Consider the following 121896-nt stretch of genomic DNA (forward strand, 5'->3'; position numbering starts at 1 on the left):
TACTCTCTTTATTCTATATACATGCCTTTGTGTTACTTTTTCGTTTCATCAATTATGGATACTAGTTTTGCATATATGTACATGTTACATGTTCTTTTCACATATAATATATATTACTAGTTCTAATTAAGAATGAGTTACCTTGGACTTGCTCAGTACGTACTGTTTAGCAGGTGTTTTTTTTTACATAAAACTTGTTACATCAAATCAGAAACCACAACTAATGTAATTATATAACAGTGCTTTGTATATGGTTATCTTAATCAAATTTCAAATTAAGTGAATTAGAATTGAAATTGAAATTTAACTTAATCTTATAAAAGTGGTTTATAGAGTAAAATTTGCACTTCATTTATGGAATATGAGACTATCTTATCTTTAATCGATAAGATTTCTCACGAATAGTCTTATCTTCAAATAACATCTTATTAACAAAAATATCTGATTTATAGATTGCAGATCTGTTATTTGAGGTAGAGCGATTATTCCTTTTATCAATATTTATCAGGTTGGCTCTTCCATTCGCTTCTGCACTGTTGTTTCAAACTAGGAAAAGGCAGTATGGTGGAATAAGTGTTGAACTCCGCAAGTTATAGCAGTACGTGATTTTTGTCACATTTTTTTATTTTACTATTTTAATATATTTTTTATTTGATAAAGTTTGTACTAATTAACGGTGTTAGTACTAATTAACAGCTCTAATAATTACTGGTTGTGAATTATCTAATAATTAACAGTGATAAATTATTCTTTTTTCTTTGTTAAACAAGAAAAAGAAAAATCCTCAGTTACTGGTTGTGCTACTAATAACTTTGTTAGCAATTATGGCCATTGAAACTTTACTTTTGAAGTGTTGGGTGTATTTAGATATTTAAAGCTGCTTATAGTATTATCTGGTCTCGATAGAGGGAGCTCGTATATACTTTTTCCATTTTTAAAAAATGTGCCAGTTATATATGGAATTTGGATTTTCTGCTGATTTTGTTGTGTTGTTCCTCTACTGTGTTTTCATAATATATTGATTACCACTCATTTTGACATTTTAAAATATATTAAAAAGATATTTAAAATATCAGTATAATGTATTTTTAATGCTCAGCAGAGGACAACACCGAAAAAACCAGTAGAGAATCTGGACTCGCTATATATGTGTGTTCTGTATTTTATATATTTTATATAATTGATAATGTTCTGCATAGGTTGCCACAAAATTGAGTTTTTTTTTTTTGGTTTAAAAAAAATCTAGTTGCTATAATTACGTTGAGGAACATAATTATCACATTTTTTTATTATGTTTAATTATAATAAAAAAAATTCAGAATGTAATTTAGGCATGAGTTAGTTTTTGTGGGCTTTTACTCAGATATTCTTTTGTCAGTATATTCCTTTGAACTTTATTTTTAAAAGGAAAAATGGCTTTCTATTAGATATTTCATTATTCATGTTATGGCGTGTTTATTTAGATCGCCCTCTTAGGGCGTACTTTTTAACGTTCAAGAAGGTGATGAAAGGTTGGATTTTAAATATGGCATAAGATAATTAAGGTTATTATTATTTTGACACTTAAATTTTTTTACACATTTTACATTTATTATTTTATTTTTTAATCTTTTCTTTTTATAAATACAAAAGGTAAACCTTTTTAAAAATCAAAATGCTCCTGAAAAGAAGTTGTCAAGTTGTGCATCTAGTATAAAAAAAAGCATTTTCCCAATTTTCTTATGATATATTCACTCAACTTTCTTTTTTAGCTTTTTCTAATATAGTAGGTCTAATTATTGTTTGTGGTTTAGAACCTCTTTGTAAATAGAAGAAGACAGTAAATAGAGAAAACGCAAGGTGTCCGTTATTGAGGAAATTTGATGCACGAGTGTGATGTGGTGTGTGTTGGGTATTGGGCTCCCTTCCTATGTGGAGAAAAGGCCCAAAATTTGAGAAGCCCATGTCTCACTTAAACCTAGTGGAGAGGAGGCTATAAAATAAAGAGAGAGGCAGAACAATAGAGTCAGAATACACTGAAAGCCCTAACACATAGAGGGAGAGGTAGAGGGAAAATTCTGTTCACGTTTTTCATAGAGCTGTCGCAGTAAATTCGGCGCTGCGGATTCGTTCACCGTTGGATCGGGCTGAAATTTTTACAGCAGGTTCGGAACTCATTGCTCTTCATTCTGACCGGTCGGATCTTTGATACGAGGTCTGAGTTGGGAGATATTAATTTCGCACTGCAGCAGTGATTTGTAGAGGTTTTCCTCTCTTGTTCTTCTCTATTTGAAAGCTTTGTTGCTTTGTTAATTGGTTGGGTGTTGGCACTAATTTGTGCTATTGATTAAGACTCTTTTGTACTCTTGTTGATCATAGTGAAGCTATTTCTTTGGTCTGGACGACTCGTGGTTTTTACCCTTGATTTGAGGGGTTTTCCACGTTAAAAATCTTGGTGCCTTTATTTGTGCTTTTGGTGGTTTATTATTGCTGCTCTTTGATTATTGCTCCTCATAGATTCTTGCAAGTTAGGGGAAATTATATCCGCTGCATTCTCTGGTATATTGTTTGTTATTGTTTTCCCCATCAGAGTGGCATCAGAGCTCTTGGTTGGGCTATATTTACTTGCTTGAATGATGGAGGCAAATGCAAAGATGGTTGCTTTGAATGGTACAAATTATCATTTGTGGAAGGGCAAGATGAAAGATTTATTATTTGTCAAGAAATTGCATCTTCCGGTCTTTGCTACACAGAAGCCAGATTCTATGTCTGAAGAAGAATGGGACTTTGAGCACCAACAGGTATGTGGTTTTATTCGGCAATATGTTGAAGATAATGTTTATAATCATATTGCTAATGAGACACATGCCAGAGCTTTGTGGGAGAAGATTGAGTCTTTGTATGCTTCTAAGTCGGGCAATAATAAATTGTATTTGTTAAATTGCTTGATGAATTTGAGGTACAGGGAGAATTCTTCTATTTCTGATCACTTAAATGAGTTTCAAGGGCTCCTAGATCAATTGTCAGGAATGGGCATAAAGTTTGATGACGAAGTTATGGGATTATGGTTGCTTAATACTCTACCAGAGTCTTGGGAGGTATTTCGGGTTTCAATTACGAACTCTGCCTCGAATGGTGTTGTTTCTTTTCAGATGGCAAAGAGCGGTGCTCTTAATGAAGAGATGAGAAGGAAGGCACATGGTTCTTCATCTCAGTCTGAGATGCTTGTTACAGAAGCTAGGGGGAGAAGTCAGAAAAAGGAACATAAAGGTGGTAGAGAGAAGAGTAGGAGCAAGTCCAAGTCAAGATACAAGAATTTAGAGTGCCATTTTTGTCATAAAACTGGACACATTCAGAAATACTGTTTTAAGTGGAAAAAGGAGAACAAAGACAAGAAGGGCAAACAGAGAGAGAATGATCATGATGATGATGATCGTGTCACTACTGCTACAGATGGTGATCTTGTTCTTCTTCGTGACTTTGAGTCCGTTAATCTTGTATCTGATGAGAGCATGTGGATTATTGATAGTGGTGCTACACTGCATGTTACACCTAGGAAGGAGTTCTTCACATCTTACACTTCTGGTGATTTTGGAGTGTTGAAGATGGGTAATGATGGTGAGTCTAAAGTGATTGGTGTTGGTGATGTTTGCCTGCAAACCAACATGGGAGTGCAGTTGTTGCTTAAAGGAGTCAAACATGCTCCGGATGTCCGTTTTAATTTAATCTCTGTGCAGTTGCTTGATGATTGTGGTTATGACAATCACTTTGGTTCTAGTAAATGGAAGCTCACTAAAGGTAACTTGGTTATGGCCAGAGGGGAGAGACAATCTAAATTGTATTGGACTAAAGCTTTGGTTGCTAAAGACAGTGTGAATGCTATGTATATGGAGGCATCTTTGTGGCACCGGAGGCTTGGTCATATAAGTGAGAAAGGGCTTAACTGCTTAGCTAAAAAGGATGTGCTTATGGGATTGAGAAATGCAGAATTGGAGAAATGTTCTCATTGCATGGCTGGTAAACAAACCAGAGTATCTTTTAAGAAGCATCCACCCTCAAGGAAGTCAGAATTACTTGAATTGGTGCATTCTGACGTTTGTGGCCCATTAAAGGTAAAGTCATTTAGTGGTGCAGTTTACTTTGTTACTTTTATTGATGATTGTTCCAGGAAGCTATGGGTCTATGCTCTTCAGCGGAAAGGTCAAGTACTTGAAAAGTTCAAGGAATTTCATGCTATGGTTGAGAGGCAATCAGGCAAGAAGCTGAAATGCATCCGTAGTGATAATGGTGGTGAGTACCGTGGACCTTTTGATGTTTATTGCAGGCAGCATGGTATTAGACACGAGAAGACTCCTCCTAAAACTCCTCAGTTGAATGGTCTAGCGGAGAGGATGAACAGGACCTTGGTTGAAAGGGTTACATGTATGCTTTCAGAAGCAAAGTTGCCTAAGCACTTTTGGGGAGAGGCATTGCTTGCAGCTGTGCATGTTATTAATCTCAGTCCCGCAGTTGCTTTGAATATTGAGGTGCCAGACAAAATTTGGTTTGGTAAGAATGTTAGATATGATCATTTGCGTGTCTTTGGTTGCAGGGCATTTGTTCATGTTCCTAAGGATGAAAGATCCAAGTTAGATAAAAAGACAAGGCAATGTATCTTTATTGGCTATGGTGAGGATGAATTTGGCTACAGGTTTTATGATCCTGTTGAGAAGAAGCTTGTTAGAAGCCGTGATGTACAATTCATGGAAGATCAGACCATTGAAGACATTGATAAGGTGAAGAAGACCACACCCGAGAAAGACAGTAATCTCACTGATGGTAATCCGATGAGGTTGCCCACTCACAATTTGGAGAATGTTGAAACGGAAGCTCAAGACAATGAGCAACATGGTGATGTTGATGATCAACAGTTTGGAAGTGGAGTAGAGGTTCCAATTGATGATGCTCAAGAGGAACATGATGATGATGACGATCTTGGTGATATACCTGAATCACCTCAAGTCCAACTCAGGAGGTCTAATAGACAAAAACAACCTTCTACAAGGTATTCCTGTGATGAGTACATAACCTTGACTGACGGTGGAGAACCTGAGTGTTTTGAAGAGGCTTTGGATAGTGAAGAGAAGAAACAGTGGCTGGATGCAATGCAAGATGAGATGAAATCTTTGCATGATAATCACACTTACGACTTGGTGAAATTGCCTAAGGGCAAAAGGGCATTGGAAACTAGGTGGATTTTCAGGGTGAAACAAGATTCAAATTCTACACTTCCAAGGTACAAGGCCAGATTAGTGGTGAAAGGTTTCAGACAGAAAAAGGGTGTTGATTTCAATGAGATTTTCTCACCTGTGGTGAAAATGTCATCCATCAGAACTGTGCTAAGTTTAGCTGCTACTCTTGATTTGGAGGTTGAGCAGATGGATGTGAAGACAGCTTTCCTTCATGGTAATTTGGAGGAAGAGATATACATGAAGCAACCTGATGGTTTTCTTGTTAAAGGCAAGGAAGAATATGTGTGTAGACTAAGGAAGAGTCTATACGGTTTGAAGCAGGCTCCAAGGCAGTGGTATAAGAAGTTTGAGTCTTTTATGTGTGAGCAGGGTTACATGAAGACTACTTCTGATCATTGTGTCTTTGTTAAAAGTTTTTCTAATGATGACTTTATTATCCTGTTATTATATGTTGATGACATGCTTATTGTTGGAAAAGATATTTCCAAAATTGACAGGTTAAAGAAGACACTTGGCGAGTCTTTTGCCATGAAAGACTTGGGAGCTGCTAAAAGGATTCTTGGCATACATATCTCACGTGATAGGAGAGAAAAGAAGATTTATCTATCACAAGAGCAATACATTAGGAAGGTGTTGCAGAGATTCCAGATGGAAAATGCTAAAGCTGTGAGTACTCCTCTTGCTACTCATTTTAAACTGAGTGTTAAACAGAGTCCTTCAAATGAAGTTGAGAAGACCAATATGAGTAGAGTTCCTTATGCATCTGCGGTGGGCAGTTTGATGTATGCGATGGTGTGTACAAGACCAGATATTGCACATGCTGTTGGTACAGTTAGTCGTTTTTTGTCAAACCCAGGTAGAGAGCATTGGAATGCTGTGAAATGGATTTTGAGGTATCTTCATGGTACAGTTGATATGAAGCTTTGTTTTGGAGGTGATAAACCTACTTTGATGGGTTACTCAGACTCAGATTTGGCTGGGGATATTGATTCCAGAAAGTCCACTTCGGGCTATTTGATAAAGTTTGCAGGGGGAGCTGTGGCTTGGCAATCAAGACTACAAAGGTGTGTAGCGTTGTCTACTACAGAAGCAGAGTTCATTGCTATTACTGAAGCATGCAAGGAGGTGTTATGGTTGAAGAAATTCTTGCAGGAGCTTGGTTTTAGGCAAGATAACTATTCATTGTTTGTTGATAGCCAAAGTGCTATCCATCTTGGTAAGAATCCAACTTTTCATTCTAGATCCAAACATATTGATGTGAGGTATCATTGGATACGTGATGCTTTGGATGCTAAGTTGTTGGAGTTGAAAAAGGTTCATACAGATGATAATGGTGCTGATATGATGACTAAAGCATTGCCAAGAGGAAAGTTTGAAGTTTGTTGTGAGATCGCCGGTTTGGCGGTTATCTCCACATAGTTGTGAGGGGGAGATTTGTTGGGTATTGGGCTCCCTTCCTATGTGGAGAAAAGGCCCAAAATTTGAGAAGCCCATGTCTCACTTAAACCTAGTGGAGAGGAGGCTATAAAATAAAGAGAGAGGCAGAACAATAGAGTCAGAATACACTGAAAGCCCTAACACATAGAGGGAGAGGTAGAGGGAAAATTCTGTTCACGTTTTTCATAGAGCTGTCGCAGTAAATTCGGCGCTGCGGATTCGTTCACCGTTGGATCGGGCTGAAATTTTTACAGCAGGTTCGGAACTCATTGCTCTTCATTCTGACCGGTCGGATCTTTGATACGAGGTCTGAGTTGGGAGATATTAATTTCGCACTGCAGCAGTGATTTGTAGAGGTTTTCCTCTCTTGTTCTTCTCTATTTGAAAGCTTTGTTGCTTTGTTAATTGGTTGGGTGTTGGCACTAATTTGTGCTATTGATTAAGACTCTTTTGTACTCTTGTTGATCATAGTGAAGCTATTTCTTTGGTCTGGACGACTCGTGGTTTTTACCCTTGATTTGAGGGGTTTTCCACGTTAAAAATCTTGGTGCCTTTATTTGTGCTTTTGGTGGTTTATTATTGCTGCTCTTTGATTATTGCTCCTCATAGATTCTTGCAAGTTAGGGGAAATTATATCCGCTGCATTCTCTGGTATATTGTTTGTTATTGTTTTCCCCATCAGAGGATTGTTAGGAATCCAAGTGTGAGTCTAAGTCCCACATTGACCAGAAATGAGAAAGTAGAGCACTATATAAGAATCAAGACCCATAAACCCATTGCCTTAAGGTTTTGGGTTGAGAGTGGTGTCAATTCCTTATGTGGTTAGGCTCAAATCTCATTGGTGTTGTTCTCCCCAGTGAAACCCCCTCTGTAAAACCTGACAAGTGGTATCAGAGCCGATGGTTAATGCCGGCTCAGACGAGTGCAGTACCAGTATGGTCCTAGTATCGAAAGTCTTCCTGGCAAGGGTCCCAGATAAGGGTTCCAGGTAAGCGTGTCCCGTTAAGAAAAAGAACGGCGGTACAGAAAAGGGCAGAAAAGGAGTACTCGTGGTTGGGATGCTTCCGCTGGAGGGGGAGTGTATCAATGTGGTTGAAGGGACTCACCCTTGAGGGGGAGATTGTTAGGAATCCAAGTGTGAGTCTAAGTCCCACATTGACCAGAAATGAGAAAGTAGAGCACTATATAAGAATCAAGACCCATAAACCCATTGCCTTAAGGTTTTGGGTTGAGAGTGGTGTCAATTCCTTATGTGGTTAGGCTCAAATCTCATTGGTGTTGTTCTCCCCAGTGAAACCCCCTCTGTAAAACCTGACAGTGTGGGAGGGATATTTGAATGATTCCATACACAAAGAGAGCAAAAAGAACCTGGGGCTGAGGTACACGAATGTTTCTATATAAATTTAAATGACACTATAAAAACAAACGCCTATGTTGTCCTCTACATTATTATCAGTGTGATTTCCTCGTGGGATTCATATGTCATAGCCTCATAGCCCCTCGTGACTCTCCATTTAACCAATACTCTAAGAAAAAAACATGAATTCATCTCTCAGTAGAAAAAAAACGTACATCATAGCCAAAATATGTTGTTCGTATTAGTTCCTGAGCAAGTTTGAACTTCAAACCTCGTATACACTACCCTCATATTTAGTTATTAATCCAATCTTAATAGTTTAGTAGTACGTATATCTGTATGTTGTAATAATTTAATTAATATAAAATGTGTGTTTTATGGGAATTGAAGAGGCGTCAGTGAAAGAGACAAAAAAGAGTGCGGATACAGACAGAAGAAGAAAGAAAGAAGCCCAGTGGATTTTATTTTTATTTTAATTTTTGATACTGTTTGTTTTAAAATGATTAAATACATATATTCGTTAGTAACATAGGATGTTGGTAGCTTAATGGTAGAGTTATATATTTTTATAATTAAAAAAAATGGTTGGATTGATAAAGAAAATGGTTTATCCGTATTGGGTGTGTGTTTTGAAGTTGTCTGTTCTTGAAATTGGCGTTGGAGTTTTGCGGAATAATAAGAAAAATGATTTTATTGAGAGGTACACCGGCGGTGGTCATGTGAGTGGAGGTGGGGCTGGTTCACTTTCACAGCGTTTTAGAAATTAGAATAGAATCTTCTTGGCTCTTGAACGTGAAGTGCGTGAAGCGAGCGAGGGATGTGAGTTTCATTTGTTTGTTGGGTGAATTTTGGGAGTGATTTTGGTCCTTGTGGGCTCACTAGGATCTGTCTCAGTTGCTGACAACTTGTGAGGGAAAATCACCCTTTCTTTTTCTAGATTTCCTTTCTCTCTGGCTCCACCATCTTCTTTCTCTCTAATTATTAATAATAATAATAATAACCCTAATCTTCCATTTCAATTTAACAGCTACACTCCAAGAACTCTATCGTATCATACATATTCTTTTACCCAAATACCCTTGGGGGCCCCACATGGGTGGACCAGTGTAGTTACTGTATCTTTCATTTATAAACACATAATTAGGTCAAATTTTATGTTGATGAAAATGTTTAATATCTGGAAAGTAAATGAAAGTAGGGGAAAAGGACAGAAGAAGGGTTAGCTAGGTGGAGGTGAAAGAGGAGAAGAAGAGAAAATAGCCTTAAATAAGCACGTAACATGAAGAAGGGAATAAGGTGGTGGTAATAAATATATGTTAGGAAGGGAAAAAAACAAAAGAAGAATCACGAGAGTAGTAATAGTGAGAGATGCATAAAAAATAAAAAGGAGTAGTAGTACTGTGTGGATGTCAGGCGCTGGTGCAATGGTGCAGTAGAGTACAGCGAAAGAGTCAGGGGGGTGTGAACTGGGAATTGGGAATTAAGAAAAGGTTAGGAAGAAGCAGAAGAGGTGCAGAAGAAGAAGCAAAAAGAAATAGAAACAAGGGCATGATTGTTTAGAAACTTGCCAGATACTTATCACTTTGGTCCTTTCCTCTTCCCACATAACATACACATCTTCTTCTTCTTCTTAATTCATTTTTTTACATTTCTCTCTTTCTCTCTTTCTCTCAATCAATGCTATCATATGCTACACTACAATACAATAATAGAGTAGTAGGGGAAGAACAACCACAACAACGCATCATCCATTATTGGGACTTGAAGCTGCCGGCATTGTTTCTCACTTCTCATGCTTCTTTTTACTCCTCTATCTTTTACCTACGTACACCACACCACCTTAATAAAACCACAAAAATCACTAATCACTGTCTATCACTCGTAAAAAGGACTGCACATTTTTCTGTTTCTTCTGTAATCTTTTTATACTTTCTTACTTCTTCACCAAAGGTTAGGACACGTAAACTCCTTATGCAGATCCATGTTATACCATTGTTTTAACTCCACTTCAATTATAAAAATAATAGATACTGTTTTCTTAAAAAATATCCTTTTATGTTCATGTGTATTCAACATGGTTTAACTTGTGATTGAAAATACACCGGGTTTAAATGGTTAAGGCTTAGTCTTAACTTATTGGATTTACATGTTACATGGATTATATTAGGGAGTATATATATATATATATATCCACCACGACCATCTGCTGTATATCGTCATTAGACAGTGAATAAAACAAAATATTATTTTGAGCCAGTTGAACTTTATCATTTTATTTGTATTATTGTTTCTGAATGTGTGGGAAATATAAACTTGAATAAACAAAACAGTTTATAAAATTTTAGTATGGGTGCATTTTCTGTATTTTATAATAATAAAAAATAATAAATTATATTTAGAAAAATAATATAAATATTTTTTACAATTTTATTATAAATTACATTTTTATTTATTTTATAATTAAAATTCTATTATTGATAATTATTTAATTTAAAAAAATTAATTAAATTTAAAAAAAATTATCACTTTAAGAATAAAATAAATAATAACTATTTTAATTTAGGAATTGATTACCTATGAATGTATGTAAAATGTAAATATGTCTCATTAAAAATCAATTTTAGTGACAAAAACTTGTTAGTCAATATAGTGATCAATTTGAATATCAATTTACAAAATAAAAAATTACTGGTTACTAAAATAGGCACTATTATGGATACAAAATTATAATTGGTCTCTAAAATTTAAATACCAAGATTTTAGTTACCAAAGGAAATTGGTTGTTGAACATTAGTTACTAAGATTTTTGCTATTAAAAGAATTGGTTGTTAGATTAGTCTCTAATTAGTTAGTGACAAATTTAACGATCAATTATAATTTTTTATTCATAATAGTGATTATTTTAGTAACCAATAATTTTTTATCTTGTCAATTAATATCTAAATTGGTGATTAACAATTTTTGATCACTACAATTAGTTAATTAGTTGTTAGTGAGACATTTTCTTGTAATATGTACACTTGAATAAAAACAGTTTATAAAATATGCAATTTTTCTATAGAAATGTCTTTAATACTTAACAACACTAATATTTTTTTATATAAATTAAATAGGAATTTGAAATTTACTTTATCAGAAATTATGAATTTTATTTGAGAATAGACCTAATTTCATTAAATCAAATTATGAAATTTAGACTAACTTTCTATTTATATTTTCTTTTTTAAGTTTAGGCATCATTCAAGATAAAACTGCATTGTGTTCATATATTGAGGAAGGATATTGGTTCCTCGTACATTCTTTTTTGTGTTAATATTGTATTTTGGTTTAAACATGGTTCAAGTCTACAAACAACTTATATTATCTTTCACTTTTTTTATACATTATTTAAATTTAACTCTATTCAAGTTAGACTTAATTTTTAGTTTAATATTTTACTTCACAACCAATATTAGTGTAATATCACGATATATTCTATTTAAATTTTAACTTAAACGTCACAATAAATCACTTAAAGGAACAAGTTTATCTAAAAATTTATTTTTTAAGATTTTTGTTTCTAATTAAGGTATAACCGAAGTTTTTGTGTAAGAAAATTAGTATGTAAGACTGGGAACTGGTTACTAAACTAAATAACTATTTTAAATCCCATAAACCGTATCAATTTTGATCAAGGATAAACCTCGATAATCTAATTTACAACTTCTTTTCATGATCCATATCTTAAAGAAAGCTTCCAAGAAATAGTTAAATAAATCTGATTTACCATTTGTTGTTCTAGTACCATTTGTATGCAATTTTAATTATTGTAATTAAAGAAAAACAAAAATAAAATATACCATTTTGTATACATATTTTCTTATTTTTTACATTTATTTAATTATATATTGTAATTGATCTTATATATAGTTGACGTGAGACTTTCAACATATTTTCTCACGGCAAAATATATACTTCTCAAGTATGGAATAAAAAATTAGTGAGATGATTCGATAGTTGTCCAATTGCGGGTGAAAAAAATAAATCTAATAAATAACAAATTTCTTAAAGATAAACTTTAATTCATAGTTGTGATAGCATATTAAAAAACGGATAATGATATTCAATGGTAAGTTAAAAATGAGTGAAAAAAAGTGGGACAAAATATCATTATCCTTAAGGAGAAGATTTTAAGTCTAATCTAAACCCTACAATCCTACCATGTTTATAATGTGAACCATTAAAATTGACTTATGATCAAATTACTTTCATAATAGAACAAATCACTTATATACAAAAATTATAAAATAATGAGATATTTCTATACACATCAATCAAAAAGTTATCAAATTACTTTCATAATAGAACAAATCACTTATATACAAAAATTATAAAATAATGAGATATTTCTATACACATCAATCAAAAAAAGTTATGCATCAAATTTGTTTTAAATCCATCACACCGATAATATATTTTCAACTAAAATTTTACTTAACTACACTAATAACTTTCATTTCTTTTCTTTAGAACAGTATACAATAAATTCACTTACTGCTAAAAATGGTTATGTGCATAAGATTAACTTTGGTAGTGTAACTTCTATCAAAGAAAAATAAACTATTCATATGGACTTTAGAAATATACACTAGCAATATAATGCATTCCACTAACTTTGAAATGTATCTTTTGATTCTCTTCCAATATAATTATTTACTACTATAAGTATAATATCGTATACAAATACACAGTTCAAGTTTTGAGACAAAAAAAAAATGTTAATGAACACCAGCTTGGTGGACAGTAAATCATATTTTTTCTAACTTGCACGTGGGAGACCAGTTTTCATTATCAACAGTATACAACAAACTAAATGAAAAAGGTAAAAAGACAAAGATGTAAAAATAATGAAAAGAAAAATAACTTTACCTATTTATAATATTGTTTTCTAATTGTTTATTGTTATTATCATAAAAATTTAAAATTTATTATTAGTAATTCACACTTGGATTATGTTGTTTCATGATTGATTATATATGTTTACTTCAGCGGATCTAATTAGGAAAAACAATGTTCTCATCGTTTTTCTTTTTCACATCTCCACCAAATCAAAATGATCTCATCCTCCATTTCTTCATTGTTCATTCTCCCAACTTAATATCTACAGTAATAAATAACATAAATTTTGCTTTGAAGACAGACCTTTTCTATGATGTTATCTTATTCCTTGGCATTCTTAATACTTGTTGTGTTGGGTGTAACGATGATAAAGTTAGAGATTGTGTTGCAAGCTTGAATTGGGTATTGAGGCAGTTTTGAGATATTATTATTTAAGTATGTTCACATTGTTATATGAGGAAAGGAAAGAAAATTGTAAAGTGAGAAATAATTAGTACATGGGTGGGGAACCGGGTCAGTTTAGCTTTGTTTTTCCAATAATGAGAATCATAGACACTATCAAAATAATCAGTTATGGTATCTATCCGAAATAATTAGTCATCATTTTCCCATCGTTTTGCTTTGGCCCTCTATCTGCTTCTGCGTCCCTACTATTCCACTTTCACTTATTATCACAAAATCAATGCGCTTCTCATTTTAATTATTTGGATCCTCACTCTCCACTTATTACTCTTTCTATGGTTTTCAAGCAACTTTCTTTACCTCCTCTTTTCTTTTAAATTATCAAACCTGTAGCTTACTGTGCAAACACAACCCTACCCACCCAGAAAAACTAAACATAATTAGCTAGACAATCAAAGAAATATTAGAAACTGGTTGCATGATTGTTGATGTGAAATCATGAATGGACAGAATGATTTGTTAATTGGCTTGTTCATATGTTTTACTTAGGAAATAAAAAATAGAATGGGGGTGGAAAAGGTGTGAAATTTTGGATAGTTGTTTCATGGGAACTTTTGGGGTCAATAATTCAATTGAATCACCTGGACACATGAGGAAAAGAAGGCGAGCCAAAGTTGGAGGCTCAATGTAATGTAAAAGTAAAGGAAAGCTAAACACGGGTAGCTATAGCTACCTATTGTAAGCTAGCGAGTAAAAGGTACTAGTGGCCACAGTGAGCATACGTCTCTAGCACACGATTTTGAAGTTTGAAATATGTTTTATGGTTTTTTTTTTTTGAATGAATGAATGAGAAGAAGATGAAAGAGAGAAATCATAGAAGCAATGGAAGCTAGAAATGTCATCAGCCACAACAGTCTTTAATTCCCATCACGTACTTCGATGTATCCTTTGCCTTATTATATCTGCTGCTAGAGATGTGCAACGCGAGAACAAAAAATAACTGATGGGGATTCGAAATTAGGGACTGTGTTTGGCTGGTGACATTAGACAACAAAAGGAAAGCTACAAATTGTGAAAAGAGGACACTCGTTTGACGTGAAGTGAAACCCACCTTCAAACATTTCTGATGCATCTTTTGCTTGATTCCAATTCCAATATTTTATTTGGATACGGAAAATGTAATGTCAATACCCAAAACAAAAACCACATTGTTTGTCAACAAATATCAGATTGTACTTCTCTACGAGATTCCCTTGCCTTTGGAATTCGAAATTCAATATCACACCACACCCCTCATGACATAATCATTCCACCACCACATATATGTAACAAACATTCAAATTAATTATTATTTACGACATCAACAACAACAACGATAACAAACAAAAACATTAAATTAAACTTGTTTATAAAATGATTAGGAGAAAGGCTGTAACATAGCAAGTGTTTGACTGATTACCCCTAATGGAATGGAATAAAAGTAAAAAGGAAGAGTAGATCGAGTTGAAGAAGGGTTGAACGGTCAATTTGTAAAAGATGATGTAGATAACATTGTTCTGCACCTTCTTCCTCTTGTGCGTGATTTTAAGTGGGTGTGCGCGGGATCAATGTCAGAACTCAGAAGCCTCTCTGCATCACCCACACACGTAGAAGGAGAGAGAGAGAGAGAAAGTGAGTCACGGGTTTGCCTTGAAAGGCCCTTATTTCACAGTCCTAGACAGACAGACACATATTCTCTCTCACAACACAACCGATGAGGGTAACAAAAATATAATGCCCCCTACCAGACAATATCCTTTCAACCAAAACATTAATACATCTCAAATACATCCTACATTAAAATAATACAAAATATATGTATAAAACATGCTCTCTCTCCTCTTCTCTAAAAACATTTTTATCTATCCTTTCCCTTCCCTCACCCTTCTCATTCTCACTCTCGTTCTTCCTCACACCACCCTCTCTTTCTCTCCTCTTCCAATGGCTCTTCTTCTTGACAACTGTGAAGGCATTTTACTCTCCCTGGACTCACACAAATCAGTGCCGGCTCCTTTCCTCACCAAAACATACCAACTCGTCGACGACCCCGCCACAGATCACATAGTTTCTTGGGGTGAAGACGACACCACTTTCGTCGTTTGGCGTCCTCCTGAGTTCGCCAGAGACCTTCTTCCCAACTACTTCAAGCACAACAACTTCTCCAGTTTCGTTCGCCAGCTCAACACCTATGTACTATATTCGTCTACCTTCTTTAATTCTTTTTTTTCTTTCGTTCTTGTTTTTCAATTAACATGCTTGATTTCAAATGCATGAACTAGGGTTTCAGAAAGATTGTACCAGACCGATGGGAGTTCGCCAACGAATTCTTCAAGAAGGGGGAGAAACACTTGTTGTGCGAGATCCATCGGAGAAAAACCGCTCAGCCTCAACAAGGGACCATGAATCACCATCACCACCATTCACATTCTCCACTCGGAGTCAACGTTAGCGTTCCCACTTTCTTTCCCTTTTCCAGCAGAGTCAGCATCTCTCCCTCCAACGACTCCGACGACCAAACCAATTGGTGTGACTCTCCGCCACGTGGAGCCACCTCATTGATGAACGGTGCAGCCAACTACAGCACTTCCGTCACCGCGCTTTCCGAGGACAACGAGAGACTCAGGCGAAGCAACAACATGCTCATGTCGGAACTCGCGCACATGAAGAAGCTTTACAATGACATTATCTATTTCGTTCAGAACCATGTCAAGCCGGTGGCTCCAAGCAACTCTTACTCTTCTTCTTTGCTACTGTGTAATACACCCTCGGCTACTCCGATAAATGGGGGCAATGTTTCGATGATGCAAAGGCCAATGAACCAGCTTCTGGGGTATTATTCTAATAACCCTAAGCAAGGAACTACTCCAATAGCTCAACATCAGCAACATCAACAAAATCAACCTCAGACCTACGTTGTGAACTCCCCCACCAACACATCGAGGAGTTCTATAACGATTGTTGAAGGGCCTGGCGGTAACGTTAACAGCTGCAAGACGAAGCTTTTTGGCGTGTCGCTGCAGTCAAAGAAAAGGGTGCACCCCGATTATGGATCTAATTCGGAGACCAACAAGGCTCGTTTGGTTTTGGAAAAGGATGACTTGGGGTTGAATCTCATGCCTCCGTCCACTTGTTAGTTCCACTGATTGATTCTAAGAACTATGATATCCCAAGCTAGCTTAATTTTCTTTTTACTTGCTTTGATTTGTTTTAATTTTCTTTTTAATTTTTATATCACTACTCTCAAGTTTTGAGTCTTGGAGGAGCAGATGATATTGATGGAAACGTGTGTGTGCGTGCGTGGGTTCGTTTGTGTGACTGTTTTTGTGATTCTGTGTACATATAACTTAGCGCCGATATTATTATCTTTGTTCCCGACCCATCATCTATTGATGTAGGTGGGTTTTGGTTAGAGTAAAAGGTCAGAAATTAAAGCAAACTTTAAATGTTCTTCAACTCCTCTTTCAGGTCGAGTTTTTCTCATTTTCATTGGTACACTTTATTGCCCTGGATTGTGTGGGATCATTCTTTTTTTCGTCTTGTTTGTTCATAGTCTCTTTCGCTTGTTTTGGTATCTGCATGCCTCCAGTTGCATTAATGCTAATGCCAGCGAGAGAGAGAGAGAGAGTTAATGATAAAGAGTTGCTTACAGTTTTTATTGGGTAAAAAGCTGATAACTGAGAATGTAACAGGCTGGCCTAAAGACAAATTTGCAAGGCTTTCTTGAGGAAGCTAGGCTCATTAATGGTGTCCATGTACGAAGCAAAGAACACAAAATACATTGCATCTCAATTCAAAACCCGATGAAAAGACGAGTGATATTACAAAAGATCCATACTATAAAGGAGCTGACAGTAAATCACTGATTCGTTCAAAAAATATTCCCATTATTAGATGTACGATTTGTGGTTAGTCGTTTTAATTAAATAATACTATTTAGTAATCAAGATTGATTAATCTTTTTGATTAATCTTTTTGTTTGATGTCGAGATTGTGTACAGTACTATATATGATTCTTCTAAAGAAAAAAGGTTATCATAATGCTTCTTAGAGCCAGGGTTACTTGTAGTGCTACTAACATACTATTAGTAAATGAATTATAAGTTGATAAGAATGAGGAATGCGAGATAAAATGAAAAAAAAGACAGAAAAATGTAGGTAGTAAATTGTCAGTGGCAGAAAAGGAAAGTCCCTATCCTTTCCTTTCCCTCCATAAGAACGTAAAGAGAACAGTAGAGAGAGAAAGATCACGGGAATAAAATATTCAAAATGGTGTTGGAAGGTTTACAAGAAAAGAACAAGGAAGTGAATTATTCGATGAAAGCGAAATGTAAGGGAAGCTTGACTGAAAATGTTGTTTGAAATGTTTCTATCAAGGCTTCTTCTATGCTTCTGAGGACCAGAAACCTTTGCCTTTCCCCACTTCGAGTAGTCATCTGAATAGTGTTTTCTCAGCGCTCTTAGGATTCCATTCTCTCCTTCTTCACTCTCTCACAATAGGATCTGAGTCTGTTCTATTTTCCCTCAACTTTTCTCCATATATATTTTCTATCTTACATAGACAATAACACGAGCATTCAAACAATGTATCATGTCTGTGCCTTTGCCCGGAAGTTCATGATTCTTGCTCCTTTGAGTCCAGTCTTCTTTTCTTGTCGCATTGCCCTACTCCTACATCCCTATAAGGGTAAAGTGTCCCATAATGTTTTGTCTAGCTAGTGTTCTATAACTTATTTTATTATATTATATATCATGTATTCATAATTTCATAACCATATATATACACTCTTGCAGACTCCAAGTATTAAAATCTCAAACAGAGAAACTCTGAAAGGCATCAGAGAAAGCACAATAAGCAATGTCTATATTTGTATTTGAGTCTGTACACAAACAAAGGAGGGATAACTTGGCATGGTGAGAGATAAAAAGTGTAAAAAATAATAAAAGAGAAAAAAAAAAGTTGGAAACCCTAGTGCAGTTGTTGTGTTTGTATTAAGCAATGATTAAGAATGTTGATTTTTTGGTTTGTTTAAGGTGAGTGTGGCACGTGTAGAAGGGTGGAATGTCAGATGAGGTTCAGGTCCGAATGTCTGGGGCGAGAAGAGAGAAGAGAGTGGTGAGATGGAGTTGGAGTTCGAAGAAGATAAAGTGAGTGATGGGTTTCAAAAGTGGATACCGATCATGCTGCCAAAAGAAGCTTTCGGTTTAACACTTTTAAGCGCATTTGAGATTGGATAGAGCTGTTCTTAAATCTTACACACCCGCATCGAACTACTCGCTAAAGCATTTCTTTCAATTGCACCCCAAAACAAACCAAAACTCTACACCAACATTCCTGCTTCTAAAACAAAAAACAAATCAACTTCTTCTAAAGTTTCTCTTTCACAATAATTCTTCAATTAATAAATCTATTCCTTCTCTTCTTAAGTTGCTTAATCAGTAATAATATTTAAGAACAAATCTATTTTTCTATTTTTATCTAGAGAGACCATAAAAATGAAACATATGATAAAAAAAATGTCAAAATCAATGCTTCATAAATGTTGGCATAACTATGCAGTATTTTTCTCATTTATTTAACTAAAATAACTGTCCAATAAAAGTGACAAAAAATTTTACTAGCTTAATATATTATATCTTAATTTTAAGAAATATAGAAGTATAATATTCTTTTTATATCTAATACAAATATTTATTAGATTTTCTATTTTTAATATTCTCATTTTTAAATCACAACGGAAAAATCTATACAATTTTGTACTCCTTATAATACTTTATAATATCCCTCGAACCTTTTTCACTGAAACCAAGGATTTTTCTTATTTTTAAAGTGAGTTGTCTATTATATTTCTTTCAGTTTTTTTTTATTTCAATATGTGTTGTTAATTTTTTTTTATCTAAAACTAATTTTCTCTCTCTTTAATATATATATATATATATATATATATATATATATATATATATATATATATATAAATGTAAATGTAAAGGAACAATTTTAGTTAATAAATCAACAGTTAAAAAAGTAAAAGATAGAATACAAGATTAGGTAAAAAGTAAGAGGTATAAAATGGGAAAAAAATGTATTAAAATTTGAAGATAATACAAATATTTCAAAATTAGTATGTTAAAGAGAATCATACATCAAATAATATCATTATTTTAGTTTCTCTTTATGGAATAGTTATTTTAGTCGAGTTGGTATTTATTTTAATAAATTATTTATTCAAGTTTTTAAGATTTTAGAAGTTAGGCATAACAAAATGAATCGATTTATTATACTTTTATTTATTTAGTTCTTATATATATTAAAACCGGTTAAAACTTTAACCCACTAATATTTGTAACATATTTAAAAACTTACCTAATTATATGAATAACTTTTAAGTTAACTAATTAATTAATATTTTTAATTAAATAAATTTATAGAATTTATACTTTTACTGTTAAATTAATTTAAAAATTAATTTTTAAGCATTCATAATTTAAATTACAGTAAGATTATATATTACATCTTTCGCATAATGTAAGATAAAAGTGGGAATCCTTTAAATTATATATATTTTTTACTTTGTACTTTAATAAATCCTTTTAACATTTTATATAATGTAGAAAAATCATTTTAAAATTAAAATGGACAAACAAACTCCATCAGCCTACTACCTACAATACAATACACTCATGTAACTTTATGATAAACAGATTATTTACTTTATTTTATATTCGTTTAAGAAATTTTTATACAAGTTTTTCTATCTATAATTTAATCTATTCATATACGTGCAATCTCCATTATTGATTGTTTTATGCGATTGGCTAATTGTAAATATAAATTAACTAATTTTATCATATAATGTTTAAAATTCAAAACGCTACACTGACCTCATGAAGTATTGTAGTTTTTTATATCATAATAACAAACACTTAAAATTTCATATAAAATATATTTGTATTTCTCACCGCTAATGCATTCTTAAATGATTCAGTTACCTTGATTTTAACTTGATAAAACTTATATTTAATTTTTCATTTTTTACAATATTATATTATATTATAAAAACGCTATAGTGATTGTTACATTGTAAGTTAACTACTAACACACAAAAAATGATAAACTCAATATTAAAGTGACTTATATTATTAAACACTAAAATATAAATTTACTTTATATTTTAACTTTTCTTTTGGTATATATTTTTTGTCGAATGATTTTAATTCCATGAAGTTTGATTAATTTGAAATAAAAGCTTAATTAAAAAAATTGTCAAGCAAGTGTGAAAATACTATAGAGTCTTAGGTTATAATAAAAGAGTGAAAGTGTAATAAACTTTATGAAATATTATTATAGACTCATTGAGTTCCGCATTGCTTTATTGTGTGGTGGTGGCAGTGGGACCTCATGCTTTGTGCCTTTATCACTGTGGAAAGTACCACAAAATCTTGGTTACATAATAAAATACTATTCATACTCAATCAAAAAAAGATAACACTATTTACATGGGCCATCAACAATCATCATCGAGCATGCAAGCTGCAGCCCAATTCATGCATTGCAGAACCTATCCTTGAACATTGGGCCTGCTTTCACCACCTCCATCCACTCAACAATTTCTTTGCAATGGATCAAAATACCCTTCTTAAACTAACTCTCTCTGACACTCAATAGTTCAAAATGATGGCTTTTGGTCTAAAAGCTTCATTGAGTACTCTGATTTTTTTACTTTACATCATGACACTTATCCCTCTAATTCCACCCTTTTGTGGACTGAGATATAACCCAATGAAATTATAATTTATTAAACAATGAACCTAATGTATAATTTCAGTCAATAATTTTATGAATTAATATAGCATTTTTCGAAGATTTTCTCTCTCTCTCTCTCTTTAATTATACAATTTAGTTTTAGTTGTGTATGTGAATTGATGGAAAGTGATATTTCTTCCTATTTCAAAGAGCACTGATTTAATGTTTGCTAGTTCAAATTTTGTTTCTTATATATTGTATGTCTTTTTTTAATGGATAATTAGAACTTGTTTGTTTATTATCATATACTTCTAAATGTTGAAATTTATAACATATCATAAAGGATTGAAAGTTATGTATTTATCATAGTCAAGCTTAAATTTTTAGATTTGGTTAATATTTTTGCTCCAGTTAGCTTGGGAAAATTTAGTTTAATTTTTTTTAAAGTAATTTAATGATATATTGAAGTGGGACAGGGGCAATAGACAAAACATGTCCTGTCTTGTCCTGTTAAGATAGAATTAAATAAATTGAAATAATAAAACATTTTAGTATAAACTTTAGATAGTTGTTATAATATTATTAAATTTTAAATCTAATTCATATCGATAAAAATAGACTTATAAGCTAAAATTGGTATACATTATTATGTTATAAATTTACCTAATATATCAATATAAAATTTTCAACATTTAACTTTTTAGAGTGAATGATAAAATTTGTCCATACTTTATTTTCTATGTATATTATTCCACAATAAACTTTTACCTTTTGAGTTATAAAGATAATCATATTCTTCTTAATCCTAAATTGAAGATAGTTTAAGCAAAATAATTGGTCTTAATTAAGATATTATCTCAATAACAAATTATCACCAAGGTTTATATATATATATATATATATATATATATATATATATTATATAAATCGAGAATCATTTTATTAATAGAAAAATAAAATAAATATAAGAAAACATATGGATAACTCTCTCATACCTTTTAATCCCAAGTATCCACACTATAAAAAATAGTCAAATACAATGTTGAAGTATCTTTAGTCTTTAGTTCAAAACAAGAAACATCATAGACTTAGAACATATTATATAGTTATCAGCACTCACTTCTCGATTGTCTTAGATAATATGAAACTTTGTAATACATATTATTTTCGTTAACTCAACAATATATATATATATATATATATATATATATATATATATATATATATATATTATGATATTCAATAAATATAAACAAGTGTTTGTGTTTTAAAATTTGAACGGGCGATGTTTAGTAATTTAAAATTGGAGAGATGAAAAAAGACAATGAAATTAAAGGGGAAGCAGGATGATCCGAAAGAGGCACGAGGTGGGCCAGTAGTTGCCTCTTTTGTGTTCTTGCAAAATCACAATTAATTAATTCACATAATTGCTAAACTTACAATTGGTTGTTTTTGAAAATTAAAAATTGTGGGCGTAAACGGCAAAGGAATTTATTATGGTAGTTGCAGCTGAAAGAAGAAAGATGGTAAATTAAGGAATGGAGTATTGGTGGCAACAATCAACTCCTGAGATCAGCATCACATTATGACGCAAACCACTAAACATGAAAATGAAGATGAAGCAGAAAATGATTCAAGTTGCGAGCGATGAAAATCATGCACCCACAAACGCGCATGCTCACGCTATGTTGCAGCAGGCACACTGTTTCTCGGAGACAAAGACCTGCCTGGGACCATTAAATATTCTAACCATCTCATTATTTATCGATCTCATTTTTCAAATATTAAATGTAATTCAGACATGATGAGTTATATTTCATATGTTATATAGTTATAGTTATTAAGAGATTAAGGTTCTATATGATTATATGACATTAATCTTACACATATAAAATATTTGACATCACTTTAATCCCAAACTCTTAAGGCAATGGTATTATGATTCTTATATAGTGTTTAACTTTGTCTATTCTATCCAATATAGGACTTTTGACTCACACTTAGACTATTTCCAACAATCTCCCATCAAAGGTGAGTTCCTTGTTTTTTTTTTCATATATATTTCCTTTGTATGAGTGACCCTTTTTGGTTATGGTTATGCGGTCAGTCACTTAGGTGACTCCTTTTTGTTATGGTTTTGATTATGTGGTCAGTCACTCCGAACCATCGGTTCTGATATCACTGTTGAGTTATGTTTCATATGTTATATGGTTGGTTATAGTCATTGAGAGATTGTGGTTTCATATGGTTATATGACATTAGTCTAACACATATAAGACATTTGATATTACTTTGATCCCAAAACCTTAAAACAATGGTGTTATGGGTCTTTATTCTTATATAGTGTTTAATTTTATCTATTTTATCTAATGTAAAACTTTTGACTCAATATATGGTGATATTACACGATGTTTTGTTTGTTTCAATATAATGGTAATAATAAAATTAATAATGAGAATGAATTAGATGAGTGGGAAAGAGAGGATAAGGTGGTGACGGGGTGAGTGATAAGGTAATAAAGAAATAAAAATAGCACACACCAAAATCATAATCTCTCCCTTTTGGATTCGTTTTATCTTGTCCAACTTATTCTTGCAGACAATTGTCTCCCTCCCTTATTAATTATATTAATGTACTCGCCTCTTCTTTTATTTTCATACTTTCTATGTATATAATTTATTTTAACTGTATAAATTTATAATTTCATTACATTTTTAGAACCGTGATCCAATCATGTGGTATAAAGAATATTACAAAGTATATCATGTGTTTTAAAATTTTAAATTTACTGAATGATATTCCATATATTTTAGTACGTAATATATCATCCAAAGTTTAGTAAATTTATACTATTTTTTTCAAAGTCGTGAATTATGTAAACTAGTATATGATGTCACTTTGGAAAAAGTAGCATACATGTTCATGTTTGAGGACTAATTACGAGGCAAGTGAAGGTTGTGATGGAGTATCTCTACTAACGTTCAAGCTTGTGACTAGAAAATTTCTAAGACATTATTAAGGGGTTTGAAATGCCTGTGTGATTTCTTATTTTCATGTACAAAAACTACATATTACAATATTTTTTTTTTTGGCATACTCTCATATATTACAAAGAAATTATTATTATTATTATTATTATTATTATTATTATTATTATTTGTTTATATATATAATTGATGTTGAGATTAAATATTAGTTGATAACCATATGATCAATTAAATGAAATTTATCCTTCACCTTTATTAATTTTCTTATTTATGACGGTTTAAAAATACCAAAATATTCACTTGATACGTTATCTTAAAATCATAATTTGGTTAATTTTTCACAATATAAAATGTGCTTGTGAAATGGAAGGTCTAGTCAAAGTGAATCCATAAAATATCTTCAATCAGATCTAGTATTTTTGGAACATGTGAACTAGTAAGCAAACTAGCCTCTCTCTTCTTCTTTTTTTTTTTTTCATAATCTACGTTTTGCATGTGTTTCTGAATTTTTATTTTATGGTTTTTAAGAATAACTTTATAAAATCATTTTGAAAAAACTATTTTTTAGATCATAAAAACAAGGAAATGAGATGTACAATGGCGATCAAATTGATATCGTTTACACTTATAGCGAGTTTAAGAAATTTTATGCATATGAATTAAATTAAAAAAGTAGTATAATATGCATTTAATTTTGGAAACACACTTTAAAATAAAGAAAACACTTTAAAAATAAAGAAAGAAACGGACCTCGAGTTTGTTTTTCTCTTTTACCGAGGAATGTTTAGCTACTCCAAGAAATTTTTAATTTCTTGAACTTTGGAGAGCAAATCATAGGGTCATCACAAAGTTTTAGAATATTTAACAAGTGGTTGTTGCATATGAAATTAATAAAATTAGCAACAAAATTACTTGTTTTGGAACGTTGGAAAGAAATGTCTTGTACCATCTTGAATCGTGCCTTTTCGAAATTCATTACGCTAACTTGTCCCCGTGGGGTCCACATTACACTGTGCCACGTGGGGTCCACAAGCAAAATGCAAGTAAATATCCAAAACATAAACACTCAACCAAATAGTGTGCGTAACATGATACAAGATCGTTCCATTTAGCATCGTTGTTTTCTTTTAATTGTTATCCTAAGTAACACGTTGAATTTTCTTAATTTTAGTTGTTGTTGAAATAATGCATTTGTAATTTTTTTTCTTTTGTATGTTGTGATATCCTCCGTCTTCTTTATGGTGATTTATTTTTTAGTCACTAAGACAACATTGTAAAATTGATATGATTATTTTACTTATATTTAATCATTTTGTATTCTTTTTTTAGTTTTCTATATTTTCATAAATTTAAAAAAGAAGTTCAACTTAAGCTAAAAAATTGATTTGTTAAAATGAAAATTGCATTCATACATATACTTTAAGTTAGTTTTGAGATAAAAGTTTCACAAAACATCTTATATCTAAGCTAAGAATATTGATGCATGATCGTCTCAGATTTGAGAGTGAAAATCACATCTTGGACAACATAGAGATAAAGATCTTAGAACAAAATTCAACAAAGGGGAAAATGGGTGACGCTGAATCGATGGAGATACATATCCGAAGTAAATCACACCACTTGGAAGAGATTCTAAGATAAGTGAGTAAGATATGGATTCTTTGATAAGTGACGAAGATCCACCACTTTGAATGTAGATTTCAGGATAAGGATCAGTGGTTTGACAAATAACCTTGCTAAGACTTGAGAGAAAAACTCAAATTTTCATTTACTCAAATGTCTACAAGTGTGTCTCACAAACACTTATATATTGTGGGTCTAAACAAAAAAAGTTCAACACAACTAAAAGTTTAATAAAGCCCAAACACAAAATTACATACTAGAGAGTTCCTTCCTATTCTATAATTTGAAGCTAATATGAGATCCTATGAAGGTCATGGACAAAGAAAATTATCAAAACAATATTTTCAACAATATGGTTATTTAAATTGAAAAAGAAATAGCTAAAATTTTTAATTTTAATTATAATTCAATCATTGATTAGTTCAAGAATATGAATAAATGAATTAAATATGTGTGATTTTTTTCATAGTTATCATTTTACTAAATTATGTATTCATTTTATTATGATAGTGACAACAATTAAATATATAAATATTAAGTGTATTATTTTGACTTCCAAAAACATTGGTCAAGATCTGTCACTCTTGATGAGTGATAAGATAAGTTCAATAAATCTTATTAAAATAGATTTTTAATAAGTTTTAATTCATGCAAAAAAATTACATATTATTGATGGACACAATCTGTCGGTAATAACACAAATTCATCGATAGTTCGAGTTTACCGATAAATTATTAACAATAAAAAATTCATCGGTGAAGTGATCATCAATAAATTAATTTACCAATTAATCGCTTAGTGTCATAGTAATTACTGATGGTCACTAATCATTGATAATCATTGATGAATTTTCACTATGAATAAAATTTATTAGTAAAAATCGTGATTGAATCTTCTTCGTTCTTCTATTTTTTTTTCCTCTTATTCTTCTTCTCCTTTCCTCATCTTCTGAAAAAGTTAGAAATTGTTTGTTTCATGTATTCGGTTGTGGTTGCATTCATCATTATGTGATTTTTCACTCCATTCCTATTGTGTTTAATGTTCTTTTCGTGTTCCTAAAAAATAGGTGAATTTTTCGTATAATAACTATAAGAGTCTAACACGATTGCAATTTCTAATTAGTTTTGTGCTTTTGCTTTCTTCAACATCATGTGTAAATACAACTCATATATACAGAATGATAGAATGAGTCATGTTGCAATATTATGAGTCTAATCGACGGACTTTGCACATCGGTTGGTATAATAGAAAATATAATTTATCTACTTTTTATATTAATTATTAACGAGAGTTGAAAGCTTCCCATCTTTTATATTGATGATATTTAATTCATCTTCAAGCTGATGTGTGTGAAGTACTAACTAAAAGTAATCAATAAAAGAAAAATCTTTATTCAATATATACTCCAAGAGTTCATGCATAATATTTTTTATTTTTAATTTAAACAACTTCAAATTCTTTTTATTTCCATTTTTCATTTTCAATTCTTAACTTCTCAGTTAGCTAATTTAAATAATGATTAAAGAGTGTGTGACAAAAGGTAAAGTATGTAAGTGCATGATAAGTAAGTTCGTTAACCAATCCGGCACATGAAGCAGGTTCCATCAGAGCCTGATCCATCTCGAAAAGGGCACCACTTTAATGAGAGAGAGCATAGGATCCTTTAGGCTACACCTGCGCCACATCAGGGATAATGGAATACAATCAATCATTGGAATCAAACTAACGGTGCACTAGCATTTTCTATCGATGGCTGTCACGTGCCCACCTCATTTTCATCCAACGGTAGGAAAGCGATCCCCACCTAAAACCGGGAAGTTATCTGGTAACATTTCTGACCCTGGCACGTGCGTGGGGCTTCCGGGTTCTTAGAAAATAATTTTAGGGCAAAGTTATCACCTTGATACTTCCACTCAATGGATTCTAACCTAAATTTTTTGGAATGAAGAATTATTCATGCATCAATGGATTCTTAAAACGGGTCTCTAATAGTTCCTTCGTCAAGATTTCATGAATTAGGTTTTAAGTTTTTAATATGTTAGTTTATCTTCATCTGTTATGTTTGGCCAACTAAATTGGTGATGTGAGATAAGTTAGTCAACAAACCTATTTTTTAAATAAAAAATATTTAAAAATATTTTTTTATAATATAATATTTGAAAATATAAATATACAATAATATTGTAATTAAAATTTTTATACTTACAAATTAAGTTTTAATTATTAATTATAGTAAAATAATTTGATATACAAAAATAATAATTATTTTATTAATTTAATTCATTCAATTAAAATATTAATTAATCAATTAAAATTAAAAAATACTTTTGAAATAGTTTTAATATATATAGTTTGTAATAAAACAAATTTTAATAAAAATATAAAGTTTATTATACGACTTGCTATAACAATATTAAGAATATTCAAGATCAGTTCTCGCTTTAAACTAAAATTTGTATGCTTTCTCACATTAAAAGGAAGAGTTAAAAGAAAAACTCAGGAGTAGAATAGTTTTTAAAGATAATTAAGAAATGAAATTTGATTTTCTCAATAAGAAAGAATGCAGCCAGAAAACATTCTCGGATTAATAGCATTTTTCCAAATGATTAGAAATAAGTAGTTGCGTATGTCCTTAATGAGGGGCACACCCATAGAATCAATGATATTATTGCTTGGGAAGTTTATATTATTATAGAATTTTATAGTGCTAAAAGAAGAACTGTTTTTTGATAAACATGTGTAAGGTACAATGAACAAGTTTACTTAAATTAGTCGAAAGAATAGCTGAGTCCAACAACATTTAATGTATATAAATGTCAATAAAAGATGACAATAATTATTTTGGACACTTATCTATGAAAGATACATGGCCTTCAAATTCAATGGCACGTAGGTGACGTAGCTTCTTTCATTTATCATCATTCACTATAATAATCCTTCCCTTCATAATTTGGTCAATGACTTTAATATCTCCCAAAACCATTAATTCAGGCATTTAGAAATAAATAAATAAATCTCACCTTCACCCTATCTAAAATATGCACCATATTTATAATATATCTAAATGTAAAATATTTTATTATTTGATTAAATCACCACATCATTTTTTTTATTTTAAACTATATTAAATTAACACACATGCATCAAACTATTTCCTAAACAAATATATATAAGAGTGACTCAAAACTACTAAAAATCACATTTTATAAACCGTTGATAATTTAGACAATATTTTATTAAAAAATGTGGGTAAAACAATAAAATTATAGCTTGTTCTTTATGTTATTTTCATTTTAGTTATACTATACACTATGAATTTTTCTCACATTTATAAATTAAACAACACTTATATGACAACAACTGAAAAATTATTGCTTAAGATAGTAATAAGGCACATTTGTTTTTATTGTTGGTTAGATAGTGAGTTTTATTTGGGATAAACCTAGAGGACATAAAAAAAAATGTTACGAATTTGTTTTAACATGTGTTAAAAAAATGTAGATGGTTATAAACAATAATTATTAAATTGTGTATAGTTTATACAATATTTTTAAGTTGTGATAATTTAACTTTAAATATTTTTAAATTATTATCATGTGACCTAATAATAATTAAATTCTTGTAAGGTACATCAATTTTCTCATGATGAAAAAGACTAGATGAGTCAAATCAAAATCAAATTATGACATTTTAGTTGTTACAATCTTAAGTATAAAAATTGTAAAATAACAATCAATTATAGTTATTGATTTAGTAATAAGTGTTGATAATGAGATAAATCTATTGGGTTCATTATATAAAATAGATTAGGATAGCTTACCTATTATAAGATATATGAGTTAATAGTTCTACTTCCTCATACATAACTTTGACTTTGTACATTAACTAACATAAATTGAAAAATAATATTTAAAATTTTATTATTACTTTTTAATCTCAAACTTAAGTATCCAGTAAAAATAAAGATTAACTATATTACATTTACAAAAATAACTTAAAAAGCAATGATTTACCAATCCCTAAAAATAAATAAGAAATCATACTATTTACTATATGTAAATAATGATTTCAAACAACTAATATCACATAACAATAAAATATTAAAATGCGGTCAGACGTATGAAAAATAACCAGCTTAAATATCTAATCATTCGAACTTTTTTACCTGTGAATTGTATGATTTGTCCCGGATCTCCATCCTTAAGTATTTTTAAATGAATACTTTAATTATCTTATCATATTTACAAACTTTCTTAATGTTTATAAATAAAGATTGAACGAGAATCTTATGTATTTAATGCTTTCAAAATATACGAAGTACTTAATATTTTCTTCAATTAATCAATATCTATAACTATATATAAAAATATATAAAGAGGATTTCTTCTTTTCTTTTGTATCCTCATTTTATAATTTCAACTTTACTTTACTCTTTACAATGTAATTATTTGTTAAATTTTAAAAAATTAACAGTTACTTATCTCTACAAATTTTTATAAAACTATTTACTTATCTCCTTTTTCTTTTTTTTTCTATTCATCAACAGTTATTTTCTCATATTTTCTCTATACATTTCACTTTATTTTTATAAATATAATTTTATTTTGTTTATTAACTTAATAACATTACAATATCATTCATTACTAATATAATATCATGCATATTCAACAAATGCGTACACACAGACGTGATAGTGCCTATGTTTACGCTAATAAATATTAATGCAAAATTATTATTAAAAATAATTTATTCAATCTAACCCAATAAGCAATAAATCTTCGATAAATATTGGACAAGTAGGTATCATTATGTCTAAGTAATATTCTCTGTTATTATTTTTCTTAAACAAAGCTTTGAATTTTTTTTCCCTTTTTATAAAGCATGGTTATTTTTTGGAGGGGTAATGCTTAGAGTTGAGCCTAAGGAATATGATACATAATAAAAGATAAAAAATTTCTCTTTCCATTATTTAGTGAATCTATAATTATAAATTTTAAAAAATAATAAATGTAAATTATTTTACTACAACAATTTCAATTTATAGTATAAACGCATTAACAAAGGAAATAATAGAATATATCTTCCCACGTTTCCCTTATTTATATATATATATATATATATATATATATATATATATATATATATATATTAAATAATAAAACATTAAGTATATATTTTTCTAAAATACTAATTATATTCACTTGAATAATAAGACTGGCTTATTAACAAAGACTTTGAGTGTTTGTATTAATTATAAGAAACTGATGTATGAATATCATATTCTCTTAAATAATTAAATAACAATTGTATGTTGAATTCCCCTGTTTCTTGATTATTTAACGTACTTATTCCTCTAATTTGGTTTTGTTAAATTGGTTGAACATACTAATACAAATTTCAAATATTTCTTGGTATTTTTCAGATATTTCCTTTTGTTTAATGAGAGCATTAATATGCTCTTTAACATACTTTTTTTTTCATATATGTTTATTATTTATTAAAATTTAAATAATCTGTGTTTTGTTAGCAGAGTGTTCACAAAACATTTCCGTAATTCCTTGACCTTAACGATTCACACAGCTTGGAGTATGTTCAGTAATAGTTTAAAGAAAATATTATAACATGTTATTTCTGAAGCTTTATATATATGAGAGGCATAAACATGTAGAGAGAGTCACCGGTTCCCAGGTGTTGATCATTTTCTGTAGTCTGTTCCCAATATCACTATTTTATTGGTTTTATTTATTTTTTCACTATTGCCCCTTCTTTCTCACCACTCTAACAAACTCTTCTCACACTGCAAATTCTGAGAGAAACTCAACTCCCAATTCCACTGCTAAATATATATATTCTTCTTTTTCTTCCCCATCCCTCTGTACCCTTCTGCTAATTTTCTCAGTTTTTTCAGTTACCCTTTAAATACTTGTCCATCTTTTTTCCTTTCCCCCTCACTCTCACCATTTTCACTTCTCACCTTTTCCTTCAGCAAGGTGAAACCAACCCATTAATGGACACTGTGGAGCAGTTAAAGCCGGAGGAGGAGCAGCAGCAGCAGCAGATGGACATCATGACCATGATGATGCAACACCTCCCTCAATTCTCTGAACCCTATGGTGACACCAACACCATCGACGCTTTTCATCCCCAACAAGACTTCTACAGTAACAACAACAATATACGCAGTGGAAGCACCATGCCACTAGCAGATTTACTAGACAATAACCCTCCCAGCCCCTTACCTTGGTCCTCTTACTCATTCACGCACTTAACACCATCAACCACATCCTCCGCTACACTCTCTTTCTCCGACACCACCAACAACAACCCTACCCCAATAATGCTTCAACAAACCCCAACCGAGGGTGCAACTGCAACTGCAACTGTAAACCCTTACGGTGAGAAGCGGAACTCGATGGCGGCGATGAGGGAGATGATATTCAGGATGGCGGCGATGCAGCCGATACACATAGACCCGGAGTCGGTGAAGGCGCCGAAGCGGAGGAACGTGAAGATTTCGAAGGACCCTCAGAGTGTGGCAGCGCGGCACCGCAGGGAGAGGATCAGCGAGAGGATAAGGATCCTGCAGAGACTGGTCCCTGGAGGGACCAAGATGGACACCGCGTCGATGTTGGATGAGGCCATTCACTACGTCAAGTTTCTGAAAACGCAGGTTCAGTCGCTGGAACGCGCTTCTGCTAACAATATTAGGCCACTTGTCGGTGTTAACGCACCAGGGATAGGGTTCCCTGTTGCTATGTCTGGTTCTATTAGGACTTCTACCACTTCCCCTTCCAATTCCACCCCTTATTTTCCTCTGCCTAATACCTATGATTAAGGATTCCCTTACTGTGTAAAACCTAGTTAGTCCATTCATAAACACTCTTATATATATAATTAAGGCTTAGCCTCTCTGGATTATATATGTATATTGGTGCAAATTATATGTATATGCACCTATCCGCCGCATCTCATATCGGGCTTCTGTTCCAAATCCACTTCTGTTAAACTGTTATCAACAATAACAAAAACTTATGGCAAAAAGTTCTACCTCTGTTCTCAAAACGCAATTCTCCAAACGCAATTCTCATATCTCCGCTTTCCTCTATGCAAAGTGTATTTTTTCTGTCCAATTGCATACTCATTTTAAGCGCACCTTAAGTTTTACAAAAAAAAAAAAAGTTAAATAATTTGTTTTTTGGATATTCAAACATAGCAGACACTCTATATTAACGACTTTTTTCTCTCGTCCCATCATTTTACCAATCCTATTTATGACTCATTCTTCGTCTCTTCTTCTATCTCGTTTTGGGTGTCCACATTAAAGGAGTATTCAAAACTATTTCCGATCTTTTTAAGAGGGCAACAAAAAATAATTTATGATTCGTCATTTAATCAATTATAACTTGACGGAATTTCGAAAGTTTTCCTCATAGAAATATGTGAGTAAATTAATGCTATGTTTGTTTTCAGAAACATAACATTCATGCCGGGAAGAACCGAAAGTGTAAAAAAAAACAATTATATTATTAGTATTTATGTTTACATAATAGTATAACTTTTAAATATTAATAATTAAATTACTACTATTTTATAATGAAATGATAAATAAAATAAAATAATTTGATTTGGTATTTTGTTAATATATGTTTTCTATGTTATAGAGATAAATAATTAAAATAAAAACATTAAATTAAGAAATAAAACTAAACAAAATAGAATAATTAATTTAATATTTATTAATGTATCGTTTTAGTGCTCATAAAATTGTACTGTCCAACCATTCTAAACTTGACCCTACAAACTGTGAAATAAATTTGGGCTCGAGAAGTCTTTAATAAATTATTTTGATTCATTTTTTGTAATCTAAAAGATATTTTAATAAAAGAAGAAGAAGAAGAAGAAACTGTCTAATCTTTAAAAGAGTTATATATATATATATATATATATATATATATTTTGGGGGACGTTGATATAAATTACAGGTCCCTAAGATGTTGATATAAATTAATGTGAGTTAACAGAGAGTGGGGGAGAGTTGATACATATTTTGGATCTGAAAGATAATATAATGAGAAAAAAGAAGTTTTCATTGTAATTAGGTTGGGGGAGAGGGAGCAATATGCAAGAGGAATGCAGAAAGAAATGATGGTGGTGGTGTTTGGAACACCTGTACGGCCATAATGGGAGGGTTTCCGAGGCTTAGAAAAGTTGAAGACGACAAAGTGTGGACACGGTCGAGCTGTAAGGTGTATCATCAACTATAACTTAGCTGCTCATGCTATGTATCATCATCGATAATAATATACAAACCCAAATCTCGTTTATATTTTAAATAGTTTCGAAAAGAAAAAGAAAAGGATTTAGCAACATATGAAGAAAAGAAAAGCACGGGGATAGAGGAGAAGATGCATGAGAAATCCACGTGATTATCTGACACCAATGCGGTGGTTGCGTTTACTATCAGCCACGGCCATGACGTCCTTCCACCTCATCCCCTCACACGTGATCGCCATCTGCTTCCTCCACCCAAATTCTTACGTGTTTCTCCACCTCACCTATGCACTCTTTATTTTCAAAATTTACCCTTATATTAAATAAAACACTAAATACTTATTTTTAAAAATTAAACAGAATGTAACTATCATTTAAAAGTAAGGAGATAAATGTAATTTTATCTCCTTATATCATAGCTCACCTTGAGCTGTATCGCTACAGTGAAAATATGTGAAAATATGTGTTTCGTGTGCCTGAATATGTAAAATAAAATAGTAAGTGAATGGGTTCTCCGGTTATATAATCGGTACTGTGTGTGGTGTGTGTACCAGTAACATAATTGGTTGTGTGAGTGTATTGTAATTGGTACCGGTATTGTGAGGTGTTGTGTGTGTTTGTGTTGCTAGTGTGCATGTGTAATAATATATATATATATATATATATAAAATTAATTAAATAATAAATAACATAGGTAGTAATTAAATATAAAAATAAATAATATATATAATAATTAATAATAATAATATTAATTATTAATGATAATTTAAAATAATTATTATTATTATAAAAATAATAATAATAATAATAATTTAATATAATTTATTAAATAATATTTTTAAAATTTAATTGTTTAACTAATCAAAAAGTAATTTTATATATTTTTCCATCAAGGGTATTTTAGTAATTTTTAAATTTTTTTTATTAATTTGTTTTAATATATCACATCACTCAAACTATTCACTAACTTTCACAAAAATTATTTTCAAATACACTCATTTTACCCTTTAAATCTGTTGAAAAAGAAAATACAAATCTATCAACTCAAATTCACATAAATTCATCTTTTTACTACCTTCCAAACAGTGGCGGATCTTGACTAAGATTTATGGGGGAGCCAAAATAATATATTTAAAATTTATATATTTAACATTTTTGTTACTCATTCACTTAAAATTAATACATAATTTAATATAGTTATAACTATAACAGAAAATACACATATTTAAATGATTGTCATTCGTTTTTTCATATTTTTTAACTTATTAAATAATTGAATAATAACTAAATTTTTCAGCTATTTTTTTGTTCAATGTAAATAATCATATTATATGTAAAATATTCATTTTCCATTTTACTAATGTGCACATATCAATTCAAAAATCATCACAAAATTTCATTTCATCATTGTTATGCTTATGCGATGAGCAACCTTATTGTCTTGTTCTCATCTTCCCTTCTTTTTTATCAATTTTAAAAAATGAATTTATTCTTTTATTTTTTATCAATATACCTATCTATAAAACAAGTTTAAGACCAATTTTTTTTTAGTATAATATAATAAAAAATTGAGAGACATAATTACTAAAAAAAGTATGATGATCGAGTTACAATTAAAAATCTTCTATAAAAAATCACATAATACATTACTTGCTCTTCTATATTCATAAAAAATGGATATACAAAAGGGTAATGAGATAAAAAAAAAAACAGGACTAAATATTAAATAATTATTGCACTACCTAAGTGAGACAAGATTTTTTTTTTCTTTAAGAATGAGAAAAGATATAAAAAAAATGAGGACATAAATAATAAGTTTTTGTTTAAGTTTTTTTTTTATTTAATAACAGAAGAAATCACACTAGTGCAGAATGGGGTTTTTAACTCGCCTTATAGGCTTCGGTTACTGCGGGACCGAAGCCTATAAGGAGGCGGTGGCATTTTTGAATTTTTTCTCAGCATTCTGCCTCGGGTCCCAAACTAACCGAAGCATATAACCCATCTGTGTCACCCAGATTTACAAAACTGCCACTGACAGCGCAAGCTTTGGCCTCGGGTGACAAAAAAACGAAGCCTATAACAGAGATTTGGCCTCGGGTGGCGAAGAACCGGGGCCTATACACTTCCATTTGGCCTCGGGTGATTGACAACCGGTGCCAAAATGCGTGCCCTTTTTTCTTCTTCTTCTTCCCCGCCGCAGTCTCCATTTCTCTAAACAACTCCATTTCTCTCTTCTCTCTCCCTGCAACCTAGCCAGCCCTTTTTTTCTTTTTCTCCTTCCCCGTCGCAGTCTCCATTTCTCTCTTCTCTCTCCCTGCAACCTACCCCTCCACCGTCTGGTTCGCTGGTTCGTTGCCGCCGCTGGGTCGTTGTCGCCGCTGGGTCGCTGCCGCCGCTGGTTCGCTGCACCTCCATTTCCTCGCCGCTGGGTCGTTGCCGCCGCTGGGTCGCTGCCGCCGCTGGGTCGCTGCCGCCGCTGTTCGCTGCACCTCTATTTCCTCGCCGCTGGGTCGCTGCCGCCGCTGTTCGCTGCAACCGCTGGTTCACTGCAACTCCATTTCCTCCACCTCCATTTCCTGATTCCTTGATTAAATTTTATATGTAGTTTTTAGGGTTTGTTGAAAAGGGTGGCTGAAATGCAAAGTGAAGAGGGGCTGAAACCAGATCTGGAAGTGGATGGTAATGAGGATGATACCACAGAGGGGTTCTTCCAACTGCAGTGGTGCTCGAACGACTTACCACAACTGCAGTGGTGGTCCAAAAAAATGTCCCCTATGGCCTCGGTTCTTATGTTACCCGAGACAGAAAAAGCGTTTTATGGTTCCGGTTAACACTTGAGGCCAAAAGTCATACCTTTTGGCCTCACCCCAATATGCCTCGGTTCTAAAACCGAGACAGAATAACAAAAACAACCGGGGCCAAAAGCCCATTCTGCACTGGTGTCAGGTAAAGATGAGAAATGAGTACAATACGTAAAAAAAACTCAAAAAACAATGTAAAAAGAAAATACAAATTATCTTAACAATTTTATTTTATTATATTCAAATTTATATTGTACTATTTATTAACAATAAATATTGTACTTTATAAAAGAAATAAAAAAAGACCTAATTTAATTTTCATTAATTTTTGTATATTATTATTTAATTTAAAGTGATAATTATAATTTTAAAATTTTAAAAATTTTAAATATATATAATTTTGAAAAATTAAAAAAATTGGAGGGGACCGAGACGCTGCCTGTCCCATCGCGGCTCCGCCACTGCTCCCAAATCAATCATACCAAAATAACACAGCCTAAAGAAAATGTTCAATTTATAAGTTAACCGTTGCTAAAATTTGCTAATATATTTAGCGACCAGCTCCTAATATTTTCTATGTGCCTTCTTGTCCGTACGGTTGTGAAATAAGTAAATAACAATGTTTCTATAAAAATGTTTTCTTTAATCCTTCTTTTGACTCTCAATTCTCTGTGCTATTTCCTTCCAAAATATTTTGGTATTTATATATTTTGGGTATGTAGTATCTTAAATTATTATTGTATTGAGACTTATAATAATTGTGAAATATTAATCACTTAATTAGAAGCAATATAAACTCCCTATATTTGTTATCATATAAATATTCAATCCAAATTATAATATATGATATCATATCTACAAACTAACAAAAATCCATCCTTTTTCTTATTGAAGGGAAATACAACAACTATATAATTTAGCTTTGAGCTTAATTATTTTGCAAACGATGCCAAATATACTTTCACTCTAGTCTAGGGATGGCAACAGGTCAGGTCGGGCACGAATAGTGTCTACCCGCAACCCGACCCGCCAAAAAAATTTGTCCACTACCCGCTCGGGTATCCACTTAAAAAATACCCGCGGATATTTTTAAAACTCGCGGGTACCTATGGATATCCGATACCCATAAATATTTAAAAAATATATATATTTTATAAATTTTTTAATATAAAATTATAAAAATAAAATATAAATTAAATTAAATTTTAATTATAATTAAATTTGACATAATAAAATATACTATTAATTTTAATTTTAATTAAATTTAACTTAATAAAATATAAATTAAATTTTAATTTTAATCTTTTGCGGGTAACGGGTACCCGCGGGTACAGATAGTATGATACCCATACCTGACCCGTTTATAAGCGGGTATTAAAATACCCGCTACCCGCGGGTAATAAATATCCGCGGATAGTAACTATCCGCCGCAGATTTTATCTGCGGATATCCACGGACGCGAGTATTTTTGTCATTCCTACTCTCATCTAATAACAATTTAGTTTTTTATTAGTACTCACAATTCAGAGGTTGATTAGTTTTTTCGAAAATCAATATAAAAAGTAAATAATTTAACATAGATAGTAATTTGTGATTGTATTTTGTGGATAACCATTACTAATTATATATAAAATCAGTTATTAACTTTACCTATGCCTAATTTTCACCAATAAAGCTTACATTTTTAGTTGGACTTCTTTTTATAATTTTAATTATTCTTGTATTCGTAGTATTGAAACGTTGTTTAGAGGATTGAAAACGGTACAACAATTATGTTTCACTCATTACTTGTTAGACACAATATTTCTCGTGATTTGAGTGATATTTTACACTGCATATTTATGTTTTAGGGGAACATCACTTTCACGATCGCCCTTATTTTTCTTCCCTATATATTAAAGAATAATTGTGGTTGTTCTATCTTCTTTTATTACTCCCGCTTCAATTGTGTAGTATGTACGTTTTTTTTTATTGAATATTATCTTTCTCAACATTGATTCTGTACTTTGTTCAATGTGTTTCGGCATGATAAACATTTTTGAGTTGGAAATATTATTCTTGCATTTCATAGCTTAAAATATATAGACTTTTGCACTTTAGATGCAATATTTGTTAGATTATTTTTTTCTTCCGTCAAAATGTTATACATTGACTCTTTGTTGCTTAAGTTTATTTTTATATATAAAATAAGGCCTTTACTTAAAATATTGTATATCGGATAAAAAAGACTTAAACAAGTTCGTTTCAACATGTTGTTTATACTACACTCAACTAAATCTATATCTGTAAGATGCTCATAGTTGTAGAAAAAAATAGGGTTAAATATGTTTTTGGTGTTTTAACTTTCATTAAATTTTGAAATTAGTCCATTTTAAAACTTTGGACCAATTTAATCATTCATCTTTCGAAATACGTGAATTTAGTTCTTTTGATCAAATCTCAAATTTTGGTAAATTTACTTATGTTTTATATGTATTTAAGGATTGTATTTGAGTTGTTTATACTATTTGACACATTTTTGCTTTAATGATACGTCAAATACTATTATGAAACACACTTGAAATGTCAAATAAATTTAACAAAATTTGATTAAAAGGATTAAATATACCTATTTTGAAAAATGATGGACTAAATTGATTCAAAATCTCAAAATAAATTAATTTAAATATTCGTAAGAGTGAAGGCAAAAAAACATATTTAACCCAAATAATTTAGAAAATAACTTTGTTGCTGGGAAAAGTAGGGTGCGGAGTATCCCACCAAAGCTCGAAGAGATAAAGAGAAAGATATTAGGAATGGCTATTTGCTTGTCTTGTCGTGACTCTAACATCTCTCATCTTCTAAACTTTAATTGGTTCACTTCATGGGAGGCCAAGTTGTCTGTAATTCCAGGGTATAGTGCTAACCAACCATTGTTTATATATATAATTAAATATCCAAAAATATCACGTGCAATAAATAAAAATATCTCTATATGTAGTGGTTGCATTGAATTATTTTAGAGGCACTTATTTGATTCCTCGGTTAAAAAAGTTACCCAAACTTCTCCAAAATAACAATGTATTAGTTGAACATGTTTATAGTATCTGCAGTTGTTTCTTGAGTCAGTTTAATCTTGTAAAAACATTGAGAATAAAAAATGTATATGATGGTTTTGAAGAGTAGAGAGGATATGGCCAAAACCGAAAGAAAATAATGTAGGAACAAAAACATAAAATATTGTTATTTGTGGATTGAATTGGATTGTGTAGCATTGTGGGGGAGAAGAACTTGACAAACACAGTATAGTGTTTTTAGTTGAATGTACATTTTTGCTGTGAGATGCGTGTTCTAGAGAAACATTTTATCCAAATTCTTTCTCTAGATTGACGCAAAGATGAAGAATTCAATGTTCAGCAGCAACTTTAAGCTATGAAAGAAAATACCATGTGTAGTGAAAAGAAACAGCACATAACATGTTCAAATCCTTTATGTAAGGTGTTGACAAAGCCAATTAGTCAAATAAAAGCAGTGTGTGATCAAATACTAATAATAATATTATAATAAATCTTCTGGTTTTATTCTATTTCTCCAGCTTTCTCACCAAGACTTACATTATGAGTGAAACAAAAGAACTTAAAAATTAAGAAGAAAAGTAAAATATATATATATATATATATATATATATATATATATATATATAGAAGAACATGTTCTTTGGAATAAAGGAAATATAGAAGAAAAAAAATCTTATACAATAAGTAATACTACTAAAAAAACTTATATTTTCTGTCAATTTGGTTTTGAAATTTTTTCGTAAAAAATATTTACAAATTTTGTTGTGAAAAAAATTTGTAATAAATTACCATCTATTTTTCTGCAAAATATTTTATATAAAACACTTTTCGTAACAAATTTTGTAAGAAATACTTACAAATTTTATAATTTTTTAGAAAATAATGATCTATGAATGAATCATTTGCCAATTAAAATTTTAAAAAAATGATAGAAAAAAGTATTTTTTTAAAATTTTTTTAACAAATTTGCAAGAAAAATCTTATATAAAATGAGAATTTTTAATAGTGTAAAAATAAATAAATAGTATAAAAGAAAGTAAATACACCAGTTAAAAATAATTAAAATATTTATTGTTTTGATGCGTATGACAAATGGATAATAATAATAATAATGTAAGTACAATGTTAATAATAATATTGAAAATTACGACGAGTTATATAGCAATGATAAGAAAAACATATTTAGTAATGCAACAAATAATTAATTGTATCAAGATAAGATAAATAAAACATGAAGCTTGTATAGTCTACGATAACATGGACCTAAGAAAATTATCTCAGGAAAAAAAAATGAAAATCGTATTAAAAAGTATTAAGAAGCGTATTTCAGTTCATTGTGATGAAAAAATGCCATTAAATTTTTTAATTTGCTGTTTCGGGAGACCTTTTAGCATTTGAAGGAAGAAAATTGATGGAGTGTGATTTATTAACAAGTTCACTAATTTGAGATCAAAAGTAATTGCATAACATTAACATCGGCAGAAAAGGACGAAATAGTTAATACTGGATTGTCATCTTCATATCTGCTCTGATTCCTCTGTGATATGATAAGATAAGTGGTCCTTCATTAACTGTTTCCACTCCGACATATACTAAATCTCATACTTAATTTATTATCGTTATTATAACAATTCAGATCGTGATGGAACGATAAAAATAATTTAAAAAATATAGAAGAATTATCACCATAATTTATTACATAGAATTATAGGCTAATATAAATTACAACGAATTTTTTGGATTTTCTTTTAGAATATTATGATTAAAGGCCCATTAGCTAATTTGATTATTTATGGAAGAGATATTGAAATGCACATTTTCCATAGGTTGGAGTTTATTGAAAATTATAAACAAATTTGAGTCTCATACTGTATTTAATTATTTCATTCATTGTAATATAATTTTTAATAAAGTTTAACTAATGAGAATTGTATTGAAAATTTACGTTATCAACACTTGAAAACAAAAATCCTGAAATTAGAGCAATCATCATGGTTTTAGCCCATGCAAATAAATGGTGAAGGGGGCTTCTCCCTGAACCCCAAAGCATTTCTCCTGTACCCACAAAACTTTTTTTGTTTCCAATTTTACCCTTAAACGAAGAAAGAGAAAATACAGTAAAAAAAAAATTAACTGCACTGCACTCTTGCACCCAGTCAACACGAATCTGCTTTTGTTATAGGCTTCTGCACCTCCAAAAAATGCCAAAATGGATGACAGAATCCGCTTCAAGATTTTAAGAAACGGATTTCACTACTCGTTTTGCTTTTTTTTTTCGTTTTTGTAAGAAACGGATTTCACAATCCGTTTTATATAAATTAAATTAAATTAAAAAATACTTAAACTTTAAATTGAAAAATTATTCATTTTATTATAACTTTTTTTATTTTATTTAAAGTATATGATTTTTAAATTTTAAATATATTTTTTAATTTTTGTTTTGTTTATTTATTATGTTTTCATATATTTTAATATATCTAAAAATAAAGTAATATATATATATATATATATATATATATATAATTTGATTTGTAAATAACTTTTTGAAAAATAAATGTAATTATAAAAATAAATAAAACTAAATGATAATTAAACTTTAAATTAGATAAAAAAACGAAAATTTATTCCAATTCTTTTTAATTTTATTTTAAATATAATACTTTTTGAATTTTAATTATTTTTTTAGTTTATTATTTTTTATTTTAATCATATTTACGTATTTAATGTATATTTTAAAAATAAAATAATATATTAATATTTTTTAACAAATATTTTAAAATAAATATATGAAACGAAGGTTGAAATCCGCTTCAAAAATTTAGAAATTTATAACTTTTTTTAAGTCATCAACTTGCATTAAATCTCACCAGCCAAGTTGCTTCATTTCCTAAGAAAAAGAAGGTAAAAAGACAATGGAAAATTCAACAGCTAATAGCAACTTCTGTATGAAACAACATGGCATTGGACAACAAGCCATGATGTTCCCTTACATATATATAAACATTGTTCCATCCCTCCCATAACTTCTCAAGCCACCACTACTTTTTATTTTCCCTTTCCCTACAATGGCTTCACTCTTTTCACCTCTCACCACTATCTTCTTCTTCTTCCTGATAGTGTTATGGCGTGGCGAGGCATGCGAGCCTTTTGCGTGTGACCCAAAGAACGCCGCCACAAGGGGCTTATCTGATTGGAAGGTTGACGGTGGAAGAAAAAGTGAGCTTGTTGGTGAACAATGTGGCGGCAGTTCCACGGCTTGGAATCAAAAGCTATGAGTGATGGTCGGAGGCACTGCTTGGGGTCTCAAATTTACGAAACGGATTACATAAAACCTTATTTCTTCTCCTAGATTCCGTTTCAGCACTCTGGAAACGGCTTCCACGATTCATTTCACCTAAAATAAAATAAAAAACAAAGTTTTTTATGGGAAACGGATTACACACTCCGTTTCCTTAAAAAAAAAATTCTTCTCTGCTCTCTCGAATTTAAGGGTTTAGATGTTGGCTGCATGATGTCATCTACAATACCATCTTAATTTGTTTCATTCTTAATGGCACAACAAATTTGTACTGATAGTAACATTTTAGCTAAATTATTTTCCAAACCACAGGTATCATTTTATATGATTAACAAAGGACCACCATCCACATATTATAGTTAGTGCAAACAGTGCAATAATGGTCTCATCCCATTTCTTTATAAAGAAATTTCACATGTTCCAAAATTGCAATTTTATAATTTCTTCATCTGCTTCGATCTTGAAAGTCTTGTACAGAGAAATTGAACAACTTACGCATTAAAGCACGGAAGGAAAGAAAGAAAGATGAAGGGGAAGAAGACATAGACATGCATACCCTGGAGCGGTGCAGAGTGAGGACAGAGTTTCCTGAAGCGTCCATAAGAATGACTTCATTGGGGTGGCCGATGTAATTGTCAACCCTATAAGCTAGGTTTCCATACGAATCAATCACGGTGAACCCTTTACAACTAATCACTAGGGATTTTTTCCAAACAGTTAACGTTAAGGACGTGCACAAGCTTCCTTCCGTTAAAGGATACTTGTTTCTCTCCCCATCATGCTCACCCTCCTGTTCCTCGTGCACTGCTCTTGACAGAAACTTGAACCTCGGAAACACCCTCATGATCTTGCTTCAACTATGTTCTTCAGTCTGAGGTTAACACTGTCAGCAATCACTACCATGGAATCCTTTTTTAAGGAAACAAATTGTGTAATCCGTTTCTCATAAAAAACATTTTTTTTTATTTTATTTTAGGTGAAACGGATTGTGGAAGCCGGGTGCTGAAATGGAACCTGGAATCCGTTTTGGGATGTGTTGTTTGGTTTTTCAGCAAATGTGAAATCCGTTTTGGGCGATTCTTTTTTATTTATTAATTTTTATTTTATTTTATTATAGATATGGTTAGGACACAGAAGTAAGGTTTAAAAGTAATAGGGTGAGGTGTAATTTTGTAATGAATGAGAAAAGCAAAATGTATGGGAAACGGAATACAGATTCCGTTTCAAAAAAAATTGCAAAATTTTTTACGAAACGGATTACAGAATCCGTTTCATAACCATGTGACACGGATTCTGTAATCCGTTTCGTAAAAAGTTAAAACTCTCAAACCGATACTGGGATGGAGAACAAACGAAGAGTAGAAGAAATAAGGTTTTGGGGGTGCAGAACGTTGGCGACGCAGTAAATTTCATTTACTGCGTGCGTCCCACCCACTTTCACCCACTCTTTCACCCATAGTAAATAAAGATATAACAGTCATTTTTGGAGGTACAGAAGAACTATTGGAGGTGCAGGGAGAAGCTCCCAGTGGTGATTTACAATAAAGGCCGCGAGGGAGCAACACATGATTGCTTTTGGATTCCAAATCGTGGACCAGAAAAAAATAAAAAAAATTCATAGCCCAAATTCTGCCTCTATGGTGGTGAGTAAGAAACATTTTGATTACTCACGATTAAGGTTACAACTAAAAGGATGTGATAGCCTTTTTTTTTTTCTCCTTAAGTAAGCTTCTAAAATATACTTCAACTTGGGAATTCTGATTACAACATGACCTAAATAATTTTTTTCTTTCTTGCAAGTATTTTAAAAACTATCCAACATTTTTAATTGATAATCTTCACTTTAATTAAAAAAAATTATGTGTGTATCTGCTCACTATTAAAGTACTTAAAGATTATCAACAAAGTTTATTCATGAACTCAATTTCTACGACATGTTGACTCAAACACGTCCTTCTCGTGAACATGTGTAATTATTATTTATTATATATAAATAATAAAATAAATCAAAGAGATTATATTAGTAAGAATAAAACTTTATACTAAAAAATCAACAAAAAATAATTTTTTTGTTAATTATATAATATATTATTATTACTGTTAAGAAACGAACAATAAAAGATAGAAGAGTTAAGAGTACGATTTTGGGTCTACAATGGTTAGATAGGATTGGATCTATTATTATATAATTTCAGAAATTTGGAAATTCTAATGTATCTTTGGTGTGGTGTGTAAGTTGAAAATGCAATGATGCATACCGAAGTAAATGTCTTAAATAACATTTGATAATATTTTTAAAACATTTGAAATAATGTACACAAAGGAAAAACATGTCTCAACACACACAGTAATTAACATGTTTAATCACTTTTTGTAATTTAATTTTTTTTAGAAGAATCAATGATTTTTTTATTAAAATTAACGTTATGATTATATAATTACATTAATAAAACAAATCAATTTTATTAATAATTTTAATTTTGATGAAAATTTCTTAATTTATTTTAAAACTTAAAAATATTAAAAGGATCCATTTAATAATTTTGTACAAAAATAAGAATTATAAGAATAATTAAACCTGATTATTAACAATTTTAAAGAAAAAACATTTAAAAAATATGAATTAGGCAAGCCATTATTTCGTTAAATAAATGAAAATTAAATCACTCTGAAAAAAAAGGTTTTCTTTAATCATTTAAATATTTTTTTAAAATGTAATCGAACTAAACCCCTCCGTCGAGCAATGAACACTGATTAAGCAGCAATGGTTGCAGTTTGACTGTCTTCCGTCGTAACCGTCGTTGCAGTTTGATTGTTTTCCGTCGTAGCCGTCGGAATTTAGTGCAGGAAGGAAGTAATTGGAGAGAAAGTAACAGAGTTGTCTCTGACATTGTATCGAAAGCGAAAAGCGGAAAAAAGGGGTTTAGGTCAAGGTTGTGACAAAAAAGAGAAGAGAATCAATGGAAGACGGTGAGATAGAAGAGGGATCGATAGGTGGCGTGGAGGAAGAGGAACATTCTTCAGAGCCTCACAAGTCGGAGGAATCGCCCTACGAAATGTTGCGCAACAGCAAGGCTTCCGTAGAGAACATCGTCGCCGACATACTCTCCATTAAAAAGGACGGAAAACCTAAACAACATCTTCGGGATCTCGTTACTCAGATGTTCTTACACTTCATCACTCTTCGCCAGGTACTCTACTCTGCACTTCTCTTTCATTCTCATTCTCTGATTTAGGCTTTATAACTCTCTTTCTTTTGCTTTCAGGCAAATCGCTCTATCTTGCTTGAGGAAGACCGCGTCAAAACCGAAACGGAGCGTGCTAAGACGCCGGTGGATTTCACTACGCTGCAGCTTCACAACCTCATGTACGAGAAAAACCACTACGTTAAGGCGATAAAGGCCTGCAAAGACTTCAAATCGAAATATCCTGACATTGACCTTGTTCCTGAGGAGGAGTTTTTCCGTGACGCTCCACAAGATATCAAGGACTCCGTTTTGTCGAACGACGCTGCGCACAATCTCATGCTCCGGAGGCTCAATTTCGAGTTATTCCAGGTTACTTTGCGATAAAATTCCTACTTAACGAGTCTACTTGACAATTTGAAATTAGGTGGATTGGGAAAATTGGGATAGTGAAACAGAAAGGAGTGTACAATATCGTTATTGTATGTTTTCATTTTTATTATATTGGCTTCCGGCAGACGTTTATGCAATGTGCCTGTGCCCTGAATGTTTTTGCATTGAAAAGCTAGAAGCAAGGTTTTTAATTGCACTCGTTTTTGTTTTTGGTCCTTCATATTGTGGGAAATTGTGGACAAATACGACCTCAATTACAGTTACAGAGACTCCACAAATTTCCATTTTGTGATTGAAATCGTGGTTGCAGACTAACTCTAGAACCTTGTCTAGAAGTTAATGCTCTTATAGTTAAACACAATGGGGGAAGAAGCCAACATGGAAAATTTTGAATATCATACAGATGTTAGCGACTCTAACTATGATTCTTTACTACCGTATGCTGAAATCCAAAATAGTGGTATAGAACTTCCTTAAAAAATCCTCATTAGGAGAACACTATCTCAGACGGAAAACTATACACCCATGCACTTATTAATTAGAATTTAAACCAAACAAACATATGTATACATAATAATCCTTAAACCCAGAAAATTGCTCGAATATATAATATATTTTTTTAGATCTGTTGAACTATCAACTGAACTGTTTTTCTTACAACTATATCAGGCAAGGTCAAAGTTAAGACAAATCGAAGATATGAACCAAATCGTAGGTGGGATTTCCAAATCGATCTAGGATCTGACTAATGCATGCACATCTATATATATATATATATATATATATATATATATATATATATATACATGCATACCCTTCTTAGGTGGGATTTCCGTATCAGTTAAGCACATCGATCTTTAATTTTAAAAAACTATAACAAAAAAAGCAAACAACAATTATGCTTGCTCCTAATTTCACTGCAATTTAGCGGATAAGTGTTTGTATACGTGGGACCCCCATGTAAAATTGTGTACTTTTGTTTTCTGAAGCAAATAATGAAAATTGGTATTTGTATCCTGTTGCCTTCCTCTCCATTTTCACCCACCTAAACATAGGGATAGTGTTGAACAATTCTTTCAAAGGTTTATTTGTCTATTGCTATTCCTTTAATAATCGTGTGTCTTTGAATTTTTCTTGCAAATAGTTGTAGGCATGCTTATAATTATTATTTCCAATTTTGTATCAGCGTAAAGAACTCTGCAAACTTCATGAGAAGCTGGAACAACAAAAGAAAATTCTTTTGCAAACTATTGCAAACCGAAAGAAGTTCCTGACAAGTCTCCCATCACATCTCAAATCTCTTAAGAAGGCCTCCCTGCCTGTACAAAACCAGCTCGGGCTTCATCATACAAAGAAATTAAAGCAGCATCATTCTGCAGAGTTACTTCCTCCAGCCCTATACGTGATTTACTCGCAGCTGTTGGCTCAAAAGGAGGCCTTTGGAGAACCCATTGATCTGGAGATTATAGGAAGCCTGAAAGATGCTCAAGCTTTTGCTCGTCAACAGGCTCACAAGGACAATGGTAATTGGTAGTTGATTTATGAATTTTACCATTATTCTTGTTTGAATATGTGTTGTCTGTACTCTTGCAGCTGATAGCGTATCTACTGACTCTGGATTATACCTAAGGACATTATCTTTTTAATGAATCAGCTTTAAAAACTGTATTGTTTGCTTGAGATATTTATAGATTTTGAAAATTGTCACTGGTTTTATTACTAAAATTGGGATAAAAATACAGTAAAATAAATTTATTACTAGTGCGAAAGTACTGCCGTAAAAGTTTTATTAATGGTCTTTAGTTCATTTTTCTCTGGCTTAATTGAATGGATGTTTAAAAATTTACAATATTTCTACGTGTGTGCCTGGCATAGCTTTGGAATATCTGTACAAAGGTTAAATTGGTTTCTGTTATTTCCAACATACCAGAATGGAACTTAAGGATTCACTATGATGTTTTTTATTATTCAGACAATTCCACTACAGTGGAGAGTTCCAAATTGGAAGACGATGCTCCTGATGAAGAAGAAGATGGTCAGAGACGGAGGAAAAGGCCACGGAGGGTTCAAGCAAAGGAGAGCCTTGACCAAGGGGGAATATTTCAAGTTCACCCGCTCAAAGTCATTATCCATGTGTACGAAGATCAGGATTCTGATTCAAAACCTACCAAACTTATTACTCTAAGGTTTGAGTATTTGGTGAAGTTGAACGTTGTCTGTGTTGGAATAGAAGGTTGTAATGAAGGTCCAGAGAACGATATATTATGTAATTTATTCCCTAATGATACGGGGCTTGAGCTTCCTCAGCAGGTTGTAGTGCCTTTACACAGTTATTGCATAATTTTTTTTTCCTTCCCGCAGTCGATAATCTATTCTCTGACTTATTATTTATATGCCATTTATTTCTATTTGAATGGCGGTGCAGTCTGCCAAACTCTTTGTTCAAGATGCTATAACATTCAATACTCAAAGAACTTCACGTCCTTACAAATGGGCTCAGCACCTGGCGGGGATTGATTTCTTGCCTGAGGTGTCTCCCTTACTTCTTACTGACGACAGTGGAGCAGCCAAGAATGAAAATGTTATATCAGGTCTTTCACTATATCGCCAGCAGAACCGAGTATCGACAGTTCTGCAGAGGATCCGCAATAGAAGAAAAGCTCAATTGGCTCTTCTGTGAGTCACTGTTGTAGTATGTTTGCAGTTTTAGAATGTGAAGGGCCTTTCTTGATATTAATGAATATGTTTTGATTAAATTGAAGTTTGCTATCAGGCATTGCTTTGGTTATGTTGTTGCATTTGCATCTTTGTATTGCTTCTTTGTTTGCCTTCCTGTTGTGATATATCCTGAATTTAGTAAAATTTCATTCTATTTTCGAGCATCTCTGTTTATCTTGCTTTACGTATTTGGTTGGGCACACTTGAGTTCTAATTTCATGAATTCTTCACTGGCTTACAGGGAACAGCTAGAATCTCTCGCAAAGCTTGACTGGCCTCGTTTGTCCTGCAAAAGTGTTCCTTGGGCTTTTCACACTCCTTTGTGCAATTTGGATAGCTGGTCACCAGTAAGACTTCCACCTGTACCTAGAGAGTCCTCATCTTCTGCTGTCATCGATGAAGAGGAGCGTGTTCAGGAACCAATGGATGCTGATGTAAATGAACGTTCTGATGCCACAAAAGCAGAACCTGAGAGTATTACAGAAGACGGGGAGCTTCCAACTTTGCTTCCTAACATGTCCAAGCTTGACCATTCCACACAGCTGAACTTAATTTCTAAAAGTATCGTTCTTCCACTCAATAAAATCAGGTCACAGAGTTTCAAAAAGTATGATGACAGTTCTGATTTCTTGCTGGATACTGAAAGCGATCTAGATGAACCAGCACAGACTGAACTAGAACATGAAAATACGTTATCCAATTACCATGAGCGAAATTCTGTATCATGGATGGATCATGGGCTCAAGGAATTTTGTTTAGTTCTTTGCAGAAAAATCAGTGCAGATGAGAACAATGTGAATTTAGAAGCTAAGGTAAACGAATACTCCTTAATCTACACAGTTTAATTCAGTTATCTATTGGCAATTTGATCTAGACTTTTTATCATTTGACAGATAAAGATCAGTATGGAATATCCTCTGAGGCCTCCTCTCTTTGCATTGAGTGTTCGCTGTATATCTTCTGGGGAAAAGCGTGACAAGTTAGGATTAGAGTGGTATAATGAACTCCGTGCAATGGAAGCAGAGGTGAGTACTTAATCACTCAAGATGTTACTGGAGTAAAATTATTAGCTTCGTGTGGATAGGATTCTCTAAGGAATGTGAATTATGGGATGGGACGGTAATACATAGCGACAATTTAGCTTCTGAGAACCACAGATCACTTGTAAGTTCTTGATAGAACATTGTGGCTCATTTCCTCTCCCCTCTTCCCTTCCCTCCCTCCCTCCCCGGGGTTCTCCCAATAAAGTATAAAGTACAAAAGAAAAAAGAGGAAAATAATACCTAATATCTCTTCATCATACAAGTTTTACATATTTTATTGATTTTGTCCTGCTCATGGCCCTTGTTTTTGCTACCCTTTCTAAATTGTAGGTCAATCTACACATACTGAGGATGCTACCTGTCAATCAACAAAATTATGTATTGGCTCATCAAGTTAGTTGTCTTGCTATGTTGTTCGACTGTTATTTGGATGAGACATTCCCATCGTCGTCTGAAAGGACAAATTGTACTTCCGTGGTTGATGTTGGCTTATGTAAGCCTGTTACTGGTCGATTCCTGGATAGATGTTTTAGAGGAAGGGATCGCAGGAAGATGATCTCCTGGAAAGACATGAAACACAATTCCAGCTGTCCCCAATAGCTGTAGGTTCTTGCCTGTTGTTTACAAAGACATGAAGACTTCCCTCCAAACTGTCTCAAAAAGTAATTCTCAGCTCTGGAGATGACAAATGGATGCAATAGAATGTGGTGTGAATTTTTACTGTTGCGAGGATATGATCGTACCTCTAATATATGCGTTCATCCAACCATGTCACAACATTGTTCTTGACTCGTACAATCAGAGAAATGGCTAAGACACTGATAAAATTTTGATGGTTTCATTTCAGCTGTTGATTTTTTGTTATTATTATATGATTTGATTTCTGTCGAAAGCAGCTAGTTCGGTTTCAGTATATTGGAGCAGGAATCACGGGTGGAATTTCTGTTAGTTTCACATTACTGAGGTCTCCTTCGTAGTGGTTGTAGTATTTTCTTTTGTTGATTATTGTGATAGGAACCCAGTTCAAGAGGAACAGAAGATTGTATGATTAATTGAAAAACAGAAGCAATTACAGAAGATATCCCCATATCATCCCCAGAGCCAATGCTACTCACAGAAGAGGTGACTCTGTCCAACCTTTCATAAGATTCCAAGTGAAAGATTCCATTTTCTCTCCCTTCTATTCCCCGTAAAGTGGGGTACAGGATATTGGAACCTTCCACGTAGTGCCAGCCCTTTTATTGGGCTTAAAGTCCAAACCCGTCAATAGCCTACTATATAATCCAATCATCATTAAGCACTTTTGAAGAAGCAGGTTCTTCCTGCATCTCCATAATTTCATTTTATACCTCCGTAAATTAAAATTTTTCTAATTTTCCTTTCAGTTTTAGTTTCGGATAATCCAGAACGTTAAATATCAACATTTTTTGTATTTTGTCAGCAATACGAAATTTGTATTGTGGGATGTAAAACTTTTACAATTTAGAATATACAATTTGAAATACAAATTCATAATGTGGCAGTTGCTCGACGCTGTATACAAATTGGGTTTTCTGTGCTACTATAAATATTTGATTATGACTTAGGATTTAGTTTTCGGCTTATTTAGTGTTTTACTGCATTCTTACCACTTGCCTTTATTATCACACAGCTGCAGTAGAAACAAAACCAGTAAGAACTCGCCCTTAAAGCACTCATCATCTCTGCTGAATTGTAATTCGTTTGATATCTGCTGAAGCAGAACTTCATTCTTAAACTTTTTCATATATTTCTGACGATGAAGTCTTGATGAGGAAGAAGTTGCTAGAGTTTCATTTACCTGAGCCATGCCAACGATTTTGGCTACGGGCAAAATTGTACATACCGGAATTAAGACAGCGCACAATCTAGAATGTCCTTGAAAAAAGATTACATATTCTAGATTGAGTAATTTAAAAATAGTTTTAAATTCTTTGTTGAATCAGTAAAGAATTCAAATTTCATTCTAAATTGTAAATTTGAAATGCATTTTAATATTCGAAAGTATATTCCATATTTTACAATTTAAAATATGTATTTTGTTTCAAACACGTTATGATTATACTAGAATATAGTTTTGTTTATTTTTTTATTAAGGGTAAAAAGTCTTTTCACCATCCCATGGAGGTGCAGGATGAAAACGAGTGCATGAAGAATTTGCCTTTTGAAGATTGAACCAATAAATCCAATAATGAGTCTGTTTCTACAAACTATGCTGGAATGTAAAGTCCATCTTAGATTCTTAGGGTAACTCAAATGAGAAATCAGACTGACGGTAGATTTAACAGGTTTAAATCACCGTTAGTGTGTCAAATTAGCACTTGACGATTACAAGTCTCTTAAAATTATATAATTAGTAAATTTATCTTGATTTATATAGTTATTAATTTATTTCATTACAATTAGTGAGTTAACTGGATTCTGTTCAAAATTTGGTAATCATTTTGGACTTGAAAAATCAAATAATCACTAGTCTCATTTGATTCTTGCTGACCCAGATTGAATTGAGGAATGCATATTAAAGTTGAAGTTAAAATGGCATCACTGTCTGTAGAGATTCATATTAATAAATCCTTGACTTTAGTGATTAAAATGACTTAACAGTTGTCTATCGGAGAAATTAATTTCTTTTTGATATTTTTGAGATTAGAATTTCAAACTTCATTTATTTATTTATTCGTTAGGCTCCGATCCCAAAGATACTAACCATGTTCAGTAAAATAGAAGTGACCACTTTCATGAATTCCAGAAGCAGCAACACGCAACTTTTACGTGAATACTTCTGAATCCCAGAAGCAGAAGAAAAGTACACACTGGTTTGGTTTACTTAATTATCTCCTCTAGATATGCAAATGATAAAATGGAAGATCTGGTAACTAAAATATGGTGAATGAAGAGAAGTGCATATATTGGACACGCAATCTCACCAAATAAAATCCAGGAAAAGTGCTACTTCACAAGATTGTCTAACCAATGGTGACATGAAATTGGATGTGTGCTGAAACATATTCTCCTGATACTATGCATACCCTTCCTAACGTGTTCAAAAGAGAAGTAAGACGTGAAAGTTTCCAAGTGCTAATCTAAAAACTACCAGAGCCTCGATCTACAACAGAATACGTTTTTATAATTATGTACATATATTTTAACGGTAGAGTCATAGTACAATCTTCACTCTACCACGGACCAGTTTGTGTTCGTCTCAGGCGTCTTCTCTTGACTTCTCGTTGCAAATTCATCATTTCCTTAACCTGCAATATTATTGAATGAAAAGAAATTCAGCACTACGGATGCATCAATTTGTAATCTCTTACAATATATACTTTGAATCAGTAAGTCCTTGCATATTACAGTGACAACTTGTCAGAAAAAAACACAAAGACACAACAATATTAATTAATAGACAACTTCATTCGAAATCCTCCCCCTATTATATCAAGTCCATTGAAATGGAAGTATTTCGTTCGAGTTTGAAAATCCTATGTTTTAGCTTTATACGATTCTGGAACAAGTGCAGGCAGTCCTAAACATATATTAACACAATGAAGTAGGTGAGAAAACACTTATCAAAAAAGAATTCGTCAATTCGTCAACAGGACATACTAGTTCATAATCACTCTAATTGTACTCATCAAAAGAACTGCAAATTTGGGGCATGACAGGCCAATCTGATGAAATTTTTGAACGTGTTACTTGTATATAGATATCTTAACCAGGAATTTAAAACTCAAGCACATGCACCACACGAAACTGACATTTTTTTATACGAAAAATCCTGGAGACTCCTGTGTTGAAATTCCAAAACCACTCCTTCACAAACGTAACAAAAATTTACCCACCCACCCCAAAAAATAAAAAACAACCCAACTAATTATAGATTATTCCAAAAGACTTTTTGGACACAAGCCATATGAACAGATAAGCAAACTGGTTTACATGGCTGAAAATCTCTGATCTCAAAAATATTCACTAACAGTGATTGCTGATGTCTCTCTACTACAACCTTTCATGTGATACTAATGTAAGATTGATTATTACTAGGTGAACAGGCTTTTCAGTTCATTTAAATGGTTATATTAAAACATTTCTTAGTAGCTTTACATAATGAATCATCATATCAATTCAACACCCATAAACCAAAGAAAAAATGTCTGAGAGACAAGACTCAACTAGAGAATTAAAAGTCAACCTTACAGAGACAATACATCGACAAAAATTTAATCAAATAAAAATGGACTGAAACACTTGTTTTAGTAACTAATCGCATGACATAATTAACAGAAGAACCTAAACTAGGTGGTAGTTCAAATCAGGTCTATCATTGTAGCACCGTTTTGCACCAAACCTACAACCTCATTCATCACAAGTTTAACATGACTAGCACACCAATTTGTGCTGCTGATTGACATAGTTTGTGACCAAAGGTTGTCTTCAGAATGCTCCATTGATCGGTGAATAACTTTTGTGGAAAAAAATGGTCTTACTTGAGGACTGACAAAATAATATGTACTCGAGTAGAAAATTTAACCATGATTCATGATATATTAACCAATCAGTCATGCAACAGGACATAAGGTTACGGCAATCGCTAAATTAAGGTCTGCAAAATACTTTACAAGGAGTAATGAAAAATAAGAAGGAGCAAATGGAATGCTGACAGAAAGAAAAAAAAAAAAAGAAAGCCAACTTACTTGATTTTTCTGAATTTCCATGATTTCAGCCTGCAATACCCAAATAAACGTCGATTAGGCCAAATTTTATTGCGACATAAATTCGTATACATGAAACAATAACCATAATTACCTGTTTTTTCAGAAGTTCCTGGTTCTCCTCTTTTAACTTTGCAACTTCTGCTTCCAATTCCATAGTATAAGCCTGAAACAAATAAAATGAAAATGTGAGACCGAACTTAGACCAGAAAACTGAATACATCTTACAAAATTTCAACCTGCACTTCCTCCCACGTTATGTCTTACAAGTTAATACATTTTTACTTATTATATGCTTCTTTGGATTTTATGATGATCCAACTGTTAGTGATGTTCCCAACCAGCTGTTCAATTACCTTGTAATAACCTGGATCTTTACAACTTCTCATGATTGTAACTTCTCAAAATCTTTCACCTTTCATCAGATCAGATCGCTATCATATTACCATTCTGCTGCATAATCTTTCAGGGTATACAGCATGTTCACAGAGGATAAAAGCAGAACGTCAATGGCCGAGCAGTATTACTATTAGTAAAGAAATAACATGACGCATATCGTCATCATATTCTTTCAATTTTAGAACTGAACATTCACTAACCCTATTATAGAAAATTATGAGGCGTATTTTCATGAAAAATGTTACAGCTACTCCTCCCTCCTTTCTGATATTGAAAGTAAAATCTACAGTCTGCAACGGCAGGCATTTGATTATCTCATACCGGTTGATGGAGGTTGCAAGACCAAAGATGAGTTATAAACAAAACACAAGTTTTATTATCGGCTCGTCTTGCATTTAGGCATTTAAACTGAAAGTTAGAGGTGTTTAATTAAAGTTTGAAAAAATAGCTTATAACAAAGCTCTTTTTATATGCTTTTAATAAGCTTCATGCTAGCTTTTTTTAAGCCCTAATGACATAAGCTCTTTTTAATTAAATTGTTTACTCAAACATGCCTATGTACATGTTTAAAGTGATTGCATCAACCCATTGACACACTTACGTTCTAACTAGAGAAATTAAACCAGTCTTTTTGAATTTAAGTACTTGTTCATTTGAATATGCAAATGCAATAGAACTATGATTGCTAAATTTAGGATAGCGGAACAAATATTCACCTGCTTGCGTGCCCGTGACCTGGCAGCTGACTCTCTGTTCTTTATCATCCTTCTCTGCCTCCTCTCAATCACCTTCTCCACAGCTCCTCCACTCTTCCTCCCTCGCATACCTCCGTTAAAGACATAAGGCACCGGTGAGACAGACGAGGTATCACCATTGCTCTTGGTCATCTTATCACTGGATATTTGGTTAGCAGCAGGAGACCCAGTAGCAACATGAACTGACCCAGGTGCCAAACCAACCATACCAATCCCTCCAGCTTGCACGCTCAAACCCTGATCACCACCGAGTCCCACAATCCCACCCCTCACCATTCCCTGGGGCATCTGAGCAGCTGCATAGGACATAGGACTCTGCTTAGGAAATATCTGCTGCTGATGCTGTTGCTGAGACTGTGGACTCTGCATCTGTGGCTGCTGACCGGATGATCTCACCCCATTAACATTCAAAGGCAAATTGGCAGAAGACTGAAGACCCACCAGTGGGTCATTGTTCAACCGGTTACCCATCAAACCGGTAGCAGTAGAAACCTTGTTCATCTGCTGGAACCCAAACCCCAAACCGTTGTTATTCCCTGCACGAGCCAGATCCATGAAAACGGCATCGTTTGGCTTCGCATCTTCCCTAACAACACCAGCTCTGACCAGAAACTCCTCCAAAGTCATCTCTCCCAGAGTGGGCTGTCTCGGCGTCTGTGCAAGATTGGGCCCGCCGTGCCCACCGTAATCCTTCGAAATGTCCTTCCAAACCTCATCCACTGTCTTCTGGCTCAGAGTCCGCGGCAGCGTCAGCGACCCCTGCCGCTGCAAATGGCTGACGCCGGCTCCTACGTCCTCGGTGGCAACGCCCGCCGAAGCCATTGTATGAACCTCCTCCGCCGTCCAAATGTTCTTGAGCAACTCGTCCATGTTCATGGAGCCAAAGTCCTTCCCCGAACCTCCCATGCTGTTCATGAACTCGTCGAACGTCAGCGAGTACACCGACGGCTGCCGCGTGAGGGAGAAGTTCCCCACCGGCCTCCCTCCTCCGTCGCCACCGCCGCCGCCAGCTTCATTCCCGAAGCTCTTGAAATTCATATCGAAATTTTAAACAACCAAACGCAATCCCAACCTGATCCGAATCCAAATCTCAGTTTTCCCCTCCTCCGCACCAAAACTAACACTAGTCTCCTTAATTTTCCGGCAGGAAATTCAGAGAATCACCAATTACCTACCAAGTACAAACTATTTACATCCAAATAAAAACCTAAAAAAAATGAGCAGAGAAAGTAGAACTCAGGTACGGTGAGCTTCCAAGAATCATGAAACTACAAAGAGGCGTTAATCTATTGTGAGTAGTGAGTGCGGTACAGTTGGATTGTGTTACACTTACATTTTATCTGGGTAACCTATTTTATCTATACATATGGCAGAAGAAATTATTACATGTAGCATGTAGCAGCATCCTAGTAATTTGATGAATTGAGATCCTAATTTGAAAGAATCCGAATTTGAAGCCTAGTATCAATTATGTTGTGAGGTGATAGTGAAGAGAATTGTTGCGTGAGTGTTTGAAGTGAAAGATAGAAAAGATAGAAATAAGAAAGTGGAGGAATAAAAGCAGATAAGAATTTGTAAGCATATAAAAAGAATGGAGGGGATGTGGAAGGAATAGCAATTGCAATAGCAATAGCAATACCTTTGCTATTTATTTTACGAAACTTAGGTATTCCCGATTTGGTATGATTTTGGTGTCTGATGAGAGTTTACACTTTGTTGGCTGCGTTCCTTCTTCCTCGCTCTCAACCCTCTGCTCCAACTGCCAAGTGTCCTTCTGTCTCAAACACTAACAATCTTTTTTCATTTTTCCTTTTCAACGCACAAACCTAAGTTTTATTTTATTTTATTTTATTTTATTTTATCTTATTAACACCATGCTCCTGCTCCTGCCAATTTAATTCAATTCTCTCTTTTTTCAATTTCAACTTTCAAATGCCCTTCACTCCTATTTTCTTGCTTTTTGTCAAAATATCAAGAAAAAAAATGACTTTTTTATGATATATGACTGAATTAGTTTCTTAAAATATATCTAATGCTTCTTTTAGATATCTAAATATCTTCTTTTATTTCAAGATATTTTTGTGTCCTTATTAGGATGATAAGTAGGTTTATTATCCAAAATCAGTAAGTTGTGTTCACTGACATGCTATTAGGTCAATATTTATATATATATATATATATATATATATATATATATATATATATATATATATATTATAGATCGAGTTTCATTGATTTATTGATACAGTTTTATTATAAATAATTTTAAATTGCATCATATTTTGTTCCAAAGAAAAGTAACCTGCCCATGAAAAGAGCTTCACGCATGCTGTGTGAAGATTATTTAATAAAGAACTTTAATTTCAAATTTCGAACACATATAACTAAACTTCTTATTAACAAATATTCCAAGGTATTGATTTATGAATTAATAAATATTTTTACAATAAAATAAATATTATTTTCAAGAGTAATAATAGGGGTTAGAATGGATAAAAATTTGAATGAATATTTATGAAGATAATATTAAAGTATTATTAAGATGTGTGTAATAATAAAGAAAGCATTAAAATATGATGAGAAAGACATAATAATGGAGTTTGCAGAGTGCCGACTTGGAGAGGTGTACCAATGAAAAAGGATTGTGTGCAATGTGATAGCCAACCAATAGTATTCCGCTTTCTGGGAGAATCTCAGCCGTACACGTTTCTGCTAAAGGTATGGTCACCAATTCCTGCTTTCTTCCTTGCACTGAACACTGTCCTTCCACCCAAATTTTTTTTTTAATTAAATATAAAGTGCTTAACCATAACACTTTTTTCCTATCCTATAAAGAAAAGCATGTATCATAAAAGTGGTGAAAGAAACCAGAGATGATAAAGTATAGCATACTTAATTGTTAAAATATGTATTTAACTCATTTAGTTATGAATAAATATTTTATTAAACTTATGCAGAAAAGAATTAGAACTTGTGACTAGGTAAAAAAAATGGTATAACTTGTATTACTTTTGTAGTCTCAAACAAGAAAACTAATTTCTTGATTGACTTTATTGATTAATGTTGTATTTGTAAATAACAATTTTGGATCATTGTTACAAATTAAATTTACAATTCAGGTTATTGAAGTGTTATAACGGTCTAACTTAGTTTGTTAAGAGTGAGTAACTATAAATTCATTGATATTTATTTTACTTTCACAAATAAAAAATAACCTAAGTCACTTGCATGAATATATCAGTTGTTGGCTGGTACAAAAATTTATTTTTAATGCATGTTGATTTCTATCTATACCAAAACTTGATTGATGCAATTATTTTCTAATTCATTCATTTTCCTTCTTCCTTTTACCGTTCAAAGTTCAAAGTTCAAAGCATTTATGACAAGATGGCAAAAAAACAAATCAAAAAATTGTGAGTTTTGATGCAACTTTTTTTTTATATTCCATTTTATTTCTATATAGCTACTTATAGATTATTGTTTCTTACAATGTTTTTTCCTAGATAATTTTTTAAATTACCATGGCATTGCAATTTTGTTGTCTTTTTATTTTATTTTAAAAACGTAAAACAAAACATAAAACATCTCTTTTGTCCACATGGATATAAAATAACTTTCAATAATACAATTTTACAGCCTGTAACGTTTCATTCCAATAATTACATTATCTTTAAAATTTACTGAAGAGTTTAAATTCATATATAAAAAACACGAATATATATATAATAAAAAATTTAAAATAAATAAATTATTATATATTCACGCATGTATCTGTCCTACAATTTGTTGGTATTCCCATGTGAGATATGATATCTTCTCAATAACACAATCATTATACTTGAAACAACACAAGCAATAAAACAGGATAAGATAACATACTTAAAATGCATTTATAAAATTAAATACTGAAAATCACTTTTTTTTTTCATATCACATCCATCAGTTAATTAATATAATTTAATCAAAACATTAATAACAAAAGTCTCATTTCAAAAATCAATTCTATGATAAGGTGAACTTTTACAAATTAGGTGAACTTTTACAAATTAGTCGATATAATTATTTCATTCCACATTTCAAATTATAGAAATTTCATCGATTCTGATCACGTAACATTTTCTTTATATTGGTTTAATATCAGTACAGTTACAATAATTTTTTTGAAAAATTTTCACTCAATACACATATTATAACCATTCAATATACAGTATTTTCGTCTTTAAAATAAATGCATCACATCATCAAACAACAACTCACTAGATTATGGTAAATACTCTAACTCTACTCGGTCTCACACGTATGAACAATAGATTATGGCTAAATTGTGGTTCTACTCAATCACGCACTTACATGTTTTCATTTCAAAATCTAAAAATATTTATTTTTGTATAAAATCTTCCTCTCTCGCTCAGTGAGGATATAAAATTGTCAAGCAAGACAACTTTGGGAGTGTTTGAATAACAAGGTTTACTCCACGAACATCCCTACCTGTTTAGCGAGATCTTTCTAAATGAACCAGTGCTTCAATCAACGACAATCTTCTTTTACCTATCTATATTTTAAGTAAAATAATCCCACTCAGCGAGAGGATTGATTCGCCCAACAATCAAGTGTTGAAAGTCCTTATTAATTAAATTTTGTCAATGAGACTAGACTTGTCTAGCAACCCACCCAACTTGAGCTCTCTAAATTTTATAAAATGAATTTCGCTTAGTAAGTGATTTACTTGACCAACGACCTAAATTCTAAGAGCCTTATTCAAAAGGTTTGTCAAAGGATATAGCAACTTGACGTCCTTGGATTTTAAATTATTAAATTTTGCTCGATGAGAGGATGGCTCGTCTACCTAGTCTAAAAAATTCATAAATTTTGATAGATATATCAATTTGTTTCATTAGTTCCAACTACCAAACTAATATATCTATCGTCAATTTATTTATCAATCACATAATAATATCACAATCAAAATTTCACGTCAATATTCAAAATCAACATGTCTTTTAATCCATCAAACAAATTAATACATGTGTAATGACTACAACATCCTCAAAAACAAATTATTTAACTTATAATACTAGTAAAAAATAAACTAATTTTCCTTACTTGAATCAAGTTCTGACTCAACTACATTCTAATAATTTTAGCTCTCATAAAATATTATACATATACACAAAAAATTTGTATCAACAACCTGGACATATCCTAATGACCATGAACATATCCTAGCAACCATAGATAAATAATTATTCATCTTAAACTCTTTTTGAGTCACATGTAACAACTCTAGAACATACATACAAAACTTATGAAAACTAACTAAAGAGAATGAGTAAATATGAACTTACTCAAAAAGTAAACTATGAAGTCAAGTCAAGATCTCTATGACAGTCTTTGATGTTCAAAAAGATTAATAGGATTATGAAAAACTTAAAAAGAAATAAAAAAATTAAAATTATTTTAGAAAAATGATATTATTTATAAAATGAAACTCAACTGAAAAATATTTTTTTCTTATGCCTTTTATTTTAATAATAACATATTTAATTTTTATTTATAGAATGCCACTTATAATTATTTTACAGATCCTTAAACGCATTATCATTTAAATTTATTATTATATCAAATTATAAGTATCTATACTTTTCATATATTTTTTTAAAATTTACGTTAAATTGATTTTCTTCACATTATATTATGTTAATGAAATTTAAATACATTAGATAATAAAATATGTTTGGACAATGTTTTTATGTGTTTTGTGAAATAATATTTTTTCTACAAGTTAAAATTAACGTATACATAAATAAAGAATAAATTTTTAAAGCAAATAAAATAAAAGTTCCTTAAATTAACTTATAAAAAATATATAACATTTTTTCTTTAATGTTGATGAAAAACTTATATATAGCTAGTTTGATTTCTTTCTAAATTATGGAGACAAAATAGGATCTTTAAGTTACATGAGATCTTTATAAGGTAATACACACATTGGTCCATATGTCCGCATCTCTCCATTTGATTTTGCACGTGAAACAAACAAATATTATCTTTTAAGAAAAAAAAAATGCAAATAAACACACACAAGGTCGAGGGACACCAACATTTTACTTTTTATTTTTAATACAGCACAAAAGTTCCAAATTTTTTATTTTTTACTATGCTCATTTCAACAAATATATTTTAACAAAGACAGTTAATATTATTTTAATAACTAATAATAAACATGACTGTAATGTCATTTGCACACAACTGTTTTTTTTATGAAGTTTGAAATTAAATAATCATTGTATTCTGTTCAAATGATTTTTGTATTGGAATGCTATAAGTCTGAAAATGATATGAAAATTGTTTTGGTAATACGTGTCAAATGAGCGTTGTCAATAATCTTCTAAGTTAGAGATGATCCAATCCAAAGTTGAGAGTGAAAAAGAAAATGATTAGGAATGGATAAGTGTGAAATTAAGTACAACGGTTTTTTTTTGCTTTCTGCCATAATATCTGTTCCTCTCAACACTGTGTTGCAAAGCAATTGGAGGCTGTTTTCATCTCTGAACCCACTCCCACTAAATCCTCACATATATATATATATATATATATATATATATATATATATATATATGAACTTGAAGTATACGAGGGTCGCAACTTGTTCTTTTTGCTAGATGTTTGATACTTTTTTATTATAGTAGTGACTTACTCGGTTAATTTATTCCCTTTTAAAGAAACTATCTAGCTTTAGGTTTTGAAATCGTTTTTACTTCAGTTCTTTTAGAATTGTGGTAGGTGATTGACGTGTGTCAAGGTTATCCTGATTTCTGTGAAAATATAATTACGTGATTATTTAGTTATTATTTTTGGGAAGAGGGGATGAATTACAAGTTTATGAGTTGAACCTTCATTTATATACATACAAAAATTTCAGATCGGACCTAACACATATATGCACGTAGATCGGAATTTGGATTCTCTATTAGTTTTGTTTGTGTTATTCTTTTGTTATGCCGCCTTCATAATAAACCAGTAAAAAATTTGGACTTCGTAGATCGACTTTATATTGAGTCTCGTATATTTATACACGTAAATCGACTGTGGTCTAGTGATCAGAATACACAATACATATATATATATATATATCTTATAAAAAAATGATGTTTCTATTTTTGGTTTCATTTATTAAACAAATATATTTGTTGAGTATGAGTGACTATCGATGTTGTGCTTTTCTCGACCCAGCAAAAGGTGAAGGTGGATTTCTAATTTGTGCAACTGTTCCAAATTATATTAAATTTGAATATACCGTGAAGTGATAAAACATAAATATTTAATACAGGTAGGGAGACATTGACTTTGAAATGTTTGGTTCAGAATGAATTGGTTGTTGTGATACACACGCATTATTATAAATTGCCCATCAAATTTTATAGTAACTGATGATTGAATATAATATCTCGTCAACATCAAAAATCACGCCAGATTGAATCATTATTCTGATAGTCTAGTTAAAACAAAATATTAATGTCGTGTTTGTATGAATAAACAGGAAAAATAATAATAACAATGAAACTAAATAAATAAATTAATTTAAGAATTAGAATAATTATGAATATTATGAATAGAGTACAAACAAACCTACTTCTTACCTAGAATTAGCAACAAGGAGATAAGGATTTGGGAATTATAGTAGTCAAACAATTAAGCTAAAGAAGTTGTAAATAATCTCCTCCACACAAATTTTACATCCATGTCTATCTTTAGTCCACTCACAAACTAAAAGAAAAAAAAAAGTTTCCAAGTGTTTTTGCTCCTCACGTCTCAAATTTGCAAACTCTTTTTTTATATATAGAAGAGATCAAAATTGTTTATCTTCGGAGTCTTTGTTTTAAACATGTTTCACACTATCATCCAAACCATAGGTAGTCAACTTTTTTCAGGAGAAAAAATAAATAAAACAAATTCTCCTCTAAATTCAAATCAGATTATACATATACATATAGCTAATTTTACTTTATAATAAAGTTTATTTTATTTTTTCACCTTACTTTTCCATTCTTCAAATGCATTCGGATAAAATTGTTTGGAAACATCTCTAAAATATAGTAATATTTAATCATAAATATTTGAACTAAAAATTGTTTGCTAATATACAGAATTTTATGATTAGAGTAATTTACGTGAAATTTTGTATAAAATCGTTATATGAAATAATTGTAAAACTCCTTTTTTTAAATTTTAAACATTACATCCTTTAAATTAGAACCTTTTAAACTGCTTAAATCATTTATGTTATAAGCTCGCGAAACGTGAATTAAACAATTTTATTATTATATTCAAACTAATATATATATATATATATATATATATATATATATATATATATATATATATATATATAAGGAAAACAATTTCAATAAGAAATATGATATATTATTGTCAAAAGAATTAAATTTCAGATGCAGAAATATATATATTTTTATATATAAATACTATTGAGTCTTTGTGAGAGAGGATAATTAAGGAGATACAATACTAATAAGACATGAATCTAATTTATATATAAGGGATTGACACTACTCTTAATCAAAAACATTAAGACGATGAATTTATGAGTTTTCATACTTATGTAGTGTTTGATTTTCTTATTTTTACTCAATGTGGGACTTAAATTCCCAACAAATTTTCATACTCAATGTGCGATTTTCATACTTGGATTTCCAACAAATTTTAAATCTAATTTAATTTTACAACAGTAGTATATCATAAGATTTATACTTCATGTCTAGTTTATGTTGAATCTTCAACATAAACTTTTTCTTTATGCATATACATCTCTAATGTGAGATTACAAATCAATAATAATCTAACAGTAAATGACATAAATAATAGATATAACAAAGTTTATTATGATAAACTTTTGACGACTTTAAATTATATTAAAAAGTGAACTTTAATCATGACTTAATTTTAAAAAATAGTAAAGAAATAAATAATGTTAATTTGTTGTAATCTTAAATAGGCGGCGAAAATGTATAGATACGTTGTCCTTGGCAAAAGTGTAGATTTAGGAATTAAGTGGATAGGTATGCATAGTGATAGTGGAGTTTGCGTTTTCCTTTGGATTGCAAAAGGACAAGCAAACACCATTGTCAACTCCGCGTGAAGAAAAGCATTAGCAATTGGGGTTTCTCTTGTTATATCACAATTTCCACTCATCCAAACTAACACTACATGCACATGCAAAACAAAAACCATAACAAAACAAACAACGAACATAACTCATGGTTAAACCAAAAACGTTAGAACATTATCCAAATTAACACCCTATTACATCATACATTCATTATTGTTTTCTCTTGTGAGTTACATTTGGCATGTTTATCAATATAATGTACAATGACATATAAATTAGACTGACATTTTAAAATACACAAATATTTTGTCACACATCAAAGATATTATTAAAAAAACAACAAAAAACATAGATGATCAAACAAAATTTATGCACAAAAAATACATGGCAAGCTTCCTTAAAAAGACTAACAAATTCTAAAGATAGGAACTTTATACATGACATAATATCATACTATTTATAATCAATTTTACTTTCTAATATTAAAGAAGTCAACTTATCAAAACAGTGATTTTCTTAAACATATGAGAATACTTAAACTACATACTTTTAAATATTTTAAAGCATTTTCTCCGTCCCTCTCCAATAAATTGAGAATAATTTGAGAAATAGATAAAAACTTTGCACAACCATACACAATCACTTTTCAACCAAATACATCTAAAGTTAGTCTCTTTAGAGTGCTTAATAGTGAAAATAACTCCCATAATTTCATCATATAAATAATTATGCATCCCACAAGAGCTTATAATTTATCAATATATTCATCCATACTATATATAAAAGAGTCAACACAAGCTGCAAAACCAAGACTTTTACAAGCTTCATTATTAGTGATATTTGGAAACTATGAAAGGAGTTTCATAGAAAAAGTAGTTTTATTCTAATTTAGTGGTTATATCAAAAGATTTTAGAATGAGAAAATGATGCATATCATTCTTCGTATACTTTATACAATAATTACCCGTCAACCTTACATATTCTCTAATAGAGAATAGTGTTAATAGCATGTTACAATGAAACACCTTAGTGAATTTAAACAAGTCTTTCATAATTAATATTTCTTTCGCTAATAATTTTATTTAAATCACTTAATTTTTTAAAAAAAAACTCAAATAAAATTCAGTAATATAAATAAGGGATATTTATCAGCAAACAAATAATTAAATACCCCTATCTATTATCCATGAAATCCATCAATAATACTTACTTAATATCCGTAACAAATTTTATACAATTTTTTTTTATGATCCTAATGCCCGATGAATCAATTCCCATCACTCCGTTTCAAAATGAAATTGTGAATATACCAAAAACACCGAGATTAGTTGCATTTATTCCATTTGTTTTCAAAAGGAAATGAAATCAGAATGACAGTATATTGGGTAACGTGTCCAATAAAATCCATAAATCTCGGCCGTGAATTTGAAGTGAGTGTGAGACCGAGACATGTTAAGATCCAAGCCCACCACTATTGAATTATTTATTCATTTGCGCCAATAAAGTGAGACAAAAACTCTCAACTGTAACAAAAAAAAAAATTCTCAAAATTCAACTGTAACAACCTATGATTTTATTTTTGTTTAGACAATAATAATAAGAAGAGTGTTTTTAGGTTCGATGCAGTTCTTGTAGCAAAGCGAGACAGAAGATATAATAAGAGAGAAAAAAAAATGATATTATTTTGTTGGTTGAGAAAGGGAATAAGAGTATATATTATGAAGGAAGTCTGGAAAGGTCGAAAGTTGTTAGAACAGCTCAGCAGTTTTTGAAGCAACGGAAAGAAAGACAGTGACATGAAGAGTACAGGTGTTGCAAAGAGAAGAGAGAAAGAAAGAGTGTGAAACATACTCCATTCTCAATTCTCAATTACATTCTAATATTATGTTGGGACCAACAAAAATGGGAACACAAACACGTGTCCAACCAACACTTCTCGCTACCACAACCCATAAGTGCACGCCACATGCACACCCAACAAAGAATCTCAATACTCTGCATCTCTCTGCATGTTACTTTTTAACCCAAGATTTTTAGACCATGCTCCTTTATTATATATTTTTTTTGTTTAGTTAATTGGTTAAAAGGACTGAGCAGATATAAATTCTTATTATCTAAAAAGAGTTAGTTATTAACAAATTTAATATATTTGTAAATATTTTTTTCTTTTAGGAAGTAATTAGTGATGAGTTTGGTCTTCGCTGTTTGTCTTCTGTGAACATATTGTGTAAGTCACCTTTGGTATTTAATTGCATAAATGGTGAGTGGGTGTTAAAAGCTGGGAACCAATGGAAAGTGGACACTGAAGTTTTACAAATTATAGGTCTGTTGCATAGTTTATCTCGAACCACGAAAGATATTAAAAAAAAGTAAACACAAAGTCAAGGACGCACAAAAATGTTAAGCACATGACTGGTGAGATTATGAGAGTTTTTTTTTTTCTTTTTTTTTTTTCAAAAAAAACATGGGTTTAATGTTCACTAGGTCAAAGTTACTATCTCCAAAAAGTCTTTTTAATAAATATATTGTAAACTTGAATTCAATCAATATAAGGTGACATACTTTTTTTTAATATGTATTATATGCTTATTTTTAAATATATAACCATATATATTAGGTGGTAAGTCTATGAAGCATCACGCATTTAATTTCTTATGTATCATAGTTATTTAACAAAGTTTTTGAGCTAATTATATTTGTAAATATTAACTTTATTCGATAAAATATTTATGATGTGTCACTTTTTAAAAGTGTTAAGAGATTAACTATAAACCTAATCCAATCATACAAAATCAAATTGTAAGGTTATTTAATAATAGTCTAATAGACTCTAACTCATAACTACGATATTATGTTACGAAGTAAATTTTAAGTCTAATTCAATATCACAAAATTGACTTAAAATCGGTTTATAAGATGAGTTATGCACACATATATAATATTGTAAATTTTTCTTATCTCTAGTCAGTGTGGAATCTCTAACAAAAAGTAAAATAAAATTTAAGAATACACTAAAATTTTAGTAAGTTAATTGATTTTTCTTTGAACAAAGTCCAAAGTTTAACTTATTCTTAAAGATAACCAACCAACATTATCAATAGTTTAATATTTGTTATCAACAAAAAAATAAAGTTTGAGAAGATGTGAACCTCATATATGAAGAGATATTATAAACATTTTAGGATTACCTCTCTTAAAGATTGTGATAAACTCATGAAAAAGGACAATCAAATTCTTTGTCATTTTGCTTATAAGTATATCCATAATAGCTTCAAATGAGTACGCAAAATTCATACAATTTTTAGTTGTTATTTGTTATGGTTCCAGCTAAACATTATTCTCCACAAATACCACCACCTTTTACACCAACATATGAATGAACATTTATAGAATTATTGAGAACAATTGAAGTAGAGAAAACTATGAAATATCATTCGAAAATGAAGAAAAAATATTTTCTTCGTAGGCATTTAGTTTGATGGAAGGATGAAACAAAATAAGTTGCATAATTTTTTGATAGCCCAACTTTGTCCTCTTATAATAAAACTAAAAGTATTAAGGGCACACGTGGCACTTGTCGTATGCACCCTTGAAGAACTCGGATTGTGGGGATGGAGCTGAAGTAAAATTTTAAAAAATTGGTTCTTTAATTGCTAATAAATTTTGTGTGAAAAGTATCATGAAATTTTGATGAGGATAATAAGGTGGTGGAGACTTCACGGATGCTCTGAAAGTAAAAGTTAGGTGCGTGGACCACTGTGATTCCTGTAAGTCAACAAGTGAATGAACTTGTGAAATAAATATATTACGAAAATTGGTGGTTTGTGAGTTGGAAAACAAAAGGTTAAATTGTTATATTATTATGAATAATATAAATAACATATGGTCTCATCCCATTTCTAGCAATGATAATTTGAAGGATTTGATATTCACTTTTTTTTATATTAGGTTTTGTAAATTTAGATTTTGTTAAAAAATATTAAAATTTTTGAAGTATTTTAATATAGATTTCTATTAAAATTTGTTAAAAATTTTGTTCAATTGAATATTCTCAATCTCCTCTCATTCCTTTTTAAAGAGAAAACGAGTTGACAAATCCAAAAGATTAAAAAAATATAAGTTAATCAGTAAATTAAAGATGAGATAACAAATATTTTAAATACTCAATAAATCAAATATTTTTAATAAAATAATTAATTAAAAATACTTAATGAGTTAATCTACAAACTCTTAAAAGAAAACCTTATAAACACATTTAAATGGTGGGTTAAAATCTGAAGTCCTTGCAGACTAGGCTCTAATCGAAACAGGTCACCCATTTTTATTTGGGTTAAATATGTTTTTGGTCCTTCAAGTTTCAGTGAATTTTGGAATTAGTCTCTCATCAAAATTTTATACCAATTTAGTCATTCATCTTTCAAAATGCGTGAATTTAGTTCTTTTAACCAAATTTTGTTAAGTTTATCTGACGTTTCAAGCACATTTCATGATAGTATTTAATTTAATATTGAAACAAAAATGTGTCAATCAGTGTAAATAATTTAAATACTATCATGAAATGCGCTTGAAACGTCAGATAAACTTAACAAAATTTGGTTAAAAGAACTAAATTCATGTATTTTGAAAGATGAAGGACTAAATTGGTTAAAAGTGTTGATTAGGGACTAATTCCAAATTTCGCTGAAACTTGAGGGACAAAAAATATATTTAATCTTTTTTACTTTGATTGAAGGGTAAAGGTGGGATTTTGAAATTTATGGGGTGCAGGAAGAAAAAATGTCGGTGCCAGAAGAAATGCCCACAGAATTAATAGCCAAAAGCCCATCAACAACTCATGCCACACTTCATCAGCATGAAAAAATAAATTGATCCCCCTTATCCCACAATTTTCTTGTATCCATTAATTTTGAATTGAACTTTCTAAAATATATTTTCTACATTTTAAAAATTCTAATCCAGACTAAATGAAAGGTAATATATACATAGGTTCAAGACTAAAAGGAAATGAAGACTGGGCCGAATAAGGAAATTACAATTCCCCTCGTCCAGTCCCACAGACTTCATTCCTAATTTCACTTCTAAACAGACAATAGAAGGTTTACTTTTTACCTTTCTTCCATCATCTCCAATTATTTCACTCTAAGCAAACAGGGTGTAAAACGGTATAAAATGAACTTCAATTCTACAAAAGGAAAAAATATATGCACTGAACGGTACAATATCATCAAGGTATATATACATCATCTACATTCCCATATTTTTATATCACTACGAATATTGTCAATAAAATGGCAATCATTTGCAGTGAGTCGCTAAATATCAAACACCCTTCTGAACTCCACAAAAAATGTGCACCATTTTTTCCATACCTTTAAAATATCATGCTATCAATAAGAGAACACGAAAAAAAAAAATTAAAAAGGATGCGAACGCTAATATAAAATGGTCCAACCAGCATAATACAGTTTTAACTTCACAAATTACGACTTTTCTTCCTGAAATGTCTGAGAATGAAAGTGTCTGCATATAAGGGATAGTTCTTTCTGATCAAGCCCTTTATACATTTCCAATATGAAAAATCAACCACCTGACCATCTTGTCGAACAATGAACAAACACCTTGAGCGTTCAAAATCAGGATGATATCCAATCTGACATTTTTAAAGCGAACAATAAACTTTCAGCAACACGTAAAAATCACAAACCAAGTGTAATTAGTTAACCCCAAGAAAAACAGATTTGTTGTAATTCAATTCGAGAGACAATGAAGGCATTGAATACATATTTTATTGATTTTTACGAGTTTTTTAGAGATAAGAAGCCAGTCAATGCACCATGCACCTGTAGCCAGGCAAGGGACAAATGGAATCCTTTCATTTGCATACTTTTCAACACCAAGGTAACACCAAGGTCGAAGGCCAGATTTGGCTAGCCGGGAGGGCTTATAATGTAACCAGTTCAAATCCAACCAATTATAAGAATCGGATTTTAAAACTGGTTTGGTTTTGGTCGAACCAGTTCTAAACTAATTTTCATCTGGTTTTGATCCCACTTCAGCTTTTAACCAAACTTAGTTTTAAAACTTGTCTAGCACCAGCTTTGGCTAAAATATTAGCAACAACCAGTTTTAAAAGCCTACTGTAAGTCAAAATCATTTTAAAACCAGTTAACTGAATTATTTGCTAAAAAGTAGAAATCTTGGTTTAAAGCCCTATTTACATTATTTGGATTTTTTTAAATATGGCTTATTTCGGTATAATTGATGTTTTTACACACCTCACATGGCTAGCAGCAAAAGGCTTTTACAGGGCTAAACATTTCTACGTACATGTATTATGTGAATTCATAACTACCGTGGAATGAGACAAAAATTGAGCAAAGCAGACGAATTGGAGCACTAAATTTACTGGCCTACTAGAAAGAGAAAAATCAATACAAGTTTAGTATGAAATCCTGAAAAAACTTATCTGTAGCAGAGCCTGAGACAGAAAAGATACTTAAGTTCAGTTATTAACAAATCAGGTGGTGTAAAAACTATCCAACTAGGCAAATAGATTAACAATATTAAGGATGGAGTTCTCTGTAACGAGTCCCACATCGGGGAGGTCACCTCAAAGGGGAGGCCTTATAAGGACTTGGGCTCTCCCACTCCAATAGCTAGCTTTTGGGGTGTGGTTCTCCCAAGGACTTATGCTCGTTACAAATGGTGCCTCTCGTTGAGAGCCGGCCAACCGGTGGTTGTAGACCCGCCGGGGCTAGACCCACCAAGGAGTGGTGGTGATGCCCGTCGTGGTGGTGAGGCCCGTCGTGGTGGTGAGAGCCGCCGGGACGTCGGCTTTCGAAGGGGGTGGTAATGTAACGAGTCCCACATCGAGGAGGTCACCTCAAAGGGGAGGTCTTATAAGGACTTGGGCTCTCCCACTCCAATAGCTAGCTTTTGGGGTGTGGTTCTCCCAAGGACTTATGCTCGTTACATTCTCTAATTGCAAGGGACCATTTTCCCGAGTGAAATGTAGAGTGGATCACCAATGATGAACAAATCAGTGGCATAAATTTTCATAAAACAAAATCAATCAGATAGCACTCCATGAATTAACAAAAGCCAATTACTTCAATTTCCCATCAATAAAGCAATTTGCACTATTGCACCCTGCAATTCGTTAGAGACAGATCCTATTATTAGTGGGACCCCACTACTGGAATTTGAGCTCAGGACCAAACTCAATTCCAAATCCACCTAATAAGTTGAAAATTATCCAAAACTTATAATCGCTACTAAGGCAAGGCTGCATTACTAGAAGACACAGTACAGGACTAACCACACCGTCTCACATCCAACACAATGATGGTGATGGAGGCTGCAAAAGCAATGAAAGCACCCCACAGTCTCACATCAACCGGGTAACCACAGTTAAGATGGTTTTATCACCCACCATAAACCAGAGCCATTTCAAATTTTTTTAATGGACGAACACCTGATGTCACGGCCATATATATACTCTAAGAGACTGCTAAACCTATAAAATTCATAATTGTTGGACCCAACTGGAAAAAAAAATAAAAAATAATATAGGGAAGGCCTTTTGTCAACAAAATTAGTGCATATATTGTGTGTGTGCGAGTTGTGAGTAAGAAGGAGAAAATTGTATGTGATAGAGAGATACCGTGATATAATCAACTCCACATCCGATCTTTTGCTCAAATTCTGGATGAAAGGGAAGCAGCTTCTCAATAATGGTTTTCTCATGCTCTTCACTTAGTCTATCTCCACTTTCATATCTATGACAAGAATTTGCAACAAGGTATTATCAGAATTCCGAGAGATATGAGACCAGGACATGTATATCTGAGGCAACAATTTGTAACAAGCTATCACCAGGATTTCCAAGATAAATGAAAACAAAACATGTATGTAGATCCATCAGTATTTTAAATCCCAAATAGCAGCGCATAGCAACTGGCCCCAGAAACTCTATAGAGGATAACAAATAGTGGGATAAGCACAAGTCCGAAATTTTATATAGTATACATAAATTATAAAATATTATAGAAATTACTCAAAATTCATAAATTCATAAAAAAACAATAAAAAGCCATATGTGTCTAAACATGCAAGTAAATACCAACAAAAAGCCAAATACAAGTTTCCTAGATAGGTTTCATTAATCATCATCTTCTATATCCAAGTCGTCTTTATCAATTTCACAGCTATTACAGCTATAGATTTCGTTTCTGGAAATTGAAATCCCCAAAAAGACCAAATTTGGTTTGGAACTTTTGGATTAAAAGGATTACCAATTCCCTGGCCCTTTTCATATAGCCAAGGTTCTGTGTTTGAAACCCAGACAACATTGAAAATGGCAGAGCACTAAAATGTCAATCTTAATATTTAGGCCTGACACACAAGACAATGTCAGTTACCAACAAAGAGGGCATTTCCAGCACCCATATAAAAGAACTCCCTCCTTGCTTTTCTTGTTTCCAGTTATATTGTTATGGACATAACCCTAGAGCCATGCAGTGATGGGATTCATCGGTTCAAACAGCCAGTATCATCAGTTGCGGATAGCAGAAAACGGTGGAAAGTCAATAAACTGTTATATCCAGTGGTGGATACCATTGTGAGCAAATAGTGAAAGTCATATAATAGGTTAAATATACTATACATATCAATTATATATACATAAAAAATTAAGCTGTAGGCAAATAAATATAAAATGAAAAAGAATTGGCATAATATTTGATAGAGATATCATAGATATCTTCTTCCATTTTACATTTATTTTTTATTCTGTTAGTTTGTTACAACAGCTTTTTCCAGCTGTATTATGTTACTCTTGATATATAAACCACTTGTTTTATTCTCTGTACGCACTGCCGATTGTAATCGTCTTACAGCAATGAGAAATTTCTTTTTGTGCATTTTATTCAGCACTATCATGGTATCAATATTAACTCAAAGGAGTTCAATAGGCCAGAGATAACAAGAGGATGCATGCCACAACCATGGCACTCGTAGCAGCCACAATAGCAGAAGGAATACAGTTGCGAATCCAGGGAAACTCCCAAAGCAATAGCACCGCAATAGTAGCTATTTAAGAAATCTGAACACCCAGATTTAAATACAAGAGGTGACAAGGAATTAAGAACTCGGTGATGATGATTGAACTGTTTATTGTGATATGGAAAGGTTAAAACACTCAAACGGTAGACTTAGACTGTTAGTATATGATCTGCATTGGATTCGAGTTAGACTAACTGATATATTAGTAGTTTCAACTGCAATTGCATAATACATATAGGTGCAAAGTAAAGTAAAGTAAAGCAAGGGAAATGATTTGATGATAGAAACATACTGTCCAGAATGAAGAATCATCCTGACGAAGCCAACGAGAGGAACGGTGTCCTCCAAAATCTGGTCCTCCCAGTCAATCCATTTGTCGTCGTCGTCTTCCTCAAAGGCGTGGTTGCCGTGTTCCTCCAAAATCCCCCTTCCCTGCGACGTGAGGGGCTTGCTGCGCAAACTATCGCCGCCGGAGGAAGCAGCTTTGAGGGGAGAGAGAGGAGGTAGATGAGACAAAAAGTGGAAGCGGAAAGGTAAGATGAGAGTAGAGGGAGAGGAAGAGAAGGGGTTTGTGAGGGAAAGAAGATGCGGTGCCGTTTTGGGTAGTAAAGAAGACAAAGCCATGGTTGAAGTTGAATTCATCACTCACCTCACCCAATTATCCAACTAACATCGTATTCTACTATTCAGCACTCACTCTCTCAGCTCTGCGGGAAACTCAAGTTTAGGATAAAGAAGCAGCTTCAGCTCCTTCTCCTCTACCCATTTTCTTCCCCCAGCGGGTTATCACAATCTCGTTTATCATTTAAATCTAATTTCACTATTCTTTATCTTTTCAACAAATATTAAAATCAAGATTAAGAAATACTATTGCTTTACTGAATGCATGAAAAATATTGTACTCTAAATTTACATATGAATACAAATAAAAAATAAATAAAAGACAGTTTATTAAATTGGTATTTAAAATTTAGAAAACATAAATAGATAGTTTAAGTATATTGTAATTAGTTGTTTTCTAGAATGCACATTTAAATTTAATCATCGTAATTTTCAATTAATCTCTAGATAAATTATATTATTATGGAAAAGGCATATCTAAGGAGAACCTCAAAAAATATATATATATATATATATATATATATATATATATATTTAAGATTTAAGAGGAAATCGCAAATCATTGAACTTTAAAATTTTAAAATATTTATTTGTTATGAGTTTTTTAGTATAAAGATCAATGTGTTATATTTGTTCATTTTTGGTACATAATAATATTAGAGTATCTTTGTTGAATGATAAATTATTAGAGTATCTTTTGGTACATAATAATATTCATTTTTTTTGTAATAAAAATATTTTTATTTTTATCTACAAAAGTAATATTTAGAATATTTTACTTTGTTGTTGAAAACAATCTTTAACACTTTGAGGCTAAAAAAACCGGGACAAAATAATTACAAAATTAGACATAAAAAAGTAATATATAAATATATATATATATATATATATATATATATATATATTATAATAAAAAAATATTTATGCTCGGTTTTTAAAAACAATGTTAACTTTCTACCACCAATTAATGGCAGGATGATAATGGACGAGGCGAGTGTTAGTTTATATTTTTTAATTTTGTCTATAATATAAAATGATATACATTCTTATTTCTATTTGTAACATGTATAAATTTTTTGTTTTATTTTTATTTTCACTAAATAATGGATATATTTTATATCTGTTCATTTATTTTTCAAAATATTAATTAAAAATATTTTATAAAAAATAAATCTCACAAAAGAAACAACATATTATCAATGATTTAAACTCAACCTAATACAATCAATTAAATTATGTTATGTTTAATTTTTAATTGAGTTAAACTTAGCCCAACTCAATCCAAACTAATCTAATATTATATGAGTAACACTATGTCCATGTCATTCATTGTTTGCTCCCACCACAATTTAATTATAGCATTAAATAACCAAACATAAACATTATAGTGAAAAAAAATTTCTCTCCTTTTCTCATTCTTCTCCACCATTTTCTTATATTATTTACCTTTATCTTTCATCCGTGTTATTTGCTTGTGTGTTGTGTTGTTTGTCTCTATTGTTTCTTTACATAATTTGTTTTGGTTATTCACCTCTTATAATTGTTATTATTATTCAACATAATTATGTCTCTGACCTTTGTGGTATGTAAATTGTTTTTTTTCTCTTTTAAATGAAAATATCATATTTCTTTTTTGTCGTCTTCTATTACTTTGTCATCGTCTTGCTTATAACAGTGGAAGAGCGAACTCTTCCTCACTAGCATAAAGTATATTGGAAATATGTGATTCTATTGTTCTTGTACTTGATTTGGTGGATGTAGTGATTGGATATCGATAATACCAACTTGTAATTGTTATTTCTTGTTAATTATAGCTTTTACATAAGAACAACATTGATCATTACTAAAATGTTTAAGTAATTGTATTCGTGTTCCCACAGGTACAAAGATTAGGTGTACTAGTTTTATTGTGAGCACGAGAAGTATGGATGTCTTTAGCATTGAGTCACTAGTAATATCTTTTTAAGGTTCTGCTTAATTTGTATTTTTAAAGTTTAATCACCATCGATCTCAAAGGTTTCTACATTATTTAACCTTGACGATGTTGAGGAGATATTAGATAATATCAAATACAAATAACATAGAATAATAATAAAATATAGAGGTAATTTTTTTCATCTAAGTTTAGTGAATAAAAATAATATATTTACTTTATTTATTTATTTTTATACATGTTTATTCAGTTATAAAATGATGATATTTAAAATAAGAAAATAAGAACTAAAATACGGAATTTAAAAAACAATTAGATATAAATTAAATATCATAAATATAATAGCAAAACATAAATTAATATAAATGATCCATGTCTAAAAAAAATTAAAATAAATAAACGATATCAGTACATAAATAAAGATACAATAAAATTAATTAAATAAATAATATCAATACTTAATTAAATAAAATAAATAAACAAAATAAATAAATAATAAGTCAAGGTAAATTAAACAAAATAAATAATTAAATTAAATAAATAAATATAATAAATATATATCTGAATATAAATTAACTTAAATAAGAAAAATAAAACGTGTAACTAGATATAAATTAAATTAAATAAATAAATAAGACAAATAAAACTAATGACAAGTTATATAAAACTAGTATTAAAATATACAAAATCATTAAATTAACCAAACATTGTTATATAGATATTAAGAGGGATGTTGGCAAGAAACAAATGACATCAAAGTTGGAAAATGATGTAAGGGTGATCCTAAAATAATGAATTAATTTGAACACAAAATTTTTTAGCTATATTCTTTTATAATATAATTGGTGAACTTTTTTTTTAAATTTGTTAAAAAAAAAATAAGAATTTAGAAAATTTAAGACGAACTTTAGCTCTATTTAAAATATTATTATCTAAATTGGATCATAAAATCTTGACATATTTTTCCTTGCATCTTTAGATAGTCACATAATATTACTAAATAGATATAAAAATAAACAATTGATCTGAAACGAATATAAAAAGTGGTTCTAAATATTATTATTCTTAACAATTATTTATTGTGACAATAATTAAAGGTTAATGAAAAAAATGAGATTAAATTACTTGTTATTTGAAATACTTAATTATAGAAATTGAATATATTAAAACTTATGATCACTCATTAAATGAGTATAATTTATTTTATCTTTAAACTTTATATATTTTATTCGTAAATTTTGATCTACATATAATTCATTATATTTTTATTTTGTAAGTGTTCACGTTTAAGAAAAACTTATATGAAATGTATTGTAACTTTTATTTAAACATTTAATTGTATTTACTTTACGTGAATGTTTATCTATTAATTATAACTTATTAATTTAGATAAATTAATTAAAGACAAATTGTATTATTTTTTTATTATCTTAAATTAATTTTGATAAACTTTTTACCTCTCCGTATCAATTATGTTAAATTAAGTTTTAAAATGTATTATATTTTTATTATCTTAAATTAATTTTGATAAACTTTGTACCTCTCTCGGTATCAATTATGTTAAATTAAGTTTTAAAACTTTGTATTATTTTTCAATTAGATTAATATTAGTATTTGAAAATTAAAATTTTAACAGATTTTTTTTTAAATTTTAATTCAATCTATTAAATTGAATTTAATATAAAAGTATAAAAATACAATCTGAGTAAACGAACCGTTAACACTAACGAGTAAGGTGATTTAAGACGAATCTGACAACAAAATAGAGACCAAAGGGGACGACGGGTTTCCTATTTCAGCGGCGCTGCCCATGTGTGTGCTTAACTGGAAACGACGTCGTTCGGCGGTTCACCGAGTATATGAAAAATGAAAAAGAAAACTAAAATGACCTAATCAACCACGTGGCACGGTTTCATATTTGAATATTTTCTTGATAGAACAAGAATCACCAAATTTCCCCTCAAATTTGTAGTTGTTCCACCCAATAAATTCACAAACACATCCCATTCTATTTTTCCGTTTGAGTTTCTTCTCAGGATATCGCCTATCCTTCCATTGGAATATTCTGCTGTTCAACTATTTATGGTATCCTAGGGTTTCGCATTCTGGATCCGCGGTTCTCATTCCATCGATTTTTCAGCTAAGCCGTGGTCCTGGTTGCATCCTTATTGCAACCGTGGAAGGTGCAAAGTTCTGATTTTTCTCATAATTCCAAGTTTAATTAGATTAGGTATCCCAATTTTTTTCGGAGTTACTATGCCGCCGTTTTTGTCGACCTCGAAGGCCCTTTGCTCCTTAGCATCACGCAGAAGCGGTGCGAGTCAATTGATCAGGTCGAGCAAGGGCAGATCAATCACAGCCATTACCGGCCATCACATTCAGCCTTGCGTCTCTCGCATCGGCTTTTCCTCCATCACAGGAGGATCTAGTAATAGTAACAATAATAACAATTATAATGCTGTTCACACTAGACAGTTTCTTGGATGTGGAGATGGCGAAGAAGGGATTCTATCCAAAACATACGAGGAGAGACGCGTTTTGGGGTAATAGAGCATGTTATTGTTGCATGGTTGTAGATTTTTGGGATTTTGCTTTTCTACAGTCAATGATTTAGAATATGTTGCATTTTGTAAACATTTTTAAGTGTAACTCAACTGGTCTTCTTGTACGATTCTTTTCAATCCTTAAAAGAAAGTTAGCTTCTTTCTTTTTTATGTCAGACTAGTTTCATTATGTTAGGATACATTCTAATAGTGGCTGAAAGCTTGCTTTTAAATTTGTTCTTTGAGTACTGAAATTATATGATAAATATTCTGTTTTTGGATTATAAAAAAAAGCTTTATGAATTTGAGAGTGTAAAATCTTATCCTAGATAAATTACCAGGTAGTCCGGGACCATCGTGACCCCGACTATTATCCCCATGACATGTAATCAAGTGTTAATTTCTTTGCGTAAATGGAAAAACTTGAATGCATGTTAAGGAGAGATTGGTCGGGACCACTTGTGATTTGGATTAACCTAAAAATGGTGATTTGGATTAACCTAAAAATCTGTCACTATCTTTGCCTTGCATATAATTATTGTTGAATTCCGGATATTTATACTTGTCTGTCATCGTCATTCTTTTTATTCTTTTCATGTGTTAACTGGTGTATTTATTTATCATTAGGTACTCTCCAGAACAATTATTTGATGTTGTTGCAGCTGTTGAGTTTTATCACGGTTTTGTTCCATGGTGTCAAAGGTCAGACATACTTAGACACCATCCAGACGGATCATTTGATGCCGAGTTGGAGATTGGATTTAAATTCCTTGTCGAAAGCTATGTTTCTCATGTGCAAGTAGACAGACCAAAGCGAATAAAGGTATTCAATCTTCTCCTGTGTATTTTAGTTATCTTTTTCTTGCATTCCAGAGTATCATGGTTGTGATAGATTTTGGTTGGTTGTTGTTGGCTGTTAGTGCATTGCTCAAAATTCCATAGTTAATGGGATCAGGCTTATCTAAGCCAATGCCTGTTAATGTGTTGGCATAATTTTTATCTGGAAAATTTGCAGCTTGGTGCTAAAAGCATTTTAATACTGATTGAAAATTGTAAATTTTGATGGCTTTTATTCGCAATGGGTGCAAACTCCACATGTGTTCTTTTATTTTAATCGCGGATGCAGAAAGACTCTATTATAAAAAAAAGTTGCATCCTTATAGTTCAATCTGACCAATTTTCCTTCTTATCATTCAAACTGATGTAATTGAGTCCCTTCACCAATGTCATTGATGTGGAGATGTTGCACAGGTCCTCATAAACAATACAATTTCCCTGTGACCATCACTGTGAAGGATAGACTAGTGGCATCAATTTGAAATTTGGACGGGAAAATGGAACATTTTAAAACTAGATAAAGTCAAATTTTAACTATGTCTGTATATAGCTTTTTACCTTTTTCTATGGTTGGTCAAGGTGTCAAGTGGCAGGCTCATGCTCATTTTGAAAAGGATGTTGCAGAGGTTCAACTAGTGCCTTAATAAGTGGAATTTTGAGCTTAATCTCGAAGGGGTGTGATAGATACTGATTTACTGTAGACATGGTAGGAAAAATAAAAAGAGCCACTTTCTGATTAGAATGGAAATAGCAGAAAACATAAATACAGAGGTAAATTACCTACCCCATGCCTTCTCTTCCCTGTGCCATAATCCACACCAAAACACCCTGAAAGATGACATCATCCTGCACATATACCTCCATTCCCTTGATATTCTGTTCTCTTTCATAATTGCTGCATAATTTCCCGTTGGTGCATGTCCCTTCTGCTAGTAATGCGCAACGGGGTTCCTTACTCCACCTCCAAAGCTGCCTTTATTCTTCCTCTACCTTGTACAGTATACTTTAATTGAAGGTCTATGTTTTTTAGGCCAATCCGGGTGTCCAAGCAAACTTTTTATGTGTATGTGCAGCATGTTTAATCCCCTGTCTGTAGCTTGATTGCAATCAATTGAGTTGTCAAGGGGCAGTTAAGAGTTAATCAAAAGTAACTGCATTTTGGTAATGGATAGTTAACTAGTAGTCTGACCAGTAGCTTATCAACATAATTACGGTTATTATATATTCTAGGATAAATGATAGTATTTAGTATTCTAACGTCGTATGATGTTTTTGAGATCAATGTCAGAGTTATTGATGCCTCATCGACATGTTTATTTCATAATTAATAGGCAATAGTTAAGGTATTTGTTTCATGTTTTCCTGATTATTAGCTTTATGTCTATAGTAATTTGATTAATTATTTGGCTCTTAGTTTTAGGTAGTTATTTAAGGAAATATATTGTTTATGTATTCAATACCCATTATCATTAGATATCTCACTGAACGAAGAGTGTTTTTTTTTTCTTCTGGGTTTTACATGTAATTTATATATTGCTCTGGCTTCATTTCTTTTAGCATGATCACAAGCTTGACTTGTTCGTTAAATGAACTTCCCACGTCTCAGAGTGTGTTTTTTCGGAGATGAGGCAAGCCAAGCCTGGACATTTTTCCTTGGTAGTTTCTGATAGTATCTTTCTCTGCAACTGTGGCTAGGCTTCGAGTATATTTTTGTCATATTATTATGCAATTGTGATGCTTGAGCATGATATGGTCATTCCATCTGTGGTATGATACTTCTGGAGTATTAAATCCTTCAGAGTGAACTACTATAACCTAGCTACGATGATGTATATGTGCTGAAATGAGCATTGGCATATGAGATGCAGATTTTGGACTGCTGAGTTTAACGCTGCTATTGCTAAATATTTTGATTGTTCTCATATCAAATTTTTATAATTAATTGAGTGCCGATTGGTTCTGATCATTTTTAGTAGAAGATTCAATGATTGGGTTTTAGATTCTTTACGCACAAACCAGTTAGATTAGTTAAATATGTTCTGCTCTTGAATACGGATCTGTGTTTCTCTTCATTTCTTTCTATCTTTCTAAATTTTGTAGCAGAGTTCTGCTCCTTGATACTTTGCTGTACTTATACTCTATATTTTTTGTTTTGTTTTCAGACAACCGTGTCAGAAAGTACCTTGTTTGACCATTTGATAAACATATGGGAATTTAACCCTGGCCCTGTTCCTGGAAGTTGCAATCTTCATTTCTTGGTGGATTTTAAATTTCAGTCTCCACTTTACAGACAGGTATAACTGTGCTATAATGTATATGTTCTCCACAGCGTTTTTTTTTTTTTTTTTTTTTTTTTTTGTCTTTAAGCTTTGATTGAAAAATCAATCTTATGCTGTTCTCACTTTACCTTTTCTAGCACTGAACCCTGTATGTCGTTCGCCTACCGGAGAAGGCTTAATTAGTAGTACTGCTCAGTAGCATTACCAGTATTCTGGCATAGCTTTCCCTCCTATGCTCATGCATCTACATTTGTATTCATACAATTACGTACACAAAATTCACTTCATCACAACACTGTTACGATCACAGAGATCGTAGTTGTGTAAGTTATATTTTGAACTTTTATTTTGTTATTGCTAATCAAATGTACTTTTATGGTGATCAGATTGCTTCAATGTTCTTTAAGGAGGTAGCCTCTAAGATGGTTGGTTCTTTTACAGAGCGCTGCCGTTTGATATATGGACCGGAAGTGCAGGTCCATGAAAACGCATATGGAAAAAGGGCATAAAATTATTCTCACCAGTTCTTGTCTTGAAAATAGTTGAGGTCAATTTACAGTCTCTACATGAATTGGGCGTCTATTTATTATTGGCCGCTCAATGCCAAATGATTGATCATTTCTCTTTGTGATCCCTAGTATTTTTGTAATTTATAGTTGAGGTCAATTTACAGTCTCTAGATGAATTATCAATATTCTGCTGACAATCTCCAAATTGGCATGAAGTTTATATGATTTTTTTAAAACTAACTGTCGTCAGGTGTTACAAACAGCTCCCCCTCCCTCCCTCAATAAAAATAAAAATAAAATAAAATAACAGATTTAATAGTTTTGAAGACAAACAATAATTTTTGCTTTTGTAATGAACTTATTCTTATGTGGTAAATACTATACGTGTTGTCCATCAAAACTAATATTTAAATTTAAGAACCATCATCTTCATTTTGCTAATTATAATGTGATTATTGAAATAAATGTTGACTTTTCATTAAAAAGGTAATACAATTAAGTTTATAATTTTAAAGATTATACCGAGTAATATCAATTAGATGTATTTTGTCCATTAGCTTACTTTCAATTAACTTCTAAATGATAACATTCTAGAGCATCTCTAATCATTATAGAAAAGTTGTTTATCTCATGTTTAATAAAATCTACAATGCTGTCTCAATAACTTAATAATTTTTTCTCCCCAAAGATAAATCTTTAATAGTTTAAAGAAGAATCCGTAATTATTTCATAGTTTTTTTTATCATTGTAATAATGATCTCAATTCTGAAAAACTATTAAAAACTACTATTTATCTACGGCACAAATCTTATCTAAGACCTGTCACGTGAATCGCTACAATAAAAAATTGCATAAGAATGTCTTAATTACCTTTTGTCTATCCTTATTTGATTTAATTTAATTTTTATATTAATAAAAGATTTAGTGAAATTTTTTATCTTCAAAAACTTAACAACGTAACTTTTTTTTCCACTCAATTATCAATTATTGTTAATAAGTACAAATAATTTTAATTTTAGTATAGTTACAATTTATAGCCAATGTATGTTAGTAATCTATAAAACTAATACTGTACTTCAATATTATAATACAGTTTTAAAATTTAATAATTAAAAGTATTAAATTATGATATTTTTAAAATTGATAATTTTATTAACTTTTTATCAATAAAAATTAAAATAAATAAATAATAGAACGAAAGCTAAACAAGTAAAATTTTATTTATAACCTCTACGAAAGGAAAGGATGTATATCATAGTGGACAGTAAACTCTTCCCTAGATTTTTGGAATCCATATCCTGTCCTAACAAAGTGAATTCCGACATACAGGAAAGAACCGAAATGTTTTGGTGAGTATGCAGCATACTCTTTAATAAACATCGTGACTTAAAAAAAATTTTGAATTTGGATTCTGGCTAGATTTTTCTGTACTATTATTTTGCTGTGCCTTCAAATTGTATCAAATATAATGTATCTTTGATGCACAACATAAAATAATACTAAAAAATCTAATAAAGAATCTAAACTCAAAAAATTTACTAGTTTTCCTACTGTGTTCAACCGTCCCAGAGGGTACAATGAACCATCCCATTCGGAGTTAAACTAAGATATCTTCAGCTTCAAGAGATGAGTACTTGAGAATGGCCGCAACAATCCTTTCTTTGTCCCTGGTTGGAAATGCTTCCAACAGCACCCCATCTTTGTAGAAGTGGAAAAGAGGCACGGCCTGCATCATTTTCTTTCCTTTTCAAACTCATCGTATTATAAAGCATGAATGCCCAGTACCACAAACAAATCATGCACAACATATCTATCGCCGATTAGAAGAAGATTGAATTAACCATAAAAGTGAGGTGGAGAAAGAGAAGACCAAAACAAAGATGTCATTGTGCACCAGTTAAATAAAGTTAACTAGAGAAATGGTGCAAATTGAAACACCCACAAAATATTGAAAAGAAGTTGGACAACCCATTGTTGATGCTTAACTGTGTCAGTTTATGAAGATTAAGTTTCATTTGATAATCAGTAATCAATAAAGGAGATGTACCCTGATTCTAAGTCGATCAGCAACCTCGGACTGCTCGTCATACTCATCCATTACCTGCAAGCAATAGCGTAATAAGAGTCTTTATACATTAACTTTTAACATGTTAAAGCTAATAGTTAATCAAATAAAGCCTCTAGTTTGAGTGACAATGATAAAAATTCTCGTCGGATAAATTTGTATGGAGAAAAAAAAAAACCAATTCCTTTGTAAATTATAGTTAGTGTGTATAAATTAGAAATCAAATTTTGGAAAATGTGATATGAAATAATTTCAATAAATAGATTATAGAGGAACTTATTAGTTTACTATACAAATTTTATTTTTCGCTCCTAAAAATCATGATTTTTTTTTCGAGAATATAAATATTAGCAGATCATGAACTTCTTCTCCGCAAACTTTAAATATGCTTGTACAATGGAGAAAGGAAACACACATAACAAATAAAGACTTTAATTTTTATGCACTGTAAGTAGTTTACATAGCACTATAAACTAGTTAAAAATTATCACTAATGTGAGTTTTGACATAACATTAATAAACTTATCATTCGTAACCGCTTGTGATTGGACGACAATATAGAGATGGTTCGAATGGTCACATATATACTGTTTACTCAAAATAAAATCTTAATCGGACCTGGAAAATAAAATAAAAGTGCAAAGGTTTACGACAGTGTCTTCCAATTACATGTTAAGTGTGTATAAACTTGTCTTTTATAATAATTACTTTAAAAATCAGACATTAAATAAGTGTAAAATTTTTTACTGTATAGAAAAATTAATCTAAAAAAAACTGTTGTACTGGATATAGGAACAAAATAAACAGATACTTACATTATGCTTTAGAAAGATTACTGGAGCTTCATGATCGCCGGATTTCTTGCACAACTTTGCAAAACCCTGCTCAATATACTTGCAGCTTCCACAAGAGGTGCGGAAGAAATCTACCACCACCAAAGATCCAGTTCCTTTAGACTTCTCCAAAATTTTGCTGAACTCTTCATCAGTGGTGAATTCTCTTACACATTCTACGGGACAGAGATCTTCATCTTCATCAGATAACCCTTCTTGATATTCACCAGCAACTCTTATCCTACTAGACAATAATGTGTGCCTGATTTTCACTAGAGATTCAACTTTTGTCTGACCAAGACATAGTTTGCCATGCCTGTCCCTAGCAACTAAGCTGAAAATTACATGGGAAATTCTACACTTAACTGATTTTTGTATATCTAGTCTAACACAGGAAAAGGACTTGCTAATCTGCCCGGGAATGATAACCTGCGGCATCTTTCGTATTCAAAATCTTAGACTGCATGTAATCAAGATTTTGGAATAGAAAATTTTGATCAGTGATGCATCATACAAAAGGATGCTGAGTTTCAATTGATTCCAATACCATCAAGTGAAAGGATAAAATGAGCAATAAGGAAAATGACTTTCCCAAGGTATAGCGGTTACAGGCAAATTTGTTTTTTTTAAATGTGGACTATATTTGGGAAATGGAAAATGATTATAAATGGTTGCGATACAATGGATTTTGATGTTTATATAAAAACACAAAGATTAGACATAGCCATGATAGTATAAGGATTTCAAACTGGAAGCTAGACAGAGTCCTGAAGGAGCAGCAATCATAAATCAAATCCCTAAGACATTGCACATCCACTCAGCCCTGTTTTTGACAGCAAAAGGAAGATCATTCTATTCCAAAGTAAGAACAACAACATGTGATACAAATATATTATGAATAAGAACAACACCTACATTGAATGCAATTCAAGCATAAACGAATTTGAATTTCTTTTACCCTGCTAGTGGGGTTAACTAAGTATTCACTCTAGTTCTAATTTTGAATTTGAATTATGAATAAACGAAATAAAGGAAGCATAAATTCAGGCAGAGGAAAGAAAGAAATGGTATGAAGCACTGGAAATGAATCAGAAAGAAAGACGAGAGAGGAAGGAAAGAAAAAGTGTGAATTACCAGAAGACAGACACAGACAGAGGAACTGTGGAAACCAAAAGCGCGCATTTGCCATATCTCTCTGCACACCAAACCTCTAATGAGAAGAAGACACGCACTCCCCATATCCACTCATTGTGGTTTCTGATTTTTAGTATATTTTTTTCTTTCTTTTATATTTTAAATTCTACTGCATGGTTTAAGATTTTTTTAATTCTGATTTTATTTTTTAATTTTATATTTATCAATATTACTTGGCAACGTGCTTACTTAAATTTTAATGTTCTTAAGTTTTTTCTTAAGTTTAAGGAGGAGGAGGAAAATGTAATGATTGTCAAAAATATTTTTTTCTAAAATTATTGGATTTCTAAAAATTGGTAACTCTTACAATATATTTGTAAAGAGTTGAACCTTATGTTAGTTTGACCAAATTTCTTATTCTTTAGAAGTTACAATTTAAGTTAAGTTTCAGAATAAAACTGTAAACATAACAATTTTGACTAAACCTTTTTTTTAAATAAAAGAATAGATTGAAATTCTAATAAATATATGTTTTCAATGCATAATTTTACACTATTTATTAATCAACTAGAAATATAATATAATTTAATTGCTCCTAATAAAGAATTCTTAGCCTAATTTTCCAGGTCCTTCTACGAGGAGTAATTTCTCAATCTCTTTGCTATTCTCATGTAAGACAATGTAAAAATACAAAAATTTCAATAAGAGTAAAATCTTACTGTTTCAAAGAGAGATAAATATGTTTTATTAATCAATTATGTTAATACATGTGTAAATATTAATATTATTGTCATACAAAAAAAAGGCATGGTTAACTATTACATTTCAATTGTATACAAAACGATACAATAATAATTAGCATCACGAGGTGGAAACTGATATACACACTAACTACCACTATTCAAAAAATTGTGACTTTTATGTTTTGAATGACTCTTCAAAATACAACAGTTAACACTCTCTTCACTGTGTATGTAGTGTGGTTTGGGAGTGTAAAAGGATGATGAAATGAAGTTGCCTTCTAAAACCAATCTCTCTCTGTTTCACTCTCTCTTCCAGGATGCAAGTTTTCCAATCCTTATCTTCCGGCAACTGTTACAGGCCAATGCCACCCCCAACGATGTTACCTTTTCTTTACTCATCAAAGCGTGCCTTTCCTCCCATTCTTTTTCTCGCGCTTCACCCTCTGCGACCCTACATGCCAACCAGATTCAAACCCAATTGTTGAAACGGGCCACTCAACAATTTCTGTATGTAAACACCGCTCTCATCGACTTTTACATGAAACTTGGGTTCACCAACCACGCACACCAACTGTTTGAAGATATGCCTTCAAAAGATGTGGTTTCATGGAACGTGTTGATTTGTGGATATTCACAAAATGGGCTCCCTCACGATGCTTTTCAACTCTTTGTGCACATGCTGGGGGAGGGCTTTAGGCCTAACCAAACAACAATCGCTAGTTTATTGCCCTCATGTGGTCGTCGAGAATTTATTCTTCGAGGTGGATCCATTCATGGGTTTGGGATCAAAGCTGGCTTTGGTTTTGATCCTCAGTTGAATAATGCTCTTACCTCTATGTATGCTAAATGTGATGACTTGGAAGCATCCCTACACTTGTTTGTAGAGATGGGTGAGAAAAATGTCATCTCTTGGAATACCATGATTGGTGCCTATTGCCTTAATGGTTTCCCGGACAAGGCGGTTTTGTGCTTTAAAGAGATGCTGAAGGAAGGTTTGGAACCCAGTCCAGTGACAATGATGAACCTTACGTCAGCTAATGCTGTTCCGGAAACTGTCCATTGTTATATTGTCAAATGTGGGTTTACCAGTGACGCTTCTGTTGTAACCTCCCTACTTTGTCTATATGCAAAGCAAGGGCTCACAGATATGGCAAAATTGCTTTACAAGCGTTATCCCACAAAGGACCTGATTTCGTTAACTGCGATAATCTCTAGCTATTCGGAAAAGGGTGATGTAGAGTCTGCGGTGGAGTGTTTTACCCAAACTCTGCTACTGGACATAAGACCAGATGCAGTTGCATTAATTGGTGTTCTACATGGAATAACGAATCCGTCTCATTTTTCCATTGGATGCGCTTTCCATGGGTATGGGTTGAAGAACGGGCTGACTAATGATTGCTTGGTTGCAAATGGGCTAATAAGCATGTATTCAAGATTTGATGAGATAGAAGCTGCTTTATCTTTGTTTTTTGACAGGAGTGAAAAACCACTGGTCACTTGGAATTCTGTGATATCTGGTTGCGTTCAGGCTGCAAAATCAAGTGAAGCTATGGAGTTATTCTGCCAAATGAGCACGTATGGACAAAAACCAGATGCCATCACTATCGCTAGTCTACTATCAGGATGTTGCCAGCTTGGATACCTGCGGATTGGAGAGACACTGCATGCATATATTCTTAGAAACAATGTGAAAATGGAAGATTTTACAGGAACTGCTCTTATAGATATGTATTCTAAGTGTGGAAGATTAGATTATGCTGAAAAAGTATTTTATAGCATCAATGGTCCATGTTTAGCAACATGGAACTCCATCATATCGGGTTATAGTTTGTATGGACACGAACACAAAGCTTTCAGTTGTTTTTCTGAACTACTTGAACAAGGGCTAGAACCAGATAAAATCACCTTCTTGGGAGTTTTAGCAGCATGTACCCATGGCGGACTTGTCTACGAAGGAATTGAATACTTCTGTAGAATGACAGAAGAGTATGGTTTGAGGCCAACTTTGCAGCATTACGCATGCATAGTTGGTCTCCTGGGTCGGGCAGGGTTGTTCAAGGAAGCAATGGAGGTTATTAACAACATGAAAATTCGGCCTGATTCTGCTGTCTGGGGAGCATTGTTAAGTGCTTGTTGCATTCAACATGAAGTAAAGCTTGGGGAATGCTTGGCAAAAAATTTGTTTTTGTTGAATTCCAAAAGCGGTGGATTTTATGTTTTAATGTCGAATCTTTATGCCATTGTTGGGAGGTGGGATGACGTGGCAAGGGTGAGGGATATGATGAGAGACAATGGAGGAGATGGATGTTCAGGTGTCAGTGTTATTGAAGTGTCGCCCCAAAGAGAAAATAATAACAATTTGTGCCCAACTGAGGTCAAATTTTAATGCATCAGAACTTATAAACAAAAAAGTATAAGAGAATTTCGACTCACCCACAAACAAACCATTTGCAAGGCAATAAAATCAAACAATTGTAAATGATTAGCCACTTATCGTATTAACTATTACGTGTCAGCCTGTTTGTTCCTCTAGCCGATCAATTTTCTTCCTCCACCACATCAAAATTTCCGGATTATTGTATCCAAAATAGGAATATATGAGTGTCTTCCGAAAAAATATTTTTAAAATCGATTTAGTGCATTTTGAATTTGACAAATTAATGATTGGGTGCACAAAGAAATTAATATGCAATATGGGGTGTAGAGAAAATTAATGGGGTGCAAGAAGAAACAGCCTTAGTGTCAGCATGTTTTGAATTTGACCCAGATTAAAATGTGCTACCAGCATGTTTATAATAGGAAAACAATATATCTTTTTCACTAAAATATACATGAATTTAATAGTTTTTTATTACGTATGCCGACATTTTTATTAAAATATAAAGCTTTCTAATTCATTTATCTGTCGGCAAAAAACAAAATATGCTTATTATATATGTAGAACAAATCCATCATAATACATTATATTTTATTATATTTATATTGATAGAGATAAAAATAAATAAAATCCATGCCTAGGAGTGTCAATATTAACAGGTCTGTAAAATCCTCAACCTATTTGACACATTATTTGTGTCCAACATTTCAATTCAATTAGTTGTTATGAGTATAATATTGTGCAATTGTTTTGTACCCTCAAACCAAATACCATCTATAATATTCTACCATTCAATATAATCAACAACTATATATCTGTCTTAAGTTTTAACTTCCCAAAATCTTCAATAGTGCCAAAAGCTTTTTTATTCATAATATACTATTTTTTTTTCACAAGTTAATTTTAAATACAAACGATATTTCTTCTCCCTTCAAATTTAGTTGGCGATTATGTATGTATGCACATTTATATTCATCCATATTCTTCTTGACCTATTTTATTTATTTGCTGCTCATATTGTAATGTATAATAAACTCTGAAAAAAAAAAAATCTTAGAATTTCAGTATTTAACACCGTACATGTCTTCCAGATTAAGAACTCTTTAATATATAAACTCTACAAAATAATTTCTTCTTCACTTCAATAAATACATATTTACCAAAATTATATAGAAATAACCGCGAACAGTAACCACAATTTTATATAATGCTTTTGTTGGACAGTAATTATTATATATTTTTTCTTCAGCCAAAAGAGAAATGTAAGCCTCATAGTTATCAACATATTTATTTATTTTAAAATATGGCGGTGAGTATACGTACCAAAACAATGCTTTTCAAAATTATTAGCATTATTTCTAGAAAAAACCCTAACACGATTGCTTAAAACGATTTAAAAAGTTTTCTTAAATAAGTAATTCAGTAGAGAATCTGACCCTAAAATAAGTGACTGGGACAAGTATTATATTCCACTCAACCAATCAGTTTAACTTTCCATGATAAAAAACTTATATATTCCTAAATCAGTGATATGTTAAAAAAATAATCACCAATTATAATTATAATTGAAAGTCCAGACACTCAAACATGATATAAGCATCAACGATTATCCAATGAAATAAGATGACGAGAACAACAATGAAAGAAAGAAAGCGGTGGAAGGCTTTTTGTGTTTGTGTTGGTTTTCGTTTTTTATTAAAATAAAATAAATTAAAATAAAAAGCTGGTATTATCCATTCTTGAAAAGTCTTAGCAAGCAAGGAAGCTGACTCACGAAAGTTTTACTCCACACGTTATTCAAATTCTTCTTGTCCAAAAACTTATTTTTATAAATAAAATGAATTATTATATATACATATTCGATCTTATTTTACTAAATTAGATATTTTTAAGGTAAGATTTTTATTTGAAATCTTAAATACAAAAATTATTATTTTTTAAATATTTTCTAGCTCCCACCTAAAATATAAATTTATAGAAGAACTCTCACTATCTTATTTTTTTTATATTTTTATGCAGATAAAAATTAAATTGTGAAAACAATAAAAATGTATTTAAAATTTCATAGTGAAATCTAACTAAAATGTTAGAGTGAAATCTATTGTTAGAAAAATAAAAGATAAAATCTTATATTTTATATGATACAAGTATAAATTTTAAATAAGATTTCTTTTATAACTTTTCAAATTGTATTTGTGTTCATTGAGGATTAAGATGAGTTTATAATATATTTTTTTTATGAATTTAGTTTATTTAATGCAATTTAAGTGAATTATAAGTTTTTTAATATGATTATAAAGTATTTGAGTGTTTATGTATCTACTCTTAAAGTGAAGTCCAGTTATATTAGGAATTGAAGTTGCACCAAATCTTCAAGTCCCATAATTCTTTTTTAATATGGACTCTAGTTAACAATCGGTGCATTTCTTTTTAATAATCATATTTTTGGTATTTTATTGTGCCAAATGTTTTATTCTGCGGAAATATAATATTAGTATCATGTTTTAACAGTTTACAATTAGATATCAATCATTTTACAATTTAAAATAAATTAAAGACAAATTCTTATACTCTACATCAAAAATAAATATATTTCCACCAAAATTTAATTAGACAAACATATAAAAAATTAACATCAATAAAAACATATATAAATAATCATCGAAACTTATTTTTAATATAATAATCTAAAGATAAAAATTATCAATCTATTATTTAGAAAATTAATTTGAGTTACCAATAATCTAAATGAAGTACAAATCGAAGGTTTAATGACTTCCATAAATGTCCAAAACAAAACCTTTTGTATAGATGAAATTAGTTATGTTAGTGAAAGTAAATGTATATGTTTATATCCAATTGACATACCCTTCTTTATTAGTTCATCTGTGATTAAGAAAATATAAATCATCTGCTTTTACAAAACTTTTCTTGACGGGTTAATTTGATTTGGATGTGGACGTACATCTAATATAGATAAACAAAATTTTGTAAAATAGATAAAACGGATTAAATTAAAAATAATAAATATAAATATTCAACATAGGTGAATATGATATATATATATATATATATATATATATATATATATATATATTTTGCCATAAGAATGTTTAAATAAATTAATAATATTGTATCAAGACAATTTTATTTTATAAAATTAGTTCGTTCCATAATTTTTTGTCCTTTTTAAAGATATACAAATGTTTTTAAATAGTAAATAAATAAGAAGATTTAACGCAAATTATGCAATGCAATATAATAGGATGATGTTTGTTTTATAAGGATGCATAAACAAACTCAAGAAAGGTAATAAAAAAAAGAGATGGATGTAATATGGATGAGTTGATAAATAAGGATTCATATTATTTTTCTATTTTGAAGATATGGTTTGTTTCATTTTCCATCTTCAAATTACAACTAATACTGAGTTGATAATGTGGTTTGTGGTATTACAAACACTGATAATTAATTTTTACCTCTTATTTGTTAGAATAAACCAAAAGAATATACAATGTCTTGATTAAGCAACTATTATGTCTTTTATTTTTTCAGAATTTTAAAGAAGACTTGCGAAACACTAGAATAAAATTATATAGCTGCTGGATTGTGAGGAAAATATCTTAAAGCAACATTTAAATTCTTAAATTTTAAAATCTTTCTATAAATAATTGGCAACGACTATAAATATGCTTACTTGAATAACTAAATTTTAAAAATCTCTACAAATTTGGTTAACAAACATGTTTAACTTCTCGTTTTAGTTTTAGTATGATAAATTTTTACTGAAATTTAATGTTAAACGTCATAAAACATAGTTTATTACAAAAGTAGGATTAAAATTTTTATAAACTTCACTAGATATGAAGCAAATTAAAATAAGTGACCTAAGTTAAGCAGAACATAATCTGAATAATTTATATTGATTAAGACATTGCATCAAAAGGTTGTTTAGGGCTATACTCAATCAAGTGGCCCCACTCTACACGCGTTCCCTTCCGTTGCGATTTAAAAACCCTAACCCCAAACGCTCCTTTTTCAAATTTCGAACTTGTCCCTCTTAGCATCATCATCACCGTCTTCTTTCTTCGTATTCCCAAATTGCAATTCCGATCTCATCTCATCAAAATCAACTCCATGGGATCCTCTCACAGCCGCGAAGATCTGTTAGAATCATCCGATTCAGAGCAGGAGGAGGAGGAAACCTACGAAGACGCCGCGGGAGGAAGCTCCGAACGGCCACCAAAAACGCTGTCAACTTCATCCATTGATGACGTGGAGGCCAAACTCAAAGCCCTCAAACTCAAATATTCCTCCTCCAGCACCCCCGCCGTTAAAAACGCCGTCAAACTCTACCTCCACGTCGGCGGCAACACCCCCAAAGCCAAGTGGGTAATCTCCGACAAACTCACCACGTATTCTTTCGTCAAAACTCACTCCAACACAGGCACCGACGACGAAAGCGACGATACGGACGACGACGAAAGCAACAGAGAACAACCATTCTGGGTTATGAAAGTCGGTTCCAGAATCCGGGCAAAGGTGGACCCCGAGATGGGCCTGAAGAGTTTCCCCGACCAGCGGCGTGTGGACTTCGTGGCGCGCGGCGTCTGGGCGATGAAGTTCTTCACCTTGCAAGACCAAATCGACTTCATTGATTCCTTCCAGAACTGTCTCTTCGAGAACACGCACGGGGTGGAGGCGACGGAAGCAAATAAGCTCAAGATCTACGGCAAGGATTTCATGGTGTGGGCCAAACCCGAAGCCGCGGACGATTCTATGTGGGAAGACGCAGAAGAAACTTTCTCCAAAAGCGCCACTCCGGTTAGGGCTAATCAGGATTTGAAAGAAGAGTTCGAAGAAGCTTCAAACGGTGGCATTCAGAGCATTGCATTGGGTGCTTTGGATAACAGTTTTTTGGTGAGTGATAACGGGATTCAAGTGGTGAAGAACTTCGCACATGGGATTCACGGGAAGGGTGCTTTCGTGAATTTCAGTGATGGGTATAAAAATGGGGGTGGGGATTCTTCTTCCTATTCTACCCCTAAGAAGACGCTTCTTATGAAGGCTGAGACGAACATGCTTCTGATGAGTCCAATGGGTGGTGGAAAGCTTCACTCCACGGGGCTTCATCAGCTTGATATTGAGACCGGGAAGGTGGTTAGTGAATGGATGTTTGGGAAGGACGGTACAGAGATTACAATGAGGGATATTACCAATGATTGTAAAGGAGCACAGTTGGATCCGTCTGGGTCAACATTTCTGGGGCTGGATGATAACAGACTTTGTAGGTGGGATATGAGGGATCGCAATGGGATGGTTCAGAACTTGGCTGATTCGAATGCCCCTGTTTTGAATTGGGCGCAGGGACATCAGTTTTCGAGAGGGACTAATTTTCAGTGCTTTGCAACTACGGGTGATGGGTCCATTGTTGTAGGGTCTTTGGATGGGAAGATAAGACTGTATTCGGTGAACACGATGAGGCAGGCGAAGACTGCGTTTCCTGGCCTGGGATCTCCCGTCACTCATGTGGATGTTACCTTTGATGGCAAGTGGATTGTGGGTACTACTGATACATACTTGATTCTTATTTGTACCCTCTTTACTGACAAAGATGGAAGGACAAAGACTGGTTTTTCTGGGAGGATGGGGAACAAGATTGCTGCTCCCAGGTTGTTGAAGCTCACCCCTCTTGATTCCCATTTGGCTGGAGCGAATAACAAGTTCCGGAATGCGCAGTTTTCGTGGGTAAGTGTGAATTGAATTCTCTGCTTGCTTCGGTTATTGTTGTGTGGCAAATTAAAAATGTGATAATTATATTATCGTTTGCTGGTGAATTGTCATGGTATCTAATTAAATGTTGTTATTATCATTACTGTCCTATTGTTCTTCTCAATTGCATCCTTCATTTTAAAGTGCCTTTTTACTCAATTTATTAAGTTTGTGCACAGCACAGTATTTTGGCAATAAATATATTGTTCACTTACTATCTAACACTGCATGTTTACAGTACAAGGACATATTTTCATTATACACTGCATGTTTGCTATTGAACATTTAGCCTGTATTATGTTGGTGTTATTTGTAAATCACAATACAAGGAGTTATTACATCATAAATATTTTTGCAAATAAAGTTTTTACTATTGGTTCAGGAGACGGATTTATAATATGCTGCTGTGCTCTTATTTTGTTTTGTTAACTGAAGCTTTATCCTTGTACCTAGTTGTGAAAAAAATTATCATGCATTGATAGAACTAGAACAGAAAAAGCTGAGACGTATTATAACTAAAACTATGCTCTTAATAACATATGATATCACTAATTCGCTTCCTCTCTCTGAACTGATCAGATAGAAATTATAGGTATCTCAGATTTTCGGATAGGTCTTGAGTCTCCCACCTATATCTTCACTCAATAATGTCCCCTTCTACCTCCTTTTTATTTTCCTTTTTTTTTCCCTCCATCTCACAACTAAATCTGTCCCTTTCTTCCCACACTCCTCCTGCTGCCACATGTGCAGTATATTGGTACATGAAGTCACTTTGACCCCTTTTCCTGAAATACACAATACCTATCACATGCGCTTTGAGGTTTTTAGTCTGAGTTTTTTCCTTCTAGTTAAAGTGTATCCCGTGTTCAGATTAGAAAACTCATAACGCTTAGCATGTTAATTGTTTGTTGGTTTTCAAAGGAATTTCGTGTTTGATGTTGTTAAAATCATGGGGATTTCCCCCTGGCAATTCATGCGTGAGTATGGTGCCAATAATCACAATCAATAAAAGATTAAAGATAATTGCGCCAATTTTAGCATATACTTAATTATTATCTTAATAATATTTGAGCTTGAGTTTTTGATCGATTATATAGGCACTCTTCCCAGGCAAAAGTTATTTTTCTCCCTTGGGCTAGATTGTGTCTATTCTGTTCCCACATCTGCTGAGAAATGACATATATTGGTTTTTATTGTGCCTTTCATGTTTTAATCTCGTGGAAACATATTTTTATTCTTTGTGCTTCTTGGTTATTAGGTGACGGAGAATGGGAAGCAGGAGCGGCATATAGTAGCCACCGTGGGGAAGTTCAGTGTGATATGGAACTTCCAGCAAGTCAAGGATGGTTCTCATGAGTGCTATCGTAACCAGCAGGGTCTTAAGAGCTGCTACTGCTACAAGATAGTCCTTAGGGATGATTCCATTGTTGAGAGCCGTTTTATGCATGACAGATTTGCAGTCAGCGATTCTCCCGAAGCGCCACTGGTCATAGCAACACCAATGAAAGTTAGCTCTTTCAGCATATCTGGCAAGCGATGATACACAGCCAGTGAACAATTGTTGCTCTCTTAGCATAACTAATATCGTTTCATATATTTCATTTAAAGACTTTTTTCGGTTGTACGTAGGATGTTTTCAATTGTAGCTGATATTAATGTCATTTCGGATATTAATACAGGAAAAGTGTTGATTGTTCAATTGTACCAGCATGTTCAGTTATCTCTCAAGATAATATTAGTTGGTTCCAGAATTGTATAATTTTTTATCTCAATTTCTTTTCGCTTTTTCTCGTTTACCAGTTCCTTTTTTATTTAGCGCCTGAACTAGTGCTGGTAGAGCGAACATGCCCAGCTTCCACCGTTGATTTGCTTGTTTTGGCATAACATACACTATGTCAATTGAAAACATATAAGGTACGAAAAATAAATAAAAACAGACCTGGATTGTACAAATTGGGAAAGGTTCACACCTCTGTTTGCTCTTACGGAAGGAACCGAAGTAATTTATGATTTCTAAAGTGGTAATCTAAAACGGATGTCTGTAGATTAGAGGAGAATGTATTTTATCATGAAGCCTAAGAAGCAGACGTTTGTTATCCAACTTCTATCTCAGTGGATAAGTGGGCCCCCTGTAACTTTTTTACCTTTAAATCAATAACATGTATTAATGTGGTTGTTGTGAACGTCACAAATTTGAGGACGGGCACAGAATCAGATAATCAGAAAACAATGGTGGCAGTAGCAGTAGGAAGAGGCCTTCCTATTCAAACACGCTCTTTATTCAACAGTAAGAGCATATATAGAGCTTCACCAGCAGGAAGAGTCTCGTGGCTTGGGCATTCTGCTGCTGCCACTCCACGTCATAGAAAAACTTGCGTAGCAGCGCAACAGCGACCTACATGGCTCCCAGGACTTGATCCCCCACCTTATCTTGATGGAACGTGAGGATATGAATATGATTCCTAGTTCGTTCCTCTTCTGCTACTGCTACTTTCTCTATTCAGGTTTTCATATAACGGTATACTTTTCAGTCTGGCTGGAGATTTTGGATTTGACCCACTTGGGCTTGGAGAGGATCCTGATACCTTAAGGTGGTATGTGCAGGCAGAGCTGGTTCATTCCCGTTTTGCAATGCTTGGGGTATTGGGAATTCTTGTGACAGATGTGAGTGACAACTTACATAGAAAAAATTGAATGTAGAAAACGTCTTTATGATAAATTGATAAAATCTATCAAGATTCATTAGTTATTACTAACTATTAGAGTCCTTGCCTGAAGTAGTTGGTAATCTGTGCAGCTGCTTCGCGTCACAGGAGTTAGTAAGATACCGGTTTGGTTTGAAGCTGGTGCAGTAAAATACGACCTTGCCAATACACAGACACTCTTCATTGTTCAACTACTTCTGATGGGGTATAATTTCAACCATGAATTCGGGTTTTCACAATTCCATTATTCTATAGAGAATTAAGAGACCAGTTAATATGACTTCACTTTTTTGCTTGTAAGGTTTGCCGAAACAAAAAGGTACATGGATTTTGTTAGTCCTGGATCTCAAGCTAAAGAGGGGTCCTTCTTTGGACTAGAAGCTTCACTGGAAGGATTAGAGCCAGGGTATTGGCATTTCCAATAACAGTATATATATATATATATATATATATATATAATCTCTGAATTTTTTACCATTGTTCATGTTCTTTAACTATAGTACTGAATATGAATTAGTAGAGACATTGAGGTGTATATGGTTGTTTCAAACAGGTACCCAGGGGGTCCTCTGCTAAATCCTCTTGGCCTAGCTAAAGACATTAAAAACGCTCATGATTCGAAGCTTAAAGAGATTAAAAATGGTATATTTCTTTCTTAGTTCTTTTATGCTTGTCAATAAATGTTTAATGCTCCAAAAGGTCGTTGTCATAGTTGTAAATCTCCTATTTAAAGGTCGACTTGCAATGGTGGCAATGGTTGGTTTCTTTGTACAAGCTTCGGTGACTCACGTTGGACCAATTGAGAACCTTGTGGAGCATCTTTCCAATCCATGGCATAAAACTATTATTCAGACCATTGCGAATTCTAGTTCTTAGTTCTACCAAGTGCTGTATGGCTTGGACTTATCCATAAAACGAAATTTCTTTTAATTTTTCCACCTTAACCTCATTGAGGTCAAGGATCAAGTTTAGATGTAGTTGTCTTGAAGCAAATGTATTCTAATTCATTTTCAATCGACTTAATTGTTTGTTTAGGCTTTTGGGGGGAATAAATGACTCAAAATCTGATGATTAAAGTGTTTTCCATTTTAGTTCAAATAACTTTTCTGATCAAATTATAACAACCGGTGAAGTTTTCCACTTTAGCAAGCAAATCGATTTACTTTAAGAAACTTTCTTAATTGTGGATAGAGTATGAATTAAATTATTTTGATGCGTAGTTCTTAATAATTTGAAATGAAATACTTCCCAGGGAGTCGAACTAAGAATTTTCCCTTCTTTATATGCTTTATATTAGAAATATTGTAAGAATGTTTCAGGTTCAGCGATAGCAGTTGTCCTAACTTTTGTAAGACAGGGATATTGAGCAGTATTTCCATAATCACAAGTATAACATTCGTACGTTGTTAAGTTCATGAAAGGAGATATAATTGGATCGTTAAAATAATTTACTAAAATTTAGGAACTCTAGGTTTAAAGAAGGGGAAAGAGAAGAGTGGAGTTTCTGTTAAACATTTTTCTTTAGTTTAATGGAAAAAGGAAGTCAATTATTTTTTTGTTTAATTCCCAGAGAAAGAGAATATTTTAAAAACTATTTTAGTCTTGTGGTCTTACAACTTCAAATTAAATTACAAAACATAGGTATTGATAGTTTAATCATTACAGTTGCAATATTTTAAATTCCCTCTAAAATTGGATAGAAACAAGAATTGGATTAAAAAGGATTCCATTTCTCTTCCTTCCAAAAAATGAACCAAGCAAAATTAACTTATAAATGAAACCATGTCCTCTATTTTCCATCAATCAAATTCTGTGTTAAAATTTAATGATGAATAAGAAAAAAAAATGCGAACAGAACAAAGGATAAATCTATCACTGACAACTCACTAAATTAAATCGCAATATAAGTGAGATGTATAACTAATACAGAAAAGCGGTGCTGAAGCTGCAAAGACTCAAAATTTGGCGAGTGATCTGGATAAATTGGAGACTTCAGCCTATATACGGTGTATTCCAGGCATCAGAAGATCTGCAACATTCCAGGTATCTTCCCTGTTCCAATCTAATGAGGTGTTTCCAATAACCTCACATCATGTCATTAAAAGCATCAAGTCTCGACTCGGAAACCTTTTTCTTTCATTTTGTAAAATCTCAAACAAATCTTTACAAAAGCCTGAGGTTCAATATATCAGAAGCCTATACACAATACAGAATCATCTAACTTTCTCTTTCACACTAAAGATGAATTTATTTTTATCTCCACGTAAAACACTCAGCAGGCGACCACATACCAACCCTTCAGTGAGAGAGAATACAATCAAATACACAGCACAACAATTGCCAACATTTACAGGTCGATGCAGTTGAAGATTCCAACATTTCAAGTCACTTTGAGATATCCAAAACGGGTGGCTGCTAAGTTATCTGCAGTACAATTTGGGATTACCCTCACTTGGTTGAATGTGTTTTTCTTCTAGCAAAGAACATCAAAACCCTCGGGAAAAGTGACCTTTTCTTCTTTTTCCCTTGTTTTGTTTCTGGAGATGATTCACTTTCATCAATGTCTGGATGTACATTAGTCTTTGGACTTGGCACATGATGTGCAGCATTAGCTGCAGAACCAGTGCGCTCAAAATTATTTGCTTCATGACTCCCCTCAAAACTACCCCTAGGACTTTTACTCTGGTTTACCGCTCCTTGGCCAGAGTCTCCCCCCTTTCTTCGTAGTTCACTTTCAGATCTCCACTTTCTTAATTCTTGCTCTACGCCCAATTTACCTTCCTTAGCCTGCTCAGCCTTTTCCATTGCCAATTTCAAAGATTCCCTTCTAGCAGCTATCTCTCTGTTCACTTCGTCCAACTTTTCAAAGGCTTTCAATTCAGACTCCTTAGCTTTATCAATTTCGGAATTAGCAGTTGCAACCCTCATATTGGCCCGCTCTTCTGCCTCATGTGCTCGTTTGCTTAGCTCATAGTACTCTTCCAAAGAGAGTGTTACCCCTTTGGATGGGTCTATTGCATTCTTGATTCTAGTTGATTCACTCTCTTGCAATGCTTTAATAGCCGCTATTGCCAAATGTTCAGACGCCCTTGCAGCCTCTATCTCCTTCTGAGCTGCAAGTAATCTACTTTCCATGGTACTTACTCCAGCCTTGGCTTGCTCTGCTTCTGCCTTTACTTTTTGTAGCTCTTCACGAGCTGCCTGAGCAAGCAAGTTGGCTTGACTAGTCTCTTCAGCCGCAAGTTGTAGCTTCTTGGGAAGCTCGGCCATTTTCTCTTTAGCTTCTTTCTCCTTCATCTGAACCAAAGCAATTTCTGATCTAGTCTTTTCCAATTCAGCTTCCAGAGATGCAACCGCAATGGAGGCCATTCCCTCCCTTTGCCTGATGGCGGCAAGAGTTGCTTTTTCCTGTTCAAGTTCTGATTTTAATGATGTAGCCGCTACCTTTAAGCAACTAACCTCTGCGGTTGCTTTCTCTATGTTAAGATTTACTTCCTCAAGTTCCTTTTTGGCTGATGCAACTGCTGTTTGTATGTCAGTGTGGGTCTTTTTCTCTGGTTCTTCTGGGCCTCCTTTTGAGTTTCCTTCTTCGTCACCTTCCTGCTTTAACTTTGATTCCATATAAGAAGATAATTCAGCTTTCAAGTCAATCAGCAAAGTAGAGGCTGTTTCCAATTTAGATTTGAGTTCCTTTGCAGACAAAATTTGCTGGTTGAGTCTCTGGAGCTCTTCTTCTGTCTCTTTAAGTTCCTTCTCCCAATCAAGGGAATCTTGATCTTTTGCCATGACTGTTCCTATTCTTTGTTCCTCCGCTTCCAAGTGTGCACCGTGGGCAGTCTCCAATGATTCTTTTGCAGCAATTAGCTCAATAGTTAAATCCTCTACAGACTTCTCTACTTCCTTTGATTCAGCAACGGCCTCTTCAGCTTTCTTAATAGCTAATTCTCTTTCAGTCGCTAATATAGCAAAATTTTTGCGCCATGTTTCCAGCTCCTCTTTCACGATTTTTAAATCTGAAACAGCAGCTGCATACCTTGCTTTGGCAACCTCACGTTGTGCCTTGGCTGCAACACTAGATTCGTCTGCAATACCCTGCTCCATCTCTTCCACTCTGAGCTTTGCAAGTTCTGAGTCCTGTCTTGCTTGACGCTCTTCTGTTTCTGCTCTCTCTAGGTTAAGTTTTAATTCTTCTATTAATCTCTTTGTGCTGTCTAACTCCTTTAGCATTTGGCCTTTTTCCTGTTCAGCATCCTCTGCTTGTTTTCTGTACTCCGGGATCTCCTCTTGTGCCTTTTCAAGCTCATGTTCTACAAGATCTCGTCTCTATACATCCAGGGAAAAACTAAAGTTAATAGCAGTTCGAGCAGACAAACAAGTATGCATAGCAGAAAGAATGATCATCAGTATCTCTATTTTTCCTTAGAAAACAAACAGTATTGGACATTAGAAATCACATATATAGGCATAAAAGAACATATAATTCATTTTCTAGTTCATCTGAGGTCAAAATGAATTCATAAGCAAGGCAATCACAAATATAATGAATTTGTTTTCTTTATTATCATGTTTTCAGTAAAAATAAGTATTTTCCGTTTCAAAAAATACTTCCGACTTTTGTTTTGTTCATTAGCACTCTAATGCCACTTCAAAGCATTTCCATGTCATAAACATTATCTGCAGAGATTTTAACTTCAAGAAAATTAGCCTGTTCAATACACTAGACTGATCATAGCATACACAAATCTGCCTAAATATTGGGTGACACATACACAGACACTAATATCCCAAATAACAGAGCTCATATTCTAGTGGCTTAAGTTAGAGACAATTGCATCAGAAGGGCCTGCAACAAACTGCCAAGTCAGTAATTTTTACATATACCGTATATGTAAAGGTAAATTTGTAAAAATGTCACATAAATAGCATTGAGGGAATATGTAGAAAATAAAAGTTCCAAATTTCTGCAACATGTGTGCCACGCCAATGCTTAGCCCTGTAATGTAATTTATGTTGGCAGAATATTTCAGTTCCATTAACACAAAAGCCCCGGTTAACCTTCTGTCACCAGTGGGTGTTGCAACTTCCACTGTTAATCAAGGATACTATTTCTTTCATCTCTATACCCACTACAGCCTCTACCTCTTGCCTATCCTATCATTATTGTATAGGTTTAGCTTTGAGAAGCAAACGAAACAATCAGTAGAATTTGAAATTATAGGATAGAACTATAAAGAAGATAAATTGGCAATAACTGTCATAAAAAACTGATGCTGAAAAATGCAAGACATACCTCCACAGTCTGGATTCTATGAGCCTTCCAATCCACAATTCCTCCAAACTTGGAAACAGCTTGCTTGACAGATTTAATAGGAGCTCTGGTATCGATAATGTTTTTTTTCTCATCAGACATCTTGCCATGGGGAAGTGAGCTAACCGTTGCCATGGTCATCAAAAGTTCATTGTGATCATTTTGCAAATCTTTTGTTTCAGAATAAGCTGATCGCCTAATCTCATCATCAACATCACTGTCAGCAGTGATATTAGAAACATTATCCAGCAATTCATACCCGTCAGAGACATTTTCTAGAGCACCTGGTTTTGAATCTTCAACTGAAGTGACCTGCTGCCTTTTTTCTGTTACATCAAATGCAGCATCTGGGTTTGCAACTGGATTAACTAAAGAAACACACTCCTCTTGCAATACAGTTTGACAATCATTAGAATTTGGAAAAAGTATTTCTTCAGGGTGTTCTACCAGTGGGACAGTTGGAGCTTCGGTGGAAGATTGATTGTTGGGCAGTTTCATCACTTCGGCGTTTTCTTCAGGGTGTTCTACCAGTGTCATCTCTTCAGCAACTTTTGTAGTGGATTCAGAGGGTAGCTTGTTGACAACATGTTCTGCCAGTGTCGCCTCTTCTGCGACTTTAGAAGAGGATTCAGAGTTCTCTGTCACACCCTCAGCAGGTGGTGTCTCCTTAATTTTGGAAGAGGATGCAGACGGTTGGTTGTCTCCAACATGTTCTACCAGTGGTGTCTCTTCAGCAATGTTTGGGGAAGTTTCCAATGGTAGCTTGTCTCCAACAAGCTCTGCCAGGAGTATCTCTTCGGCATTTTTTGGAGAAGACTCAGATGGTCTCTTGTTTCCAACAAGTTCTGGCAGCAGTGAAGTCTCTTTAGCAATTTTTGGAGAAGACTCAGACGGTAGCTTGTCTCCAACATGTTCGGCAAGTGGTATCTCTTCAGTAATTTTTGAAGAGGATAAAGGGGGTATCTTGTCTTCAACATCCTCCATTGTAAGGATCAGTCAGGAGCTCTAGAGGTGTCTAACCACTAAACAATAATAAGAAAAATGAGTCAGTGGAGAATAAAATTAAAACAAGAGAATTACAGCCTATACAAGCCATCCAAAATAATACAATTGAATCAGAAATTAAAAACCCCCATGTATAAGTCTCAATTTTGAGCGAAATTGCTATTCACAATAACAAGTCACCAATAGAGAATTGAGTACTACATATACCATTTAATTACTTTCCTTTTACCAACCAAGGGATTAGCCAATTCCTGAATAAGAAAAAACTGTTTGCCAGGTTTTCGGTGTTCAAACTCCGAACGACAGATTGAGAATTCTTTATGGATAATTATAATTTCACAAATCACAATCAAATTCACTCAAGTGAAAAGGGATGAAACAGGGCCTTTTAAAATCAATCCGTACTACTAACAGATATAAAGATCTCATTTAATTCAAGTTCCAACCATGACTAACTACAATCTAAAGTTATCTACTACCTACAATTCTTGATGTTTGATCCACAGAAAAATAGTCATATAACACACGGAAGCTCACGAGTCTTTTCTCTTGATAGACGTTCCTACGAATCCCATCGTTATGAAATTTACATTGACAAACACAAAAAAGACAGGACATATAGGCCAAAAAAAGAAGGAAGAAGTAGTCCAAACAATAGTTACAACAGAAAACAATTAATTCCTATCTCTAATTTAAAAGTCATCAACATTTCCCCCGTAATTTTCCCCGAGAAATAGAAATACAAGTAAACCAGAACAATGCACCATCTCTTGTGGCCAACCTTTTGAAAGCAAGGACCTCAATCATCAAAGATAGTAGGCGGTCGGATGAAGAAAATTCTGACGAGAGAAAACGAAAAGCAAGGAAAAACACGGAAAAGTCAATTCCTGACTATTGTTAAAGCCAGAGGACATTCACACACTCTGTTCCTTCCCCATAATTTTCTCACAAGCGTGGAAGCGTTTGCAAAACATGTGACATCTAGCTCCAGATACTCACAAATACTTGCATGCTACGATGTGATCACAGATAAAGAGCACAGAGCAGAACCGAGGGAGAAATTAAACAAAGAAACGGGATTATGAAGTGAAATAGGCGTTGAAAGAAGGAGAAGGAGAAGAAAGAACATACCAGATTAGGATTACGTATAATAATAATGGGAAAATTGAAAGTGGGGAAGGAGAGAGAGATTCTAATTGCCCAGCAAAAAAATCTGAGGAGGAAATTAAAATTAGGTTGGGGAAAAATAAATGAAGGTGGAAAATATTTGCAGCCAAAATTAGAACACAGAAAAATAGAAAGAAAGATACACAGTTAGTGGAGCCTACCTCATCGCAGATGCTAGATCCATTTGTACCCTCCTTTTCTTTCTCTCTCATCTCTCATCTCCCATCTCCAATATCAATTATCAATTACCAAATATCAAATATGAATTTCTTCCTTCAACAAAATTAATTAACTCAACCCTCCATTGCATTTTATTAATTTTTTGTGAATATTATTGCTATTATTCTCCTCTCAATCAACACTATTATTACATGCGCCGCTAGAATCCTTTTCGCAACGAACATTCATTTTATTTATTAATTTTATTATATATACGCAAGGCAAGGTAGATTGTGCATTACGAATTAATTAATTAATTAATCTTCCGTAGTTGGTATTGGGTTAAGTTAACTCAAAAGTAGTATTTAATTAATAATTAATAATTAATAATATCGTACAGATATGAGATCAGTAACTAGACAAAAGTTTTCCACTACTACTAGCTTACCCACCTTGCATACCTTTTTCTTGGTCGGTGGTCCAGATTCTATTTCATGGTTTTGCATTTTCCACTGCTATAAATGACCTGAAAATCAGACCGTTCATGTCGATCGATCATGCAATTTCATTTCCACACAAATAAAAGAAGTAACTTTAGGGGAATTTGAAAAGCGAGTAATTAATACAAAAGTGACAGCGGATAGTAAATGATATAGATTCCAGCGTGGCAAACCGTGTAAATGGAGAGAGAGAGAGAGAGAGAGATCCGTTACATTACACACCCACATGACATTCATGATACCGACACTAATGCACACATTATCGATAATAAACATTAATTAATGAGTTTTCTTTACCCTTTATTTAGTAATCGCGTTTAATCGCGTTTAATCGCGTTTAATGCCATGATTCACATTGCTTTGCATGTAACGCGATCCACCAATAAGTGGACCTCGTTAATCGAGCCTTGGGCCCAAAAAAGTCCAACAAGTTTTCGTCCGTTGGATGTTGTATCGTGGGGTCCACATTCGGTAATTGCAAGATAACGTTACGTGTCGTGAGGGCTTATTTTATTATTAGCACATGCTCATCTTGAATTTATGATTTGTTAATTTAAATATATGTTTTAACTATATGTTAGTATCGCTTATCATTGACTCATTAAAATATAATTATGTCTGCAATGGTGAATGTACCGTGTAGTTGAAGTTTCCACAGGTGGGGTCTTCAAAGAAAAAAAAAGAAGAGAAAAAAGGTGTGAAATGAGGAAAATAATAACTCACTAGCATCATGTTTGTAAGTTTAGGTTTAAGAAAATCGTTACTATGTAACTAAGTATAAACGAATTTATTTTCAGTTTTTAACTGAATTGAAAATTTATATTCGAAATTAAAATACTATGAAAAATTGAATTAATAAATATATATGAAAAGACTAGGATGTAAATTAAAATTTGTGGACCAGGGTTTATTTTATTCTTTTGGTTTTTATGGGATACCAACCCAATGGTGCCACCTCCAAGGTTGGTTGGACACTAAAGTAGTTGTGTTTAATATGTGCGTAAACTTTGGCTTTTGCTAGAGAATCATTGTTGGGTGGGGTTAAAGAAGTGTGTCATGACTTTTCAACTAAATAAAAAAAAAAAAAGAGGCAAGGCATGAAACATCGCAGCGGGGACTATTTCACTATTTATTGTCTTTTTTTCTTATATCGCTTTTGGAATTATTTATAATTTTTTATAGTCTTTTAAATATAAATGTCATGCGATAAATTAGGGATTGCATTTTTGTAAAGATGATAACGAGTTATTGGATAACGATATCTCTTATCACATTCAAAAGGAGTAGTTGTGTTTAGTTTTAATAATTTTTTTTGAATTTCAAATCAATTTACATATATATATATATATATATATATATATATATATATTTATTTATCGTCAACTTCTTACATATTAAAAGAACCTAAAATGTAAACTAACTATTCTCTTGCTTAATAGTCAATCTGAAATTAAGATGTCAAATATTACGATATTTTTATGAGAATTGTAAATAAAAAAATGCTTATAATCTGTTTTCACTTGTACACATATACTTTTAGACATGCGAAAATGATGTTTGCAAAAATCCATTTTTTCTTTTAAGTGTCCGTTTCCGTCAATCTAGGAATCATCACACAAGTCGGTGCATATATTATCAATTTTTCTTCTTCAAACGAAAAAAATAAAAGAAAATTGATTGCAATGCTTCTCTCTTTTTTAACCTTATTTGTTTCCGTGAACACAAAATTATAAAGAATCAATAGTATTTACCACATTGATGATACGTAGATATGTTATTATACTTATGTGTATAATTAGTTACGTTGAAAATGTAATTAATTACGTTTTAATTTAATTTATTATTTTTTAATATAATATATTCATATTATTTATGTTTTTATTACAGTAAAATAAAAATAAGTAAAACAAAAAATTATATTTTAATATTTTGAAATTACTTTATTTTGATGTACTTTTTAATTTGAAATAAAAGTATTTATTTATTAAATTTTTGTAATAATAATTTTATTTTAACTTTAATTTATATTTTAGAACTTATTTTACTTTTAAAATTTTATTTTACAAATTGCATTTGTAAATACATAAACAAAATTCATTATATTACATCACTGATATCAATTATAGTTGTCCATTAGTTATATTTTACTTTCCGGTTTTTTATCTTCAATTCAAATATCTTTTTATTTTTTATTTTATTTCTTTAATTTAATCCAAACAAAACAATAATAAAAGTTATTCATGCTATTTTATTGTTCACTTTAAATAAATTAATTTGAGTGTTAAATATGTTTTCAATGTTATGCATTATTTTTAATCTTATTTTATAATTAATTAGTGATAACAATTCGAACTGATCCGATTCATTTAAGCATGTCTTACATTTAGTCTAATTGTGAAATGCGTGTCAATTGGTCTGTCCTGCATTGAAAATATGGATTGAAAAGTTTAGCCCGTCCCTAAATAAGTTCTGACCTGCAAGTTTAAGGATGGTTTCATTTTATTTTTAATTTCTTATGATAAGACTTTCAGTGTTCAACAAATTAAAAAACTCTAACAAGTTCACAAAATCAAAAAAGGACTTTTGAGAGTTGAATAATAAATTAATACTTCAACATTTTCTTTATATTCATATTCGTACTTTGACATACACGTATTCTTCAAATTTTAGCATATCCTACAATACATAACACTTGTTTTTTCTACTCATACCAAAATTTGAAACGTTCATCCAGAAATCTAAAGTTATGTAATCAATATATATAAGTGAAAGTTTTTTTTTTTTTATGTGTTGCAGGCCCATCCGCACAAACTGTGAATATGCGCAAACCAGATTTTTTCGATAAGCTTGCGAGTCATCCCACTGGAACAAGTCCACATTGTCATCCCTAAAATAATTTTAACATATATAACATGACACTGCTTAACATAAAAAAAAAAGAAAAAATAATTTAATACCTATATTCAGTATACTAATTTTACTATTATACATAATTAGGAAAGAAAGTACCAAAATAAGGTATATCTCAACATATTATATATATATATATATATATATATATATATATATATATATATATATATATAAAGTATATATAATCTTTGACAATATTATTATTTTTTTCATAGTATTTTCCAGTTTAGGAATGTGGAGATTCCTTCGGTTAAAATAGTTACTAATATATATATATATATATATATATATATATATATATATATATATATATATATAAATTTTTTTAATTTTACTTGCACAATGATAATTAAAAAATATTATAGTTTTTCAATTCCATTTTATAATAAATATCTATGTGAAATCAAATTAAATATCAGATAAAGGAGAATGTAAGGTTTAAAATTTTAGACCCATAGAACAAAACTTTTCGTAACAAAAATAATTTTTATTAGAATGTTAGCTATATAAAGAAATAATTATATATATTTCTAATCCAAAACTTAAATATGAATTAAAACTTATTCTTATTTCAAATTTTGATATATTTGAATTATTAATATTAAAAATAAATTAATATGATATTTTTAATGTTTGGGGTAATTTTAACCCCAACATTAATGGTTTATGTATGAATAGTATTAAAAGTTTTATTTCATTTGATGAAGGGTAGGTATCGGTGTTAGGTAATCCTTGGGAAGCATATCCATATTCAATCACCTACATTTTCTCATAATTTGGACATGGAAGTTCAGGTTGTGGAATTTATAAGAATTCAAATGTCAAAATCAGATTAGATTTTAGTACAATAACTATAAAAATGTGCGAGGAAAAGATAGGTACACGACAAAAGAAAAGCTTAGTGTTAATTTATTTATTAAGTGAAAGTTTTTCTTTTATAGTGATTGACATTAAGACTATTTCTAAATAAATTATTTTCATTAATTTAACTTCAGACTTTAATTAAGAATTATTTTCACTAACCTAATGGATGAGAAGAGGGGTAAATCGTCTGGGATCGGTGATATTGATTTTCCAATGTCCATCAGAAAAGCCCATGCTCCTGGCCTTCCTCCTCTCCCACTTCAGCGCAGTGCGACGCCGTTTCGTCAACCCACATAATCTTTGCAAACCCTCCTCCATGGCGTCGTGAACCTTCCACCATCTCCGGTGCGCCACGTCACTGGCGTACACTCTCTGCTCCAGGGTGTCCCAATTGCAGTCGTAGTCCCTGAAGCAGTGCCAGGGCTTCCACCCCAGGTAGTGAATCGCATACACCTCCGCCGGCTCCGCCCCGAACAGCGCGTTCTTCTCCCTTGCCTCTGCACTCGTGTTCGCCCAGAAATTCTTTAGAAGGTTCACCCTCCGCGGCAGCCTGTGCCACCACACCAACACCTCGTTCAGAAACCCCTGGTCCCCTCCGTTGTACGAAACCACGACATCGCGAAGCCGCATCAGCACGCCGAACGTGCAGTTCGAAGGTTCGATCACCATTATCCCGGAGTTGAATACCGATTGGTCGTTCCCCGTGGCGGATATCTGCGGGAAGCGGAAGAGGATGTCCAGGTTCCGGAGTACGATGATATCGGAATCGATGAAGATTATTTTGTCGTAGTCGGTGAGCTGCCACAGACGGAGCTTGCTGTAGTTGTATTCGTTGTAGCTTCCTTTCTCTGCCCTTGGGTTTCGGATTCGGGTTATCATCTGGATCTTCCAACCCGCTTCCGATAGGGCCCTGCGTTTGGGAACGGAGATGGACTTATCCGCGAGGAGGATTAGGTGACGTTTGGTCCCTGTTTGGAGGAGGGTTTGTGCTAGTGTTATTGCACCGCAAACGTATGCTTCTGAGGAATGCAATACTGTGGCATAGGCTTCGCGCTTTATTTTCGCTCTGCTTTCACCGTTTTTCTCACTCTTCACCAACTCCTTCCTCCCTGCAAATTCAGTTACATTCTTTTCTATTATTTATTTTCTCAATTTTAAAAAAAATGCACCCAGTTCAATTACACTTAAAAAAAGAAAAATTGATATCTATAATTTTATTGTTAATATTACAAGAAAGACATACTTGTCCTGGTTTATGTATTTTTATCTCTGACTACTTATTGCTTTAGTATTCGAAAACTATTCTTGAATTTTTAATTAAATGTTATTAGTGCATGCAAATTATTAATATTATAAGAGAGACGTAGTTGTTTAAGTGTATATATTTTTATTACATTAAAATATTATTGTGGTGATTTGTCCGAAAGTAATAATGGTTCTATGTCTGGTTATTGATGATTTAAACGACCAAGTACCGAAGGAATCTGATAATGAAATAATATAAACGTTATTATGGATTTAAAGAAAAAAAAATATTTTAAAAGGTTTTAATTTGTTTAAAAAGATCGAAAATTAAAAGGTCAAATGATTAAAAATATAAAAACAGGTAAAAAAGATACAGAAAACTATCTAGTTATCTTGAATGCTCTGCTCTAACTTAGAAGTATCCGTACTTTGTGGTTAGGACAAGACAAATAAAAAGATTTTACGGTATTAAAGAACTATGTTCATTTCTAATATTTAACCTTTGTACCGATTATTTCTGAATGAAGAGTTTGGCAGTTATCTTTTTATAATGTTTAAACTTTTATAAGCTGTTGGATTACTAAATTTGTATTTTATCAAATAAATTATATATGTTCAAACTTTTATGGAATAAAATATAAATGAGATACAGAAAGAAAATAGAAAAAAAATGTTAAACACCACAATGTAAAACAAAAGGAAAAAACAATATCATGGATGTGAAAGTCATCGCCTTTGGTGGATGCGAAATTTGATTGAAAACTGTTAACTGATTTTGTTTACGCTACGAACAAGGAATGCTACTATGGTAGAAACAAAAGAAAAAAAGGTTGGTGGAAGAAAGCTAGTTAGCTAAAAATAAGTGAAAATTGAAGTTCCAAATTTAAACGGAAAAACGAGATGGATAAGTTAAAAATAGTTGAAACTGATGAAAAATATTACAATAGATTCTACTATTCAATTAAAAAAAATAAAAATTCAGTCCATGTTTTACCAAATATATCCCACCTCATTACATCTTTATCCATTTTGTTTCATCGTCTGAATGAAGGAAACAATAATAGGTATGGGTGGAGGCATCAAAATCCAATAGTTGGTTACCTTCACATCACAGGGATGGAAAAGTGAAGTGGTTGCGTGGTTGGTATGGGTTGTTTAACCACAATTCAAATAAACATGTTTGTACTAATAATTCTGGATAAAGATGACCAACACACTAACAATTAATTAACTATTAGCTCATTCATTGCTAGGGAATTTTAAAATTTTGGTCATTTAGCGTATGCTTTTATTGTTTGTTTGTTCATTTTTACCACAGGCTTTTGTGATTTTTTTTTGAATGATAGTTTATATAAAAATAAACGAAGAAGTTTAGTTGAAAATGAAATTAGAAATCATGAGATCTTTGGAAATCCGTGATGGGTTCTTAGCCATATGATATGACTGAGGCTTTTAAGATGAAGAAAATAAATGCCTTTTGTAGATGATAAACTTGAGAAGGAAGAAGAAATATATGACCATCACTTGTTGCAGCTATTGTAAGATCCTCCATATTTTTTATCATATTCTCGCCACACCACGCTTCTTCTCATTGGTGTTTAGAAAAAAGTGCTCAGATTACTAGAATGTTAATAATGGGTTGTTTTCTTTCTAAGGGGCTCACAGGAAAAGATTATATAAATGTGAATGAGCTCAATCCACCTAAGGATGACACTACTTTTAATCCGAAACATTTGAGACATTGAGTTTATAAATAATGTTTCTTATATAATGTTTAGTTTATTGTTTCTATCCAATATATAACTTAGATTCACATTTCAATGTAAATCATTAGAATAAAACTTTTAGAATCGTGCTTGTAAATACTACTTATCCATCTTAGTGATATTTTAAAAAATAAATTTGGGAAATAATATTTTCTGCTTGCGAACGTTTTGGTTGTCTAAAATAGATGTGGTTATTTATTTGGGTGTGTGAAGGAAAAGCGAGCTAAGGAGGATAAGAAAATGAACAAAATAATATATGGTGTGTATATGTAAAATGTAGCAGACATATATTTGTATATACCTTGTTCCCAGAGAGGCATGGCCAACTTGCAGGAACCGAGGGGCAATGAAACTTTGTGTTGTAACTTGTTCATGTCAGCTTCATAGTACCACCATTCACCTTCCCGCTTAACCAAGTTGTCGCATGGAAACAGTTCCATCATTGGTCTACACTTGCTCCAAAAAACCACTCTTGTCTTCCCTCTCCAATCCTTCTTCCCATTCTTTGTGGCTAAATTCGCAACTATAAGATGAACTTGCAACCGAAATACGTCCCTATTCCACGCTTTTTCGGGATACCTGCATGGCAGCTTCGCAACGATGATGTCCATGCTTCCATATTGTGTAAACTCTGGCATAGGTATCTCCGGACACGACGGCACATCATTCTCTTCTTCCTCGTCTATCCATTCAGGAAACAAGTCTGTCCAGTTCAAAAACTGTGATACTCTCTGGAAATGAACCGTCGTGGTTTCCCCATGCGTGCTCCATTCTCTCACAAACCCTTCTTCCATGTTCACCATTCCTATCCTCGTTCCTTTCCCCATCTCGCCAAAAAAGCTTGGTACTACATTGTTTCGTTTCTCATTTTTTTCCCTGTGATGGATTGCTTTAGGTTCTTCCAATACTGCTTTCATTTTCAAGTTTTTTTCTGCCTACAGATTTTGAAGATCGGACAAATAATGGCCGATAAGAATGTGTACTTCACATGCACATCAACTGAAGTTTGAATTAAGCTTATATACAAACAAAAGAAAGAAAAAAAAAATGATATGCCTCTGAAGTATAGGCTCACCTGCTTGTGATGACATTCGCTCAAGGAGCACCTCACAAGGGAGCCTGCATTCTCTAAATAGTCAGATGGATGGGGAAGAACAGTGGCATAAACAAGCAGAAAGACAGTGAGGAAAACAAAATTGATTATGGTGATCAAAGCTTTAGATGGCATCGTCTTCAGCATCTTTTGAACACTCAAACCTTGCATCCCGTGTGTAGTAGTATTATCAGCAATGCTCGAGTTGAGAGGACTAGACTAAGTATTTAAATGAACTCCCCACTAATCAATTTAGGTGTGAATTATGTAGTAGTTGAATATAGTGAAGAGGAGAATAAGGAGTAAGGATCGGTAGTAGTTGCAGTAGCAGTTAGGAAATAAGAGTAAATCTCAAATTATTTACGTAACTCCGAGTGTGATTTCCTTGCTTTGATATTTCCTTTCGAATGTGACAAATGAATCCGAACAAAACGGCTTTACTTATATCACAGGCCAATAGTCAACTAAATCTCTAGGCAGAAAATTATGAAACTACCCACATTGGGTATCAGTAGCTAAAATCAGTTAAGAGCCACAGGGGTGGAGAAGTAAAATCCCCAAGTCCATTAACACTGGAAAATGCTCAACTGTCAAAGAGCAAGGACAAGGCTCGCCAACTATTCGGTTGATACGTCACTCTCTTACATGCAAAGAGAGATTGCTATTCTTTGTTTCTCAATCGCGAGTCTCCACCAATTCTATATAGTTTATAATATATCTAATGAAAAATCTCTTTTAGCTTGTTCAAAATTGATATAAACAAATGTTTGTAGGTTGTGCGTCTGCACATCATAAATCACCAATAATGATTCATGGGGAAGTTTTGCAGGGCTACATCCCAGTAGCTGTTAAACTATCACAATAATGTCCCCACATCCAATAATTATCGGATCAAATAAAAGTGGGGCCAATATATGTGAGACCAATGTAATGCTCCCTATTTCAATCACACAATGAAATGAATCGCGGGAGTGAGTCAACCACACTCGCTTCAGGTGGTGAACCAATCCCACTATGAACTTTGTGCTTCAAAATGTGATGAATCTTGTTAGTCCTCCTTAGTTTCCACCAAAAACAATTCTAGATAGGATATCAAATGTAAATGAAAACCATTTTTCTCCCAAAAAATGTAGAACTCAATGAAAAGGATTACACAGCTATTTCCGAAACAAATAAATCATCTGTACACGTATGAAGTAAGAAAACCCCTCGCACAGCATGCTCAACTACAGTAAAATGACCTCATAACTGAAATGTACGTTAGCCTTTATGTCCTCTCACATTCACATTTTCCTTACATTACATCCAATGAGAATCTTAACACCAGAAGGAATTTCTATTGAGAAGACAAGAAGAATAACACAACTTGAAGGCAGATGTCCTGGCATCTCACTAGCTGACCAAATTCCGACAACAATAACATCCAATTTCTCAAGGAAAACACATGAAATTATGGTTAGCTTAAGTTTGCGACCTGGAAATCATTCAGTAATTTCTTGTATGTGTTGAGAGTGACTTTTTCCTGGGGGAATAAAAATCAAATCCTCCCATCCTGAATTCCTTTCACTCATCTGCATCAAGAGAGAGAAAGAGAGAGAACTTATCAGAATTCAGACTACTGCCAAGCTTATAAGCTCTAGAACTTGTAAGCAGAGGTAACTACCTCCATTCTTTTCAGTACATCTTCCAAGCTACCAACCTGTTAATTTATTAAAAAAAAAACAGTTTTCAACCAAATATAGGACACAAGACAACTATGATTCAACCAAATATTCAGAAAGTTTTCAAGTTGATCATATAGGAAGTTATAAATTAATATTTATTCAAGAATCAAGGTAAGTCTTGCACAAAGCACTAGCAACACGAAATTAGGGTTAAATAAAATATTGTGGTAAAACGATTATCAAGTTAATGAGCAGCTTTGACCAATACATTGCAACAGCAAAAGTATAATTATTTAAACAGAACACTATGAAAGATGCTTCCAAGTAACAAGAGTAAGGATGGAGAATACTATACCACTATTTGCTGAGAAGCACCAGGTGTTCTAGATGCCCTGGAAACTTTGGACAGTTCCTGCTCAATATCCTCCTATCCATTTAACCAGAAAAATGGTAAAATACTATATTAATGACTAATGATTGTAGATAAGGACTGAAATAATGACAAGATCAAAGAATCAGACAACCTTAGAGAAATAGACAGGGCAGTAACGCTTGTTCTTCTTCTTCACAACCAGAAGTTCAGACTGTAAGCAAGCATATATGATTATTAGTCAACAACAGCACCAATTTACCACCGAAGCAAGGAATTACTAAAATAGAGAAATGGCTTAAAGTTATCAGTGTCTAATATTAATATGTATTCTATACAACAGTTGCAGTTAATTAATTGACAAATATTTCAGTGAGAAAAAGTGAACTGAAGTATACTGAACCAATAGTAATAATTCCTGTGCTATACTGATAAATAATGCATAGATGAAAAGACAAACTAAAACCATTTTTTAAGTCCTAACAACAAACCATGCAAAGTTCACAAAAAAGAAAAGAAAAGAAAAGAAAAGAGAACACACCTGAAAGACAGGAACTCCATCAAAGCCTCCCCTGTTGGCTGGTTTGAGCTGATAAACATGAAATGAAAGTTACATTTAGCACAATCTAGGAGCCCTATATGGTTCACTAACATATATTACATGTTGATGTATAATTTAGTTTAAATCAATGCCAAAGAACTAATTCCCACACTTCAGCTAACATGATCAAAGCTTTTTTTTCTCGCCCATTATTGTCATTGCCACTGAGCTGAAATGGTCATGCAAAAATTGTAGATGCTAACCTCCAAAGCATTTTTTATTTGAACTGGATCAGGCAAGAACCGGAATGCAATGCCTTCCACCTTCAACATGTATACCTGTTGTGCAAGAATAGCCATCCATGAAAGGTACAAGATTAACGCTACTGTTCATGGGCTAAAAAAATGATCCAGTTGCAGTCAGTAGCATAGCCTCCCCTTGTTGATAGGAAAGACAAAGGTGTACAATAAAATCCATGTTGCAAATCTCCTAATAAGTGACACGGGTCATGATATAAATGCTAAAAGTCAAATAACCAAGGCAATAAAAGTTCAAAGGGGGAAATTTCATTTCGGATTGTTTCACTTATTTTGAGACTCAAAGGTAAATGGGAATTCAACTTTTTCAAAAAGAATTGTTCCCTATCATAATTGAGTACTTAACTACTGCGTGGCTTTCAATATGAAAGAAGTCCATCCACATTTTTATTGAACGTCAATCATGGATAGGTCAATAAAAGTGATAAGATAGATAAAGGCTTCACATTGGTAAAATACAGATGCTGCTAATGGAGTAAGAATCAACATAATGGTTGCCAATATAAATACAGTAACAGTAGTAATGGCACCCATCAATTCAAACAACACTAACTAAAAGCCAGAGCATAAATGAGAAATCCGAATTAACATTTATTTGTGATTTCAGAATAGCAGCATTAGGACAAGAGAGTTGAGAGAAATTGCAAAAGACCTGGTCGAGAGTAATTGGAACAACCCTAGCCTTGTTTCGAAGTTCTCTGCTCCTTGATCGAACCTAAAACAGGGAGCAACGAATTAGGAGAATGCAATTAAGAGGAGGAGAGTAAGGGAAAATGGAAGGGAGAAACCTGAGCGAGGAAGGCTTGGGCGTCCTCTTGGCGAAAGCAGAGCAATCCAATGGACTTGGCTCCGTCGGCGTCGGAGATAAGAACGAACTCATTGTTGGAATTGCTGACGGTGTAAACAGAGGTGCCGACGAGGGACTTGGCGACGTGATTGGAGCCCAATGTGGGAGTGGCGGCAAGGGCATGTTTGGGGGATAGAAGATTGTGATGAGCTTGAGCTAGGGCTCGCTTTGTGTCATCCAAACGAGTGGCGAGGTCGGTCCCGAGACGGACGCAGTGTTGATGGACGAAGCTGGAAAACGACAGAAGCGGGTTTGAGTGTCCGCGGGACTCCATCTTACCCTTCCTCTTCACTCAATCCCTTCGCCTTTTCTACATAAACATAAATATCCCATTTCTTTCTTATCTTAACTGCATTACGAAATCATTAATCCATTAATTATTTCGGCCTATAACTAAATAATGCTTGACTTTCACCTAAAATGTCTGTTTAACCAAACGGAACACAATTTTTTTTTCTTTCCTTTTTTTTTATGTTTGAAGAAATATACAATAAAAAAAATTAATTGTTGATGGGCTAGAGACAAACTCTTTTTAACTTCACCTTCTTGTTACGTTGATTCTCTCACTGTTAGTTAGTTAATAATTTCTTTTAAAACATTGGTTAATAATTTCTTTTTAAAACATGTTGAAATAAAATAGAAAATGTTAAGCGAAGACATACGACACTTTAAATTGGGTTATGTATCTGTGTCCGACACGTATCTATATCCTTATCAGTAACACGTACTTAGATACTTTATTGATATTTATCAGTAAAATATCTAATTTATAAAATCGTATTACAATACAATAAATTTTTTGAATATTGATTAATTTTAGTGACCAAAATTAATTAGTCATTATACAGTAACTAATAAGTATCAATTTAAAAACTAAAAATTATTAACAACTAAAATAGTTCCAGAAAATTATAATTGGTCTCTAAATTGATAATTAAAATAGTTTTTTTTATGAATTGATTTCTAAATTTGTAACTAACATTAGCTATCAATGTTTTGACTACCAAAATAATTGGTTTTTAAATTGGTCACTGACATTAGCTACTAAAGTTTTGGCTACCAGAATAATTGGTCTCTAATTAAGAAATTGGTCTTTAACATATTTTTTGTTACTAAAATCGGTCATTGTTTGAGAGTTTTCTTATAGAGAAACTTTTACTATGACAATAATTTAAATTTTTTTAATGTTGACAACTTTAATACATATAGTTTTAATTTCGACTAAGACAATAACAATCATATATTTATTATGTTTTTAAAAATTATTGTGCACTTTTCAATATTCATACATCGCGTATCTATCACGTATCGTATCCTATTATTTTCAAAATAAATGTATCAACGTGTCGGATATGTGTCGTATCCGATACACGTATCGTATCCATGGATCATAGGATATAACTTTAGACGGTGAATATATGTATTTATATTAAATGAACTAAATAAAAAAAATCACGATTTTAATCCAACACGGAGCTGTGCTTATTTGATGACTCTTAAACTTAATTTTTTTTTCTTTGTTAATCTTGCTTTGCCTCCCATGTCTTTCACTTCCTAGCTATTAAAATTACGAGTGAAATTTATTAAATTGGATTACATATTTCATTTTTTTCTTATCTTAACTATCTTAATTACGTATTAATCCGTTAATCATTTTGACTCATCACTAAATAATGCTCCACTTTTTTGCGAGATTTGTTTAATCAAAGAGATCACAGTTTAACATATAATTTTCTGTGTTTGAAAAAATATACAGAAGTGAAATTAATCGTCCATGGGCCAGAGATTATACAGACCAACTCTTTTTAACACCTATTCTTGTTATGTTCACTCTCTCGCTTTTAGCTATTTAATAATTTCTTTTAAAATATGTTGAAATTAAATAGGACATGATAAGTTGAGATATATATAACTTGAGATTGTGACTATATGTATTTATATTAAAAAAACTAAATAAAAAAATATTCAAGGTTTCCACCCGACAAAGACTTTTGCTTCTCTATTGACTCTCAAACTTAATTTATTTTCCTTGTTAATCTTGTTTTCGATCACGTGTCCTTTTTAACTATTAGAATTACGGGTCAAATTTATTAAATTGATTAAATATGTCATTTCATTCTTATCTTGACCATTTTAACTAGACATTAATCCGTCAATTAGTTCGGCCAATCACTAAATAATGTATTACAAAAGAAAATTAAAATAGAAATTAATTTTAGTGACAAAATTAGTCACAAAAATAATTAGTCACTTATAAAAGATTCAATTTTAATATAAAGTTTACTCCCATGTCAATCTAAAGTTTCCTCTCATGTCACCGTGAATGCGTCATTGATGGTGTTTTTATATAACGACCATAATATAAGTTAAATTATTTAACCGAAGTTTTAACAAATAATAAAGAGAAAAATATGTTTTTTTCCTCAAGTTTGACTTCAATTTAGAAATGGTTATGGGTTAAAATTTGATCATTGTTTGGTCTCTGTAATTTCAAAATTATTGTTTTTAGTCCCTATTTTTGGATGGCGTTAAAAATAATAAACGACGTGCCATAATTTTTTTTATATAAAAAATTAAATAACATGTGACAAGCCGTTTGTTATTTTTAACGCCGTCAAAAATAGGAACTAAAAACAATGATTTTGAAGGTACAAGACTAAACAGGGACGAAGTTTCGACCAGTGACCATCCCCAAATTTGGGTCAAACTTTGAGGGATCAAAAATATATTTTTTCTATAATTAAATAACACGTGACACACCGTTTCTTATTTTTAATGTCGTCCAAAAATAGGAACTAAAAACAATGATTTTGAAAATACAAGAACCAAACAGTGATCAAGTTTCGACCAAGGACCATCTCCAGATTTGGGTCAAACTTAAGGGACAAAAAACATTTTTTTTCCAATAACAAAAACGTTTAGGGTGTAGATGTTTAATACAAAATGTTGATGGTTGATTGAAGATAGATGGGTTTTGGCGTGCATGGTACATGGACATGTTGTAAACTCCGAGTCATTTATAGTGTCTATAATCTATTGGGAACAAAGTATAATCTTCAACTATGGTATACGTATTTTCATACCAGTATTATTATTTTAGCGTTTGCATAAATAACACGTTCTTTCGCCTTTAACGCAAAAAAGCTTTAAAGCCCACAAAATGCCCTTTTAAAATATTTCAAATCCTCTGCATCTAGAGGAAACATAAATGGATAACTTTGTGCTAATACTCTGTATTATGAATGCCAAGTTGCAATAAGAGAGAATAAACACGTC

General features: G+C 32.2%; 13 protein-coding genes across 26 annotated transcripts; 7 read left to right on the forward strand and 6 right to left on the reverse strand.

Annotated features, from left to right (window-relative positions):
• Positions 1–14955: 14955 nt before the first annotated feature.
• On the forward strand, positions 14956–16817 carry LOC114162375 (heat stress transcription factor B-4-like). Its single transcript, XM_028046248.1, has 2 exons — positions 14956–15513; positions 15603–16817. The coding sequence occupies exons 1-2, from the start codon at positions 15151–15153 to the stop codon at positions 16455–16457; spliced, it is 1218 nt and encodes a 405-aa protein (XP_027902049.1). The 5' UTR covers positions 14956–15150; the 3' UTR covers positions 16458–16817.
• Positions 16818–31302: 14485 nt separating this feature from the next.
• On the forward strand, positions 31303–32704 carry LOC114164638 (transcription factor HEC2-like). The gene has a single exon (XM_028049376.1). It carries the CDS (start codon positions 31682–31684, stop codon positions 32507–32509), a length of 828 nt encoding a protein of 275 aa, XP_027905177.1. The 5' UTR covers positions 31303–31681; the 3' UTR covers positions 32510–32704.
• A 13103-nt stretch (positions 32705–45807) lies between these two features.
• LOC114163327 (THO complex subunit 5A) lies at positions 45808–51499 on the forward strand. Its single transcript, XM_028047574.1, has 8 exons — positions 45808–46291; positions 46367–46657; positions 47865–48201; positions 48651–48988; positions 49104–49354; positions 49638–50208; positions 50290–50421; positions 50770–51499. Exons 1-8 carry the CDS (start codon positions 46061–46063, stop codon positions 51037–51039), a joined length of 2421 nt encoding a protein of 806 aa, XP_027903375.1. The 5' UTR covers positions 45808–46060; the 3' UTR covers positions 51040–51499.
• A 1842-nt stretch (positions 51500–53341) lies between these two features.
• LOC114163216 (ABSCISIC ACID-INSENSITIVE 5-like protein 5) lies at positions 53342–58125 on the reverse strand. Of its 4 annotated transcripts, none has more exons than XR_003599388.1 (5): positions 56282–57952; positions 55523–55628; positions 55261–55332; positions 55149–55178; positions 53342–53708 (listed from the first exon to the last, which is right to left on the reverse strand). XR_003599388.1 is itself a non-coding variant. In XM_028047390.1 (5 exons), the coding sequence occupies exons 2-5, from the start codon at positions 57356–57358 to the stop codon at positions 53634–53636; spliced, it is 1254 nt and encodes a 417-aa protein (XP_027903191.1). In that variant the 5' UTR covers positions 57359–57527; positions 57960–58125; the 3' UTR covers positions 53345–53633. The 4 variants fall into 4 exon arrangements, 3 of the variants coding, with proteins under 3 accessions (XP_027903191.1, XP_027903192.1, XP_027903193.1); XM_028047390.1 differs by lacking the exon at positions 55523–55628 and adding an exon at positions 57960–58125 and having other exon boundaries at positions 53345–53708; positions 56282–57527; XM_028047391.1 differs by lacking the exon at positions 55523–55628 and adding an exon at positions 57960–58112 and having other exon boundaries at positions 53345–53708; positions 56282–57491.
• A 12529-nt stretch (positions 58126–70654) lies between these two features.
• On the reverse strand, positions 70655–75308 carry LOC114164399 (protein DCL, chloroplastic). Its single transcript, XM_028049065.1, has 3 exons — positions 74803–75308; positions 73111–73225; positions 70655–71097 (listed from the first exon to the last, which is right to left on the reverse strand). Exons 1-3 carry the CDS (start codon positions 75150–75152, stop codon positions 70921–70923), a joined length of 642 nt encoding a protein of 213 aa, XP_027904866.1. The 5' UTR covers positions 75153–75308; the 3' UTR covers positions 70655–70920.
• A 3502-nt stretch (positions 75309–78810) lies between these two features.
• On the forward strand, positions 78811–83447 carry LOC114196254 (coenzyme Q-binding protein COQ10 homolog, mitochondrial). Of its 3 annotated transcripts, XM_028086842.1 has the most exons (5): positions 78811–79607; positions 80235–80430; positions 82607–82738; positions 82861–82908; positions 83110–83127. In XM_028086842.1, exons 1-4 carry the CDS (start codon positions 79321–79323, stop codon positions 82864–82866), a joined length of 621 nt encoding a protein of 206 aa, XP_027942643.1. In that variant the 5' UTR covers positions 78811–79320; the 3' UTR covers positions 82867–82908; positions 83110–83127. The 3 variants fall into 3 exon arrangements, with proteins under 3 accessions (XP_027942643.1, XP_027942641.1, XP_027942642.1); XM_028086840.1 differs by lacking the exon at positions 82861–82908 and having other exon boundaries at positions 83110–83447; XM_028086841.1 differs by having other exon boundaries at positions 82861–83138.
• Positions 83448–84434: 987 nt separating this feature from the next.
• Positions 84435–87377, reverse strand: LOC114162471 (thioredoxin-like 4, chloroplastic). 4 transcript variants are annotated; one of them, XM_028046383.1, is made up of 4 exons: positions 87265–87377; positions 86113–86590; positions 85280–85333; positions 84435–84958 (listed from the first exon to the last, which is right to left on the reverse strand). In XM_028046383.1, the coding sequence occupies exons 2-4, from the start codon at positions 86566–86568 to the stop codon at positions 84830–84832; spliced, it is 639 nt and encodes a 212-aa protein (XP_027902184.1). In that variant the 5' UTR covers positions 86569–86590; positions 87265–87377; the 3' UTR covers positions 84435–84829. The 4 variants fall into 4 exon arrangements, with proteins under 4 accessions (XP_027902184.1, XP_027902182.1, XP_027902183.1 ...); XM_028046381.1 differs by having other exon boundaries at positions 86113–86953; XM_028046382.1 differs by having other exon boundaries at positions 86113–86982.
• A 682-nt stretch (positions 87378–88059) lies between these two features.
• LOC114162892 (pentatricopeptide repeat-containing protein At2g04860) lies at positions 88060–90513 on the forward strand. The gene has a single exon (XM_028046883.1). The coding sequence runs from the start codon at positions 88273–88275 to the stop codon at positions 90391–90393; it is 2121 nt and encodes a 706-aa protein (XP_027902684.1). The 5' UTR covers positions 88060–88272; the 3' UTR covers positions 90394–90513.
• A 3873-nt stretch (positions 90514–94386) lies between these two features.
• Positions 94387–97915, forward strand: LOC114162952 (protein CYPRO4). Its single transcript, XM_028046970.1, has 2 exons — positions 94387–96132; positions 97415–97915. The coding sequence occupies exons 1-2, from the start codon at positions 94522–94524 to the stop codon at positions 97694–97696; spliced, it is 1893 nt and encodes a 630-aa protein (XP_027902771.1). The 5' UTR covers positions 94387–94521; the 3' UTR covers positions 97697–97915.
• Positions 97916–98322: 407 nt separating this feature from the next.
• Positions 98323–99947, forward strand: LOC114162953 (photosystem I chlorophyll a/b-binding protein 5, chloroplastic). The gene is made up of 6 exons (XM_028046971.1): positions 98323–98597; positions 98688–98820; positions 98954–99066; positions 99163–99267; positions 99415–99503; positions 99595–99947. Exons 1-6 carry the CDS (start codon positions 98386–98388, stop codon positions 99735–99737), a joined length of 795 nt encoding a protein of 264 aa, XP_027902772.1. The 5' UTR covers positions 98323–98385; the 3' UTR covers positions 99738–99947.
• A 1028-nt stretch (positions 99948–100975) lies between these two features.
• LOC114162895 (protein WEAK CHLOROPLAST MOVEMENT UNDER BLUE LIGHT 1-like) lies at positions 100976–106595 on the reverse strand. Of its 5 annotated transcripts, XM_028046887.1 has the most exons (5): positions 106503–106583; positions 106306–106387; positions 105956–106186; positions 104152–105191; positions 100976–103184 (listed from the first exon to the last, which is right to left on the reverse strand). In XM_028046887.1, the coding sequence occupies exons 4-5, from the start codon at positions 105151–105153 to the stop codon at positions 101310–101312; spliced, it is 2877 nt and encodes a 958-aa protein (XP_027902688.1). In that variant the 5' UTR covers positions 105154–105191; positions 105956–106186; positions 106306–106387; positions 106503–106583; the 3' UTR covers positions 100976–101309. The 5 variants fall into 5 exon arrangements, with proteins under 5 accessions (XP_027902688.1, XP_027902690.1, XP_027902687.1 ...); XM_028046889.1 differs by lacking the exon at positions 105956–106186 and having other exon boundaries at positions 106503–106584; XM_028046886.1 differs by lacking the exon at positions 106503–106583 and having other exon boundaries at positions 106306–106472.
• A 3041-nt stretch (positions 106596–109636) lies between these two features.
• LOC114162897 (UDP-glucuronate:xylan alpha-glucuronosyltransferase 2-like) lies at positions 109637–115301 on the reverse strand. 2 transcript variants are annotated; one of them, XM_028046893.1, is made up of 4 exons: positions 114864–115301; positions 114090–114723; positions 110937–111886; positions 109637–109862 (listed from the first exon to the last, which is right to left on the reverse strand). In XM_028046893.1, the coding sequence occupies exons 1-3, from the start codon at positions 115050–115052 to the stop codon at positions 110937–110939; spliced, it is 1773 nt and encodes a 590-aa protein (XP_027902694.1). In that variant the 5' UTR covers positions 115053–115301; the 3' UTR covers positions 109637–109862. The 2 variants fall into 2 exon arrangements, with proteins under 2 accessions (XP_027902694.1, XP_027902692.1); XM_028046891.1 differs by having other exon boundaries at positions 109637–109887.
• A 692-nt stretch (positions 115302–115993) lies between these two features.
• Positions 115994–118987, reverse strand: LOC114162898 (protein TIC 22, chloroplastic). The gene is made up of 8 exons (XM_028046894.1): positions 118562–118987; positions 118426–118488; positions 117720–117794; positions 117457–117504; positions 117070–117129; positions 116901–116972; positions 116545–116580; positions 115994–116452 (listed from the first exon to the last, which is right to left on the reverse strand). Exons 1-8 carry the CDS (start codon positions 118892–118894, stop codon positions 116363–116365), a joined length of 777 nt encoding a protein of 258 aa, XP_027902695.1. The 5' UTR covers positions 118895–118987; the 3' UTR covers positions 115994–116362.
• Between the last annotated feature and the right edge of the window lie 2909 nt (positions 118988–121896).

This window comes from Vigna unguiculata, chromosome 9 (genome assembly GCF_004118075.2).
Source record: "Vigna unguiculata cultivar IT97K-499-35 chromosome 9, ASM411807v1, whole genome shotgun sequence".
Classification (NCBI taxonomy): Eukaryota; Viridiplantae; Streptophyta; class Magnoliopsida; order Fabales; family Fabaceae; genus Vigna; species Vigna unguiculata.

Excerpts from the sequence above, each read along its gene's own strand:
- LOC114162375 (XM_028046248.1), top strand. The coding sequence starts at position 15,151 with ATGCTCTCTCTCCTCTTCTCTAAAAACATTTTTATCTATCCTTTCCCT. Across the intron at positions 15,514-15,602 it reads TTCGCCAGCTCAACACCTAT|GGTTTCAGAAAGATTGTACC; the intron begins GTACTATATTCG and ends TGCATGAACTAG.
- LOC114164638 (XM_028049376.1), top strand. The coding sequence starts at position 31,682 with ATGGACACTGTGGAGCAGTTAAAGCCGGAGGAGGAGCAGCAGCAGCAG.
- LOC114163327 (XM_028047574.1), top strand. The coding sequence starts at position 46,061 with ATGGAAGACGGTGAGATAGAAGAGGGATCGATAGGTGGCGTGGAGGAA. Across the intron at positions 48,202-48,650 it reads ACAGGCTCACAAGGACAATG|ACAATTCCACTACAGTGGAG; the intron begins GTAATTGGTAGT and ends TTTATTATTCAG. Across the intron at positions 50,209-50,289 it reads ATGTGAATTTAGAAGCTAAG|ATAAAGATCAGTATGGAATA; the intron begins GTAAACGAATAC and ends ATCATTTGACAG.
- LOC114163216 (XM_028047390.1), bottom strand. The coding sequence starts at position 57,358 with ATGAATTTCAAGAGCTTCGGGAATGAAGCTGGCGGCGGCGGTGGCGAC. Across the intron at positions 55,333-56,281 it reads GGTCACGGGCACGCAAGCAG|GCTTATACTATGGAATTGGA; the intron begins GTGAATATTTGT and ends TATTTGTTTCAG. Across the intron at positions 55,179-55,260 it reads AGGAACTTCTGAAAAAACAG|GCTGAAATCATGGAAATTCA; the intron begins GTAATTATGGTT and ends TGGGTATTGCAG.
- LOC114164399 (XM_028049065.1), bottom strand. The coding sequence starts at position 75,152 with ATGAATTCAACTTCAACCATGGCTTTGTCTTCTTTACTACCCAAAACG. Across the intron at positions 73,226-74,802 it reads ATGATTCTTCATTCTGGACA|ATATGAAAGTGGAGATAGAC; the intron begins GTATGTTTCTAT and ends TTCTTGTCATAG. Across the intron at positions 71,098-73,110 it reads GTGGAGTTGATTATATCACG|ATTGGATATCATCCTGATTT; the intron begins GTATCTCTCTAT and ends TAAAAATGTCAG.
- LOC114196254 (XM_028086840.1), top strand. The coding sequence starts at position 79,321 with ATGCCGCCGTTTTTGTCGACCTCGAAGGCCCTTTGCTCCTTAGCATCA. Across the intron at positions 79,608-80,234 it reads GAGGAGAGACGCGTTTTGGG|GTACTCTCCAGAACAATTAT; the intron begins GTAATAGAGCAT and ends ATTTATCATTAG. Across the intron at positions 82,739-83,109 it reads AGTCTCCACTTTACAGACAG|ATTGCTTCAATGTTCTTTAA; the intron begins GTATAACTGTGC and ends TATGGTGATCAG.
- LOC114162471 (XM_028046383.1), bottom strand. The coding sequence starts at position 86,568 with ATGCCGCAGGTTATCATTCCCGGGCAGATTAGCAAGTCCTTTTCCTGT. Across the intron at positions 85,334-86,112 it reads TAATCTTTCTAAAGCATAAT|GTAATGGATGAGTATGACGA; the intron begins GTAAGTATCTGT and ends TATTGCTTGCAG. Across the intron at positions 84,959-85,279 it reads CTGATCGACTTAGAATCAGG|GCCGTGCCTCTTTTCCACTT; the intron begins GTACATCTCCTT and ends AAAATGATGCAG.
- LOC114162892 (XM_028046883.1), top strand. The coding sequence starts at position 88,273 with ATGAAGTTGCCTTCTAAAACCAATCTCTCTCTGTTTCACTCTCTCTTC.
- LOC114162952 (XM_028046970.1), top strand. The coding sequence starts at position 94,522 with ATGGGATCCTCTCACAGCCGCGAAGATCTGTTAGAATCATCCGATTCA. Across the intron at positions 96,133-97,414 it reads GGAATGCGCAGTTTTCGTGG|GTGACGGAGAATGGGAAGCA; the intron begins GTAAGTGTGAAT and ends CTTGGTTATTAG.
- LOC114162953 (XM_028046971.1), top strand. The coding sequence starts at position 98,386 with ATGGTGGCAGTAGCAGTAGGAAGAGGCCTTCCTATTCAAACACGCTCT. Across the intron at positions 98,821-98,953 it reads TGGGAATTCTTGTGACAGAT|CTGCTTCGCGTCACAGGAGT; the intron begins GTGAGTGACAAC and ends TAATCTGTGCAG. Across the intron at positions 99,067-99,162 it reads GTTCAACTACTTCTGATGGG|GTTTGCCGAAACAAAAAGGT; the intron begins GTATAATTTCAA and ends TTTGCTTGTAAG.
- LOC114162895 (XM_028046890.1), bottom strand. The coding sequence starts at position 105,153 with ATGGAGGATGTTGAAGACAAGATACCCCCTTTATCCTCTTCAAAAATT. Across the intron at positions 103,185-104,151 it reads ATAGAATCCAGACTGTGGAG|AGACGAGATCTTGTAGAACA; the intron begins GTATGTCTTGCA and ends CTGGATGTATAG.
- LOC114162897 (XM_028046893.1), bottom strand. The coding sequence starts at position 115,052 with ATGCAAGGTTTGAGTGTTCAAAAGATGCTGAAGACGATGCCATCTAAA. Across the intron at positions 114,724-114,863 it reads GCGAATGTCATCACAAGCAG|GCAGAAAAAAACTTGAAAAT; the intron begins GTGAGCCTATAC and ends CAAAATCTGTAG. Across the intron at positions 111,887-114,089 it reads CATGCCTCTCTGGGAACAAG|GGAGGAAGGAGTTGGTGAAG; the intron begins GTATATACAAAT and ends CTGAATTTGCAG.
- LOC114162898 (XM_028046894.1), bottom strand. The coding sequence starts at position 118,894 with ATGGAGTCCCGCGGACACTCAAACCCGCTTCTGTCGTTTTCCAGCTTC. Across the intron at positions 118,489-118,561 it reads CCCAAGCCTTCCTCGCTCAG|GTTCGATCAAGGAGCAGAGA; the intron begins GTTTCTCCCTTC and ends TCCCTGTTTTAG. Across the intron at positions 116,973-117,069 it reads GCCCTGTCTATTTCTCTAAG|GAGGATATTGAGCAGGAACT; the intron begins GTTGTCTGATTC and ends TTAAATGGATAG.